At 34.0% G+C, this 144,179-nt stretch overlaps 8 protein-coding genes and 1 long non-coding RNA gene across 18 annotated transcripts; 2 read left to right on the top strand and 7 right to left on the bottom strand.

The window, feature by feature from the left end:
* Window positions 1-4,277: 4,277 nt before the first annotated feature.
* Window positions 4,278-10,150, bottom strand: LOC145954441 (uncharacterized). The gene is made up of 3 exons (XR_014431644.1): window positions 9,276-10,150; window positions 6,808-6,927; window positions 4,278-4,749 (listed from the first exon to the last, which is right to left on the bottom strand). It is a non-coding gene; the product is annotated as an uncharacterized LOC145954441 (long non-coding RNA).
* A 3,659-nt stretch (window positions 10,151-13,809) lies between these two features.
* On the bottom strand, window positions 13,810-15,283 carry LOC109812031 (F-box protein At1g61340). The gene is made up of 4 exons (XM_020375891.3): window positions 15,124-15,283; window positions 14,697-14,956; window positions 14,493-14,567; window positions 13,810-14,391 (listed from the first exon to the last, which is right to left on the bottom strand). The coding sequence occupies exons 2-4, from the start codon at window positions 14,892-14,894 to the stop codon at window positions 14,188-14,190; spliced, it is 477 nt and encodes a 158-aa protein (XP_020231480.1). The 5' UTR covers window positions 14,895-14,956; window positions 15,124-15,283; the 3' UTR covers window positions 13,810-14,187.
* A 4,500-nt stretch (window positions 15,284-19,783) lies between these two features.
* LOC109812010 (Transducin/WD40 repeat-like superfamily protein) lies at window positions 19,784-27,858 on the bottom strand. Of its 5 annotated transcripts, none has more exons than XM_083068628.1 (15): window positions 27,619-27,858; window positions 27,486-27,548; window positions 27,348-27,394; window positions 27,176-27,256; window positions 26,991-27,064; window positions 26,640-26,722; window positions 26,442-26,548; window positions 26,157-26,299; window positions 26,024-26,071; window positions 25,850-25,902; window positions 24,358-24,442; window positions 24,188-24,254; window positions 21,107-21,217; window positions 20,721-20,871; window positions 19,784-20,522 (listed from the first exon to the last, which is right to left on the bottom strand). In XM_083068628.1, exons 1-14 carry the CDS (start codon window positions 27,783-27,785, stop codon window positions 20,759-20,761), a joined length of 1,242 nt encoding a protein of 413 aa, XP_082924754.1. In that variant the 5' UTR covers window positions 27,786-27,858; the 3' UTR covers window positions 19,784-20,522; window positions 20,721-20,758. The 5 variants fall into 5 exon arrangements, with proteins under 5 accessions (XP_082924754.1, XP_029129949.1, XP_029129948.1 ...); XM_029274116.2 differs by having other exon boundaries at window positions 19,784-20,450; XM_029274115.2 differs by having other exon boundaries at window positions 20,506-20,643.
* Window positions 27,859-35,169: 7,311 nt separating this feature from the next.
* Window positions 35,170-56,236, bottom strand: FMN/FHY (riboflavin kinase/FMN hydrolase). Of its 2 annotated transcripts, none has more exons than XM_029274117.2 (11): window positions 56,082-56,236; window positions 39,640-39,999; window positions 39,353-39,539; window positions 38,178-38,308; window positions 38,002-38,071; window positions 37,826-37,891; window positions 36,130-36,284; window positions 35,936-36,031; window positions 35,677-35,828; window positions 35,514-35,597; window positions 35,170-35,409 (listed from the first exon to the last, which is right to left on the bottom strand). In XM_029274117.2, exons 2-11 carry the CDS (start codon window positions 39,704-39,706, stop codon window positions 35,287-35,289), a joined length of 1,131 nt encoding a protein of 376 aa, XP_029129950.1. In that variant the 5' UTR covers window positions 39,707-39,999; window positions 56,082-56,236; the 3' UTR covers window positions 35,170-35,286. The 2 variants fall into 2 exon arrangements, with proteins under 2 accessions (XP_029129950.1, XP_020231457.1); XM_020375868.3 differs by lacking the exon at window positions 56,082-56,236 and adding an exon at window positions 40,502-40,953.
* A 15,285-nt stretch (window positions 56,237-71,521) lies between these two features.
* Window positions 71,522-92,797, top strand: APC4 (Transducin/WD40 repeat-like superfamily protein). 4 transcript variants are annotated; one of them, XM_020367065.3, is made up of 19 exons: window positions 71,522-71,906; window positions 72,005-72,116; window positions 72,368-72,459; window positions 73,703-73,786; window positions 74,818-75,057; window positions 76,042-76,122; window positions 77,612-77,760; window positions 77,918-78,078; window positions 78,158-78,258; window positions 78,338-78,412; window positions 78,626-78,805; window positions 80,599-80,681; window positions 80,759-80,857; window positions 88,907-89,011; window positions 89,550-89,691; window positions 89,860-90,087; window positions 90,202-90,354; window positions 90,833-90,914; window positions 91,590-92,796. In XM_020367065.3, the coding sequence occupies exons 1-19, from the start codon at window positions 71,838-71,840 to the stop codon at window positions 91,682-91,684; spliced, it is 2,331 nt and encodes a 776-aa protein (XP_020222654.1). In that variant the 5' UTR covers window positions 71,522-71,837; the 3' UTR covers window positions 91,685-92,796. The 4 variants fall into 4 exon arrangements, with proteins under 4 accessions (XP_020222654.1, XP_082924751.1, XP_082924752.1 ...); XM_083068625.1 differs by lacking the exon at window positions 71,522-71,906 and having other exon boundaries at window positions 73,699-73,786; window positions 91,590-92,797; XM_083068626.1 differs by lacking the exons at window positions 71,522-71,906; window positions 72,005-72,116 and adding an exon at window positions 73,980-74,105 and having other exon boundaries at window positions 72,430-72,459.
* A 6,845-nt stretch (window positions 92,798-99,642) lies between these two features.
* LOC109805062 (calmodulin-binding protein 60 D) lies at window positions 99,643-105,297 on the bottom strand. Its single transcript, XM_029272699.2, has 8 exons — window positions 105,119-105,297; window positions 104,627-104,702; window positions 103,976-104,034; window positions 103,135-103,628; window positions 102,901-103,061; window positions 102,553-102,756; window positions 101,876-102,104; window positions 99,643-100,709 (listed from the first exon to the last, which is right to left on the bottom strand). Exons 1-8 carry the CDS (start codon window positions 105,235-105,237, stop codon window positions 100,156-100,158), a joined length of 1,896 nt encoding a protein of 631 aa, XP_029128532.1. The 5' UTR covers window positions 105,238-105,297; the 3' UTR covers window positions 99,643-100,155.
* A 4,191-nt stretch (window positions 105,298-109,488) lies between these two features.
* On the bottom strand, window positions 109,489-111,687 carry LOC109804684 (uncharacterized). The gene is made up of 3 exons (XM_083069818.1): window positions 110,570-111,687; window positions 110,320-110,500; window positions 109,489-110,262 (listed from the first exon to the last, which is right to left on the bottom strand). The coding sequence occupies exons 1-3, from the start codon at window positions 111,685-111,687 to the stop codon at window positions 109,489-109,491; spliced, it is 2,073 nt and encodes a 690-aa protein (XP_082925944.1).
* A 6,297-nt stretch (window positions 111,688-117,984) lies between these two features.
* Window positions 117,985-119,585, bottom strand: LOC109805145 (ribosomal RNA-processing protein). Its single transcript, XM_020367135.3, has 3 exons — window positions 119,336-119,585; window positions 119,142-119,238; window positions 117,985-118,592 (listed from the first exon to the last, which is right to left on the bottom strand). Exons 1-3 carry the CDS (start codon window positions 119,543-119,545, stop codon window positions 118,342-118,344), a joined length of 558 nt encoding a protein of 185 aa, XP_020222724.2. The 5' UTR covers window positions 119,546-119,585; the 3' UTR covers window positions 117,985-118,341.
* A 7,948-nt stretch (window positions 119,586-127,533) lies between these two features.
* On the top strand, window positions 127,534-131,061 carry LOC109805027 (sphingosine kinase 1). 2 transcript variants are annotated; one of them, XM_020366956.3, is made up of 10 exons: window positions 127,534-128,044; window positions 128,115-128,237; window positions 128,496-128,596; window positions 128,770-128,842; window positions 128,992-129,078; window positions 129,189-129,266; window positions 129,400-129,470; window positions 129,859-130,158; window positions 130,451-130,573; window positions 130,678-131,061. In XM_020366956.3, exons 1-10 carry the CDS (start codon window positions 127,729-127,731, stop codon window positions 130,867-130,869), a joined length of 1,464 nt encoding a protein of 487 aa, XP_020222545.1. In that variant the 5' UTR covers window positions 127,534-127,728; the 3' UTR covers window positions 130,870-131,061. The 2 variants fall into 2 exon arrangements, with proteins under 2 accessions (XP_020222545.1, XP_020222547.1); XM_020366958.3 differs by lacking the exon at window positions 127,534-128,044 and having other exon boundaries at window positions 128,205-128,237; window positions 128,767-128,842.
* The last annotated feature ends 13,118 nt before the right edge of the window (window positions 131,062-144,179 follow it).

Raw genomic sequence — 144,179 nt, 5'->3', positions numbered from 1 at the left:
TAATTGATACAACTCAACATCAACAAGCAGCGTTAACCACAAGTCATCACATTATAATCAACAGCTCAGCTCAACAACATTCATCATTAACAACTTATACAACATACAACATATTCAACACATAATACAGCTCATCCACCTTATTTACAACTCATCTATCTTGTCAAATTACCCATCCAAACAACACCAATCAACCTAAGCACTTAAAACAACTTTCAACTTAACCAAATCACTAAATGTGAAATGGCAACCTTCACAGAAAACAGCGTATCAGGAGTTATACTACTCCTAACATACTCATACTTATCTCATATGAAATATAAGAAGATTTCCTACAACTCTCAAGAAGACACCAAGTCCAAATTCCTTCATCTACCTTGTTAAAAATTCTAAAAACCACAACAACTATAAGCAATGCTGGCAGCTTGACCCCTCTTCACTATAACAGCCATATATGGAGTTCTAGAACTCCTTTTTGGGTGATTCCAACGCCATTGGAAATCTAAGATCCAAGGCTACAACTTTGATGAAGACTTTAAGACCAAATTCGGTCATCAAGACCCACCGCTGCAGCGCTCAATCCAGCGTTTTAGCTGCAACTCTCTGCCAGTTCAGTTTGCCTTCCACAGCCATGGCTGCAGATCCACGGCCATAGCTGCAAGTTTCTGCCACTTCAATTTTTCTCCACAGCTATGGCTGCAAAACCACAGCCATGGCTGCAAGTCTCTGCCATCACGTTTTCCTTCCCACGGCTATGGCTGCGAATCCACGGCTATAGCTGTGGGTTCCTGCAAGTACATTTTTCTTCCACGGCTATAGCTGTGGGTTTCTGAACTTCCAAAAATCTCCATGGATTTCACCTTCGTTTTCACTCAAAACCTCCATGAACTTGCAATCCAAGGAGACCCAAACCATGCTACAACTTAAATGCAATACTACCAACCACATGCAACTCAAAAACCTCAAGAATCACAACATGCATGCATCCAAAACTCAAGAAGAAAAATCATCAATGTCCAACCTTCCATCAAGAACCAAAAACCCCAACTTTACCCACATGCAACCAACACAACCAGAAAATCCCCAAATTTTATCCAACCCCGAAAACACATTTTCCTTCAAGACAGCCCATGAGTCAGCCAGCATCAAACATCTCATGAGTTTCTAAACTCATTTCCAACCAATCCAAGCGAAAACTAGCTTCCCTTACCTTAGTGAGACGATTCCGAGCTCCGGGAAGAGAAAGGAAGAAGAAGGAGAAAAGAAATCCACACTCGGCTAGCTCCGCACGGCTTCACTCTAGAGACCTCCTAGGTGCTCACGGCTTCAGCTAAAGAGAAAGGAATTTGAGAGTGAAAATTCAAAGTGAAAGGAGAAGGGAAAGTATAAGGTGAGTGATGAGAGGGAGAAAAGAGAGAAGAATGCTACGGGGTCTCACAACCTCCCCAACAACAGGAATTTTCGTCCCCGAAAATAGACTCACTTGGGAAATAGAAACGGATATCACTCCTTGTACTGCTGCTCCACTTCCCAAGTAGCCTCACCAGCAGTTGTATCCCACAACACCTTTACCAGAGCAATGGACTTACCCCTCAGCTCATTCAGCTTATGATCTACCACAGCTACCGACAACTTCTCAATAGTTAGATTCTCTTTCACTCGTACATCATCCAGCTCCACCACATGACTAGGGTCATGAACATACTTCCTCAGTTGGGATACATGAAATACATCATGTAGGTTTGAAAGAGACGGTGGCAAGGCCAACCGATAAGCAACCGGACCTACACGTTGTATTATCTAATAGGGACCAACCAACCCCGGTGTCAACTTCCTTGCCCTCAATGCTTTACCCACACCAAAAGTCAGGTTCACCTTCAGAAACACATGCTCCCCTTCAGCAAACTCCAAAGGCTTACGCCTTTTATCAGCATATGACTTCTGCCTACTCCGAGCAGTCTTCATCCTCTCTTGAATCAGCTTCACCTCCTCAGTAGTCTGTAGGATTTGCTCCGGTCCCACAACCACTGACTCACCATCTTGATACCAACATAGAGGAGTCCTACATCTCCTGCCATATAAGGCTTCAAACAGCCTCAACCCAGTACTAGCATGAAAGCTATTATTATACATGAACTCAACCAGCGGTAGGACCTTCTCCCAGCTTCCCAAGTGATCTAACATACAAGCCCTCAACAAATTCTCCAACACAGCTTTCTTCGGCTCAGCATCATGAGGTAGGAAAATTCTGTCCTTGAACCTCAAGATTCTATCTTCACCTAGCTCAAACCCAACAGCCTTCTCAGTTCCCAGCAAACCAAGAAGCTTCACCAGCTCGACATCTTGCAACTGCTTCTGTCCAACATGCCTCAAGAACTCACTAGTTATGGTAATCATCCCACAACTAATGTGATCATGAGCTAACTCCAAACAGAGGTTCAGATCTCTGAACTCCTCAACCAGCTCCAGCTCTTTCACCATCATACCAGACATGTGGATGGATTTCCTACTCAGCGCATTCGTCACAACATTGACTTTTCCAAGATGATACATCAACTGGAAGTCATAGTCCTTCAGAAACTCCATCCACCGCCTCTGCCTCATGTTCAGCTCCTTCTGATCAAACAAGTACTTCAGGCTCTTGTGATCACTGAAGACGCTGAACCGAGCACCATAAAGATAATGTTTCCATATCTTCAAGGCAAACACCACAGCTGCTAACTCCAAGACATGAGGGGGATAATTTCTATCATGATTCTTCAGTTGCCTTGAAGCATATGCCACTACTTTCTTGTGTTGCATCAGCACACACCCAAGACCCTGGTGAGAAGCATCACAATACACATCAAAGGGTTCACCAGAATCCGGCAGCACCAACACAGGAGAAGTAATCAACCTCCTCTTCAACTCCTCAAAGCTCCGCTCACAGGCATCTGTCCAAAAGAATGGCTGTTCATTCCTCGTCAGCTAGGTTAGAGGCGCTACTATCTTGGAGAATCCCTCAATGAACCGTCGATAGTAACCCGCCAAACTCACAAAGCTCCGAATGTCAGTGACAGTCCTCGGACGCTCCCACTGTAACACCGACTCCACCTTAGCCGGATCAACAACAATCCCCTCAGCTGAAATCACGTGGCCCAAGAACTTCACTTCATCCAACCAGAACTCACATTTTGAAAGCTTAGCATACAGCTGCTTTGCCTTCAAAATCTCCAGCACTATTCTCAAGTGTTATCCATGCTCCTCCCGGGTCCTTGAATAAATCAAGATGTCATCAATAAAACACCACCACAAATTTATCCAAGAACAGCTGGAAGATCCTGTTCGTGTAATCCATGAACACTGCAGGGGCGTTAGTCACACCAAACGGCATTACAACATACTCGTAGTGACCATACCTAGTCCTGAAAGCAGTCTTCGGTATGTCACCCTCCTTCACCCTGATTTGATAATAGCCTGACCTCAAGTCAATTTTGGAAAATACAGATGCTCCCCTCAGTTGATCCATAAAGTCATCTATCCGGGGAAGTGGATATTTGTTCTTAATGGTCAACTTATTCAACTGCCGGTAATCAACACACAGTCGACTACCTCCTTCTTTCTTCTTCACCAACAACACGGGAGCACCCCACAGCGATACACTCGGTCACACCAACTGCTTCTCCAACAGGTCCTCCAACTGACCTTTCAGTTCAACCAACTCAGCAGGAGCCATCCTATAGGGAGCCACCGACACTGGCCCCGCACCTGGAACCAAGTCAATGCTAAACTCCATCTCCCTAGTAGGAGGCAACCTAGGCACTTCACCCAGGAACACCTCAGCAAAATCTCGCACCACATCAATCTCCGCAATGACCCTCTCGGTCTCTTCATTCATAGCAGCAAGCAAAAGACAACACTCTGCCTCATCCCTCAACAATGATTCAGCTTGACCAGCTGAATCAACAACTCCTCCTCTAGCAGTAAGCATATGGTGAGTACCTCTCCACCAATGCTCAGCCTCCCCAACCAACATGTAGACAGCATATGCCAGCCTCTTCTCCTGAGAACATCCCAACACAGTGAAGATCTTCTCCAGCTCACAGATCCAGTGGTCAGCTACCTCTAGGTCTGTATCTCCCTTGAACTGTGGAGGACAGCATTTCCGGAACTCAACTAGATCCCGGCTTTCCTGTGACCCCACGGGCCTTGCTGCACTAGCTGCAGCTCTATCAACGTCCATCCGAGCAAAAATAGGCATTTTGCTGCTACATAGCCATAGCCATCATTTCTATGGCACGGGCTATCAGCTCATTGGTTATAGTCATTGTCTACAGAAGTAACAACATCTTCAGTATACAATAACTAAACCAAACAACCATCAACAGCACAACAAAACACCACAGCAATCAACACAACAAACAACACAACAAGACAGCACAACACAGAGTTCAACACAACAAAAGCCTAAAGGAACCACCCCCAAAGAGTGTCCACTAGACTCAAACTGCTCTGATACCACTAAAGTGTAACGACCCGGCTGGTCACTACACACTACACCGTACACCTGAAACCGGACAGAAAGGAACAAGTGTATACATATAGTGTCTAAAATATACATATATACATGTCCAAGTCTGACTAGATTCAAAATGTACAAAAATACATCCAAAGCTACTACACCAAGTAGCCGAAACAACAAAACATCAACAAGGATCAGCTCCGCCAGCTAGCTGCAGACTCACCACTAGCCACCAACCTAACCCTGCTCTGCTCTCATACATAGTATGATCATCGCAGTCCAAACCACATGGAAACAACAAAGGGTAAGCTAGTGAAAGGAAACAACATACATATATATATATATATATATGTGAATAGGAAACAACTACAGTTATCAGCACATCAACCAGCTTAACAACATCAACTTAAAATACCACAACATTCAGCAATAACAACACACATCTCACATCATTAGCATACAACTCATCAGTCATACAGCATAATTGCAATAAAACATACAATGCGTCGTCACGCATATAAGTTAGTATTGGTCGCTTGTAATCGGTATAGCTCGACCTGGCCCCTATACCGTGGTCGCTTTGTACACGTGTGACTCGACCTTGCCCACACACGGGACCACTAAGACTTAGAGGAGAACAGCAAGTTACCACTCCAAGAGTCAACTTTCCAAGGAGGGTTTTCAACAAATTGGGCTCCAAGAGCACCACAGCCACTCAATCCACACAATGGGATGAGGAAATTTTGAAAACAACTCCTCTAGTCTTAGTGATCAACAACTCAGCCTTTCGGCCTACATCACCTCAGCCTTTCGGCCTACAACACCTCAGCCTTTCGGTCTACAACACCTCAGCCTTACGGCCTACAACACCTCAGCCTTTCGGCCTACAACACCTCAGCCTTACGGCCTACAACATCCAATATCAACACACAGTACAACACAACTGTACAACTCAACATATCAACTCACAATAGTATACAACTGATACAGCTCAACATATCAACTCACAACAGTATACAACTGATACAGCTCAACATAATCAACTTACAATAGTTTATAATTGATACAACTCAACATATCAACTTACAACAATTTATAATTGATACAACTCAACATCAACAAGCAGCGTTAACCACAAGTCATCACATTATAATCAACAGCTCAGCTCAACAACATTCATCATTAACAACTTATACAACATACAACATATTCAACACATAATACAGCTCATCCACCTTATTTACAACTCATCTATCTTGTCAAATTACCCATCCAAACAACACCAATCAACCTAAGCACTTAAAACAACTTTCAACTTAACCAAATCACTAAATGTGAAATGGCAACCTTCACAGAAAACAGCGTATCAGGAGTTATACTACTCCTAACATACTCATACTTATCTCATATGAAATATAAGAAGATTTCCTACAACTCTCAAGAAGACACCAAGTCCAAATTCCTTCATCTACCTTGTTAAAAATTCTAAAAACCACAACAGCTATAAGCAATGCTGGCAGCTTGACCCCTCTTCACTATAACAGCCATATCTGGAGTTCTAGAACTCCTTTTTGGGTGATTCCAACGCCATTGGAAATCTAAGATCCAAGGCTACAACTTTGATGAAGACTTTAAGACCAAATTCGGTCATCAAGACCCACCTCTGCAGCGCTCAATCCAGCGCTTTAGCTGCAACTCTCTGCCAGTTCAGTTTGCCTTCCACAGCCATGGCTGCAGATCCACGGCCATAGCTGCAAGTTTCTGCCACTTCAATTTTTCTCCACAGCTATGGCTGCAAAACCACAGCCATGGCTGCAAGTCTCTGCCATCACGTTTTCCTTCCCACGGCTATGGCTGCGAATCCACGACTATAGCTGTGGGTTCCTGCAAGTACATTTTTCTTCCACGGCTATAGCTGTGGGTTTCTGAACTTCCAAAAATCTCCATGGATTTCACCTTCGTTTTCACTCAAAACCTCCATGAACTTGCAATCCAAGGAGACCCAAACCATGCTACAACTTAAATGCAATACTACCAACCACATGCAACTCAAAAACCTCAAGAATCACAACATGCATGCATCCAAAACTCAAGAAGAAAAATCATCAATGTCCAACCTTCCATCAAGAACCAAAAACCCCAACTTTACCCACATGCAACCAACACAACCAGAAAATCCCCAATTTTTATCCAACCCCGAAAACACATTTTACTTCAAGACAGCCCATGAATCAGCCAACATCAAACATCTCATGAGTTTCTAAACTCATTTCCAACCAATCCAAGCGAAAACTAGCTTCCCTTACCTTAGTGAGACGATTCCGAGCTCCGGGAAGAGAAAGGAAGAAGAAGGAGAAAAGAAATCCACACTCGGCTAGCTCCGCACGGCTTCACTCTAGAGACCTCCTAGGTGCTCACGGCTTCAGCTAAAGAGAAAGGAATTTGAGAGTGAAAATTCAAAGTCAAAGGAGAAGGGAAAGTATAAGGTGAGTGATGAGAGGGAGAAAAGAGAGAAGAATGCTACGGGGTCTCACAGAGTCCATATGAAATTCCAACAGATTTAATTATACAACAATATCAATTTCTTATTACAATTGAAAATCAACCATATCACACAAAAACAATCACATGTTCATACTAGGTAAGCATAATGAACTGAACTGAACTGAATTTATAAAAATTATACTGAACTTAAAAGTAGTTTTCACAAACTGAACTAAACTAAAATTAGTTCAGATGAATTGAACTGAACTATTCTTTTGTGTCATTGAACTGAACTGCAATTTAAACTACACTGAACTGTTATGATATTTTGAATTGAACAATTTTGACTCATTGATCTATCAAAATAAGACACATTTGCCAACTTTACTTTATTTTCCATTTTATTTAAATTTTTCAAAGAAAAAATATAAAATTAAGTCAAACAAACTCAGTGAATTTTAAGCCTAAAAATAAATAGTCCAACATATCTCAATTGATCCGTTAGGTTCGACAAAATTGATACAATTTTTTTTCGGATCACTTTTTTTTCTCCAAAGTTTTGGTCATTAGACTATCTAGTTAATCCATTAAGACATAACATGTTAGACATATTTAATTTTTATCCTTTTATAAAAACAGTTCAATTTTTATAATTCAGTTCAGCTTTATAGTTCAGTACAGTTCAAATTTCTAACAGTTCAGTTCAATTTAATTTTTTTTAAACAATTCAGTTCAATTTTTTATAATACAGTTCAGTTCAATTCACTATCAGTTGAATTCAGTTAAGTTTTTTTTTTCTCACCCCTAGTCCATACATTTTCAATGCCCAGGTTCACACTCCTCCCGGTATCCGATACAATTTCACTTCAAAATAAATGCATCGCACACGTCAATTAACAGTTGTTTAAAGTTCTCATTTCCCAAGTCTTTCATTTAATTTTAAATTGCAGGCTAAAACAATTATTCATAAATTACTGAAAATAAATAAATACAATAAGTAAAGGATCACTATAAATTCATGTTAACAATTTTAGCAAGTCATACATTTAGCCATCACAACAAGTAATCATGAATAGCATACTACCTGGCATACCACAACTATTCTACTACTGAAAAGGCCAGGAAACATCCTTCTTAGGAAATGAGTAAAATATTTTTATACAAAGATCAAGTTGATTAAAGTAGTTTTCCAAAATGGTGTCCCACTTATTAAACAAAATCTACAAAATTTCGTAGAAATCCTAGAAACCAGTATGGTAAAATTGAATTTGGATTTCACACGGTTCCTAAAAGGTTTTCCTGAAGGTGCAGAATTGAGAAAAAGTATCCTCTTTCGTTGTAGTGCAAACTTCGAATTTGAGAACTTATTTTTAAATTCTAAGAAAATTTAGTCTCCTTTTTATTTGGGGCTCTCCTAAGATCAAATAAAGCAAAATAAGGAGAATAATAATCATGCATGTAAGATCTCCTCGATAGATTTCATCAAACACTATTTTCGACAAGATTTCAACACATGCATGACACATACAATGAAATAATATTACAAAAAATGTTACATATAGTAATATACAAAAAAATATCACTATTGATACAATATATGTAGGTGGCTTAAATATGTTTTTAGTCCCTCAAATTTAGGGTAAATCTGTTTTTGGTCTCTCAAATTTAAAATTATTATTTTTAGTCCCTATAATTTCAAAAAAATCTTATTTTAGTCCTTATATTCAAATTTTGTTAAGAAATTTATCAAACATTATTGCATAAAATCTACCTATTAGTATTTCTATTAGTGAAAATATCACATTAAATTTGATTGATATTACATAACTGTCTTAATTAGTCATTTTTGAATATGTTATTGGTGACTTAAGGGACTAAAATAAGATTTTTAAAAATTACAAGGACTAAAAACAATAGTTTTAAATTTGAGGGACCAAAAACAAATTTATCTTCAATTTGAGGGACTAAAAACATATTTAAGTCTATGTAGGTACATAGTTACATACAATTTTATTGTTTATTTTGAATAAGATTTAATAATATATTTTGTATATGTCATTATAGTCTATACCTACATTTTTTAATAATATACCAACATATATTATATTTATTGTATGGGTAAAAGTAATTTTTAGTAATATGTATTATATATTGCACTATAAGATGTGTGTCACTATATGACAATTTTTTTGTAATGTAAACACATGCAATGAAGGCAGCCAACATTCCCATGGTTGAACCCTCCATAGACAGCCATGGTTTTGAGTCCACAAGAGAAGACATCCATTACCTAGTGTTGATCTCTCTCCAAAAAGAGGAAAACGTAGGTGATGAGAGTTAATAAGGTGGTGAGGTTGAATCCAATTGCATGCAACAAGCTCCCTTCTCCTATCTTCCCTAAATTTGTCAACAATCTTCAAAAGAAATGAGAGAAGAGCTTGTTGTCACTTCCTCTCAAGGTCTCGCGTGGTTTGTGTAGGGAGAGTGAATGATAGAAAAATGAAGAATGACAGGTTCTGGGTGCAATTCCCTTTTGCAGTGTGTGGTGACTAGAATGCATGCAACCAAAGCCCGGAGAAACGAGAGAAACTTGTCCCAAAACTTTCTCCAAGTTTCATGGGGTTTCTTGTGGAAGATTGAATAAAATGAATAGAAGTTGGTGGGTTGGCTGTGGGATTTTAGGGAGTGGGTAATTAAGTGGCCAAGTGTCACCAAGATGACATGCAATCCATGTTTAGTGAGTGCTTATGTGGTTTTCTTAGGTGTTAAATAATTCACCAACGATACTTACTATGAATATATTATAGTCATTTGTATGTTGTCTTGTACTATTATAACTTTAATTATTGATAAACGCATTTAATTAATTACACAAAAAACCACTTTAAATGTTTTATTTTAGTTAAACTCCTTCCTTCTAATACACTCTTAATTAAGAGCTATATAATTTAATTATTCAAAATAGTTGTTATAAGAATTAACAATTAAAACAACTCAAATAGCAAACTATAATTAGTCTGGCTTGACCTTTCATTTAAAATAATATAACTAACACAAGGGAATGAATAATTACAAACATACATATTATTAAATAGCAATTATGAATTATTTACTATATTTAATTATTTAAAATATATTAAATTTTTATTAAATTATAAACGAATCACTCACATATATACTTATTGAATTATGATTTTGAGGTTGTTACAAATAATATAATGTCAGTCAATGTTTGGAAAATGCATATCATTTAATTACCCTTCTACAATGAATTAAGATTTTAATGAAAGGGTTTATAATTTTTTAGTTAAGAAATTAGGGTTAAACTATATTTATTGGTTGTTAAATTAATGAGTATTAAAGCCTCAATCAAACCCTGATTTCTCTATCATCATTAAATCTCAATGTATTTCAGTTGCAATTTTTAATACATTTGGAAAATCATGTAAAAAGAATACATTTAGAAAATCATAAAGATGTAATTTTACTATTTCTTTTAAGATTAAATCATTTAAATTTTTGCAATCAATTTTAAACAAATTATTTTCTTAATTAACATCAAGTTGAATTTAAGTGAGTATTGAATAAGTTCTTATGAATTCAATTCAAATCATTTTGATAAGAATCAGTTTGATTTGTTTTATCGAGAAGGTCTATGAGTTAAATGTATAACCCTAATACTCTTATAAATATTAATATATATATATATATATAACTATTGTATATAAAAAAATGCAAAAAGTAGGTATTCTTTTGTTGATTTTGTTCCATTGTGATCGAACTCTCTCCGTTTTTTTTTATAAAAAGAAAGAAATTATTAATTATGTAAAAAATATTATTAAAAAAAAAGCAAATTAAAAAAAGCCGGCTATCATATTCAAACCGATGACCGTGGTATAAGTTTTGTCTATTTTATTACTTGGAATTTTGATACGTTTACCTGTCATTAACACTCATGATCCCTACATCATTAAGAAGCTGGAGGCCTTTTTTAGTGTCATTAATGTAGAACAAAATGTTGATACCCAATGTAAAGCTACACCCATACATATAATGAATGTTGTTATCAAAAGTACCTTGACCTAAAGGGTTTATGCTACCTATTGTCCATCCTTATGATTACACATGAGCGTTGAGATGTATGTAAAATATGTATACAATTTTTATATCATTTAGTGTCAAATGTCATCAGAACTTTATATTTTTGTGCATATTTTTTATGATTTTATTTGATGTTTTGGATCAATTAACTATTTGTTCGTTTGTTTTTGCATTTTCATTTGAAACTATACTAGAAGGGCATAAGGATTGAATAAAGTTTTGCCTCCAAATTTCACGAATTAAAGAATTTAAAAAAACAAAAACAAACTGTTTTACAAGATGCTCACAGATATTCTCGTCGATGCAAATTGTATGAGGGTGGGCATAAATTATTATGTAAGTTACATGTTGGGCCCAGAAGCCCATATTTTAAAGGCTTGGCGAAAACAAAATGGCATCCTAGGGCACGTTTCCATAAAAATGATAAATTGCATAAAATTGACTTCTTTTTTAGATCAAGAATGACGATCGGGAATCAAAGTAAACATGCTGAAAGAGGATCCTAAATATCGAATAAAGAACGCAACTTCTCAAGGATTAGAAATTGGATTTTTTTTCTCTCTCTTTTTCACTGTTTTTATGTGTACCATTGATGGATAATTTCAAATTGATTAGAAATATACATGAACAAGTACTACTATATATGCACCTATATGTAACACTCGTTTAAGAAATTTTCTTGTCTTTTTTAGTAACAGTCATTTCAAAGTGTCTCTAACATTAATTATTATTTTTTATCTAAATATCTTTAATTACTCTACAATTTTTGCAGTCAATTAACTATAAATTAATGAGATAAATTAATTCTCTCTCCTATGAAGAATTTAGAAAATGATATAACACGAATCAATTAATGAGGTAAAAAGTAATTAACAATGTGTTTGATACATAGAAATGAAATAAAGGGAAAGGGGGGCATAAAAAAGGTGAAGAGAAGATAAATAAGTAAGAAATAAAATGAAAATAGAAATTATTTGATTAAAAAAAATAAAAGAGAAGTAGATTACCAATTAAATTTTTGAACAGTTGTTTGGTTTAAAAATAATAAATGAAGATTATTTTATTATTATTAAAATAATATAATACAGGAGCATATTTTTATCAATTGCGAAAGGGGTTAATCAATTAGGGGAGAATTTAGTTGATTAGGGGGAGTTCATGACTGCAACAGTCAACTTTCGCACAATTTTTCTCACATTTAAGAAGTTTTTTGACGTGAATGCCACCGAATTTTAACAATTTTTTTTCTTATTTCAGTCTTACCAAATCATAGAAATTTGTATATTTCTTCTTCTTTTTCGTTACTTCCAAGCACTTTCTTCCAAATACAACATAAATGAAAAAAGTGAGATAATGAGTTGCAATAACTTTAAAAGTGAATCATTTTGAAGATAATAATAATAACTTATAACTATTAATAATAATAAATAAAGGGGATAAGTTGCTTTGGTATTTATATTTTCTGAATTTTTTTACCCTTCACTAATATTTACGACAATTTTACTATTATAAAGTTAATTGTACGCTTTCATTTATTATCTATTTTTATTTATTTATTTAAAACAATAGGAAAATTCCCATAAAAATCCCTAAATATGACCTTCGCCTCTATTTAATATTACTTTTGAGTTGCATTTCATTTTAATTCCATTTTATTCCTTATTCCAAATTTAAATTAGGTGACCTTAGATTGTCAAGAAGGGAGAAATGAAAGATCTTTCCTTTCTTGTATTGGCTTAAAGGCAAGGTTAACAGTTATTTTTCTCCATGATGAATTAAAGTATTCAATCCTGTAAAGGTGGATAATGAGATGCTCTAATTAATTGGGTTCAGGGGCTTTGTAAGTGGTCTTGGAATCATGATGCATGATGAGGGTGTCCTTTAGTGGCTTAAGATGAAGAAAATTTGAACCACTAAGAATAAAGTGGTCTAAATGTTAATTAGAAAACGGAGAATAAAGTGTGGAATAAAAACAAGCTTGAACATTACTGTTATTATTTTATACATTGCCATCTTTGGTTTCTTATGCATTGATGAAGATGTCAAACACAAGATTTTTCTTCAGTGTTTCCTACATTGCCTTGTGGAACTTAAATTACAAACGAAAAACTCGATAAATTTAACAGAATTATTAACTGACTCACTTCATGCCAAAAATTAAAGTGGGACCGGAAAAAAACATTTTTCAATTACTCAATAATACATACAGATGTTTTTCCTCGCATGCTTACCAATTAAGTAATCAATTTACTGAAATAATAGTAAGCTATCCATCCCCTGAGAAAAAAGTATCAGTTTCTCTTTTTCAGAGTCAAACGAAGGATATCCACTTTGATGAGTCGGAAATAAGATAAATATTACACAAGATTATTCAGATCCATACTTGGATTAAAGAATGAATTTCATTGCTTCTGATACCAAGGACACCGTGGTTGTTTGTCTTCTAGCTCTTCAGGTGTTCAAACCAGCTCAAGTATGTCAAACTAAATTTCCCACTAACTTTGGTGGACCATGATGATGATGATGATATGTCTAATTGCTTTCCCCCTCTTTACGATAACTAAGAGATACTTTTAGCTACTAATAACGATTCCTCTATCAAAACCAGAAATAACAATTATAAACAGTTTGTGAATATTTAATATATCAAGGACCATCAAAGCACGATGCATCTCTCATATCAAACGAAAGTAAAAGTAAAACAAAAATATCAATTAACAAGATTTTAATCAAATCATAATAGTGGGACAACTTTACTCATTTTATTAGAGAAATACGAAAAGTATGCCTAATCAATTATGTACAGTCAAATTTATCAGACTAGAAGGGCCTAGGATTCCCCTCCAAACAATCACCAAATCTCTCCCACCATCCTATTTTCCTGTATAGAAAGATTACAAACAAGCCAAAGCAATCTTCAATGAAGCATTTGAAGACATGGCTTGAAAGGTTATTCTATAAGTGTGAAATCAGACACAATATTATACCTATATAAGCCCCTACCTAAGCTGCTAACTAATAAAACACAAAGAGACACTATCTATTCACAAAACTATCTAAAAGTGTCATCATTCATCAGTTGCTCCTTTTCCTTGGCTCTCTCACTGTTCTTCATCAGTGGAAGGAAACAATGCCACTGAGATGCCACCCAGATACTTAGCACTCAGCCTTGACTTATGTTTCCCCAATGGTGCATTTGGAGGTTCAATTGACTCAAATCCACTAGAACCAAACGGTGGACGAAGACCAAAAATTTTCTTCTTTGGGGTGCTATACTCGAAATGCATTCGCCTAGCAATCTCAGTCTGCAAATGCAAAACCCAACACTTTCCAAATTAGAACAACACATTCAATTTGAAACACAAATGAGTCGCACTGAATAATATATTATTACTCCAAAACTTACCGCTCGTCTAATAGTTTGTGAGACAAGAAGAAGCTGTTCCAAATCTTCATGATCCACACCACACAACACCTTTATCTGCAATTCGTCCAAAAGAGAATAAATAAATAAATAAATAAAAACATAAATTTCAGAATACCCATTGCATATTTAGGAATGTAAATTCAGGGAGCAAAAAAAATTCAAACTTGAAATTGGGATACTCACCAAAATGTCATGAGGGAGGGCTTCAAGGAGAGACCTTTCACTTTCAGCGGTGAAACTTATTTTCTCGCCGCACATTTTCTTCGATGGAGCCGTCATCGAATTGAAATTGAGGGAAGAAACTTCTGCATTGTTTGATAACACAACCCTCTTCCTTCCGAGTGTTGTTGTATAACTATAACCTTCAAAACCTAACACCATGTCTCGAATTGACCTAAATAACCGCACACTCGAATTAACAGGTAACAACCTTCTCTTCTAATCTGCAAATACCAAAAAACCCAAAGCCCTATTTGTTCAAATTGCTAATACATATGGTCCAAATTTTTTTTGAAACATAAAAATGAAAGGAAAATTTGCGGAAATTCAAAAAAAAAAAATAGCGGAACAAACTACAGAAAAAGAGAGAAAAATGGGACACATAACTAACCTGATTTTAAGGGAGTTTCTATTTGTGGTTGTAGATGCCAAAGGGATAAGCCAGAAAATGCAAAGGAAACTGGTGATCAAACTCAACTACCCCAGCTGTTTAAGAATTTGGGAACAGACGAGGGAAAAGAACGCTTTATATATGAACTAAAAAGCTTTTTTAATTTTTTTATTATTCTCTCCTTTTTTGGGGTTATTAAATTAAATATTTAACAGTAATGACGCGTGAGGAAATTACGGGAAAGTTCGATGAAAATATCAAGAGTTACTTTTTTCTCCGTGTGCAATATGGCGGTTAAAAAATAGAGAGAGGGAAAAAAACTAGCCGTTGGAGGGGACACGTGGCGGTGGGAGAGAGGATGGAGGTAAGTGGATAGTGACGTGGTATTTGGTCGGCTTTGTCGGTAGGTTCTGGAGCACGTTCCGTGTACGTAACCGCGTGGATAGCATGGACCGTCATCGTAGTGGATCACAGCCTATGGGGATGGCTTGATCAAGATCAACGGTGAAAAGTGAAGATGGGTGTGGGGCCCAGTGAGAAACGAATCTTAAGTGGTTTGACGGAGTTTATTAGGCGGCTGGCGGCTGTTGCTGTTTTTGCGTTGGTTGTTTGCACAAGGCAGGCAGGGGCTTTTTCGTCTTTTCCACCTCCTCAACCGTGGTCTCTGTCTGGTCAACTCAGCAGCCAGCAATTGCATGTATTTTCTTAGTTCTTTCTTGGTGTGAAAGATGCATTACAGCATCAGCAACCGCACTTTTTGAATCACGTTACATGCAAATTTCGGATACAACAAATTTAATGTCATATTATATAATAAAAAAATAATCTCATATTTAAAATAAATATAGCAGTGAATGATAATAAGGTTAAATGACTCTTATATTTAACTAAAGTTTTCATTAAATATTTGTAACTACACGAGGCACGTCGATAATTTTGCTGGTTCTCCTAAATTTTCATCTCTCACATATTTTGTTGTAAAAGGAAAGTGGGTTATGTGTAAAAAATATTTCAACACTTAAGTGAATCTTTAAAGTTAACTAGTTAATTTTAATAATCATGAAAATGTACTTTTTTTTTTGGAAGTCAGCCAATTAATTCTAATAATTATGAAAATGTACTTTTTTGTGACTATTATTATTATTTATACTAATTTTAATAAATTTAAATTTATAAGTGAGTTCAAAATAATGTTCATTAGTCTCGATGACATCTGAGATGTTGAGTCGTTGTAATAAGTCAAGGACCTCTCACTTTATCTTTTGTGTTTAGGATCTCACATTAAGCATTATAAATTTTTGAAATTTTCTATACTAAATATGAAATTCATGCTTAGTCTCAATCTCTCATTTCTTATTCTACCAAAAAAAATCTCTCATTTCTTAATGTATAAATTATGCCAAATGAAGTGAAGTGAATATGATGAAGAGTGATAGTCATATATAAAAATATTGATAAATGTTTCATTATTTTGAATTTAAAGGAGATTAAATAATAACTTTTTTTTTACTTTCTATAAGATATAAAATAATATTTTGATGTTGGACTCTACTAAGCTCAGCCTAGTCGTGATCGGTTACAAGTCAATCAATTAGATACCAAATAGTTAATTATGTCACTTAACTTGCTTTAGCTGTTAATTTATAATTATCATATACCAATATAAGAGAGAAAAAACAAAATGATAAAAGATAATAATAAATAGTTAAAAATAATTCATATAACATAATACGTATGACGATAATCATAATCTAAAAGATATTATTATAATAGATCATGAAATAAATATATAAAAAGATAATAATCAGTCTAGATTAATGATTATTAGGAACAAGAGATAGAAAAGATAAAACAACTATATAATAGACAAATTAGGTTAGCATAATTGACTTTTACTCATAATCATCATCATCATATAGTTGTACTCTAACTTTAAGTTATCTATCATAACAAATATAAAATATATTTTTATATAATTAGTTGAATTTTTTATACTTAATATTTTTAAAATAAAATAAAATAATTATATGTGGAATGTGTATGGGTAAGAGCACTCGGTCACGTCTTTCGGCACATGACCGACAGGCTCGGCCGAACCGGTCAGGACGAGTTAACATACCGAACCTTGTAGCTGACACCCGATCGGCCACCAAATAGCCGAAGTCCCAAGTGAAGTTAACCATGGACTCAGAAATCACTCCTAATCAAGGATTAAGGGTTAATCACACAAATAAGCTGATTAAGGATGTATTACCTAATAGGGTAATCCCATTGCAGGGCTCATGGAGAGTAGGACCCATTAATGTCAGTATAAATAGCTCACGTCTCGAGGTAACGTCACTGTTCATTAATTACTATCGATATCTGTGTTTGTCCTGACTTGAGCGTCGGAGTACTTTTTGTAGGTACCCTCCCTCTCACTGGATATTTGTTTGGAGCTCTCATTCGGCCTTCAGAGTATGAGAAGATTACTAGTGTGCCCTTCAGACAGGTACATAATGAAAATAACCCAATCAAAGAATTATAATTTTTAATTAAAAAATAAAGGTATAGTTAACTAAATTAAAGATAGACAATTTAAATAATTATATATTTTCTTTAACTTCTACCAATAACATTTAACTACAAAAGTCATTTTTAAAATATATGCAATTAATGTAAATTATTATTTAACTAAATAATATAATTTACGTTAAATTAATTTTTTTTAATATATGTGGATGGAAATTAAATTACTCCAACATTTTAATTAGTCGAAGCGATTTTAATTTTTCAAAAAGTGGTTATATAACTAGTTTTATATCCAAAACTCGTTATTTAACCAGTTATAACTAAAATCAGTTTTAAAAATTATATTAAAAAAAATCATAACATTTAAAATTAATGTACTTGATAACAAATTTATGTAACTATAATTTAAAATTTATGATCATGAGCATAATATCATTAATTATAATTATTGGATTTACTATTTTTTTTACATGGATTTATTAAATTTACATGTATTATTTCATTAATTTGACATAATAGTGTGAACAGATCCTTACAAAAATATATTTATGCATAAAGTAATTTTTTAAAGTATATTTATCTAATATAATTGATTTCAATAAAAATATTAATTATAATTGAATATTGAGTTATTTTTTTCTTAATAAATCAAAGAAAAACAATTTTTTATTAACTAAAATTAAGTTATGCATAAGTTACATTAATTATTTTTTTAAAAGTCTAAAATTATTTAATGAATTCAGTCAAAAAAGAATATTTAATGAAATACTCTTTCACATTGAGACAAGCGATCATGGATTTATACATTAAAAAAAAAAAAGATAAATATGTCAAAAATATAATGTTCTTTCAAATATAGGTTCTTTTTGTTTAAACATTTATTTTACTACTAAAAATATGATTTTTATTTAATCTGTACTCGTTTAAATTTTATTTATGTCTAATCTTTAAAAGAATATATAACTGGGGTTTGGAACTAATCTTTAATAAAGAACTACCTACTCTAGTTTTATTAAATGCAAGATTAAAAAAGTAAATAGGGGTTCAGATAAATAAATAAATAAAACCACTTTCAGAAACTGGAAAATATTTGTGACTACTTTTTCTTGGTGATCACTCCAATTAAATGAATTTAGCTTCACTGCACCCCAAAGTAGAGCTTTATTTTAATTTTGCGAATTCAACATCCTTTCCTTTCTCACTAGTAATAAATAATGGATAATAAATAATTTTTTTTTTTCACAGGTAGTATCAAACAACATAAGCAACACATCTTTCTCTCTTTTTTTTTTGTTTAATTTTATTATTCAATTTTTTCGTTTTCGTGTTTCATTTTGCTTTTCTCATTGTCGTCCACCCATTTTCTTCGTGAATAAACAAGGATCCGTTCCCGTATGTAACAAAGTTCACGTATTGAGAATGTCAAGGCTGATCCTCCTGCAGTTTGAAAGAGAAATTCACCACTACAGATTTCAGTTTTTCTCTCCTTTATATAATAAAATTATAGAAATGGCTGAGATCCACGCACTTATTTTCAAAATTGCACAAGATCCTTAATTCGACCAACACACCCGCTCACTAGCCTACAAGACCTGATGAGCAAAGAATTCCACTGAATAAACACATCACCTGACCCACGAACTTGCCCAAATACGTTAAAACTTTTTGAAACTTGAGTGTGTTTAAATGAAGAATTTAAATAAAATAATTCATATTTTTGAAACATTTTAAATGTCTTAAAATATCTTGTTTGGATGAAAAATTTATAAAAAATTTAAAATTTAAACACTAAAATTCTTTAAAATAATAGAATTTAAAATTCTACCAAAAAAAAAATAAGTATTTAAAATTTTTCATATTTTTTTGTATATATATTTTGCCTCTCCTATCTCAATTATTGAATATTCAAAAATATTTTAAATATTAAATATTATCTAATATTAATTTTTTAAATTATTAAATATTTAAAAATTAATTAACATTTATTTTTATAAAACTTAATCTTAATATCTTTATATATATATATATGTGTGTGTGTAACTAATTTTATCTATGATGAAAATCAAATTATTATACCCAAAATAAATTTTAAAAATTTTAAAAATTAAATTAATTTATTCAAATAAAACATTTAAAAAATTATATCAAATTTTAAATAAAATAATTCAAATTCCTTGAATTTCTAAAATTCTTCCTCCAACATCTGGTGTTCAATGACTAATTCAGTTATTTATCACCATTATCCCACTCCCACATTAACTTCTAAATTCTTATACATAAATGTCAAGAGACAGATATACAAAAGAATATTTCATCCTCTATGAACATATTCAAAAACAAAAAATCGATATCCTGTGAATGCAATTGCAATATTCTAGAGTGAACAAAGCATTATGCCTTCGTTGAGTTTGTACGAGTTGCCGTATTATTCTTTCCTCCAGATTCCACCAACCTTAGAATGTGACCAAGTACACGACGTTTTTCGGCATCAAGTATTGTAGAGTGTAAAATATAAAAAGGCTAACTGCAGAACTGAATTCCTTTTAGCACTTTTTAACGTTAATCTCCATTAAACAAGTAGCAAGTACCATCAACATTGAGATATTAGCTTGTTACAGTGAGATGATCTTAAAGCAGTTCTGGTTATCCTTGAGATGGCGCTAAATAATACTTTCACGTCCATGTCGTCTAGACAATCAACTAGTAGAGCCTGCCATTTTTTTTCCTTTGGCCAGGTGACCACTACTGTTTCTTTATTGTATGTAATAATCAAAGACCACTTTAAATCCCAAGTATAGAGACAGCTTTTCACATGACTGTTAAAGAAAGAACGATTCTCAAAAAGGGAAGAACACGTACTGCCGGCCAGAGTGAGGGTTGAAACTTGACTAGAAAGTAAAAACAGTAACAAATATCTCACCAACAAATGACAAGCAAATAAGTCCAAACTCCAAATCCTTGCTCCAATTATAAATTCACATGTATAAGATATATACGCAAAATTTTGCTCTGTTTTTTCCGTCAAACAAGGAACAATTAATCAGTGAACCATTTTGACCATTGGCTGCAAAACAAATTTGTTTTACCTGATTGATACAAGGGGGGCACAAAAACTTAACAAATTTCAGTCTAAGTAATCACTTTCAGACTGATTGTTGAAACTTCCATTGTTCTTCAAGTCTGTCTCCATCGTTGAATCATAGCAGAAACTCCACACTGAGACACAGTTTTCGTTACCTATATTAAACACGATCAAAATTATCAATGAAAACAAGTAAAATTTGTGAAACTGCTTTAAGTAACATAGAATACATGATTTTTCCTCAGAACTTCCTGAAATCTGTAGTTCATAGATAATATAAAATTAGGTAACTTATGTAAAACCATGCCAATAAAAAACCTGAACAATTATGAAATACAAGAAATAGAAAATCATTTTTTTGAGGAGTCTGAATGTCTATATTAATAATACCACTCAAGCACAACTCTTTGTTGTCATCGTCTGGAATTACAAATCTACGGTGGCCTGAGGATGACACAGCATGGGGTAGAAATGGATGGAATGAGAAACCATTAACTGTGTCTGCACAACAAATAGTAAAAAAGAGTGCTTAGTACAGCTACAAAAATGAAAAGTATGTACGCACAGAATCTACTGCCACTGATCACTAACTCATAATAGCATATTACTTGCAAACAATTGAATTCATCTTTATGGAAGGAGAAATTCAAGAAAAAATTAGGGGGTCCCTGGTAGATCCCAGTAGAGATTCTTGTTAGATTATTTAATCTAATAATACCTCGTGATTATGGAATGACTTTTAATAAAAAGATATTTAATGCAATGATTGTTAGACAAAAAATGTATTAAAGTCATTGGAATTATTTTAAAGTTATTAAAATTAATTCTCTCTCCTCTCACTTCATTAAGAATAATTTTGGCATTAAGGAAAAAGAATCTGAAATGAGAGGTTGGGGAACTTAGAGAGTTGGTTTTAACAAAAAAGATAACCTCTTTCTCTCTTTCTTTAGTTCTTTTTGACATCTTGAGAAAACATGGATTTCACGAAAATGATTGTGAGAACTTAGAAAATGTCAAGAACTAATTAAAGGAGTTTCAACACCATCATAGATACCAAGTAAAGGAAACCAGAGAAGGGAGAAAAAGGTAGGGATAAATACTTATTAGAAAATTCTCACTTCAATTATGAATCCAGGTATTTTTCTAAACTTTTTCATAGAAATTATAGAATATAATAGTAGTGAGAAATATGTTATTTAAGATCTTTAGAGTGAAATTTTCTTGTATGATGAACCCTATGAAATTACACATGATTGTAAACTTTGGTAACAACTCTACCATGTTGGTGCTTCTAGAGACCAATAAATCTTCCAATATTTTAAACACCCAAATTGTTTTCTTATTACTCAGTGATGGAATTCCTCTCTTTTTAAAGAAGAGACAACCTAAACAAGGAAACTATATCTTATCTTAAATATGGAAATAAGATAAGAACAATACTATAAATAAGTAATCCTATCTAAAATAAGGAAATTCTATGGGATATTAATTATCTAATTGTATCAAAGTAACGAATTCTATGAGATTCTCCCTAATTATTAGTTGTTGCATCCACTCTTTTCTGGTTTTGCCCTTCTTGAATATATATAACATGCAGTGGGGACTAACAGTTCCCTCCTATGATGTCTGTCTAATATGTTAAAAGAGTACAATAGTCAATAGTGAATATGAATACATGTGGCAAAATCTTGCCTCTACCTTATGAGGGACTAACATTTAGTAGATGATCAGAATCTGAAAATCAAAGGAGAGGAAGTGGTCAAAGAATGTAGGATACATGTGCAAAGATCAGGAAATGGTAGGTGGAACTAGGATATACGGGCTAAGCATAGATCATCAAGTACCATGACCATCTCTTTTATAAAAAAATTCATTTTACTGCTAGAATAGTAGAATGTCAACAATAGTTTGATCAATGTACTATTATCCGTGAAGCATCGTAACACACTGACTTTGGCACCAGCACCAGCATTGGATATTAGGCCTGAGCATCAATCGGCCACGGCCGGTTTCGGACCAAAATTCTTAAAATCGTCCGAAACCGATTAAGAAAAATCAAGGGCCATCTCCGGCCGACGAAGAACTCAGGTTTTGGTGGGTTCAATCCGTGCGGTTACGGGTTCATCGGTTGGGTTCATCGGTTTGAGAAGCTTCCTCTAGCGTCTCGTGCCGCCCTCCATCGTCACCCGTCACCGGTCACCGGTCTCCGTCACTGCTTCGTTGCGGGGAAATCGTTGAGTTTCAGATCTCCGCATCACCACCCTCGTCAACCATAACAGGGAATAGGGGGCTTCTCGGCGACGGTGGTCATGGCAGGGAAAGGTTGAAGAGAAGAGAATGTTTACGGAGTGAAATAGAAGAAGAAGAAGAAGAAGAAGAAGAAGAAGAAGAAGAAGAAGAAGAAGAAGAAGAAGAAAGAAGAAGAAGTAACAGAAGATGGAACGATGAAGACGAAGAAGATAAACGGTCGGATTCGGGTTTATCGGATGAGAAAATTCCAACACCAAATCCGACCGTTCAAATCCGTTTGAACCCAAAAGTTGCATCCGAAAAAATCCGAAATACCTGAGAATCAATCCACTTCATCTAACCTAACCGTCGGTCTGGTCGGTTTCGGATGGCCAGAAATTTTTGCCCAAGCCTATTGGATATGACTCGGTCAACGTGCACATGTGAACACACATATATTGTGAAGCGAATTAAGAATTATATATTCACCTTCTAAAAATAAACTTAAGCTTTACAGTTCTCAAATGATAAAAACCCTCACAAAAAGAATACCAAGAAGGAATGAGGGATCATTTCACAATGCAATCCACGCAAAAAAAAAAAATATATATATATATATATATATATATATATATATATATATCACAAGATAAGAAGACAAATCACATCTCTTTTCCTAGTAATAATGAGCCTCACAATAAAAATGCTAAAAGGCATCATTTTCCTAGTTGTCTCAAAAACTAAAAGACCTAATCTAGATATAGAGTTGATGACCGACTTCATCATCATTGAACAATATAGCTATCCTCAGGTTTCAATTTTGTATTCAGAATATAATATTTTTAATTATATTAAATTTTAATATTTGTAGTATAATATAAAATTTCTTTTTTATAGGAGTGTCAGAGAAGTGCCTAGCCCAAAGTAGGCGTCAGTTCTAGTGTCTTGGTCCATGTTCAAGCTGAAATTTTTTTTTTTTAATTCAAACACTAAGAAGAAGTGTTGGAAAGGAGTGTCCAACACATATCCGAAGTGTTAGGCACGTGTCAGTGTGCAAGACATAATCTGAAGTACTTAAGAAACACTTTAAAGAATAAATAAATTGCAGATGTGTTCTGAATAAGGCAAAATACTTTAAGAAATTAATAGATATGATAAAGGTGGCATGAAAAATGAGATCAAAAGAAAGATTGAAACAAAATATAACCACCAGCATCTTTTAAGAGTATAACACTTGAGTACCTAACGCAGCCTCAAAACTTGACACCCACTGCCCAGTTTGAAGATTATATATATGTACTAAACCATCCTGAAACCAAAAAAAAAAAAAAAACATTTAAAAACATACACTGGATATTAATTTACCATCATGACATTGCTAGATAATAGGAAATAGTCAAGCAAGAAGATACCTGGCCACCTGTACCAAGATGCTGTCCAGAAGGGTCAATATCAAACAGTATCCTTTGATTGGTGTTTGCTGATGATCTATATAACCTAGTAACAAGGTGCAAAGATGCATCCACTCAGCTCCCAACATGCATACTTATGGAATAAATAGTAAAAGTGTGCCTTGATTAATAAAAAATCAATAAAATGAGAAACAATGCAGCTGGAATCAGTCAAGGTTTTGTAATGGATATTTACAAAAAACATACAATAGCAAACAGCAACTTAAACATGCAAAAAAGCAGGATCTTTGGATTGCCTATAGCACACACATCAGCAGTTACTAATTAAAATGGGAATCTAGCTTTGGAATTCACATGTCCTACTCAGTAGCAGCTACTTGGACTCTTCTGAGAGGCATACTATACAAAGTTGTCAAATTTGAGTGTGTACGAAAACTCATAAAGCATCCATAGACTTGATTCATAAGTGTTTACCAAATATATAAATAAATAAATAAAACATCATATTCATACACACATCACAGAACTTGGTATACTTATCATTGGGATGCCATTTCAAAACCAAATATCATTATACACATTAAAAACTCATACACACGTCATAGAACTCAGTATACTCGTCATTGGGATGCTATTTCAAAACCAAATATCATTATACACATCAAAAACGTGAAAGGATGAGAATGGGCCAACACAGTCACACAATCTTGGAACAGAGATTATATCATACACACAAGTCACTGAACTTGGTACATGCACATCAGGATGGCATTTTAAAACCAAGCATACACACAGAAAAAACAAAGGCAAGAGAATGGGCTCACATCATACAGTAACATGAGCTACAAACAGGCTTCAAACAGATGACCCTAATGTGCCTAGGAGGACATTGCTTGGTGCCTTTGAATCAAGAATATAGAATGTTCGAATCAAGCAGAGAACACTTGGACAGAGAATGTTTGATCACGTGAATGAGACAAGTTTTAATGCATAAAGAGAACAAAGAATTAACTCAATTGAACAGACACAATTATGGTGCCTTTGAGCTGAGCCCTAACGTTTTCTTAATCTCTTCTCAAAACACCAAAAAAAAGCTGGTTAGTAGTTGGAATGTGAGTTTGACCATGATGATATTATGTGTTGCCTCTGATTGTTAAAAGTTGGAAGGTCTGAAAAATTCAATAAGGAACTCCAATCCTTTATTTTGAGGGCAATACTATAGAGTAGGTTGTAATTTCATTATTCATTGGAATCACAACTTCACCTCAGTTTTGTTTACTAGAAAGTAGAATTTTTATTAAATGCATGGAATTATCTTGTTAAGGGGAAATAGTGTTTTTTTTTTTTTTTTGCAAGTTCCTAGGGGAGCTCTTGGGAAAAAAAAATATATATTTTCCATAACTCAAGTTTTGCCAAACATTTGTGTACATAATATTATTTATACTAAATATTCATAGATAAACAACAATAAAATGAAGTGAGAGAATAGTACTTGTAGACACAATCAACAGATTTGCGCACATCCCAGCAGAGTATATAAGGGTCCTTCAAAAATAATGAATGTCAGAAATTGAACTTCAAGTAACAAAATCAGCTGTGTAACAAGAATATGACCCATAGACCTGTCTAAACACTAGACCTAGAGAAGAAAATGTGTAAACCTTACCTTCCGACCTCCGGTATATAAATAATTTCCATCTCTGGAAAACTGGACCTGAAGGAGAGAAAAGTTTAGGCTTTCTAGTTTCTTCTTAATTTTATAATGAGAATCAGTTATTTGCAGGTAACCCTAAACTTACATGTGTAATTCCACCTTCTTGACCATGCAAAACATACAAGAGTTCCATGTTGTCCTCCCTATAAATAGCAGTAGTTTGATTGTAAGAACCCAAAGCTAGCATCCCAGAATGAAATGGAGAAAAAGCCATTGCAGATATAATACCTGCATTAATATAGACTGAAATTATATGCATCTGTTTGTGGCAGAGAATTTTCTCAGATGTGTTTTTTATAATTATTGCCACCACAGTATCTCAGATATTTTTTAAAATAAAAACTTCAGTATCCCTGATTTGAAAAATTACCCGTTAGGCCTTCTTTTTTATCTTTAACTGTTGAAAACAATTCAAAATCTCTACCAGGGCGATGTAAATCAAACATCCTAATACATTTGTTGTATCCTGCAAATATCCTACAAGGCAAATATCTTTAACTGTTGAAAACAATTCAAAATCTCTACAATTTGCAAACCATTGATCCTGGAAAAGAACCATGCAGCTTACTTATTCCCCGCAGGATTAAAAGCAATTGAAAAGGCAGCTGTAATTTCATCCATAGCATCATATGCCCGATACGTGCAACGTAACTGCAAGTTTCATTAGAAGCTATGATCAGAAGCCACAATAGCATGGCATAAACCACAACATACCTTCAAAGCTGCTAATATTTATAGTTAATAGGAGTAACATTACAAACACTTCATGAAAAGCTATATCCCCGTTCAATTGATGTTACAAATCTGTCAAATCAAGGGCTTTCAAGGGCTCTAAGCAGTCCTGATGTTGATTATTTTCAGAATTCTTAGGTGTAAAACACTTTAAGCACAAAACTGAAATGTGTAATAAAGAAAGCACCTGGCCTGAGGTAGCATCCCATAAATGAATTGGATGGTCGCGAGTAGTCGTCGCAAAAACATTGGTCACCAGATCTGAAATATCCAATAACAGAGACCAATACTCATCGTTACCAGTAATCAAAATATAAGAAGCAGAAAAAATAAAATTAAAAAATAGAAATAATTCCAATACGAAAGAAAGACCTGATGAAGACATGTAAGGATACCAACAGAAATCGTGTATGGACTCTCCTTCATGCATGACTACGTTTGCAGCAAAGGAATCTGCAGCCAACAACAGCAACAAAGGAATGAACAGTCGAACTTGGATTCGCGGTTAAACAGAAATACTGAGTGGCAGTGGCAGCACGCTAACCGTCGTCGTGGGAAGCAGAAACAGGAGCGGCGGTTTCACTGCTCGGTCTGTGAAATGCAAAACAGAGTGAATTAGTTGCAGAGAATGGTTGGGTTAGGGAGTGAGAACAGAATGGGAGGTTGTGGAGAGAAGGATTACGGCGTGAAGAGGCGGAGAGTGTTGTCGTCGGAAGAGGTGAGGAAAGAGGAACCATCGGGTGACCTAGGAGAAAAGCAGAAGTTGAATTAGGAATTGAAATGCATGAGAGTGAGGAAGGGAGTGAGGGGTGTACCATTTAACGGCCTTGAGGAAACTGTTAGGGTTGGTGGGAGAGATGAACTGGCGGTGGAAATGGTAGGTTCTGTGAGGAGGGACATCGAAGCGAAGCGCGGGGAAGGAGTACTCTTCGTTGGCGTTGGATTCGGATTGAAGCGCCTCTTCTACTTTTTCTTCTCCCATTGCTACAGCACAACTACGCTGCTCCTGCTCCTGCTGGAACCTCTTTAACTAAAACCGCCAAAACTCACTCCCTCTCAATCTCATGCTTGCAATTTTTATTTTATTTTTTACTTCTTTTTATTAATAATAATTTTTTACTCACATTTTAGATAAATCCGATATAAATTAATATTAACCAATGATTTGAGGTTTTTTTTTACAGCACAATAATTTTGGATTATGATAATAAGATTCCATTAGTTTTACCTTTTTTTTAAAATTATTTTTATTTTAAAAGTATTTAAAAAATTTATTTTAAATCAAAATAAGATTGGTTTTTTAAAATAAAAAAAAGTAAGTAATTTCTTAAAAAATTATAATTATTTATTTCTTAAAATATATAAATATTATAAATAAAAAAACATTTTTAGGAGTTGTTTTTTTAAATGTTCTTAGAGATTTTTTTAATGAAAATGTTTTTTTTAATTCTTCACATCTTGTTATTTCTTCAATACATCATTTTCATTTTTTATTTTTAAATTCTATTTTAATATTTTAAAAATATCAATAATTTTAACTTGTCTTGATATGTCATCAACTCATTTTTAAATAAGTCAAAATAAAATAATAAATGCATGCTAGCTAGCAGGTTGAAATTCCTACTTAACTCGCCTAAATTAATGGGCTAAAGGAATAGTTTCAACAAATTTATCTTTGATATCTCTAAATACAACAACTTTTTTTTTAATAAAATGATAATAAGAAGATTTGAATCTAAGAAATGCAAGAGTTATCCAAACTCCAATCACAAAGTCAATTATAATAGTTTTTAATACGGTATGCTTTAAATAAATAGATTGAATGATGATCCATAAAAATTATTAATAAATAGAGTGGATGGTTTTTTTAATAAAATGAACTATAAATACATTGATTTTTATAGTACATTTTGTTGAGAAATTATTTTATAATTTAAAATTTAAGTTAAATATTTAATTTAATTAATCTTTGTTTTATTTAATATTTGTAAGTTTCAAAAACAAAAACAAAAACCGTTTGAATTGCAGTATGCACGTAACCAATAGTCTTTTTCTTTTTCAAATTGGTTATTAACCACGATGTCTTTTGTTTTTAACCGTTGGGTCTCGTAGTTACAGAAAATTGAGGTATCATGTTGCACTCCTTATTATGCATACAACACACTAATACTGCATATATATATGACTTACGTACGTCAGGAAAATAGGCTCTCTACGCACACTGAAAACTCACATATCTTTCTTTATAAATTATTTTCTACTATTAATTTTGGAGCGGTGTTCTTTAGTTCGGGGATCTTTCACTGCATTCGAATGATCTAAGGATAAGAGCGCATTAAAAGACTTAAAATTACCAGTGCAGTGGGGGCGTTTTCTCTCTAAGAATAGTGTTCTGCGTGCTTCAACCCAGGCTACTCTAAACCTATTATTCAATATTTTAATTTGTTCTTTGTGTTTAATTAGTTGTTACTAATTGCTCTATTTTAATTTACAATATTCATTGTGTTGTTGATATATTGGTTTTATTGATAAATCTAAATATTTTATTTTTTCTTGTGCTCTATTAAATTTATTTTATAACAATCTTAGAGAGAAAAATTTTCTTTTCTTATTCAATATCAACATGTCTACAATGGATATTTTAAAGTCTTTGAGTAGTAAGCCAAAAAACTTTACGGGTGAAAATTTTTTTATGTTGGCAACAACAGATGAAATTTTGGCTTACAGTGGAATTTATTTTCTGTTATTTTAAATGGAAAATCTGAAAATTGTCCTGATTGTACCTTGGTTGAAGCTAGTTCTTCTAGTGATAAAGATATTTTGTGTCATGGTCATATTTTGAGTGCTCTATCTGATAATATTTATAAAATATTTTGTCATATAAAAACTGTTTTGGAGTTATGGGACGCTCTTGAACTAAAGTATGATTTTGCTGAAAAGGGTTTAAGAAAATACTCTTGTGAAAGAATGATTTATTTTCAAATGGAAGATGGAAAACCTTTCTTTGACCAAGTTCATAAGTTTGAAAATATTATTTATGATATGAAAATGAAAAAAATTACTTTGCCTGACATAATGCTTGTTAGTTTGTTAATTTCTAAATTGCCTCCTTCTTGGTCTGAATTTGCAAGAAGCCTTAAGCATAAACCCGATCATTTCACTTTATCTGATTTATTGGTTACATTGCGAATTGAAGATAAACATCGTATTTCACAAAAGGATTCTAATAAATCCCTTTTTTCAGGCTAAGGCTCATTTAGTGGAAAACGCTAATAAGCCTAAACAAAAAATTTTTAAAAAATCTGGTTTTTCCAATAATAATAAGTTTGGTCAAAGCTCTCATTTCTCCAGAAATAAAAACAAAGCTTTTAATAACAACTACAAACCAAAGAGTAAAATTCAAGAAAATGAGTCTTTCTGCCTTGTTTGTGGAAGAAACAATCATTTTGCTAAAGATTATTTTCATCGTCGTCGTCAACCAAAAGACATTACATCTAATCCCAAATCTTCATCTCAGCCTCAAGCTGATGTTATTACCACTAATGCTAGCTCGGATTTCCCATCTAACAGGTATCATGTCACTAACCCAGAGTTAAATTTTATTTATAACTCAAATGATTGGTGGCTTGACTCTGGAGCTAATGTTCATGTGTGTGCTGATAAAAAATTATTTTCTTCATATCAGGAATGTGGTACACGTAGCATGGGGAATGGGAGCCTAGCACGCGTCATTGGTCTAGGCCGAGTAGAATTAGAATTATCTTCTGGAAATTATCTTGTTTTAGATGAAGTTTTTCATGTTTCTAAAATTAGAAAAAATTTGATTAGTGCTGCTTTGTTAGTTCAACAAGGTTTTAAAGTTGTTTTTGAATCCAATAGAGTTGTAATTTCTCGACATTGTTCTTTTGTTGGGAAAGGATATATTTGTGATGGTTTATTTAAACTTAGTATCATGCCTTCCTTTATTAATAAAAATTCTAGCATTTCTTCATCTTCTATTTCAAATGTTGAATGTTGTGACATTTGGCATGGTAGACTTGGACATGTTAACTTGATATCTATTAAAAGAATGATGACACTTGATCTTATTCCTAAATCTTTTAATGAATTGAAACAAAAATGTGAAGTTTGTGTTCAAGCCAAACAACCTAAAAAATCTTTTCAAAATTCTGTCCAAAAGGAAACTTGTGTGTTTAAACTCATTCATAGTGATATATGTGATAGTAATGGTGTTATTACTCGTGGTGGAAAGAAATAATTTATTACCTTTATTGATGATTTCTCAAAATATTGCTATGTATACTTGATTATTCATAAAAGTGAGTTATTTGAAAAATTCAAGGTGTATAAAGCAGAAGTTGAAAATCAATTAGAAAGGAGTATTAAAATTCTTCGTTCTGATAGAGGAGGGGAATATTCTTCTAATGAAATGGGTGAATTTTTTGAAACACATGGCATAATTCATGAATTCACTCCTCCATATGCTCCCCAATCTAATGGAATTGCTGAAAGAAAAAAATCATACTTTATTAGACATGATAAACACTATGCTTATAAGTTATGGTTTGCCTGATAATTTGTGGGGGGGAGCTTTGTTTACTGCATGTCACATTTTGAATAGAATTCCTTATAAAAATTCCGATAAAACTCCTTATGAACTTTAGAAAAATAGAAAACCAAATTTGAAGTATCTCAAAGTGTGGGGGTGTCTTGCAAAGGTGAATATTCCTATTAATAAGAAAAGAAAAATTGGTCCCAAGACGGTTAATTGTGTTTTTCTAGGATACTCTTTACATAGTACTACTTATAGATTTTTAGTTATTAAATCTGAAGTTTCTGAAATTTCTAATAATATAATTATGGAATCTAGAGATGTTGTTTTCTTTGAAAATATTTTTCCTTTGAAGAATAAATTGTCTAAACCTGTTTATGATACTTCTAGCTCTGTTTTACCTTCTAGTAGTACTGTTAACAAGGATTTTGAACCTACAATTAGTAAAAGAATTAGAAAAGCTAAAGATTTTGGTCCTGAATTTTATTCTTTTTTACTTGAAAATGATCCTAAAACTTATAGTGAAGCTATGAGACCTGTTGATGCACCTTTTTGGAAAGAAGCTATTAATGATGAAATAGATTCTCTTAAAATCAATAAAACTTGGTTTTTGACTCACCTTCCTCCTGGTTGCAAGAGTATAGGTTGCAAATGGGTTTTTCGGAAAAAATTGAGAACAGATGGCTTCATAGATAAGTTTAAGGCAAGACTTGTTATTGGTTATAAACAAGTAGAAGGTGTAGATTTCTTTGATACATACTCTCCTATTTCTAAAGTTACTACTATTAGAGTTTTAATTGCACTTGCATGTGTTTTTAATTTGGAAATTCATCAAATGGATGTAAAAACTGTCTTCTTAAATGGTGACTTGGAAGAAGAAATTTACATGAATCAACCTGAAGGTTTTATAGAACCTGGAATGGAAAATAAAGTTTGCAAGCTTGTTAAATCCTTGTATGGTTTAAAACAGGCTCCCAAACAATGGCATGATAAATTTGATCAAGTTGTTTCTTCATATGGATTTCAGTTTAACAATAGTGATAAATGTGTTTATGTGAAACAATTTGATGATAATTCATGTGTTATTTTATGTCTCTATGTGGATGATATTTTAATCTTTGGTAGTAATCTACATGTTATAAATGATGTGAAGTCTTTCTTGTCTAGTAATTTTGAAATGAAGGATCTTGGTCTTGTTGATGTTATTTTAGGTATTAAGTTGATTAAGAATCATGATGGTATTGTTTTGACACAATCACATTATATTGAAAATTTGTTAAAAAAGTTTAATTATTTTGATGTGAAACCAGTTTCTACCCCATTTGATCCTAGTATTAAATTGAAGAAAAATATTTGTGAAAGTGTCTCTCTTCTTAAATATTCTCAAATTATTGGTTCCTTGTTGCATTTGTCTAATTTCTCAAGACCAGACATTGCATATGTTGTTGGTAGATTAGGAAGATATACTCATAATCCTGATCATTCACATTGGCTTGCTCTAGAAAGGTTATTTAGATATCTCAAAGGAACTATTAATTATGGCATTCACTATGCATGTTATCCTGTTGTAATTGAAGGTTTTTGTGATGAAAATTGGATTTCTGACTCTGATGAAACTAAATCTACTAGTGGTTATGTCTTTACTTTAGTTGGAGGTGCAGTAGCTTGGAAATTTGCAAAACAAACTATTATTTCTCGTTCTACTATGGAGGCTGAAATAATTTCCTTAGATACTGCTAGTAGTGAGACTGAATTTCTTAAAAATTTACTATATGATTTGCCATTATTAAATAAACCTATACCTCCAATCTCAATGCATTGTGATAGTCAAGTTGCCATTGCTAAAGTTACTAGCAAAAACTTTAATGAAAAAAGAAGGCACTTGAGAATAAGACACAAATCTGTTAGAAATTTGATAACTCATGTGTTATTTCTATTGATTTTATCAAGTCTGAAAATAATCTTGCGGATCCACTCACAAAAGGGTTGACGCGTCAACAAGTACTTGAATCGTCGAGGGGAATGGGACTAAAGTCTATCAACTAGTTGCAACAATGGACACCCGTCTCCACATAAATGGCGATCCCATAAATGGAGTTCAATAGGTAATAACGAAATTATTTGTTAACTAAGTACACCATTGTAAATTTCAAAATTATTGCATGTTCCATTCCTATGGCGAGGTGTACTCTAAAGTAAACTGTGATAGTAATAAGGTTGAGGTATTCAAATATTTATATTTATTGTGTTAAAATTAAAAATACCTCTTAATGGACCCAATGACAATTGTTGTAGGGGTGGGTGTCACAGACCACCCTTGGAAGGGTTCACCTAGTGAGTGTGGTGGTGGGGCCGCTACTGTGAGATATGAGCAATCTCTACATGACACTCACGAAACAAGATACATGCGCAAGGCCGTAATGCGCTCCACTGATTAGAACTTGAATGAACACCTTTATTATACGTGTTATGTTCTAAAATTTGGTTAAAGGGATATGGCTCAAGACAATTATGTCTCCATATTCTCTCAAATGAAAGTTCATATGCACTAGGTATAAGGCTCAAACCCAGAAGGTTCCCTGTACTAAAAATATAATATATCATGCTCCATTAAAATATTTAAGTTTATATATATATATATATATATATATATATATAAATATATCATTTTTTCTATATTTAAATTTTAAATTAGTGGGAGATTGTTGAGAAATTATTTTATAATTTAAAATTTAAGTTAAATATTTAATTTAATTAATCTTTGTTTTATTTAATATTTGTAAGTTTCAAAAACAAAAACAAAAATCATTTGAATTGCAGCATGCACGTAACCAATAGTCTCTTCCTTTTTCAAATTGGTTATTAACCACGATGCCTTTTGTTTTTAACCGTTGAGTCTTGTAGTTACCGAAAATTGAGGTATCATGGTGCACTCCTTATTATGCATACAACACACTAATACTGCATATATATATGACTTACGTACGTCAGGAAAATAGGCTCTCTACGCACACAGAAAACTCACATATCCTTCTTTATAAATTATTTTCTACCATTAATTTTGGAGCGGTCTGCATTCGAACGATCTAACGGATTGACGTATCTTGGGAGAGGAGCGCATTAAAAGACTCAAAATTACCAGTACAGTGGGACGTTTTCTTTTTAAGGATAGTGCTCTGCGTGCTTCAACCCAAGCTACTCTATACCTATTATTTAATATTTTAATTTGCTCTGTGTTTAATTAATTATTACTAATTGCTCTGTTTTAATTTACAATATTCATTGTGTTGTTGATATATTGGTTTTATTGATAAATCTAAATATTTTATTTTTTCTTGTGCTCTATTAAATTTATTTTCTAACAATTTTTATCATATCATAAATGATTTACTTGTTTAATTTTATCCATCCATTATAATTTATTTAAAATTTATCCATTTGACACTGTATCTTAGATTCATGACCTTACCTTTTATTAGAGAGAAAAAAACATAATAGTTTTTGGCTCTGGAACTCAATTAAAGATCTAAAGAGAAATATTGTCAATATTCAATCTAACTCTCTTGCTAATACTTTTTTTATTATTGACAAAAAAATGATGAATCATATTACTAAACTATGAGAGAGTCCTGTTAAATAAAATATAATGTCCACAAAATATAATGTTAAAATGAATATTACGCATTCTTGAAGAGCTAAATCAGGAATAGGCACGCTAGATAGTAACGGGCAAACAATGGCTATTTAATTTTTAAGTATTCCTTATGGATGTTCCAAATCGCATTGCATTGTGATGATTATGAATCATTGGATATAATATGCAAACTGCTTTTGAGTTGAATATCTGGATTATGTGTTTAACAACAATTAACAACAGGGGTTTCTTCGACAAGAAACATTGGGATCAAAATAATTGTACAAGAGCTGCTTCTCAAATAGACAAATACGAATCATTCTTAAAACTTGAATACAAGGGAAGATCAAGAGCCCTCTCAGCAACTCTGCGATCTTCATGAATTTTAGCTATCAAGCTTTCAAGGGAAGGAAAATTGACCTGGAATGCCCAATACCCAATTTTAGTGAAACTTGAAAAGTATCTGGGGGACAGTACACGGATGACGGAGAAAAATTGTAGGAGAAATATTAATTCAGCTATACCTCAGGACGTATGTAACCAACTATAACTAGTCGCAGTTCTTCCCCGTAGAAATCCTCTTTAAAGTCATGAAGTAGCCAGGGTTCCTACAATAAAAAAGGCATAAATAATACGAAAATTCAAACGCAAAGAGCTATAGCTGGAGGTGTATGATAAACCACTTACTATAGTCTTTTCTTTGTTGTTGAAATATGGATTCCAACCAATGCTCATCACCATTTTAAAAACACCTCTTCCTGATAATCCAGCCCAACCAAAATAAACTCCTGAAGGATGCTCTGAAAGGAGATCTGAATAGCCCTTTGTTGATAAATTGGCTGGAAGAAAATAGTGTACAAATTACTATTAGTACAATAATAAACCACAGATTGTTTAAGACAGTGTAATAGGCCAAAATTTGTTCAAGAAATAAGTTGAAACAAACCTGTAGGGATCCCAAGTACCTTCGAGCCACGACCAAATCCCTTGACAACAGGACCACCAATATACCAAGGATCTAAGGGCAAAGTTCCCTCCACCCCTGCAATAATTTAAAATACTAGTTCAAATATAAATGACATACTAATAAAAGAAACAAAACACGTACAAAAGGACCATCTTAAAGTATTTGGGGCTTACAATCTTCAAATGGAGGCAGACCCCACTTTTCGAGTTGCAAATCAAGTAGGGAATTGATAACCTCATCTGCTGCAGTATAGAGATGTGACTGTTTTGGAACTGATGGTACAGCAACTACTTCCATTTCAGCAGTCTTACCTGCAGTAACCCCAGGTCTGAAGTAGCCAAGTATACGTTTTTAGAAAGAAGATATGGAGGAAAATAAGTATCCGTAACTGTAAGGCATAGAGAAAAAAGTCTTGGATAAAAATCACCATTCATTTATGGAAACCTTGTAGGAAATAAGCCAGCAGTCTTCAGCTATTGTAAATTAAGCAAAAGACATTTACAACATAGCAATAACTATGGACCTAATGGAAGGGGAGGGTTTAACCAAAATGTAGTAAGAGTTAAACAGTGATTATTTTGTCTACGATGTAAAAAATACACATAATTTGAGAATGCTAGAAAAACCCTTTAAAATTAAGTAGGATTTTAAACTAAATTCCAAAAGCCCAGTTCAAAGTATCAAAGGCTAGATTCATGGGATACGGACAGTTTGAGAAAGTTGTAACAAGGCAAGACCTAAATCAATTGACAAGCAAGGAGATGTGATAAAAATAGGTTTAAATCATAATAACAGAGAAATTGGTAATTCAACCAGAACAAACATGCACAAAGTAATATTATGAAGGAATTTTGTTGAGAGAAAAAAAGTATATGGATTTTCTCAAATTTCTATCACAAGACCTGAGTCTCATTGCATCCAAAACACCCATTCTCTCTTAAGGTGAGTTTTTGATATACATTGAGGGGCAAAACAAGCAAAGCAACACAATACAAGAAGTGGAGTTTCAATACAACTTTTTGTTCTGTCCATGTTTGCAGTTGAAGCAGGAGATTGCATTGGTTATGACTTATGAGTCCAATTGGGCTTGCTAAATGTTCTCTATTGTCATTAATGGAATTTAGCCAAACTGATGGGTATTTTTTACTTTTGAGTACTGTTGTGCTGCGACAAAAAGTTTTCAAATATTCCCATGGTTTATTGATTATTGATAATTAAGATTTAGAATGTTGTCCTAAACTTAATCCTTTGTTTTCATGTTTTGTTCTTTTCCATGAAAATTTTAAAATAGAACATGGAACAAGCATTTTTTAGTTATCCTTCCTTTTTTAGCAAATCAAATACTTTCTCATATAACCTGACTAGTTACTCGGCAATTACATCAAATACAAAATATGTGTTTCAATTCCTCAAAAACTAGCCACTATAAAGGCATGTAATTTTGGTTGCGCAATCTATCTACATAACAGTGGTCCTCAGCTAATAGGTGATTTAATCCAAAACCAAACATCTAATTACAAGATCAAAATTGCTAGCCTTCAGCTAGAAATTCATAAACAGAATCTCCAGGGAGGAAGAGATATTTAGAAATTCTCCTAAAATATTTAGATTCTTTTTTTTCCCATAAAGAGAGTAGAGACCGAAAGGAAAAGAGGTTATCTTTATATTTTACAAATATAATTAATAGAATAATAGGGTATCCAATAATTCTAAAAAGTTTCTCATATGGATACTAGTGGAGATAAAAGCAAATAGTAATCCATCAGAAATTGTAATCATCAAAGAAGATTTAGAGCTGACACAGGAAATCATATGAAATGAAAATCAATACCAGGACTCCAGGAGAAAGACAGAAATCAAGAAACTCACAAAGAGTCTTCAATGACAAGACAACTGGAAGGCTCCACGCTTAACCTCCTAGCAGCTTCAAGGAATCTAACATCATAAAACACAATATAAGAATTTTAGAAGACAAAGATCTTTCTAATATAGAAATCAACTGACCCTCAATAATCAAGGCTAGACAATATATCATAGCATCTCACATTTCAGGGGACGGTTTTGCTGTTCTTACTTCATCTCCACCAATTATAACAGAGAAAGAATTCTTCCATCCTGCATCCAAAGAAAATAAATGAACAAAAAAGCCCATACTTACATTAACACACAAAAACAAAGACAAAAGCAGCACAAGAAGCTTAAGCCCATGAAATAAGCCAACCATCATGATAGGAAATTTTGGCTTCAATGCTTTCCCTTGGAGAGTTTGATGCCAAGGCCATTGGAACTCCATGACACTTCAAATGTTTAATCAACCGATTAGCACCAGGAAGTTCTTTAATGTTGCACCACCTAAAACACCAATAGAGCAAAAACTAAGAGAAAAATTCCCTCAGAAATTGGAAGCACAAGTTCAATATCTCCAAATCAAACAAAGGTTTCGTGACAATAAATTGTTTCAGGAAAAATTTCCTAAAATATTGACTTCATTTTGTGTTAATAAATATCCACAGGTGAATCTCGTCAGAACCTCTGCCCGACTAATGTTCACAGAATAAAAACCTATTTGGATAATCTTTTCTTGAAATACTTATCGAAGGAAAAACAATAAGAAAAAATGAATTTGATTTTTTCATAAATTAAAATTAACTTGTGCATGAGCTAATTTGTAGAAGTTTTTTTCCTATTAATTTTTTCAAAATTTTATTTTTGTTTATGCATAAGCTAGTTTAAACTTTTTTTTTTCTTTTAAAGTGATTCTGAAAAAGTTTATCTGAAGAGTATACTTTCATCCAATGATTAAACAAATAACTTTCAGGAACAAAATAATCCTTTAACTTTTTTATGTCCCTTTTTTTACTTGCACAAAAAAGAATAGGATAAGAACAAAAACAAAGTGATCCCCCCTTTTTTTGTCTTATGAGCAATAGGTCTTACATATAAAGGAACCTGTACCCATGTCTCAAAATTCCCTTACCAAGCTACATGAAACAGATTCCCAAAAGACCACAGAAAAATTATTGCTAATTGTCCAAAATAAGAAGCAAAAATATTCTGATAAGACGTTCCTCAGTAATATCATGACTTTTAAAGTCATGTGCAGTAGCAATGTCAAACCAAATACGACGAGTACTGGGATCTAGAGCTAAGCCTTGACTAAACCTTAGAAATCTTAATGCTATAATGATTTTCAAATCCTCCTAGCTATTATCCTACTGCAATAATTCTTGCTAAGAAGAATCTTCGTAAGTTAAGACAGTGTACTCTTTAACTTAGAAGTTCAGCAATCAAGTAATATTAACTCGTTTATAATTGGTACTAATCATAGAATATTCCGCATTGAAAATTCAATTGACAAGATAAAAAGCTTAGAATAATGACGTAAGATATGATTACTGGTCAGAGAAAAGTGGCGAAATTTGAGAGAGAAATTCTAGCGTGGAGCAGGGAAGTCCATAATCTTGCACAATCGCAGCAGCAGCTTCAAACGGCGTCGTCCCTATGATTTTCTGAGCTTCTCTTCCGTCCCATTCCTTTTCGTACTTACCTAACAAAAGCTTCAAAACGTTGCCTACGATGCCATCTGCCACCAAATCACAATCGCCAACGTTATAGAAGAAAGCCCCAATTGCAAAGAAGAAAAAAATATGCAAGTACTTGATTCTATGCTTCAATTAAAAAACCTGTGTTGACCAACGTGCCGTCCAAGTCAAGGATAACGCCTCTAATCAACTTGTTTGAGACCGACATTTTGTGAATGAAATTAAGTTGAGACAATCGAACAAGGTCGCAGGAAGTGCAGTTTGCGGTTTAGAGCGAGAGGAGCTTTGGAGTTCTCCAGAGAGCAGTGAAGAGCATGGTGGAAGTTGTATCGATAATAATGACAAGACCGGGTTCCTTTTTGCTTTTATTTTTTATTTTTGACGTGAACCATGTTGGACAATGATGTAACCAAACACTAGCACAATAGGTTGGGTCGTCGGCTTGCAACTAATAAAATTTGGTAGAGGAGGAATGCTGCAAACTCTTTTCTAATTTCTAATCTGAAAGCATGAAAAATATAATTTTAATATTAAAATATTCTATAAAATCAATCTTTTAACTTTATAATAAAATATATAATTAATTTAATTACTTCATTTTGAAGAAACAATCGTCGTTTCCTTTTACAACTTCCTAAAGGAGCTTTTGAAAGGAAAAGAAAAGGCAAACCTTTTACCATTGATAGCTATAAGGTAAATCCAAAAAGATTTAACCCTATCTTTCCATTTTATGATTCAGATATAAATGCAGCATGGTTTGGGAGATAGTGTGTATTCACAAACTCATCGACATCAACTAATTGTTCATTCATTTTGCACTACTTATCAAACATGAACATATAAAAAAGATGCACACTTCCCCCTTCCCACCACCCTTTTCATTTTTCAATCAATGAAAACATCAACCAAGCATTAGCAACAAAAACGCTCCTCAAAACAAACCCAAATAGATTAAAACTTGATCAAAACCCATCACCAATCTTCCAAGAAAAAACCCACATACCTAATCAGAAAAGAACGCCTCCATGATGGAAAAATCAGATTTTTTTTCTTGGGGTGTGTGAGGTACGAACCATGATTCTAAAATTGACCCTCCTTTGGTTACTGGGGTTTGTGGCTGACTTTGGGATCCAAAGTCAATGACATGAGTGGAAGAAACAGCGGCCCAGTTGAGGAAAGTAACTGTTTGTGAAGAAAAAGGCCTCTGTTTTGGTTGGAACAGAGTGGAATCGAAATAAAAAGAGGTGTGTGGAGTGGGTGGGGCGTTAAAGTGTGATTGAATTGAAGTGAGAGTGGGTTTAAGGTTTTAAAATCTTGGGGAAATGGGTACAGGGTTGAGAATAATTGGTCAATTCAATTGGGTATGTTTGTTTTTTTTCTTTTTTACATGGTGCTTTTTTCTTGAAGGGAGTAATGTAGTAGTAAATCTCTTCAAATTTCTAAATGCCTTTTATTCATACTAGTATAAAAAGAGGCACTTCTATATATTTATTTTTTTACAGTGCCTCTATAAATAAATTTTATTAAATTTAAAGATAATAGTGTCGAATACAAAAATAAAAACTAAAATGATAGTTATCAAAAGACTTTGGTCTCTATTCCCGAACCTGAGTTGCAAAATCTAGAAAAAAAGAATGCAAAGGTTCAAATCGTTTGGAATGATAGGCCTATATATTGGGTGCAGATGGGGGTGTTGGAGATTGATCGGACTGATATAAAACGCCATCCGTGTGTTTTTGGCCATTACAAATCCTACGGCTCCTGGTGTTAGGAACTGTGTTTTCTATTGGTTGCTTTCATTGACAATTGAAGCCATGTTGGATTATGTATTAGAGTAACTCCAATGGGAGTTGCTTAAGGTGTATCTTAAAAATAAGGGACATACCTAATAAGAAATTGCCATTGGAGTGTTCTTACGTGGCAAAAAAAAGTTGAAATTTTTTAGAATCGTTCCTTCCTGAAGCTCCGGTGCTTAGGATTGTGAAATGCCAAATGGAGGGTTCTCAATGGTTCATCTGTCCAAGCTGGCCGCTTCAACATCTCCATGCCCAAAGCCACGAACCGTCGCATAGAAGAGCTCCCCGTGAGCTAGCAACACCGCGGAGATCCACTCACACCAGCACCAACCACTGCGGAGCTCCTCTCGTCGTTGTCCCCGTGGCCACCGTCGTCGAACCAGCACCATCACACTAGCACCGTCGTCCCTGTGGCCACCGTCGTCGCACCAACATTGTCGTCCCCACACCAGTTCCGTCGCAGCAGGACCATCCCTCCTCTCGCCGTTGTCCCCGCACCAGCGTCATCGTCCCTGTGGCCACCGTCGCCGCACCAGCGTCATCGCCCACCAGCCACGAGAGAGAATCACAGAAAGAAGAGAGAGACCTTGAAAGAGAAAGAAGAACGAGAGAGAATGAGAAAAAAGACCATTTTTACATTTATTTTTTTACATTTTATTAAAAAAAATACATTTTGTAAAATTTTATTAAAAAATAATTAAATCAAACACATTTTCAGTATTTCTATTTTCTAAAAATAGAAAACAAGAACTCAAACTAAACAAGTTTTCTAAATCTAAAAATTTAAAAATAAAAATTATTTTTAAAGATAAAAATAAAAAATATTTTCTCAAATGAAAGTCTTTTTAATTTTTCATTGTAGGATTTATTAAGATACTTCTTTTTATTATTGTAATTTTTTTATTATATAATTGTTTTTGTTTGTTATTCATATTTATATATTATCCATAATAATTAATTTTTTAAAAATTTATCATAAAGTATAGTGTGAGGTGTCAAAAAGTGTAGTATGAGTTGTAAAAAAAATAGGAGTGCTTATAAACAGTTTCTATTGGAGTAAAAATTGTAAAAATATAGTATGAGTTGCTTATGAATGACGTGGCACAGTAGGACCCATTTAAAGTAGTTGGAAGTTGCTTATAAGCAACTCCCATTGTAGATGCTCTTACGAAGTAGTCTTTTTTTCTTGCCCTTTCTTTTTGGGCCTTAGCCCGTAAAGCTTCCGGAGGTCCTCTTTTAGGTGGACTTGAAAATCTATAACGGGTATTTTCTTTCTTAATGCATTGAAAATCTTATCTTAAAAATAGAATATATAGAGAGAGAGAGAGCGACCGAGACATTTTATATCTCTAATAGTTAAATATAGATAAAATATTATAAGGTTGCATATAGTTATTATTCATAAAAGATATAATGGTCAACTTAAAAATAGAGAAATATCCCTTTTATAATAGGAATATATATATATATATATATATATATATATATATATATATATATATATATATGAGGGGGGTTATAATTACACCGGTGTAACTTTTACTAAATATTATACCGCTCAATAACTTTATATTAAATGCAAATTTTGTAAATTTAACCGTTAAATTGATATTAGGATTACTTGGTAAAAGTTATACCGGTGTAATTATAACCATATATATATATATATATATATATTTATATATATATATATATATATATATATATATATATATATATCCAGATGCGCCCGAAGTGGATCTAGGAGGGTATAGAAAAGGGAGATAAGGACAAGAAAAGAATGTTAAAAGAAAATGGAATGAGAATGCAGAAAAGGACCGAGTTTACACGGCGTAGTCCGCACAATACCGGAGGATTTACATGCAAGGACAGAAAAGGACCGATTTTACACGGCGATAGTCCGCACAATACCAGAAAATTTACATGCAAGAACAGAAAAGGAGGACCCGGTTTACACGGTAGTAGTCCGCACAATACCGAAAGTTTGGATGCAAGAACAGGAAATAAATGCAAGAAAATGTAAAGAAAGCAGATGGAGAAAGAAACTTTTTATTAAAAGAAAAACTTACAAAGAAATATCTCAGAGCTTCTCTCTCTAGACTCTCTTGTATTCTCAATTAAAGGGGTGCCTCACATCATGGTCGAGGCCTCCTTTTAAAGACTTAAAATTATTGTTTCTATAAAACCGGTAACTTGACAGGAACTGTTTAAAATGAAATACCTCGGAAAAAATTTTGTTTTTGGGATTTTATCCCTAAATTCAGATTCCATTTGAACGATAACTGAAATCTTATATTTTGATACATAATGAGATTGAGATGTTTGGGTTTGTTTTTGATTGAGATGTTTGGGACATAATCTACCTTGGTTTGCTTTGGTGTTTGGTGGTGGGTTTGTTGAGTAGATGACTCAACCATTTGACTAGGTTGGGATTGAGTCAATGACTAGATTATGCCATCCCAATCTCAATTTCAACCCTATTAAATCTTTAATCCCAGAGTCTAACCTCAATTCCAAACAAGACTTGGGCTGACCTTATGTCAGAAGAAGAAGATGAAGGAGAAGATAAAGCCATGGATCTCCTCCAGTGTAAATTACCAGAAAAAACAAACCCAATCAACTTCCCAAACCCAGACTTTGACTCAATCAAAAAAGCCCCAAACATCTCAATCTCATTATGTCCCAAAAAATAAGATTTCAGTTATCGTTCAAATGGAACTTGAATTTTGGGATAAAATCCCAAAAATAAAATTTTTTCCGAGTTATTTCATTTTAAACCTTTTGCCCTCAATAAAACAAGAAAGTTCTATGAGTTTATTTTGGTTGATACAGATTCTGTCGCAATCAAACATTATAAGGATCCAAAAGATCCTTCTAATATAACCCATACAACTTTCCAAATATTAAAAGTTTTAACTCCTAGCCAGTTTGGCCAAAACCCGAATAATACTCGAAAATTTTCAATGCTTTTTGACCCTATTGGATATAATTATTGGGATTATATTGATGCTTGGACTAAAACGTTCTGGTATCAAAATAAAACCAATCGCCACTCATGGCTTATCTATTTCAAAAGAAATACTCAATACAAGATTCCTAACTGGTTCCTCCAATGGTGGGACTTTTGTGGTCCAATTGAAGAAATTCTCCCTTCTCCAGCAGATGAAGGTTTCAAGGTTTTTAAATCTATGTATGACGGCCAGAATACATGGATTCCAGCATACCTTCAATTTTTCTCAAGCTTTTCGCTGTCTTGGATATTTTCATGGCAATATAAATTTGGGAAATCAAATCACCCATTAAGACCTCCTCCATTTCAAAGGAATTCCTTTGTAAAATGGTGGCCCCAATTTGATGCTAGCCGAGCAAATTGGTTTACCTCTAATACAAACTACTTGAAAACAGCTGATCCAGAAACTTCAATGTTTCTCAACCAGAAGGCAAAAATCACAGCCTCATTAGCAGCTGCAAAGACCAAAGAAAGTTTTGCCAAGAATCTTTAAGATATTTTGGCTTTACTCAAAAAGAAAGGAGAATCTTCAAAGTCCTCCTTACCCAGCTCGTCAGAGTCCAGAGCATCTCTAGATGAGTTTTACCAAAATGAAGATGACTGTTTTGGAGTAAATCTTGTTGAGCTTAGGAGAGCTTGAATCTTCAAGGAGTTTTGATGATCACAACAAGTATACAACAACAACTTGGAGCACAAAAACAAAGGCAAAGAAGAGTCAAGAAAATGCTATGAAATGGAGCTATGTAATAGAGCTTAGGAAATAAATTGTTTTGAATGTGTTTTTATATTTTGTGTGCTTAGTATGCTTTGTGCATAATCAAATCTTATCTAAACCAAGTAGAGAGTATATGATGATGAGTTAAAAACATTGGAAAGTTATTTTGAGTCTTAAAATGAAGTTTTAAGAACTAACTCACAATAATCGATTATTGTTAAATATAATCGATTATTTCAGCAAATAGGCTAAGTGAAATGCCTTGTTGTAATAATCGATTATTTGCCAAAATAATCGATTATCCCAGGAACAACTCTCTGGAATAATCGATTATCCAGCTAAATAATCGATTATATTTTTCTTGGTTGGTTTCCAGAAAACCTGAAGAACAAAATAATCGATTATTCTTTAAAATAATCGATTATCTGTGTCTGAAACTTTTATAAATAGTTTGAACTTTGAGAAACTTCAGACATGAGTTAGAACTGATAATCAATTTGTGAAAAACGTTTTTGTGAGTCTTTGTGACATCTTGGAGAGTTTTCTTTGTGAAATCCAAGAGAGAAAACGTTTGTGAAAAGCTTTGTTAGAAGATCATCATCATCATATTCTTGAAAGGGGAAGATAAAGATTTGTTCAAGAATTCCAAGTGAATTCGTTCCTTTTATTCTTTGTGAATCTTTGTGGAAAATCTTGAGAAGGGTTTCTCAAGTGGTAAGGTTTCTTGTAGTGGGTTCTACAAGGGGTGCTTTCTTGGGGTCAAGAAAGTGGTTATCTTTTAGTGTTGAAGTATATGCATGTGTGTGCTTGTAAACCTTCTTGCTTAAAGAAAGTGGAACAAATCTTAATCAGGTGTTGATTAAGGACTGGATGAAGGTCACAAGTGGAGTGGCTGAACCAGTATAAAAGACTTGTGCAATCTTCTTCTACCTTATCTTTTACATTGTGTAATTTCTTGGTTGAACTTTAAAGAAGATAAAACTTGATTAATAAGTGTATGTGAATCTTGATGGTTTAAATCTGTAATTGAACATTATTTTTGAACCTCATTATGTTGTAATCAAGTGAGCATATTGCATTCATATTTTTGTAACAAGTCTTTAGAAGAGCTTCATTTGGAAATTCTGTCATAGAAAAGTTTTGATTGAAATTAAGATCCAAAATACTCTGATAAATTTTTAAAGGGTCATTGAATCCAATTCACCTCCCTCTTGGATTGTGCCATTCTTTTCTAACAATTGGTATCTAGAGCAAGGTTCTTGAGAGTTATTCAAGATTTCAAAAATGGCCAACAACAACTTACCCTATGGTGAGGGTGTGTCTATTCATAGACCTCCTGTTTTCAATGGTGAAAACTCTGTCTATTGGAAAATTAGGATGAGAATTTTCATTGAAGCTATTGATATTGCTGTATGGGATGCTATAGAAAATGGACCTTATATTCCTATCAAAAAAGATGATGATGGTGAACTTTAGGAAAAACATTGGAGTGAGTGGAGTGATGAGGAAAAGAAAAGAGCCCAACATGATAAGAGAGCCAAAAACATTATAACATCTGCATTGTCTATTGATGAATTTTTTAGAATTTCACAATGCATATCTGCTAAAGAAATGTGGGATACTTTGCAAGTCACTCATGAAGGAACAAGTGATGTAAAGAGATCAAGAAAGCATACTCTCATAAGAGAATATGAGCTGTTTAGAATGCAAAATGGTGAATCTATTTCTGATTTTCAAAAGAGATTTACACACTTGATAAATCACCTTGTTGACCTTGGCAGGAAATTTGAGAAGGAAGAGCTGAATTTAAAAGTGCTGCAATGCTTGGACAGATCATGGCAAGCAAAGGTGACAGCCATTGAAGAATCAAAGGATTTGACCACCTTGACATTAGCTACTCTCTTTGGGAAGTTAAGGGAGCATGAGCAAAAGCTGCACATATTTGATGAACATGAGCAGCAAGATAAGAAAGGCAAAGGAGTGTCATTGAAAGCCTTGAAATCTGCCAAAGGTAAAGAGGTGTGTGAAGAAACAAGCTCCGATGATTCCGAAACCGAGAACTTCAATCTGCTGGTAAAGAAGTTCAAAAAGTTCATGAGAAGAAAGAAGAATTCCCCCTACAAATTCAATAAAAAGACAAACAAGAAAGAGGAAACAAGCACATCCTCCTTTAATTGCTTTGAATGTGGAAAACCGGGACACATGAAAGCTGAGTGTCCAAATCTCTTGAAGAAGCAACAAGAGGAGAAAAAGTTTAAGAAAAAGGGAAAAGGAAAAAAGGCCTATATTGCTTGGGAAGACAATGACTCAAACACAACAAGTGAAGAATTTGAAAGTGAGGAGAACAACCTGTGTTTGATGGCTGGAACTGACCATGACACAATTGTAAGTGACTCTGACCTTGAATCCAATCTGGATTATGATCAGCTCCAAGAAGCTTTTATACAAATCCATGAAGAAGCTGTTAAATTAGGAGCTTTAAATTCAAAGCTGAAAAACAAGCTGAAATGGTATGAAAATGCTTTAATTGAAGTCGAACAAGAGCTTGAAGATTTGAAGCATGAGCATGAAAATCTTCAAACTATGTTTAACTTTAGTGAAGCTCACTCCTCAAAAGATGGTTGTGAACATTGCAAAATTTTTGAAAAAGAAAATGCTGATTTAAAATCTACACTTGCAAGGTTCACTAATGGAAATGAAAACTTGAACATTCTTTTGGGAAAACAAAGAAACACTTTTGATAGGACTGGACTTGGTTTTAACCAAGGTATGAGCATGCCATTTAAGTCAAAGAAAGAAGCTTTTGTGAAAAATCAAAATTTTAGAAAATTTAAAAGCAACTTTTCTAGACAAACAACTTGTTTTTATTGCTGCAAAAGAGGCCATACAATTAGGAACTACTATTCTAGGAAATATGGAGTTCCAAATAGAGAAATGATTTGGGTTGAGAAGAGTCAAAGGCTGAAAACTAACCTACAAGGACCCTCCACATGGGTACCTAAATTTTTCCTCTGAATCTTTGTTGTAGGAATGCTTGAGGGCCAAAAATCTACTTTGGTATCTTGATAGTGGCTGCTCAAGGCATATGACTGGGGATCTTTTAAAATTCACAAATCTGAAATTGAAGAATGAAGGGTATGTTACCTATGGTGACAATAATAAGGGAAAAATTCTTGGCCATGGCAATGTTGGTAATCCCTCCTCTCAAACATTGATTGAAAATGTTTTGCTTGTTGATGGCTTGAAACATAATTTGCTGAGTATTAGTCAATTGAGTGATAAAGGCTTTAAAATTGAATTTGATGATACATGTTGCTTGATATGTGATAAAAAGAGTAAAGAAATCAGATTCATTGGTAAAAGAATTGACAATATATATATGCTTGACTTAGAACACTCTATAACAATGTCAAACACTAAGTATCTAATAACTCAAGAAGAAAACATATGGCTTTGGCATAGGAGAGCTGCACATATTCATATGGACCATTTGAATAAATTGAGTAGGAAAGAATTAGTGGTTGGTCTACCTAAACTCAAGTTTGGAAAAGACAAACTATGTGATGCTTGTCAAAAGGGCAAGCAAGTGAAGGCTAGCTTTAAAAGCAAAAATCAGATTTCCACATCTAGACCTTTGCAACTAATTCACATTGATTTGTTTGGTCCTTCAAGAACCATGAGCTTAGGCGGAAACTACTATGGCTTAGTAATTGTTGATGACTATTCTAGATACACATGGGTTATGTTTCTTGCAAACAAAAATGATGCTTTTAATGCCTTTAGAAAATTTACCAAACTTGTTCAAAATGAGAAGTGCTCAAACATCACCTCTATAAGAAGTGACCATGGAGGTGAGTTTCAAAACATGATGTTTCAAAAATTCTGTGAGGAACATGGTATAAACCATAATTTCTCAGCACCTAGGACACCTCAACAAAATGGGGTTGTTGAGAGAAAGAATAGGTCCTTAGAAGAACTTGCTAGAACAATGTTGAATGAAACAAACTTGCCAAAATATTTTTGGGCTGATGCTATTAACACTACTTGTCATGTGTTAAACAAAGTTCTGATTCGGCCTATATTAAAGAAAACACCCTATGAAATTTACAAAGGTAAGAAGCCTAACATTTCATACTTCAGAGTGTTTGGGTGTAAGTGCTATGTGCTGAACAATGGGAAAGAGTAACTTGGAAAGTTTGATGCAAAGGCTGATGAAGCAATATTTCTAGGATACTCTACAAATAGTAAGGCTTATAGAATTTATAATAAGAGAACTCTAGTTGTAGAAGAATCTGTCCATGTGGTATTTGATGAGTCAAATAAGCAAGAGACTAGGCAAACTGAAATTGAAGATTTAAATGAGTTGCTTGATCAATCCCTATTGGAGAATGAACCTAATGAAGTGCCTAAGGAGAGTGAATCACATGAGAAAGCAAAGGAAACATGTGAACAATTGCCTAAGGAATGGAAAACCACTAGAGACTTATCAATGGACAACATAATTGGAAGCATTGGTAAGGGTGTCTCAACTAGGAGTGCTATTAAAAATATATGCAACACTATGGCATTTGTGTCACAAGTTGAACCTAAGAACATTGATGAAACACTTAAAGATGAGCATTGGTTAATGGTCATGCAAGAGGAACTAAATCAGTTTGAAAGAAATGAAGTGTGGGATTTAGTGCCATTACCAAAAGATCATCCAATTATTGGAACTAAGTGGGTTTTCAGAAATAAGCTTGATGAATCCGGAATAATTCTAAGAAATAAGGCAAGACTAGTGGCTAAGGGGTATAATCAAGAAGAGAGAATTGACTATGATGAGACTTTTGCCCCTGTAGCAAGGATAGAAGCCATTAGATTACTTCTTGCTTATTCCTCTATAAAGAATTTCAAGCTCTATCAAATGGATGTGAAAAGTGCTTTCCTCAATGGATTTATACAAGAGGAAGTATATGTGGAACAGCCACCTGGCTTTGTGGACTTCAAGAATCCTAATCATGTGTACAAGCTCAAAAAGGCACTCTATGGCTTGAAGCAAGCTCCTAGATCTTGGTATGACAGGCTGAGCAAATTTCTAATTGAGAGTGATTATGAAAGAGGAAAGGTGGATAATACATTGTTTGTCAAGAAATTTAAAGATGATACAATGTATGTACAAATATATGTGGATGACATTGTGTTTGGATCTACAAATACCTCTCTATGTAAAGAATTTGCTAAAATCATGCAAGGAGAATTTGAAATGTCAATGATGGGAGAGCTTACATTCTTTTTAGGATTGCAAGTTAAACAAATGCATGATGGAATTTTCATAAGTCAAAGCAAGTATTGCAATGAACTTCTAAAAAAGTTTGGTATGGAAGGGTATAAGGAGGCTGCCACACCAATATGAAACAATTGCAATCTTGACTTAGATGAGAAAGGAATTGATGTTGATAGTTCAAAGTATAGAGGAATTATAGGATCACTCTTGTACTTGACAGCAAGTAGGCCTGACATAATGTTTGTTGTGTGCCTATGTGCAAGATTCCAAGCTAATCCTAAAGAATATCATATGAAGAGTGTGAAGAGAATTATTAAGTATTTGAAAGGTACAACAAATGTGGGGTTGTGGTATCCAAAGGGAGTCTCACTAAGTCTGATAGGCTACTCAGATTCAGACTATGCAGGGTGTAGACTAGATAGGAAGAGCACAAGTGGAACTTGTCACTTGCTAGGTAGTGCACTTGTTTCATGGCATAGCAAAAAGCAAGCTTGTGTTGCTTTGAGTACAGCTGAGGCTGAAGATATAGCTGCTGGAAGTTGTTGTGCTCAAATTCTTTGGATGAAACAACAATTAAGAGATTATGGAGTTGAGTTGAACAAAATTCCTTTGAGGTGTGATAATACTAGTGCAATAAATTTGACCAAGAATCCAGTGTTGCACTCTAGAACAAAACACATTGAAATAAGACACCACTTTTTGAGAGATCATGTTCAAAGGAATGATTGTGTTGTAGAGTTTGTGGAAACAAGCACACAATTAGCTGATATTTTTACAAAACCTCTACCAAGGGAAAGATTCAACCAATTGAGAATTGAATTAGGAATAATCAATGAATCAAGTTTGAATTGATTATGCTTTGAGAATGGAAGTAAGATATGTGTGGAAGAATGTATTTAAAAGTGACAAATAAGACTTGGTAAAATTTGACAAATGTTAAAATTTCTGAGAAGCAAAACTTCTCTGAAATAATCGATTATCTTAAGATATAATCTATTATCTTAAGTAATTCATGGAAATAATCGATTATCTTGGGTAATAATCGATTATCTGGAACATGAAGAATTTCAAGAGTCTCTGAAATAATCGATTATTTGGGTAATAATCGATTATCTGGTAAGAAGGAACTCAAGAGTCACTGTAATAATCGATTATCTTGGGAAATAATCGATTATCTGAGTATGGGAATCTGAGAAGTCACTGGAATAATCGATTAATCTGTAAATAATCGATTATCTGGGTTGTGTTAGGAGAAACTACCCTCTGTAATAATCGATTATCTTGAAAATAATCGATTATCCATATCAGATTTCGTTTTTAAGAGATTTTTTACTGATGCAAATAATCGATTATTTGCATAAATAATCGATTATCTGGACCGTTTGAGAAATTCCTGAAGTGGTTTCAAACGGTTATCTACGCGCCAACTCTTAAAACCACTCATTACTCTTATACCCAGAATGTGCTAGGGCATAAAACACTTCTCCCAACTTCTCTTCTCTCATTCTCTCATTTTCTCTCAACCCTCAAAACCCTAACCCTCTCAAAATCTCTCTTCTTCTTCATTATCTTCAAGACCCATCCATGGCATCTTCATCCAAAAGACCAAAGAAGCTTGAAGTGAGGGGGAGCAAGCGTCCTCTTCCCTCTGGGCAGCTGATTACAAAGTGGTTTGCGGATGAGAAAGCTCAAGAATACTACTTTGAGTGGTACGCCGGTCGGAGAATCATTCCTCCGAAGACCCTAAAGCTTGATTGGTTCAAGAACGAAATTTTTAGTTTTCCAACCCTTTTGGAGCACCAGGAGCTGAAGGCATTTTTAGAGATGGATGGACCCTACTATCATGAGTTAATCAGGTTATTTCTCTGCTTTGCCTCAACTAATGAAGGGGTTATGCAATCTGTGGTCAAAGGGAAGTTGATCAGGTTGGATGGACCGACATTGAAAGCGGCTGCGAGTCTGAGCGACACCGGAAAGGAGAAACCCCAACCCTTCAACTTTGGGGATTTTGAAGAGCTGACCACATTCCGGGATTGCCAAAGGAACCCGTTAAACACCAATTATGAGAAATTCTTGGCGGGAGGTATGAAAAAGAACTCTCGTTTAATTTCTTTTATTATTGCTTGGATGTTAAAACCCAGGTTGCACAACCATGCTCAGATGTCAAGAGATGACATTCTGTTGATGCATGTGATTAAGAAGAAAATAAAGATCGATTGGGTATCGGTTGTGAACGATTGTATATGGAAAGCAAGGAGAAAGGAAGATGGTCCAATTCCATATGCTCTTTTGCTATCTAAAATTTTTGAGAATGCTGGAGTAGATTTGACAGGTGAAAGAAAAATTGTGTTGCATGCTTAGAACAAGATAGAAAAGTCTTCATTGCATCACATGGGGATGCTTAAGCAAGAAGACAAGTGGGTGTTTAAAGGCGATGTACCCCCTACACCGGAGCCGGCAATAGATGAAGACGGTGTTCCGTCTCAAGATGAGGATCAGCCACCACAGGTGGAAGCTAAGCCTGGAAGGGAATCTGAACCGGAACTGAAGTCGTTCTCACCGTTTGAGCAAATCATGATCAACAAGATGGATACAATGATAGAAATGTCAAGGAGACGTGAATCTTTGTTTTCTGGTATTCTTGACAGATTTGATGATTTGGATCGTGAAGTGAGGTTGATCAAGACCCAACTTGGGATACCGGAGGATGAGGATTGATCCGTGTTCTATTTTTTTGATTAGTTTTAATTAGGACTTTTAATTCTGTTTTGGAACAATTAATTTCAATTTGGTTGTAAGTTTTTTTTGGTTCTGAACAATTTACATTCTGATGAAATTTGGACTTTATTTTGTTGATTTGTTGGTCTGAATGTGGTATCATGTTATGGTGTGCTTGACTGATGCAAAAATGCTATGTTTTGTGAGCATATGAGTTGCTATTTTGGTTTTGATTGGAATACTCTATTTTTAATATTGTGGTAATGTTTTGGCTTGACTTTGTCTGATTTGTGATTCAATGGTGCACAAAAGACTTGAATTTGGATGGTGCACAAATGACTTGTATTTGATGAGTTTGGTTTGCTGAATCAAAGTTTTATTTTGGTTATTATTGGACATACTCTATACATGGCTTATATTTGAAAAACTTGACTTACTTTGTTTTTGATAATGCCAAAGGGGGAGAAATGGTATGGTGTGTGTATAGTTGTTTTTGCAGGTAATGTGCTTGTGTGTGTGTATTGTGCAGGTTGGAATGAATTGAAGGCACAATGGATGAAAATGTTTGAAGCACAATGGATGAAAATGTTTGAAGCACAATAGCATTAGGTTGATACAATATGAATCATGGGTTGTCATCATCAAAAAGGGGGAGATTGTTGAGCTTAGGAGAGCTTGAATCTTCAAGGAGTTTTGATGATCATAACAAGTATACAACAACAACTTGGAGCACAAAAACAAAGGCAAAGAAGAGTCAAGAAAATGCTATGAAATGGAGCTATGTAATAGAGCTTAGGAAATAAATTGTTTTGAATGTGTTTTTATATTTTGTGTGCTTAGTATGCTTTGTGCATAATCAAATCTTATCTAAACCAAGTAGAGAGTATATGATGATGAGTTAAAAACATTGGAAAGTTATTTTGAGTCTTAAAATGAAGTTTTAAGAACTAACTCAAAATAATCGATTATTGTTAAATATAATCGATTATTTCAGCAAATAGGCTAAGTGAAATGCCTTGCTGTAATAATCGATTATTTGCCAAAATAATCGATTATCCCAGGAACAACTCTCTGGAATAATCGATTATCCAGCTAAATAATCGATTATATTTTTCTTGGTTGGTTTCCAGAAAACCTGAAGAAGAAAATAATCGATTATTCTTTAAAATAATCGATTATCTGTATCTGAAACTTTTATAAATAGTTTGAACTTTGAGAAACTTCAGACATGAGTTAGAACTGATAATCAATTTGTGAAAAACGTTTTTGTGAGTCTTTGTGACATCTTGGAGAGTTTTCTTTGTGAAATCCAAGAGAGAAAACATTTGTGAAAAGCTTTGTTAGAAGATCATCATCATCATATTCTTGAAAGGGGAAGATAAAGATTTGTTCAAGAATTTCAGGTGAATTCGTTCCTTTTATTCTTTGTGAATCTTTGTGAAAAATCTTGAGAAGGGTTTCTCAAGTGGTAAAGTTTCTTGTAGTGGGTTCTACAAGGGGTGCTTTCTTGGGGTCAAGAAAGTGGTTATCTTTTAGTGTTGAAGTATATGCATGTGTGTGCTTGTAAACCTTCTTGCTTAAAGATAGTGGAACAAATCTTAATCAGGTGTTGATTAAAGACTGGATGTAGGTCACAAGTGGAGTGGCTGAACCAGTATAAAAAACTTGTGCAATCTTCTTCTACCTTATCTTTTACATTGTGTAATTTATTGGTTGAACTTTAAAGAAGATAAAACTTGATTTAACAAGTGTATGTGAATCTTGATAGTTTAAATCTGTAATTGAACATTATTTTTTAACATCATTATGTTGTAATCAAGTGAGCATATTGCATTCATATTTTTGTAACAAGTCTTTAGAAGAGCTTCATTTGAAAATTCTTTCATAGAAAAGTTTTGATTGAAATTAAGATCCAAAATACTCTGATAAATTTTAAAATGGTCTTCAAATTTTCTGGAAATCAACCAAGAACAATATAATCGATTATTTAGCTGAATAATCGATTATTCCAGAGAGTTGTTCCTGGGATAATCGATTATTTTGACGAATAATCGATTATTACAGCAAGGCATTCCACTTAGCCTATTAGCTGGAATAATCGATTATATTTAACAATAATCGATTATTTTGAGTTAGTTCTTAAAATTTCATTTTAAGACTCAAAATAACTTTCCAATGTTTTTAACTCATCATCATATACTCTCTACTTGGTTTAGATAAGATTTGATTATGCACAAAGCATACTAAGCACACAAAATATAAAAACACATTCAAAACAATTTATTTTCTAAGCTTTATTACATAGCTCCATTTCATAGCATTTTCTTGACTCTTCTTTGCCTTTGTTTTTGTGTTCCAAGTTGTTGTTGTATACTTATTGTGATCATCAAAACTCCATGAAGATTCAAGCTCTCACAAGCTCAACAACTTCGAGAGCGTCTATTTTATATATATACATATATATATATATATATATATATATATATATATATTTGTTATACATTTGTGGACTAAGACTGACATTATTATTTATTTCCTCTGATAGAGGCCCACTGTGATCAAAACCTACATCCCCAAATTAACAAATTTGAGTTGACAATTTAACAAACATTTAACATGTATAAGCTAATTCAAGCAAACATCCATGAACCTAAAATACATAATGCCAGCAAATCTCAAAATGTTCACACAGCACGTTAACAAACCCTAATCTACACCAACACTATTTAAGTCACAGATTTTCACTAGATATCATAAACAAATTATACAGACAGTAATCGGTAAAAAAAAAAAAAAAAAACTCCAAAATTAAACAAAATATCATTTCAACGCATAGAACACGATGAAATCAAATGCAGGAAACGTAAATGTAGCGCAAACTGTTGCATGCAGCACAAATCCAACTCCGAAAACAAAGTCCTGGATTCAACCAAACAGCAAGGAAGCAGTACTCGAGTATAACCCCCGATTTCACATTTAGATCTGGTTGATTGCAGAATGGTGCACGTAACGCACAAAATTAACCTTAAAAAATTAGAAGAAAAAAAAAAAAGAATAACAAATTAAATCTTATTATACCGATTTACGAAGAGCCGTAGATTCTGTGCAGTAGAACGGTGTTACTCTCCCTGAGATTGAAACCGAATTCGGGTTCGGATTTCACTTCAGGTCGCAGAACCTTACAGTACGCTTCGATAATGGGACGAAAGTGAAAACGAGGAGGAAGAAGTGAAATGAACATAAGGGTTTATTATTTTATACTTTTAAATATATTTTTAATTCATAATTCTTAATATAGTAATTAATAAAGACAACTATTATGCTTTAGTGTCTACATTTTTTTGAATTTTTTTTCCCTCAACTAATATATATAAATATTCATTATTATAAAATTAACTGTATAACTTTTTTTATTTTATCATTTATTTTTATTATTATTTTTTTAGTTTTTAAGCAATACCGAGACTCATTTTCTCTGGTTTAAGGTAAATATTTTGTATAATTTAAAATATTTTATGAGTTAAATATGTTTTTTTAAATTTTTTTAAAATGAGATAAATTTTTTTAATATATATCTATATATAAAACTGATTTCCTATTTTGTCTACATAATTTTTTTTACTCTTAAAATTTTAAATAATAACAAAATATTAAAAATTAATTATTTTTACAAATCTAATACTTTGAGTTTTGAAGACCAAATACAATACGGATTGATTCATTAAATATTAATAATTCTTAAACATCTTTAAATAAATAAAGAGTCATATAATGTCTTAATAAGCTTCTACAATTTAAAAAAAAAAACTCTTGTTTATAGGAATGTGATACATACATGTATTATTTATTAATAATATAAATGAAAAAAAAAATTGATTATCACATCCTTCTTTTCAAAAGTCTCAATTTTCTTTTCTTTAAATTTTTTCCAACAAAATCATAAAAAAATATTATATTATATGAGAATCCATATTTTGAAGATCACAAGTTTTTACTAAAGGGTTTGAGGTATTTCATGTCTCTAATAATTATACACAAATAGAATATTAAAAAATTGCGTGTAATTATTTAAAAAGATATAAGAATTTTGTTTACATTTGAAAGGTACAATGATTTACTAAAAAATGAAGATAAAAAATTGTTACATACCTATCCATTTTATAATAGGTATAGATATATACATTTGTAGACCAAAAGCAATATTATTTCCTCTGATAGAGGCTCCACTATTATCAAAACCTACACCCCAACTTAACAAAGGCTCCACTATTATCATAACTTACACCCCCAATTTAACAAATTCTAGTTGACAAAGGTAATTATGTAGAATATATATTTATTTTTGAAAAAATTTTGAAAGAAATTTTTTTGTTGAATCTAAAGATAATAGGTATAATTTTGATGGCAATGAAAATCAAAAGAGTGGTTACCAAAATCTATTCTCTTTATAATAAGTATAATTTTGATGGCAATGTGAGATTCTAATGTCCTATATTTAGATATTGAAAATGGAGGTCTATTGAATTTAATTAAAATTGAGATTGAAAGTTGTATGCATACTATATGTTATTTTAGAAAAAAATTTGAAAGAAGAAATTTTATTAAATTTAAGGGTAATAATATCAAATATAAAAATGAAAACTAGAAGAGTGGTTACCAAAATATATTTCATTTATAATAGGTATAATTTTGATGGCAATGTGAGATTCCAACGTCCTATATTTGGATATTGAAAATTGAAGTCTATTGAATTTGGTTAAAATTGAGATTGGAAGCTAGGCGAGTGTCAAAGGTAAGTTATGCACACTATATATTTATTTTAGAAAAAAATTTGAAAGAAAATATTTTGTTAAGTCTAAGGGTAATAGTGTCAAATATAAAAATGGAAACTAAAAGAGTGGTTACCAAACTTTATTTCTTTTATAACAGATATAGATTATATATGGTGTTAAGCCCAAAAATAAAAAATGAGACCAAACTACAAAAATTATTATTTATAAATTATAAAATAAAATTAAAACACATAAATACAATGAGACCCAACAACAAACTAATTAATAAAATATTAAATCAAAATTAATCAAAATATTATATATATATATATATATTTTTTTTGATATATCCAGCAACAATATTAAAAAAATTAAAAATATTTACATTTTCAAATAACTGTAAAAATATTAAATTTAAATATGTTGATATCTTAAATAAAACACATAGAAGACGAGACATCCATCTATATAATTAAAATAAATTAGTTAATTTTAAAATTATTACAAAATTTTGAAAATAAATAATATAATATAAAAAATCAAAATGCATAAAATATGAGACCTATTAGAAGAAAAAAAAGGTAAAAAAATTGCATATGGTGTTAAGCCCAAAAATAAAAATAAAAAATAAAAAATAGACTAAAATGCAAAAAATATTTATAAATTATAAGATAAAATAAATAATAAAAGGTTTAAATATAATTTTAGTCCCTATAAAATTGATGATTTTGGTTTTGATCCCTTTAAAAAAATTTCTTTGTTTGTCATCCTTATAAAAATTATAAACATTGTTTTTTGTTGTCGTAAAATGATTAAATTTTGATTTTGATTCCTGTAAAATATTTTTAATTGGTTTTTATCCCAATAAAATATAAATTATCAATTTTTAGTCTCCAATAGTCATTTTAAGGTGGATAAATAACATTTATTTTAAAGGTACCCAACAATAAACAAATTAATAAATAAAAAGTAGTTAAAAAATGATCATATAAAAATAGTGACTAAAAACAATAATTTTAATTTTATAAAGATGAAAAATAAAGAAAAAATTTTACAAAGACTAAAATCAAAACTTACTAATTTTATAAGGACCAAAAACATATTTAAGCCAAAATAAAATGTATAAACACAATGAGACTCAACAACAAACAAATTAATAAAATATTAAATCAAAAGAATATATCCAACAAAAATATTTAAAATAAAATTTAAAAATATTTACCTTTTTAAATGGCTACAAAAAAATAAGACTCCTACAACAAACAAACAAAAAATAAAGTTAAATATGTTGGTATCTCAAATAACAACATTAAAAATTAAAATATTTATCATGGGGAAAGACAACAAAAAAAACATAGAAAGTTGAGACGAGGGCCAATAAGGGATGAGGACAGATGGAAAGATATACTATACAATAGATATATAAGGAGACAAAAAGTTGAAAAATTGTTGGAAGTGGGGACCTATGCCCCAGGTATATACTAAAAAAAAATTATTGTATATGAACTACACATGTCGTCATTTGGTTGGGTGGGAAAGGAACAACATGCATTTGTCGCTGGATGGAATAACGCCATGTGTACTCTTGCACAAAAAAAAAACAACACATTTCGTGTTAAGTTTTAAAAAAAAAAATCCTCCAAGTAGCGGAACTTCATCTTTTAGGGAAAAAAAAACCCAAAAATGGAAGCAAAAATAAAAAATGATGCTCAACTATAGCAGCACTTCAACTTTTTAAAAGACAAAAAGAAATTGGTGTCTAAATGTGGGTAATGATACTTACATAAAATAAAATAACATCTCACATTAGGAGTAATGACATTAGTATAGTCACATATTATATTAGTCTCGGAATGAAAGTAACGACACTAGTACAATTCAACATTTTACTAGTCTTTTATTGACGATTGCAACACTATTATTTTTAAAAAAAATAAAATAAAATTATCAATTGTAGATAGTGGCACTCTTTTTATACATATATTGACTCATTTGCCCCAATTTCACTTCTTTTTAGCCATTTTTCAAACAAAAAAAAATTTGTGGCAGGAGATGATACTATGTTGACTAGCGACACTTCCATTTACTACCCTAGACTTGTAATATGTTTAAAAATAACCTTATTTATGTAATGAGTTTTCATAAAAAATTTCTTTGGATCAAAAAGCCTAATTTTTTCTTTTAAAAAAATCTCTTTAGTCCTTCACATTATTATTTTTTAATTTAGTTTAATTATTTTATTTTTTAAAAAATTTAAATTTAAATTTTTTATGTTTTTAAGGTTACTCTAAATAGTCCTTCTTTTTTAAGTTTAAAATGGTCAACATTATAAAAATTCAAGTTGATCATTAACTTTACATGTTAACATGGTTCTTGATACCATGAATGATCAAATTAAATTTTGTTGAAAATATGAAAAAATAAATTAAAATTATTTAAAAATACATAATAAATTTGTGAAGTTAAAGTTCTACATGCCAACAACCACATTACAAATATGAAAATTCATTTGTTAAAGTCACTAAAAAAACACAATACCTCAAATAAAAAAAAATAAAAAAAAAAACTCCACATACTAATGACAGTTAAAATCAGATTATACAAAAGTTAGAAAAAAACTTCATATTTCTAATAGCTAACTAAAATTAGTCCACCAAAACTATATCGGAGGTTTTATTGCCTTTTTGGTTTGACTCTCATCCTCAATTGTAGTTAATTGTATTTGACTTGATACAAGAAAAAATTGACTTGACATAGTTGATTGTGTTAATTAGGTTCAATTCGATATCTTATGTCTTTAAATAAGTTTAATTCAATTTTTTTTATGTTTTCAACAAAGTTTAATTTGATATTTTTTTAGAAAAAATTATGTTAATATGTTCAAGTCTAATTTTTTTAATATTGACCGTTATAAACTTAACCAAAAAGTCCTTTTTTAATCATTTTATATGTATAAAGGATTGATAAACATATAGACAAATTTACACTCGTTTCTCTTTAGATTTGTTTAAATGATATACATCTCTTTTCAGATTTTTTAAAAACAACTCACTCCTTTAGAATAACATCATTAATTCACTGGTGGAAAAAAATATTTAAAATCAATTATTTTAAATTTTTATCAATTTTAAAAACTAGACTTTTAAAATTAGTTATTAATCAATTGTACAAACTATTTTATAATCAATCTTAAAAGTTTGACTTGCAAGATTAGTTATAAAATAACCAATTTTTTAAAAAAAAATTTAAGATCGATTATTGCATAATTGATAATAATCAAATTTAAAAGTGGTGATTTTTTTAAAATATCTTGTTTGTTTTACGAGCATCCCATAATAAAACTTATAAATTAATAAATATCAAGTAATTCATTCATATGTTTTTAAGGGACCAAAATGTCTATACTTCCTATGTATCTTATCAATGAACCAAATTATATACAAATAAGAAGAGATGGTAAATTTCTGTTAAACCCTAAACCCTAAACCCTAAACCCTAAACCAGAGTTGGGTCTCATACTACTGTTGATTCATAAATAAAATATGAGTGTTTTAAAGTAAGTTTTGCAATTTTAAAAGTTTTTTTTTTCATATATGTTTTATAAAATATTATTAATTGTTCTAATTTTTTTTAACAGAAATTTACCATCTCTTCTTATTTGTATATAATTTGGTTCATTGATAAGTAACATAGGAAGTATAGACATTTTGGTCCCTTAAAAACATATGAATGAATTACTTGACATTTATTAATTTATAAGTTTTATTATGGGATGCTCGAAAAGCAAACAAGATATTTTAAAAAAAATCACCACTTTTAAAATTGATTATTATCAATTATGGAATAATTGATCTTAATTTTTTTTTTAAATTGGTTATTTTATAACTAATCTTGCAAGTCAAATTTTTAAGATTGATTATAAAATAGTTTGTACAATTGATTAATAACTAATTTTAAAAGTCTAGTTTTTAAAATTGATAAAAATTTAAAATAATTGATTTTAAATATTTTTTTCCACCAGTGAATTAATGATGTTATTCTAAAGGAGTGAGTTGTTTTTAAAAAATCTGAAAAGAGATGTATATCATTTAAACAAATCTAAAGAGAAACGAGTGTAAATTTTTCTATATATTTATCAATCCTTTATACATATAAAATGATTAAAAAAGGACTTTTTGGTTAAGTTTATAACGGTCAATATTAAAAAAATTAGACTTGAACATATTAACATAATTTTTTCTAAAAAAATATCAAATTAAACTTTGTTGAAAACATAAAAAAAATTGAATTAAACTTATTTAAAGACATAAGATATCGAATTGAACCTAATTAACACAATCAACTATGTCAAGTCAATTTTTTCTTGTATCAAGTCAAATACAATTAACTACAATTGAGGATGAGAGTCAAACCAAAAAGGCAATAAAATCTCCGATATAGTTTTGGTGGACTAATTTTAGTTAGCTATTAGAAATATGAAGTTTTTTTTCTAACTTTTGTATAATCTGATTTTAACTGTCATTAGTATGTGAAGTTTAGGGTTTAGGATTTAGGGTTTAGGGATATGATCAATGTCCCACTGTAACGTTAGATAACAAGAGAGACTTAAGAAAGAACAAATAAATTAGTTTTTTACTCATTGAATGTTTTGGTAATATAACTCTATCTATTAAAATAACTAAAAATATATATAATTATCTGTCATTTTAATCTTTAATAGGAGTAATTTTTGAAACTACATAACTTGAATATGATTTCTTAATTATATATTTTAGCATTATTTTTTAATTTTAGCATTATTTTTTAATTAAAATTAGAGTTTTATTTCATTAATTCGCCTAATAAATATTTGCATTAATGGTTAGTATAGTTTTTTTTAAAATTAAACTCCAATTTTGATTTATAAACACCGTCAAAATACCTAAGAAATTGCCGCAACTAATTAAGTTTCACCCTTTTAAAAAAAAAAAAAACTGTTTTCAAAACTAATATTTCTTGTTTAATTTTTAAAACTTAAAAAATAGAACATCTTTAATTTTTTTGGGTTTGCTTCTCTCATATTTTTTCTTGGATTTTTATAATTTTTTATTTATTTTTTTATTGTTAAAAAATCAAAGAAAAATATATACAATCAAACATTTATCTTGTGTGAGAGTATTTTTAAGAATTTTTCTTGGACAAAAATTTTTTAGAGATTTTTTTACTTCTTATCTAATTTAATTTTATTTATCATAATTGTTTATGAATTAAATTTTAATATTTTTAAAATAAATTATTAATAAATAAAAATAATATTATGCTAAAAAATACCTCATTTTAGTTAAAAGCACTATCAAGAACACCTCAACCTCTCTTTGTGATAAGTGTAAATATACATATTCAGCCCCTTACGTCCATATCCAACATTAATTATCCCCCTTTGAAATTCAAATCTAAAAGCAAACGAACTCTAGTGGGATAAACATAACGCATGTTTTATTTTATTTTATATTAACATACACTAAAGAGTATCTACAAATTCCAATTATAAAAATTTGCTCATCTTTTTGAAAGTAACACTGTCTATAGAATATACATATTCCACACAGTAAATCATTGGTTTTGCACACATATGTTTATAGAAACTTCAATGGATTTAAATGAGTAACACTAACCACACAATTAATCACACAAATGAACCCTAAACCCAAAATTCAACATACAGAAGAATCCAATATAGGCAATAAAAAACTATAATCATAATAAGGATCTCAGTTCATACCAATGACAACAACAAACAGGCAATGAGAGCGAATGGTCAGTGATGACGAATGACAATAGCCCACTGATTGAGCACTTTGAGGAAGGGCATGACGGAGACGGAAGCATTGAAGTATAGTGGTCAACGACAACAATGTGAAGAGTTGGGTGAATAATGACGACAAAGAAGAGGAAGCATAACGAAGTAAGGTGGGGTGTGCGAGAGAGAAAAAAGCAAACAATCAAGTTAAGCAAAAAAACACTTTTAAAATCGATTTTCTTTTGAACCAATTTTATAAACTATATATATAAAATTGGTTCTTTAATAAATGATTTTAAAACTAGAGATATTAACACTTTTAAGATCGATTGTTAGTCGATTTTGAACATACTTTTAAAATTAGTTAAAAGTTGCAACATTATTTATAAAAATGTCATTGTGTTACTTTTAAAATGGATTATCTCTTAACTAATTATAAAACCCTAATTTTAAAAGTGTTTTTTGCTCTAGTGTAAAGTGAGAGAGAGAAAAAAAAAAGACAATTCATATTTTGTCGATCATATACATGTTCATTATTCACTTATGAATTATATACAATATTTTTATTTTATTTATGAAACTTTATATTATTTTGAAAATAATAATTTCTTAGATCATTCTTTAAAATTGATATATTTTTTAAATCACAATATGATATTTAAGATATAGATTTTATCCATCAGACACTGGTAGGTTGTCCCCACGTTCTTGAGACCGAACAACATAACTCTGTAACAGAAATTGGTCGATTCCGTGATGAACGCAGTTTTTCCTTCATCTGGCGGGTACATGGGTATTTGATTGTACCCAGAGTAAGCATCGAGAAAACTCAGCATTCGATGCCCAGCGGCCCCGTCAACCAGTGCATCGATGTGCGGTAAGGGGTAAGCATCCTTTGGGCATGCTTTGTTTAGGTGTGTGTAGTCGGTACACATCCTCCATTTACCATTAACTTTCTTAACCATCACCACGTTAGCCAACCAAGTGGAATATTTAATCTCCCTGATGAATCATGCTTGCAGCAATTTGGCTATTTCTTTCTTTACTGCTTGGGCCCGTTCTCCGCCCATTTTTCTTTTCTTCTGGGCGATGGGTTTGGCGTCCCAACATACCGAGAGACAGTGAGAATGGAAACTTGGGTCAATGCCTGACATATCGACTACCGTCCAAGCAAACAGGTCGGAGTATTTGATGAGTATTTGCTGGATGCGCCTCGTGTCATTTCCCGTCAACTTTGAATTCAAGTACGTGACTTGTTCCTTGTTTTTCCCGAGCTGGAACGGAATAGTTATTTCCACTAGTTCGACCTTGTTTTCGTCGCCAACTTTTGGATCAAGCTCTAGGTCTACAATCGGCCTATTTTTGCAGACATCACCAATGACATTGACATCTTGCCTAGGCTTAGGAGTTGGCTGTACCTTTAAGCTGGTGAAGTAACATTCGCGAGCCGTCTTCTGGTCGGCGTGTAGGGTGATTACTATTCCTGCTTCTGAGGGGAACTTCATAGCCAAGTGAGGAGTGGACACGATAGCTCGAAGCTTGTTTAATAAGGGTCGTCCAAGCAAGATACTGTAGGAGGTGTTGGCGTTGACCACTACGTATCGTATTTTGATTTGTCGACCTTCTTGTCCATTCCCAAAGTAGGTGTATAGGTCAATCGTTCCTCGCGTGTCCACTCTTTCCCCTGAAAATCTGACCAGGGGCTCACTATATGGTGTTAACTCACGTTCTGGAATGCCGAGCTGCTCGAACATCTTCCAGTATAAGATGTCCGCCGAACTCCCTTGGTCTACTAGTGTCTTTTTTACGATGCAGTTGTTAATCTTTACACTAATCACCATCGGGTCATCTTGCACAGGGTCGACGCCTTGGAAATCTCGGTCAATAAATGTGATGGGGGGTATGTGGACCGAGGTTGTTCGGATCACAGCATTTATTGACTTGATCACCCTTAGATGCCTTTTACGAGCTGATGGGGTTCCTCCTCCCCCCGCGAATCTCCCAGCGATCGTGTTTATGACCCTTCTGGGCTGATTTCGATCCTGTTGCTGATTGCTCTGCTCGTGAGATTTGCTGCAATCTCGGGACCTATACCTTGGAGGTGCTCTCTCTCGGTTCTCCCTTTTGTGGTCCCTTCTATCCAAGTAGTAGTCGTGTTTTCTCCTGTCCGAGGATTGGATGAAGTTTTGAAGATGCCCCGATTTGACGAGGTCTTCGATGCGATCTCGAAGGGTTCTGCACTCCTCGGTAGTGTGCCCCCGATTTCTATGGAACTGACATGTTTTTGTTTTATCCGCATGGGGCGGAGTCATGGCTCGTCGGGGTACCTCTAGGACCTCGGTGGCCAAGGCCTGCTCCAACACCTTGGCCTTGTTGGTGTTAAGCGGCGTATACTGTGCATATCTGGGCCCTCTGTTATTCTTCTCACGATCAGGTGCATCTTGAGGGCGAGACTTGAGATGTTCCTTTTCGCTTTCTTTTTTCCCAAGAAAAAGTTCGGGTCGATTTTGATTCTGGAACTCGGCCAATTCCTCCATCTGCATGTACTTGGTGGCTCTCTGCCTCAAGTCATCCAGGTCTTGGGGTAGCGCTGTGGTAAGATGATGCATCGCCACCACTGGGTCTAGGTCTCAGATAGAGAGCGACATCTTGCCGAACCTCTCCATGAAGGTTCTTAGAGGTTCTTTCTTTTCTTGGCGAATATTAACCAGAGCTATGGACGTGAGCTGATGGGGTCGGCTCGTGGCGAATTGTATTACAAAACGAGAGGATAAGGTTGTGAAGGAATCTACTGATCCCGAGGGAAATCTCGTGAACCAGCTTAGCGTCGGTCCCTTTAGTGATGTGGGGAATATCTTACACATGATAGCATCCTCCTCGGTGTACAAACCGACTTGGGTGACGAAGGCACCGAGGTGTTCTTCCGGGTCGGTGGTTCCATCATATTTTTCCAAGGCCAGGTTTTTCCAATTGTCTGGCAAACGAGCTCCGGCGATGTCGGGCGTGAACGGTGTTTTTCCTTGACATCTTTGTTGATCAAGGGTGGTCGTTGTCACTCCGGCGGGCGGCCTGGAAGTTCTCGTTTCTTTGTACCATCCGGACGACTCCCCCTGATCGCGCGTTGTCTGGGTGTTGGGGGTGTCGTGGGACGGATGCCAGGACCGATTATCACTCCTAAGTTTCGCGTTCTCTTTTCTTAGGATAGATAGTTCATGGTCGTCTTTCTCCCGAAGTCTCTTCATTTCCAACATCTCTGCCTTCAATTGTTCTCTGGCCGATGATGGATTGGGGGGTTGCGAGCGGTCCACGTACGATTCCTCCATTCCTTCGGTGTTTTGATTCGTCTGTTGTCTAGGCTCTTGGGGCTTCCCGAGGTTGTGAACTACTGCGTTTTCCTGCTGGCTCCTAGTTGCTACCATCTTAGTTCAGGGTCGAGAACCGTTTCAGTTTCGGCCCCACGATGGGCGCCAAAATGTTCCTGCTTAGAAACACTTCCCTTGCTATTCCTTCTTCGTGATCTTCTAAGTCTTCGGTGCCGACCGGATACTATCCTCAAAGGGTGCCTCAAAGGGTGGGGAGGGTACCTACAAAGGCACTCCGACGCTCAAGTAAATATTCGGTACAGAACAATAAAGACTTTTATATAAGATAATCATACCTGTCCTATCAGTCGTGTGGATACTGTATTTATAGAGACGTGTTTGGGTCTGATGGGCCTTGTGCCTTGGAGTATGGGTAATTGTGGATTATTATTCATTAGTTAATCATAATGCTAATTACTTATAGTCGAAGGGAGTCTCAGCTTTTCCCCAGGCTGCGCTAGGAATCCTTTTCGGTGAGGGTTTAGGTCGAAGGGGTTCTCGGCTTCTCCCCATGCCGAGGACTGTGCAAGGAATCCTTTTCAGCGTGAGTGTAGGCCGAAGGGGGTCTCGGCCTCTCCCCGGGCCGAGAACTGTGCATGGAATCCCTTTTGATGTGAGTTCGGGCCGAAGGGGACCTCGGCTTCTCCCCGGGCCGGGGCTCTTAACTATTTTAGGGCTTCGTTTCAAAGGAGAGGATCGGCCTGTTGACTGACCCAAGGGGTGATTGGTACAGGTAGAATATTTATTCCTTGTATACGTTGGAACATATCACTTAAAATAGTGATCAGATTCTACACGTATGAAGAAATTTTTGTTTCTCCATGTTGTACACTTAATTATTCAATTGGACACATAAAAGTTGGATTTCTGACACAACTCAAACCACTCGGCCTTCCACACACACCCATTGGCCCACAAAGATGCTGTTACAGTTGATATTAGGATTGATGTCAAGGAAGTGGCGTTCATCAAGATTGAACTTCTGAACGATGATGGAGCAAGTTTCACCTTCTTCTACGGCATGGATTTTGCTGCATATCGGGTCTGCAACTGCAAAATTTACATAATTAATTGTTAGATAGCGGCTTGTTATTATCACTATATAATCTATTATAGCCTTGTCATATCATTGTTACATTATTCTAAAATCAAGATACCCAATCACAAGATAACAGCAGTTATGAATGACTCAAAGTATATATTAGTGGCTAGCTAGAAACTCTAATTGTAGATTTAATTACCAGTTGGTGTGGGTCGACTTTCAGTCACAAACATCGAAATGAGAAGGAATGATAAAATGAGGGCAAAGTTGATGTTAGTAGACTTCACCATTATTCCTATTCCAAATATCCCTTTTTGAGTTACGTGTTAGTGTTGTGATTTTAGACAGAGGAGTTATAGTTTATATAGTAAGAAGCCAATCTGCATAGGGACAACTAGTTTTGGAAGTATGTCATTGTGATTTAAGATGAAAAAGCCGGCTATAGTGCTATACCTTAATTATATAATTTCTCAAGGGAGCACATCCTGGGTATATTTTTCGCATTAGTGTGTCTTAGTGCAGTGTGTGGTGTTTTCTTGATGACTCTTCTATCACATTTGTTTAACCTTGTTACCGATTATTGTACAAGAAGCCGACTTTTTATTTATTTATTTATTCTTTTAATGCAAGCATATCGATTTTAAGTTTGTAAGATATACTAATATTTATCCTTCGAGAATTTTACTTCGCTATTGCCTTTAGTCCTCAATTATCGTTTTTATGCTATGTTATCTGATGTGTTGGAAATTTATGTGGTCACTGTATAATTCTCAACTAAATTAACTTTGTGATGTGCCCTATAAGTGGACGTACACGTTAATTTGTGTGTGGTTTTTTTATTATTTTATTTTTTATAATTTTTAAAATTTATAAATGTTATTAGATTTTTTTTTTATGATTTTGTAATTTGAAATTATAATTGAGGTAGAGAGAGAGATCAAGTGTGTCGTGTCCCTTCCATTTTTAACAATTTCACTTTTAGAAACCTTAACCAGCGTAGCAGACAAAGCGTGTTCTATTGGAGTTATCAAACTTTGCATATATGGATAAAAAAACAAACCATGCATATTTCATATTCTTGTTAATTTTAGAAACTCATGTTCTGGATGATCAGATGTCAATGAAGTTGCCTCATCATCTCTCTATCTAGCAGCAATTATTTGAATTATTGGTATACGTTTCCATAATCTCAATTTTAAATTTGATTTCAACCAAGTTTTTTTTATAACATACAATCTAATTCCTATATAAATATTGAGTTTATCCCTATTTTGACTTAACATAAAAGATAACTTAATTAGATTCATAACTTTTCAGAGTTTTATTTGTAAATAAGTCAATTAAATTATTCATATTTTAATAAAAAATGTTTAGATTTTATGTGAATCCATATACCTTTAGTCATATACTATTAATTGTACCAATTCTACGATGATTAACAAAATGATATAATCATCTTCTTGTTGAAAAAAGAAACTCGTACTCTATCTTTTACAACGGTTAGGGTTTCTAAAAAAGAGATTGGAGAAAATGGTAGGGGCACCAAACTCTCTCCTCAAGTATCTGGAAAGCAGAACGTATCTGGAAAGCTCTCTCTCCTCAAGTATGATTTCAAATTGCAATTTATAAAAATCTAAAATAATTCTAATAACATTTAATAAAATAATAAAAAAACTAGTTTAAGTGACGTTCACTTGTAGGTCAAGTCATACACTTAATCTAGCCGACAAATCGACAGTCATATATTTATACACTTAAGTTATTCTTATTTATTTTAAATACAATTATAAATTTTTATATTATTTTTTTAATATATATATATATATATATATATATATATATATATATATATGTTTTAAAATTGTCTACTTTTATTTTTTAGATTTTATATTTTAACAAATATCGATATATCATTAACACTAGTGAACAATTATAAAATTCACAAATACACTTCACAAATATTCATACAAGTATAAATTAGATATGACACAAATTTTATTCAAGTAGATGATAGGGATTACTACCCGTGGCCACTCAACTTCGTCATCATCCTTAATCGGAACATGCAACTTTGCAATAGTTGTGATTTGATGGTGGTCTTTACTTAAGTTGTTTTGGTTATCGATGAATTGGATGTACAAAAAATCAAAACAAATCCAAATTGATTCATAACTAGTCTAATATATATTAAAAGGTTTGATTTAGTTAAAAAAAATAAAATTAATCCACTTTATAAAATTATTTTGGTTATTTGATTATTTTTTATAAAGTGAATTGAATTTTTTTTAAAAATTGATTTATATATGAGTGAGAATTAGATAATTATATTGCACTGAACCGATTTAGTTTTAAATAATTTTATCTATATTTTTTAAAAATTAAATCGTTTCACCTTATAAAAAAAATAAATTGATTATTATAAAATTGATTAATTTGATTCGATTTGACATTTTCAAAAATCTAATTAAAAACACTAAATATATATAGCCTTTGTGATATTTTGGACACTTCGAATAAAACTAAAGATCTGAACCTAATGAAAGGAAAACTAAATATATATACCATTAGTGTGTACTTGAATTGGAATTCTTTTAGAGATGATTTTAATAATAGATTATAAATGTAGTCGATTATTGTCATAATCAATTATGTAAAATAAGTTTTCTTTATATTTGAGTAAATTAGGTAAAAATCGTTTTAAAATAAACTATTTTTTTTAAATAGTAGATAAAAGAATGACACTCCTATAATTATTGGGTAAAGATGATCTATTTTGTTTTGTCTAAAGTAATTATCTTTTAAAATAAATTAAAAAGAGGTTAAGAAATTATTTATAATAATAGGCTGTGTTTAAATTAATAAATTATTAGGGATAAAATGAATAAAAATAAAACTTATATTCTAATCCTAACAAATTATTCACCGTATAATAAAAATCTTTATTTTTTTTATTAAGAGTTTAATCTTGAATCATAGTTTTAAATATCAAACACATTTGATTATTAACACTAAAATATTTTTCTATCAATAATCATATTATATTCTTGAAATCGAGCAGGAATTATAATTTAAGATTAGGATGTCAATTTAACAATTGCATTATAGGGAAAATAATTCGATCCATTCATACATCCAATTATTATTAAACATATCACTTTAGAATATTGTGTGATAGAATAATCCGATTATCAATTATTCTCAAACATGCTTAGGACCCATATTTTTTGAATCTTACTTTTTCATTATGTGCTACCAAACGGAAAAGCTTCATTGGATTTTTTGCCCTTCCATTTGCATTCTCTCAATTCCTCGCCATCTCTCTCTGCTACCAAATGCAAAACGATTTATTCACTCCTGAGTTGTTTTATTTTGGGCTAGAATCTCAAAGTTTATCGGGTCAATATTGGGCTAAGATATTGGTCCAAAACAAATGAAATAATTTAAAACAAGACATATTTTTAAATAAAATAATATTAAACAATTTGGTATTTATAACATTATTTGAAAATTCCGCATCCATTTTACATAAATTTGTCTTAAAAGGAAAAATTACAAAATTTATTTCTGTCCTTGGTAGCACTCGTTCAAATCAAACGTAACACAAACAAGTTTTCAGTTTTTCACATTTCATTTCCTTCCCTCCCTCCTTGTCACTCGTTCAAACGTAACACAAAGTTCATATAAATAAAACTGCCACCAGGCTCCCTCTGATGAGCGCCATTCTCATAATATAATCTCCCATTTCTTGACCCTCTCACACCTCACTTCACTGCTTAGGGTTTTGCTTCACTCACGCGCCATTCGCTCTTTACTTGCATCAAAATTCCTGAATCTCACTGCATTTTCAACTTTCTGCCAAGTTCAGTGTTTCCGTTTGACATGGAAACCGACGAATCCTCTCGCATGCTTCCCTTTCAACTACAATTCGATAAGCCCCTCGCTTCTCAGGTTTCGTCACTTTCACTTTCCCATCCTAGTTGCTGTTGGATTATATACTAGTAGTTTTTAAAGTTCGTTTCATTTTATGAATGGATTCGGAATCGTAGGTCAAAATTGCCGAGTGGAATCCCGAGAAGGACTTGCTCGCCATGGTTACTGACGACTCTAAGATCATGCTCCATCGTTTCAATTGGCAACGCTTGTGGACCATAACGCCAGGTATCTTTTTCTTTCCCTTGTTATATTCGACTTATTTATTTTTGAATTCATGGTGAAAATTGGTTCTACTTGAAATTGAATATGTGGTATTTTTAATAATGTGTGAAGCGGTCAAAATTTGGAAATGGCTTGAAACAGTAAGCCACGTGTTGTTATGGTTTCTGGTTTGGATTTTGAAGTCATGGTTGTGTATTAAATGTTGCTACAATAGTGGTGCTCTGGTGTTAATTGGATGTTTCCTTTTCTTGTAGGAAAATGCATAACATCTTTGTGTTGGCGTCCGGATGGAAAAGCAATTGCTGTGGGGCTTGATGATGGGACGTTGTCACTGCATGATGTTGAAGTGGGTAGTGCTTTTCTTTGTTGGGAACTGATCCTTTTAGTCAGTTGTTCTTGATTGGATTTTTCCTATTCTTCTAATTAGCTATATGTTCATGAATGTTTTATTGCATATGGTATGGTACCGTGAGAAATATAAAGGAAAAAAATGAATGGTTGGAGCTTCCAACATTTCCTAGACCGAGTATTTATTCGGAGGCATACCGGATTTTAAACAAGCGTCTTAAATGTTTAGTCTCGCATATAATTCATGTAACATTGAGCCTATTGTTGGCTATCTATACGGGCCATAATTGTGGATCAAGGTTTATACTTGTTTGAGATTTCTTTGTTAATAATATTTTTTAAATTTTCTAGTCTAATAAATAAGCAATGGGATATTCTTCTATTTGAAAAAGGATATCAGTAAAAAGCCAGTAATTGTCAGCATTTTTGTTGGTTTTCCTCGGAAGATGTGATAAAATCTTAGAACCATGTTTACCTGGTAGATAAAGTGTTTGTATGTTTTAAAGTTGGGTAGAGTTGATTTTGGTAGAATTGATTTTGAACCGTTGAATATAATTGGGGATATATGTCCAAATCAATCTTAGCTAGGGTTTTAAATAGCGTGCTATAGCGGCGGAGTGGTTTAATGTTGCAGCCATATCAGACCATATAGTGGCGCTAAGTGTTTATTAAAAAAAAATTCCCTTTGAATAGAGATATTAGGGCTTTTTGTGGGGAATTTTTTGGGATTTCAATTTCCAAAAATGAAATCTACAGCTATAATAGTAGTAAAAATAACAAAGAAGTCTCAGATTTAGAAGATGGTGATTGATGATTCCTATCTAGGATAATTATATTTGACTTTGTTGATATTTACTTTCATGTTTTGTTTAAGACACCTATGAACTATGACTTTTTATTGTTAATTATGAATGTCATTAATTTTGAGTATTTTTTTTTATCATTTTTGAGAATTTATATAAACTATATAAAAAGTTTCAAAATAGTGGCTATCTTGTTGTAGCATTTTTGGAGCCGGCCGCTGTGGGCTGCTATCCAGGATTTAAACCATTGACCTAGGCCAAATATTTTGTGTTGGAATGTGTGAATGGTGAGAGGATTTTGAAGATAAAACAAATAAGCTCTTGGTGATTTTTTTTTTTTCAATGGTGCTTTATCTCTCTGTGTAGATACAGTTTATGGTGTATTTTTCTTTTATTATTTTGCGTCATAACTAATTCTTAATATTTTCTGTAAGGCAGAACGGAAAGCTGCTAAGAAGCTTAAAATCACATTGCGCTGCCATTATATGTCTCAACTGGGAGGAGGACAGTCAGCTAATTACAGTATGCTTCTTCCTGTCTGTTGCCTGCTCTTGATATTTAGTTTGATTGATAAATTTTGATTCAGTGGAGTGTCTTGAAGATGATTGCTATCTACTAAAATATGGTTTTATGTGTACCTTTAGCTAGCATAATCCCTGTGATATATGATGTTTAGCCATTTGTTAAACTATGGATAACATTTTCTAATTTATAGGTTCAATTCTTCCATGCTCTAAATGGAAAATACATCCTCTCACCGGCTAATAGATGTGGTCATGATTCATGAATGTAGTAATATATATGCGGAACAAAAATGCTCAGCTATCACACACCATACATGGTATAGTCCTGATAAAATATTCTGTTCCGGTATCATTTTTTTAAGATGATTGCTGGTGTGTTTGTGTTAACTATTAAGTTAATATTATATTAGAACAGCACTTGTGTAACTAGAAGGTTCTGTTAGTCAGTTAACCAGGCTGGCATAATTACTAAGGAAGTTAGTTCATCTACTAGCTGTGTGTACCAGAACCTTAGACGTTAGATTCAGTTCAGTTTTTCAGGTACAAAATATTTTCAGAGAATACAATTCTCCCATGCTCTTTCTGTATTTTCTTTCCTTCCTATCATTTTCTTATGGTTTCTTCTGATTCTTGCTTATTGGTTACTAATAGTATGTGGTTATGATTAAGCTGGTGTTAGATTTAAGGATTGGAAGAATATGTAATACATAAGGCGAAATTAAATAAAAAAAAAGCAAGAGGTAAACAATGTCAAAACAATAAACACCAATTGCATTCTTTTGGTTATTGTTTCTCATATTTCTGCTTGATTATTAGAAGTTTGTTCCAGACTAAAACACTAACACATTATATGTTGAGCAGAAAGTATACATAAGTACCATTCCACATCAATGCTTCTTATATTGATGGTGTTGAAAGGGAGGAAAAATGAGAGGACCTGTGAATGAATTTGTCTTGGCTACACAGTGCATCCGCTTTAATTTTATATTCTATTCTATTTTAATCTTTCTCCCCTAAATTTTCCTTTAGGATGAGTATGGTCACACTTCCAAGTATGAAGATAGAACCTCTCGTTTCTTTCCTCCTGCTCCAAGAGTTCCTCGGATGCCTGGATTGGTATCTGGGGATAATGGCTTCATGGATGATAGTGAAGATTCATTTCAGGATCTGTCGAATTCTTCTCAGCAACGATTCAACATCCTCTGCAGTGCAGATAAAGATGGAAACATTTGTTTTAGCATATTTGGCATCTTCCCTATAGGGAAAATTGTAAGTCATTGTCTGTCACAGAAGTTGGCATTTTTCATTAATAATTATACAAAATGCTGTGGTGTGATGAAGAATACCATCCTAACCTTTTGGGCTTGTGTATTTAATATGTTACTTTCCAAGGAGTTCGATTTTTGTTTTAAAAATTAGTCTCTGGAGACCTACATGACTGTATGTGAAGATCAGAATGCTTAATTTTATTGTGGTTTGGTTTGCAGCCATAATTAATATTTGATTAGCTGGGCTAACTAAAATAACTACTATTGATCTCTTTTTGGTTTCTATTATGGTGCTGTTGATTCATGTAAACGTAAATCTTGTAATATACCCTTCCTGCTTATATGTTTTCCTTATTGGTTAGTGAGCTTAACATAAGTTTTCTCTGTGAGAAATTTATGACAATGGTGAGATTTTAGGGATTGTCAGATTGGACTGGAGAAGAAGGGGAGGGACAAGAAAACATATTTTATTAATTATATTTTAATAATTGTGACACATGACTGACTTATTAAAAACTATGACCATGAATAGACAGCTATATTGTTTACTTGGTGTATAGTATTAGTTACTACTTAATTAACTATAAAGATTTTCTGAATAACATATTGGAAGATATCATGCATTATGTATTTTTGGTATTTTTCAGAGAAAACCAATAAAATATTGAGTGATGATACACATACAACAATTCATGCAACAATTTTTATGCAACAATTTATGCAACATCATTTTTTGTGTATCTCTCTGCATCCTATCATTTATTACATTTCAATCTTCTCTCTTTCTCTCTCTTAGTTGTAAAATTTATTGTAAAATTATCATTTCCCTAAAATATTCACAGACACATACTTGTAAAATAATTAATACTATGCATTAATATCAAGTTAACCCTGTCTGTTTTTTTTTCCCCATTTATTTTTTATTTGCTTCTTAGTTTCTTTGTTTGATTATTGTTAAAACTTCTGATGTTTATTGGTGTTTCAGAACATACACAACCTCACAATTCCTACTTCCCTTGATGGTGCAAAAACAACTAACAGAGTTTTAAATGCTTATATACACAAGGTAGATCCTCCTTTTATTTTGATCACTGAGCTTCATTTGCAGACCCACTTTCCTTTAGTTAGGGACAGAATCAGGAAAACCATAAACTATAGTTCGATGCTTTAAATTAACTAGTTGATTTATTAACATGTGGATGAGTATTTTAAATTTTGGAAATATGATAGGAGCAAATTAAAATGCAATTAAAGCAGCAGAAGATCTACATTGAGGATGATAAACTATCTATTTGAAATTCTGCCATTAATAATTAATGAATCAGTGGATCTAATTCTACTCACTCAATCTTTAGACAAGTAGGTAGGTAGTGACAGTGAGTTTGCATGTTGACGCAAGAATGAATCAAACAACAATAAAAACTTTTTCCTGCTAGGTAATTGGATACATGATGCCATTCAGCTTGGTTAAAGACTAGCTTTTTTAGATGTATTTTTTATTATGTGATCCCTCTTAACAATTTCTCTAAGGTCCTTTATCTCCCTCTCTCCTTTTTCACAAGACTAAAAGCCATGCAATCTAATTCTTATTGGTGCTTCTAATGACCTTCTTTATATGTGTCAAAACTACCTTAATTTTCTATCATCTTTTCCTCAGTTGGTGCTACACCAATATCTTTTGGTATACAATGATTTTGTATCCCATCCTTTATTGTGTAACCACACATCTATCTTAACATTTTTATTTCTGCTTCTCTCATCTTTCTCTCGTTTTGTCCCTTGAAAGCCCAACATTCACTATCATAAAGTATAGTTGGACATATAGCTGTATGAGATAACTTGCTTTTGATATTAGTAGCTACTTTGTTATCTCAAATAATCCCGAATACCTTTCTCCATTTTAGCCATCCTGTTTGTATTCTGTTGGGCATCTTCATTAATTTTCCCATCATTTTGTGTTATTGATCGAAGATATTTAAACTTAGAAACTTGTGGTCTGACATCTTCTGTCTCTACTACCAACTCATATTCTTCTTGTCTCTTGCTAAATTTGCTTAAACATCGCCTGTGATTTCATAGCCGGTCCGGTCCTAAGCCCAGGTAAAGGAGGGTTGTGGTAGGCCCTTGGAAGCCAGTGTAAATCTTGTTGATATACCCGAATATGATGGATGAATGAATCAATAAAGAAAAAAATATCAAACCTACATTTTGCACAAGTTAATAGTACCTTCCATGAACTAAATCCTCAAAAAGGCTTATATGCTTTAGGTGTTGTTACATTCTATATTCTCCCCATAATGCAAGAACTTTTTGTGCTCAAATTGTGGATCCTGGATAATGCATAAGCCTGTATATCTTGTGTTGAAACTGAGTTTTTCATCAGAAGTACAAGGGTGGATAGCATCAAATTCTAGAACACTTCCATATAGGCTCTAATATCATACATAAAACAACTCTCCCAAAAGTTTAAGCTAATAAAGGCCAAAAAATGTTTTATATTACATTTCTACCCTTGCAATTTACCTGTGGAAGCTGATATTGTTACATGTCACTAGGTTGCTTTATCAAAAGATCTTTGTCATTTGATAGTCATGTGCTCAGGAGACCTTGTTGAAGTTGGTGATGACTTGGGAGAATCTCACATGGCTGGGAATGAGCATGGCCTGCATTCCTTAGCACTGAACACAGCTATATTTTGGAATAGGTAAACATTCTTTGAGAAATGGGATGTTCTACTGTTACATTCTTTTTCTTTGTAACATGTAAAACCTCGTGTCTTCCTGACCAATGCAAATGAAACTGATGTGGTCATTGTGTTTGCCTCTTATTTCTGCAATTTGGTTCCTTCTACTTTTGTGTAGGAAAAATGAGCTTCACCAGGTAGCTCAACAAGCTTCTAACATTGAGGATTTGATTGAGGTTGTTCGGACATCATTATCAGTTATGTGTAGGCAGTGGTCTGATGCCATGAACACATTTCAGGAGAAGTTCAGCTCTTTGTCTTCACTGATTATAAATCATGGTAACTGAATAACAGTTATGGAATTTTTTTTTGTTATTACTTTAATTAATTTGTTTCTGTCTGTGTCTGTGATAACTAGGACTTGATTCCTCACCTCAAGAGGAGTTTTTGAGCCTTTTGGGTGGTGCAAGGACTAGCCCACCAATTCATCAATTTCTTGTTAACACTCTTGGAGAAGTGGTATACAGACAACCTTATCTAGTTGTATTCCCTTTCTTTATGAATGTAGTTTTCATTCAGCAACTTTGTTGCATTACAGGGAGTCAAGCGTATTTCAAAGGTTCTCTCTGGTGCAGGCAAAGAACTTCAACGTATTGTATTGGACCACCTCCAGGTACAACATAGTACTCAACCATGCACAACAATATTTACTAATCAGGAGAAATGTGTTACTGTTGAAAACAGATTTTAAAAATGTTCATGTCAAATAGCTTCTTGTTGCACCCTGTCATAGTCTTCAGAAACTACCTTTGCTTTTGAATTTAATCAGTATTTGTACAAACATCACTAAAAGCTCTCACATTGAAAGTTTTAATGTTTTTGTCAGCCTGCTGTAGAAGTTATAGGATTCAGAATAGGGGAACTACGAGGGCTTTCAAGATGGCGTGCACGCTATCACGGCATTGGCTTGAATGAGTCACTTATTAACAATGCAACAGAAAAGGCTGGTATGCTACTTGTACAAGTTGAACGATTTATGAGGATTCTTTCATCTGTTGTGCAGCAGGTATGCCTTTTTAAGTTTGAAATGAATCTTACAGAATTTAGCTTTATTTTTTCAATGTATTATCTGTTGCTCAATATTTATATGTTTTAATACTCACAGATTTTAAATTGTTATCAACTATGTGCTTTCATTAGAGCTACCATAATAATGCAAATTCTGTATATCAAAGTTTTCAAAACTGGACAACCAGAATGACGGGGAACCAGTCTTGTCAATCCAGAAAACCAATGGAGAAAGAAACAAATCACTTGAAAACTGGTGGCGAAAATCAGTTCAAATTGGTGTTTTTTAAAAATGTTTTTTTATTCAAAAACATTTTTTTTAAATAAATAATGGCTCATATATGAGGTTTACATATTTTGCTATTATTTAACTATTTATTATGAATTTTATGTCGTAGGACATGTAATATAATCCTTTTATGCTTATTTAAAATTTTACCAAACTTTTTTTATTTTTATTTTTTTTTATAATCTGTCAGTTTATTACTTAGTATACTATATAATATTATATTAAAAATAATTTTAATTATTTTTTATTGAACCATGTTTTAAGCAATGAACTGTCAACTAGTCTTCATCAGTTCAATAATTGTTCTAGTTTTAAAATCCATTGCTGTATATAGTTCTATGACCAAAGTATATTAATTGGTTTCTAATAAATAATTAAAAGGAAAAATTTAGAGGGAAACTCAGGAAAGAATATGGATAAAAGGGAAAACTCAAATATCAATATATCAGTTAGTCACCAAAACCTAAATTTCAGTTACTAGTATATTTTTGTAAAGATTCCACAATATTCATAAATCAACTAAGACATGTAAACTAGTTTACCTTCCCGGTGTGGCAGTGCCTATTTGGGTATCCAGTAAAATAAAAATAATAATAAAAGATTTTCAAAAAGTTGAAGTAACTCTTGGCTTTGTTTTTGCCCCTTTTTGTGGCGTCAATGTGATTGTAGGAGCTAGGGCCAAACAGAAACCCAAACACCCTACAGTAATCCTTTGTTAAATTGAGAATTCTAAGGTAATATATATCTTGATAAAAACATCCTCAGATGAGTATGTTATTCTTACAATTTGATGAAGTTCTTTGGTCATATAATAACTTTAAATCTCTAAATTAACGATCAAACTTCTAACTGTTAACAATCAATTTTGAACAGACACCCGTACAGACAATTGTTGATACACTAATCTAATCCTCATAAATGTACTATTACATTGAGCATCACTTTAACTCCACATGATTAATTTTCTCACTGAAAAAGAACTGGGGAGTGGGAAAATAAACTATCCCTTATTCAAATGCAAATAAATAAGAATGCATGACCAAATATATTATCTTGTCTGAATGAATGTTATATTGCTTCATTTTGCTTGTATTTGAATACCTCGTGGGAGCTATTTTATCATGCCTACCTGTGACATTTTATTCCTTCTTATTTTCATCTAGTCAGAAGCAGTTTTAGGTGGATAAATATTGAATACATGCCTCTAAAATGTTGAAAATGTATGTATTATATCATTTTGTCTGAAGTTGTTTTTACTTTGAATATGACACCATTTCTTATGCTATGGTTAGTGAACATATTGTAATATTGAGGAGGATAGTATATGCCCAATGATAAGCTTGTAATTGGCTTCTTTTGGCATGATGTAAGAACATGTGTATTTGAATTTCACTTGTCTGAACAGAACAAAATGTTTGAAAGATATCCATGAATGCATTATTGCATTTTTATAAAAGGCTATTATGCTTTTTAATTTTTGGTTTTAACATTTCTTCAATCAGTATTCAAACTTCTTCAACTGGCTATTGAAGTGTATAAAATTACTCATGTCAGAACCAAGTGACCAGCTTCTACCATATAACAGGTTCAATTAAACATTCCTTAGTGTTATGAATGATTATAAAGATCTTATTTGTCTGATTTTACTTTTGGTTATGGCAGTGAACTTGTTATTATATTCTTGAAGTTTCTCTATGAACAAGACCCAGTTAAACAATTGCTGGAAATATCAGAAACAGAATATGAAGTTGAGATTGATTTGTAAGTTTTATTGTCTACTTCAAATTCTTTAATATTTTTTTTTCAAATCCAAATTTATTGTCAATTTAAACTGTACATCAAATCACATCTTTTCTTCATTACAGTTTTGGGTCTACTGCAGCTTTTACAGCTATTATAGAGCTTTATATACTTCACATTAGGCATTTATATTTTCTAGGATATCAAATATGTATCAAATGGTAAATTTAATAATTATATCAAGCAGGGTTGCAAATAGCACGGTATACTTGTGTAGTGGCCCCTGGCTGTAATATGCACTGTCATAGCACTACACTTCACTGAAGTGGCTACAAAATAGGGGGGGTGGAACTCTAGCACCGTATGCTGATAGTGTCCAAAATCCTAAGAGTAACGTCCAATATAAACATTAGAGAGGCATTTTATGGAGGTAATTTTGTGATTTTGGAAGAAAAGGGTTTCAACTTGTAGAAAACCCCTTCAAAGTTCATATTGCTTCTCTCTTGTTCTCATTCTCAGTTTTCTTTTTCTCTTCAGTTTTCTACGGTAATCTGGTTCTCAATGACCTCTTTTTCTCATCAATATCTGTTTTCTGTGTATTTGTTTTCCTACTTGGTACTTACTGGTTTTCACCCCCCCTGTTTTCTGTTGTTCTCTTTGTTCTATTAGTCTATTTTCTGTTTATTGACCTCCGTTTTTTGCTTCACTCCGAGCGATCAAAATTCATCAAAATTACCAAAGACAAACTCCAAGAATCTTGCAGCTGAAAAATGTACATAAATGATTACTAATGTACAAACAAGATAAATTCATAATTCAAATATTAAGGGACAGCTTTGTATGCTCTGCAAAACCTTCACAAAATCATTTCATCCATTTGTATTAATCCTGTTAGAAAATTTGAGATATCTTTTTTTATACCTTAGACTATCCTAGATGATCTATTGGGATTTATTCTTCTTTGATACCTTATGCCTCTGTTTCTCTATTTCAACATGGTATCCGAGCGGTACCATCCTCCATGACCTGTCCTGTCACTATTCTGTCTAGTTCCCGAAAACTTGGAACTCCAATTAGTCACTTCTTTTGCTGTCTCTTCTTTCCAGTGGGACTGTCACCACTACCTGCCAGTGTCACGATTTTCCAGCGTGTTTCCTCCCTTGTCCACCGTAATCAGCTGCTGCCCCACTTTTCCGGGGAAATATTTGGCAGCCATAATGTGCTGCCAATGACAGTTTGTGGCAACCACGTCACCTCAGCCTATTGGTCCTTTTCCAGCCTCATTTTCGAGTTTTCAAATGCACATTATGAAAGAAGCACATTGTAACATGCCGGAAAGGGAGAGAGAAATTATTGTTGATTCAAGAAGAGGAATAACTTCTTTCATCACCGAAGATCATATTGGTGGTGACTTTTTCACACAAATGAAATCATATTTATTAGAGAATAGAATAATAAATACTTTTATTAACTGTATTGAGTTAGTTTTCCATAGTTAGTTTCAGTGTAAATCATTACGTTAGTTAGCTATTTCAGTTTTATCTATATATGTAGTTTGTATCTCTTGAATATGTACCTTAAGATTCATCAATAATACAATTTTCTAAATTCTCTAAACTCTCTCATATGGTATCATCGTGAGCTAGGTGAAGTCTGGGAACTGCTTTTTCCCTTTTCGTCTTCGATTTTCGTCTTCGATTTTTTGTTGTCTTCAAGTGCGTCTTGTGTACGACGCTATTCGTTCTTCTTGCTTGATTCAGTGTCGCTCTTCTGCTGCATTTGGTTGCATCGTGTCGCTCGCTCTTCATTTCGCATTGCAAATCTTGTTGCGTTTGCGTCGTTTTTCTGTTGCGTTTGGCTGCACAACGTTTTTCGTCCTCGTCTTGGATCACAAATTTTGTTGCGCCATTTTTTGGTTCGAGGCTCTGTTTTCTTGAATTCTTGTCTTGTCTTCTAGGCCTGAGCAGAAAATCTCGCCCCGACCGAAACCGGAAGTTTCCGAAGTGAGTTTCTTAGTTCGGTGGTTATTTTCGGTTTTTTCAATTTTGCGGGTTGTTAGACTCGGTTTATAATGGGTTATCTTGGTCGGGTTCGGGTTAAAATATTTGAACCTGTCGGTATCCATACCCGACCGACCCAAATTCTGCTCACAAACTAGAAACCCTAGCCGCCGCTCCCGCTACCTGTCCTGTCAGGATCATCCCCCTGCAACACCCAACCACCACGTCCTCCTCGCCCACGCTGAGTGAAGCCTTCGCGTGCTGAACCGCGAGGCTCCGGCGAATGACGTCGCTCAAATGAAGGGAATGGTTTCGCTCGCATGGACAACGAGGTTCATCGTTGCAGCCAGAACGAACACACCTACGCTTGCTGCTGCGAGCTTTGTACTCCTCACTGCGACGCTATCGGATCCACCGCGGTCATCACTGTCATCACGCGGGAGAAAATCGTCGTCTCCAACTGCGGCGACTTCGGCGTTGTCCCCTACCACAGTGACTTCGCCATCCCTCTCTCCTCCATTGTTGTTATCTATTTTTATTGTTTAGATTTTGAAAAAATAACAAATAAAAATAGGACCCAATCCGACTAAACCGACCCAGTTAATCCAAGACCCAACAAACCCGAACCCGATAAACCCGAAACATTGTTACGGTCGAAAATGGGTTAATTTTTTTTTGGTCGGTTTGGATTGGGCTAAATATTTTTGACCCGAACCCGTCCGAACCCGACCCGTGCTCAGGCCTATTGTCTTCGCTTTCAGTTCTTGAAAAATTCTTGCGCATCCCTCTCTGTTTCTGCTTCAATTGTTCCAATGGCTTCCGCTCCCAATCCGGCGTCCTCAAGTGTTTCAAACAATTTCTCCCAAAGTGTCACATGTAAACTTGATGAGAAAAATTTCATGACCTGGCAGCAACAGGTGACTGCGGTAATTCGTGCTCATGACCTTGAGAGGTTTGTTGTAAATCCGAAGATTCCGATGAAATTCCTTACCAGTGAAGATCGTGATGCAAATAACATCAATCCTGAGTACACTACATGGGATCGCAAGGATTCGCTCTTGTTCTCCTGGCTCTTGACTACACTCTTCGACTCAATTCAAGCACGACTGGTCTCCTTTCGCCACTCGTATCAGGTTTGGGATATGGTGTTCCAACATTTTCACTCTCTCACCAAAATCAAAGCCACACAGCTTCTCGTCCCATCAAGAAAGGTACAAGAACCTGTTCTGAATATCTACTCCGAATTAGCACTATCATTGAGATTCTTGCTTCAATCGGAAGCCCTGTATCACCCAGAGAACATGCTGAATGTATTATTGGAGGCCTTCCACCTGAATATGACTCGTTAGTTTCCACAATTACAACATTTGTTAGTCGTGATAATGTTCTTTCCCCTGGTGAACTTGAAACTATGATTCTCGCTAAAGAAGTGAGGTTGGAACAAGCCAAAACTTCAACAATTCAAGAACCTTTGACAATCAACCTTGCTCAAACCACTTCAGTTGCAAATGGAGCTCCAAATGCGAATCTGACATTTCAGCAATCACAAATGCCAAATTCTCAGTCAAACATGTTTCAGAACTCTTCTTTCGAATCTCAGGGTGGCTATAATGGAGGTTTTTCTTGTCAGAACCGCGATGGAGGACGTGGCCGTGGTGGTACACGTGGTGGCAGAAATCGTGGCTCATCTGTTCAGTGCCAAATATGCCATAAAAGAGGACATGAAGCTTCAACATGCTATCAACGATCCAATGGGTTGTCATTTGGTGGTTTTGGACTACCTCTTGGTCCAACCTTTTCTCCTTACATCGCTCTTGGTTTTGGATCTCAAACTGGTTATGGGCCTCAAAATTTTGGTTTTGGTCTTGGATCTCAAACCGGCTATGGGTCTCAAAATTTTGGTTTTAATCCATCCTTTCTTCCCAATACTGGAGCTCTACCTTTTCACAGATCTGCCAACATTTTTGGACACCCAGGCTCAACACAGTGGCCTACTCATGCGTTGAGTGGTTCTTTTGGGTCTACTTTACCTGGTTTTGGCTTCAAACCACCTGGGTTTACACTTCCAGCAACACCATCTTCCAATCAGCAAGCTTATTCGAGCTCTGCATCCTCCTCTCAACGTACTGTTCCAGCCTTAAATACTGCCACAACATGGATTCCTGATTCAGGAGCTTCTCACCATGCTACTCCAGATCCACAGCATTTACTACAAAGTGCTCAATTTACTGGAGCTGAGCACATTGTTATGGCCAATGGCCAAGGTACATCTATTACTTCAGTTGGTTCTAATATGTTTAGGTCCCCTATTCATTCCTCCACTGTTTTGTCTTTGAAAGATCTCTTACTTGTCCCCACTTTAACCAAAAATCTGATTGGTGTTTCCAAGTTTGCTAAAGACAACAATGTCTACTTTGTATTCTATCCTTATTCTTGTTTTGTCAAATTACAGGATTTGAACGAGACTCTTCTTTAAGGAAAACTTGGTGAAGATGGTCTCCACCGTTTTCATCCGTTTTTAGCAAAGAATGCATCACTCAAAGATGATATAAAAAAGAATTCAGTTTCAAATTTACCTAAATCTTGTATTTTTCTTTCTGAAACATGTACAAACACTGTTCCTAGTGTCTAGAAACAGTGGCACTTACGGTTAGGGCATCCTCATCATGATGCACTAACCAAGGCCTTAAAATCTTGTAATATTCATGTTCCTACTATTAATAAAATTTCTGATTTTTGTGAATCATGCTGTATTGCCAAATCTCATAGAATTCCTTCTCAATCTTCAACAACAATTTATTCTAAACCGCTTGAACTTGTTTTTCTTGATGTTTGGGGACCTGCATCATTAGAATCTAGTTGTGGTTACTCATACTTCTTAACATGTGTTGATGCATGTACACGTTATATGTGGATTTATCTTCTCCACAAGAAATTAGACGTATTCTCTCACTTTCTGAATTTTAAAGCTCTAGTAGAAAAACAATTTCAAAATGCTCTAAAATCAGTTCAAACTGATGGTGGTGGTGAATTTCGTCCTTTGACATCTTTCCTCCAACAACAAGGTATCACTCATAGACTTACCTGTCCGTATGCTCATCATCAAAATGGCATGGTTGAGAGGAGGCATCGACATGTGGTTGAACTTGGTCTAGCCATGTTACATCATGCCTCAGTACCATTAAAATTTTGGGATCATGCCTTCTTGACTGCTACTTACCTAATCAATAGGTTACCATCTTCCTCAATTGGTTTTCAATCACCTTACAAACTGATTCACCATAAAGATCCTGATTATCAGTTTCTAAAGATTTTTGGTTGCTCCTGTTTTCCTCTACTTAGACCTTATAATCAACACAAAATTCAACCTAGATTCGAGGAGTGTATATTTTTGGGATACTCTCCTAGTCACAAAGGTTATAAGTGTTTAAGTAAGTCGGGAAGAATTTACATTAGCAAGGATGTTGTTTTTAATGAAATGAGATTTCCCTACAATGATCTTTTCATTGCCAAGTCAAATGTCACTACTTCTGCAACTTCGGTGTCAACAATTCCCTCTTCAATCTGTTCTCACAGTCCACCTTTGTCCACATCAACTCAGCCTGTAGCCACCTCCAGCTCAGACTCTTTAGAATTTAACAATCTCAATTTTAAATCTACTGCTGACACATCTGCTGATATTCCAGTTTCCTATCAGCTTCGAGTTTCTCAGCAACAATCTTCTGCTGCAACAGCATCTTCCTCAGGTTCATCTCCTGCTAGGCCACGTAATGTTCATTCCATGATTACTCGATCCAAAAATGGAATTGTCCAACCAAGAATCAATCCCACACTCTTGCTCTCTAGTACTGAACCAAAAACAGTGAAGGTTGCTCTCACTGACTCTAATTGGTTTAATGCTATGAAAGCTGAAATTAAAGCTCTACATGACAATAATACATGGAGACTAGTTGAACTACCCTATGGCAGAAAACCTATTGGATGCAGATGGGTTTTTCGAATTAAGGAAAATCCTGATGGCTCTATTAATAAATATAAAGCCAGACTTGTTGCTAAGGGCTTTCATCAACAACCTGACCTTGATTTTTCTAAGACATTCTCTCCAGTTGTTAAACCAGTCACAATTAGGACTGTTCTCTCTCTAGCATTATCTTTTCAATGGCCTATTTGACAGCTGGACATTAACAATGTATTTCTTAATGGAATTCTTGAGGACATCTATATGTTTCAACCCCCTGGCTTTGTTGAACCCGGCACCAAACATCTTGTTTGCAAATTACAAAAATCCCTTTATGGCCTAAAGCAGGCTCCTCGTGCTTGGTTTGAAAAATTGACATCTGTTTTACTTAGGCTTGGGTTTAACAAAAGCAAATGTGATCCTAGTCTGTTCATTCTCTCTAACTCCACAGCCACTGTCTATATGCTTGTCTATGTGGATGATATCATTCTTACTGGTACTTCATCCGCATTATTGCAAAAATTAGTTGATGAGCTTCATGCAAATTTTTCCCTTAAGGATCTTGGTACCTTAGACTATTTCTTGGGTATTGAAGTTAAAGCTACTTCTAAAGGGGGGCTATTATTGTCTCAGGACAAGTATATTACTGACCTTCTTACTAGAGTAAAAATGGAGGATTGTAAGGGAATATCCACTCCTATGGTTGCTGGTCAACAACTTACCAAGGACGGTACATTGTTTGACGATCCAACCTTATACAGATCCATTGTTGGTGCTTTGCAATATGCCACAATTACATGGCCAGAGATTGCCTTTAGTGTTAATAAAGTAAGTCAATTTATGTGCTCACCAATGGAGGAGCATTGGAAAGTGGTGGATACTTAGGTATCTCAAAGGGACTATTGGTCATGGACTGTTGTTCACACTTGCTACTCCTACTACTTCTTTTAACCTTACTGTCTTTACTGATGTTGATTGGGCAGCTAATCCTAATGATAGGAGATCTACTTCAGCAGCTTGTATTTATCTTGGTCCTAATTTGGTGTCTTGGTGGTCCAAGAAGCAGTTGCTCGTTGCAAGGTCAAGCACTGAACCTGAATATAGAGCCTTAGCTCAAGCTGTTACAGAAGTATTGTGGATTCAATCCCTTCTAAAGGAACTGCAAATTAAGTTCAATACTCCTATAGTGCTCTGTGACAATCAAAGTTCTGTTTCTTTGTCTCACAATCCTGTTTTACACTCGAGATCCAAACATATGGAACTAGACATCTTTTTTGTTCGAGAGAAGGTGTTAAGCAAAGCTCTTATTGTTTCACATGTACTTGCTTAGCATCAATATGCAGACGTTCTGACAAAAGCTCTGTCACCTAGGAGGTTCATGTTTCTACGGTCCAAGTTCAATGTGATTGACTCATCTACTATGTTTCATCCCCCTTGAGCTTGTGGGGGGTATATTAGAGAATAGAATAATAAATACTTTTATTAACTGTATTGAGTTAGTTTTCCATAGTTAGTTTCAGTGTAAATCATTACGTTAGTTAGCTGTTTCAGTTTTGTCTATATATGTAGTTTGTATCTCTTGAATATGTACCTTAAGATTCATCAATAATACAATTTTCTAAATTCTCTAAACTCTCTCTCTCGCATAATATTAACCATAAACTTCTTCCATTGTGTAGTCAAAACACACAGACATCTGATACAATTGCCACCTCATCGATATACCTACCCTCTATTGTTTCCTTCCTATTCTTGATATACACTGTCCACTATTCTCACTAAATAACTGCTGATACAATTACCAGCTCATTGAGAACTAACTCGTGACATTTAGGCTAAGTATCTAATAGTGACATTGAGAAGATTAATCATAAATAAGGGATAGGAAATATAAAAAGGATGATTCCCAACTCATCAATCTTCCCACTTCCCAAATATTAAAAAAAAAAAAAAACTACAAAAGAAACATGCCTGTACTGATGGAATGTCATCTGGGCAGTGTTTCATAAATCATTTACACAAGTATACATTATTTATAATAGTGTTTTTTTTAACCTGTCTGAATTCCTGAGATTAATCTCATTTTAAATATGATTTTGTCAAATTCTCCAGGGAAACAATGCAAAGAGTCAGAGAATTAGTTCATTTTGGGGGATTTACCGACACTGAATATCTAAGGAGAACATTGGCTAAAGAATTTCAGCTGATGGAATTAAGGTATTTCTTTTTTCCCTTTTATTTCTTCTAGTTAGAAAAGACCTTGTTTGTGTTGGCATTCCTTTCATTGCATTTATTAATCAAATTAATGATGATAGTGCATAAATCATTATGAACAAATTTATAAAATTCTTGAGAAAATATCACAAACAAAACTATGTGTTTTCATTCTGTGTAAAATTATTCCATAGTGAAAAGAAACATGGAATTATTCTAAGTTATATTACCTTGAGAGGGTTGGCGGCTTGGCGCATATGAACTCTAAAGCATCATGACTCATTCAATTTATTACTCTACTGGTTTAGATGCGCTGAGCTTGAATTCATACCATCTTAAAATAGTTTCAACGAAAAAGATTTCTCCTGTTTAAAAATTGATTTACTTCAAAAAGCTTCCACTTATTGCTTAGCCTAATCAGAGAAGATAATAAAAGTCAGGTCTTCTAAATTGCAAATATATCCTTTTCACATTGTTCTAGCCATCTCACTGTATTTCTTTTAGATTTTCATTGTGACCCCATCGTCTACTTGTCTTTCAGCTTTAAAGAGGCTTTCCAAATGCCTTTTACCACAATATCAAGAAAGATACTTTGTGAGGATAGACTACCACTGTTTCCTCTTCCATCTTCGCCAAAAGCATCTTCATCCATGAGAATTCCCACTTCAGTATCATATTATGAGGTACTTCACAGAATGAACATTTTTTACTAACTCCTACTATGCAGATCTAGTCAGTAAGAGGCCTTTTTCTGCTTTATATCTAGGGTCATTTGAATTTGATGTCAGTTGGTTTCTAATTCTATTAAAATGCTGTATTGTTTTTTTTCACTCCTTGCTTTCTTTCTGTAGGATTCCTCTAGAGCTTCTGTGTCATCTCACACTTGTCAAAACCAGTTTATTGATTACATATCTTTCCAAGTACCCAATGAGTGTTTCTCAGATATTGTAAATTGCATATGCATAGTCAGAGGATTTATGCACGACTCACACTGCCTAAAGCAGGGGTATGGTTCTTTGGAAGCTGTGCTGTTACGTGTTCCTGTTGATTATCAATGTGTGGATCTGTCTTTGTACAAGGTAACATTAGAGAAAGAAGTAATTCAAACAGCCTTTACAGTCTCAATTTTAACGTTTAGCAAATCTTAAGATTTAATTTTTATTTTTATTTTTTAAATATGTTGTTTGAAACAGGATAGTCAAATTGTCTTGTTACTAAACAAAGCTACTAATACGTCAGACAGTGCTGGAGATGGTTGTATGATGATTTTGCAAGCAAGTGATCTACCATATGTCTCCATATCAAGATCTGCTTATAAAGATGTATGGAAGTTACCAGAACTAAAGGTAAATCATCATATGTCCATTGTTTTTATTGTTGAAGGCATAAATTAGTGATCTATGTAACCGATGTTTTTCTAAAAGAGAAGTGCTAGCAATACACTTTCCAACATACTTTATTATAAACTAAAAATTATTGAAAATTACAAAATCAAGAGAGAAAATCATTAAACAAGAAGTGGGATACAACAAAATTTGAAATTTTCTATAAAGTTCAACCAATAGTATAAAATGTATTAAGGGTGTGGTGCTAACATTTAAAGTTCAGCTTCACTAAGAATATTCCTGTATATCTTATGCTGAGTGAATATCTGTTGTCTCGTCTTTTTCCCTTTAATTTTTTGTTATCCTGACTGAATATCTCCCTTGAAGCTCAACCTTGGTACATGTCTTCTATAGAAAATTACTTAGGTATCTCCTTTAGGAAGCTTTTTATAATTTTATATTCCATTATAGTCATATTTTTGTAATTATGTTTATCTAGGATTCTGTCACTTATCTGCAAATCGGGGATGAGAAAGCTCGCACCATCCCTCATTCTGTAGTTGCTCCCTTGGCAGTTAGTGGTGAGTACTCTCTCTCTCTCTCTCTCTCTGTACCTTTGGCTTAAATGCATTAAAACTTGTATATGAACAATGTGCCTAGCAGAAGTTCCTTGGAAATATCAAGTTAATGGATCTCGTACAATTTTAATCATAATTATAATCTGATTCTGCTTAACCGTAGAATATCTGCACCTGAGTTTAATACATGCAATGTATTTGGTTTATCAACTAATTTCATTGTGTAGAGTATGTTGATCTCTCTCATACAGCTACTAATGTATAGGAATAAAAAGGAAAAGATGGGCGCATAGAAGCATGTATGCATATTGTGGACCCGAGTTCCAATTTAGGAAAATAGTGAAACACGTTTCCGTTTAAGATAAAGTTAATCAAATTCCTGAAAAATGGTTTTGTCTAATTGGTAGTTCCTTAACATCTGTCAATATTTAGATGTACAAAAGTTGAGGTAATAAAATTGGTCATTGGATATAAATTGGATCTACATCTTATATCTCAACCGAACGGTTCTTCAAATTAAATGCCTTTTGAATTGAGACTTCTGAACCAGATAACGGTAATCGTTTTGAATGTTTTCCCCCACTTTCAAAGATATCTCTGATCGGGTTATTGTGTTAATCTGAGTATAAGCCATTTATCTGGTTACTGATGCATTGTACCCTTATATGTTGATAACAGCATCAAGAGGTGTGGCTTGTGTCTTTGCTGCAAGAAAGCGTGCTCTGGTCTACATTTTGGAGGAAGATGAAGATGAGGTCTCTGATGCTGAATAATTCCTTATTTTTCCCCTTACCATTTTTTGCTTTTCTGAAAGAGGAGGGGGGTGGGGGTTGTAATTATTTTCCATTTGTTAATGGTCCTTGAACAAATTGTTGTAGAATGTATCTACCAAAAACGTTGTAGAATGTTCATTTGAAAACATGTAATTAAATTAATTATTTTTCTCAAGATAAAAGTAAACAGTTCTGCCCAAAAAAGCAAAAAAAAAAAAAAAAAAAAGATGGAACAGAGTAAAGAATCAAGCGCACTGGCTTCGTGAGTGAAGAATTACTCGACTTTCTTTCATTATCCATAGACGAACTTTTTCCTGATACGGTGATAATGGTACGACAAAAATTGGTAGGACTTAAATACGACAAATATTCTACTAGTTTACCCGTAGTGTGATAATCGGACAATTTCTTGATAGGTAATAGTTATATTATTCTTACATAATCTTTTCACAACACTTGCAATTTTTCTTTTCCCTCATTATTACATCTCTTATTTTATTTTACATATTTTGGTATCTGTCAAAATAGCTAGATAAAAATGATCTCGGAGTAAAATGTCTTTATTGGTTTCCTATCAAGTTCAATTGCGTATATTTAGTTAGAATGTACTCATTCACAATTTTGAAATTCCACTTTTCCGCACCGAACATAGCCCCGCAATAATTCCATATTTTGATATTGTTAATAGTTCTAAATAATGACAATCTTGAACTGACCTAGCTGTCACAAGTAACCTGAGATCGTTCTGCTCATGAGCTGAAAACGTATTAGACTTTAATTGTAACGCATTCACGTTTTAGAAAAAAAAAGTACAGTTCAAATTACAAATTGTGATATATGAAAACTGTTATACTTTAATTAGTCAATTTAATTTATTTTTTTTGAAGTGAAACTCAATCTATCAACTTTGTGGGAAATTTGATAAGAATCTTTGTAATTAATTTATCGGCATATCTTATCATAGGAACGAAATATTCAATATTTAATTGTAATTATTACATCTGGCACATATAAATTGCTCTCCATCGTGTAGTTTAGAGTTGGACATATTTTTAGCATTTAAGTCAAAGTCTGTGAGCTAATCCGATTTTCTATGAATTTGAGTTGGATTGGATTAAAAAAATTGATTTATTTTAATTATAAAGAAAATTTGACCTAATTCATCATGAACTAATCTGTGATGAACTATGTTAGTTCATGGGTTGATCCATTTAATATGCTTTTTATTTTTTAGATTTTCAAATGTTAATTTATATGGTTATATATTTATGTTATTGGCTAATTTTGTACATATTAATTGTGAATTATGATAATTAGTATCAATTTGATATTATTTGTCAATATTTTATGTAATAACTTTAATATTATTTGATATTATAAGTTGATACAATTAGTTGTGGTTGATGTCTATTTTTGACACACTACCGATTTTCACAGAAAAAATGTACCTTCTTAGTAACTAGAGACCCCAAAGATTTTGTCTCAATTCACTTATTGAAGTAATTGATCGCCACCACCAAAAACTTCATCTAACAGTGTCTAATAGGAAATGGACTAAGAATATTGATCACCCATTTATGAAAGGGCCAAGGTGACAAGAAGGAATGCAACTGCTCGGGCATAACGTTGTGTAGAATTACATGTCGTTAGCACTTGTCACATTTCTGAACAAACTCCAAGTAGTCAGCTTGAAGGGTGGACCAAAAATAATCAACTCAGATGACTTTATGTGAAAATGTTATTCCTCCTATATGACTCTTACATATCCCTCGTGGACCTCTTTGACTACAAAATTGACTTAAATAAGAGCCAAACATTTAACATCTTTTGGCCTTGGGTGACCCAAACTTCTTTTGACCCAATTGGATTGGACATCCACTTGCTTATGCAAGTGGTTTGAATATCCAAAATAAGCCAAGCTTGTCATCCAAGTTAAAATTAAGTCACATGGCTTTGATAGTGACATCTCAACAACTTGTTAAATGTAATCATTAGTTTAGTAGTTATAATGATTAAGCTAGATAATTGGAGTTAACTTAAATTAACCTAGATTATTCTTAAAATAGGATTAGCTTAGCTTGCACTATAAGATTCTAGACAATTAACTAGACTTCTAGATAATTAACTAGACTTCTAGACATTTAACTAGAGTTGGTTAACTTAAGTACAAAATAACTTACTTTTGTTACATTTAACCATGATTAATCTAACTTGCACCATAAGTCAATCAAATTTTATATATAATTTTTCCTTGTATGTGGCTTATCACTCTTGGATGTGTATGATGTGAAGTCCCACATCGGTTAGGAAGGAGAACGAAGCATGCCATATATATGGGTGTGGATACCTTCCTTATGTGGACGCGTTTTGGGGTGGCATGCGTGCCATTGCCAGAAGCAAAACCGTGAGGGCTGCGGCCAAAGCGGACAATATCCACATGCGGGTTGCTGGGCTGTTACATTTGGTATCAGAGCCGGGACCCGGGCCGGTGTGCCAGCGAGGGCGCTGGACTCCCTTGAGGGGGGTGGATTGTGAAGTCCCACATCGGTTAGGAAGGAGAACGAAGCATGCCATATATATGGGTGTGGATACCTTCCTTATGTGGACGCGTTTTGGGGTGGCATGCGTGCCATTGCCAGAAGCAAAACCGTGAGGGCTGCGGCCAAAGCGGACAATATCCACATGCGGGTTGCTGGGCTGTTACATATGAAAATAAACCTAAGTATCTCTTCTAAAAATCTTAATTCTCTTCCTTAAAGAAATCTCTCCTTAAGATCTTTTATCAAGAAAATTCCTCCTTGTGACAAGATCAACACCTCTTGCTTATCTTACCTTAGAAGTGACACAATCTCATCCCTTGTCTCCATCATTATTTTTTATTTCTAAAACTTGTTTCATCTATGGAAGAAGATTGGGCACAACGAGAAAACTAGTGGAGGGAATCACCAACCACCTCAATATGATGAAAACCATTGGACAAATGGTTGGTGATTCCCTCTACTAGTCTTTTAGTTGTGCCCAACCTTCTTACATGGATGAAACAAGCTTTACGCCTTTGATTTCAAAACATTTTGAAAATCTAAGAGATGGTTCAAATGTGATTTTGTTGCAACCCCAAAGAATTTATATTGCTTACTAAAATTTGCAATCAATTTGAATAGAAAGAAATCAAGGAAATAAGAAAACAATGAAAACTTCTAGACAATGGAAACCTAATTCTACTCGGAACACGTCAATGATCTAATAACATATATGAACTCAAAGATTATATATATAAAAAAGGACCCATACAGTTCGGCCAGCAACATCTAACACATATTTTCAAGATTCAAAAATTAAAAGGACTACCAGAAGTAATGACAAAGCAAAGACTAAACATGACTTCTAACACATAAGCATTATATAGATTTCAAACAAAAAATGACTCTAACACACACTATTTCATGCAAATCATATAGGTGAATCAAACAACATATTGGTCATCAAAAATAAAGGAAAGTTTATATAACAAGAATCCTAAGGTACAACATATAAAATTGGTTCATAGAAACATACTAACATGCATTTGAACCAACAATTTCAAGACATGTTAGATCTATCATATAATGTGCAAAAATTTAGATCTAAGCAACAATGACTACTAAACATATAAGAAGACAACACAATAAAATAAAAATTTAGAGAAAACCTCTCTATGGAAGAACCAAAGCTCATGATACCCAAATATGATGAAAATCATTGGAGAAATGGTTGGTGATTCCCTCCACTAGTCTTCTAGTTGTTCCCAATCTTCTTCCATAGATGAAACAAGCCTTAGAAACCAAAAATGATGATGGAGACAAGGGATGAGGTTGTGCCACTTCTAAGGTAGAAGATAAGCAAGAGGTGTTGATCTTGTCATAAGGAGGAATTTCCTTGATAAAAAATCATAAGGAAAGATTTCTTCAAGGAGGATAACTAAGACTTTTAAAAGAGAAATTCAAAGGTTTTTTCTCATATACATCTAAAAGTAATCAACCATATACAAGGAGAAAGTACATACATAGTTTGGTTGGCTTATGGTGCAAGTTAGACTAACCATGGTTAGCTATTTTGTACTTAAGCTAATCACTCTAGTTAAATGTCTAGAAGTCTAGTTAATTGTCTAGAAGCTTATGGATCAAGTTAAACTAATCCTAACTTAAGAATAACCTAAGTTGGCTTAAGTAACTCCAACTATCTAGCTTAATCATTACAACTACTAAATTAATGATTACATTTAATAAGTTATTGACATGTTATTATCAAAGTCATGTGACTTAATTTGTACCTTGGATGACAAGTTTAACTTGTTTTGGACATCCAAACCACTTGCATAAGCAAGTGGATGTCCAATACAAATGGGCCTAAAGAAGTTTGGGCCATCCAAGACCAAATAAGTTTAATAAGACTTGACTAGTTACACCTCTCTTAATCTACTAATTACACCCTCAAATAAAAACAATACAAGGAAAAAATTATCTACACTACTTTACCCAAAATACAAGGCCAAAATAAGAGAAATATTTACTAGAAAAATATACACAAAGAAAAGAAAGTAAGTTACTAAAATTGCTCAAATCTTAATAAGAGCTCAGCTTTCTTTCTTTAAGCTAATCCAACTCTTCTTGATTCCTTTTGGATTTGGCCTCTAGGCATGATGTCATCAGAAACCTACTCAAGAAACTAAAAAAGATAAAGGAAGGGCATCACCTGATATACAAAATCAAACAAACAAGTTGAAAAAGTTCAACCACAAAATCTACAATATTCATGTATATTGATGATGACTTATGTTTTCTTGATGCATGATAGAAGACCCCCCAACCAATGAAATTCAGTTTCTTGTGATCGAATTCACAACTCAATATCGAACTTAAATGCTTAAAAGTGTAAAAAATGAGTTACACTTGGATTCTAAAGTTAAATTCGTCATATAGATTTTCTACATGAAATAATTAATTATTTTAAGGGATAATTAATTATTTTGTTCTTTGTGGATCTTTAAACCTACCTTGAATAACTTAATTGATTATTTTGGTGAATAATCAATTATTTTTTAACCCAATTTTGAAATAATCAATTATTTTGTTAGATAATCGATTATTTTCGAAATTGTTTCAAACATGTTAAAAATAGGAGAAAATAATCGATTATTTTAGATAAAAAAAAACTCAATACTTTGAATGTTTCACTTCAAATCAATTTTAAATCTTATTCATGTCATTCTTAATCATTAAACATCAACTTATACAAAGATTATAAGATAGCTTAACATGCATAAATCAAAACAACCAACACAAATTGCTCTTTCAAAGAAACTCGTTATATACACATTTATGTACATCTATAATCATCAAAAATCTTGGGATTCAACTTGATCTTGATCAACAATGTGGTTGTTTCCATCCTCTGAGTCATATGATTGAATGTTGCTAGAAATTGCATAGCCTACCTCCACGCCCTATAAATGTTGCCCAAATGACTCCAATAGACACACTTTGTCCTAATGATCACCCTCGAGCAACTCTCGCTACCTATTCAATTACACACACTAGTAAATGAATTTCTTACATCTTAGTCTCATTCCGTTGGTCCCTAAGTTCTTGACTATGGTGTGTATAATCATATCTTTGGTAATAAAACTATTTTTCCCTCTCTTAACATTTGATTATTTAGCTTGTGCCACTTTAATCGGTCTCCTAAACCCAATCCTAAGTAATTGGTATTGACCAACTATTTTCTTCCTTACCAATTGACTTTTTCCTTTATGTCCCTAACTTCCCATTTAATTTTCTCTTTGATAATCATTTAACCTAGTCTCATGATTATTTGATTCCTTTTACAAAACACAATGTTATAATGCAAGACTGAAGTTGGGGACAGATAACTGGCGTTGAATGTGTGTCTCATAGCCTTTCTTAAGTCATCAAGTTTGCATTGTAAGTCATGTCAACTTAAAAAGAATACTTAGACCTATAAAAAATGGTCGGCTAGGCAAGTCAACTCAATGGCTAGATAGGTCAAGTTGGGTTGTGCATAAAAAATTGTCTTAAGGAGAACCATATTTGGCTCAAGTTGACTCATTTGACATCTCAAAACATACTCGTAGTTAATTTTCTAATCTCATCAATAAACAAACTTCTTATTTTTTTTCTATCTCTTTAGTTCATTGTGATATTTGTATCTTTCCCACATACTACTTATGGATCTAAATATTTTGTTAATTTTATTGATAATTTCTCTTATTGAATGTGATTATTTTTAATAAAGAATAGGATAAAATTGTTCACTATTTTTGAGCAATTTTATTAAGAAACTAAAATGCAATTTGGTTTTCTTATTCATTCTTTTCCTAGTAGTACTTGTCTCAATTTCAAACCTTTATGGCATCTAAAGGCTTTTTACATCAAACATTTGATGCTCAAACACCTCAACAAAACAGTTATTGAATGCAAAAATTGATATTTCATTAACACCACGTGAACCTTTCTTGTCTCCATGGAAATGTTCTATCTTGGTTTTAAGGGTGTTATTTTTTCACCATGTTATCTTATCAATCTTGTGTCATCTTCTATCCGTGATGATCAAGTTTCTAACTCAATGTTGTTTCTCTATACACCTCTTCATCCAATGCCACACCTTGTCTTCAGATGTCTTCAGATCCACATGGTTTGTCCACAACCTCTCTTCAAGTCTTGATGAATTGTTGGCTCGATCAATCGTGTCTTCCTTGGGTATCATCAATCTTAAAAAGGTTATTACTATTTTTCTTATACTTTTCAGTATTACATTCTCTGAGTTTATCCTTTAATTTGGGATAAAACACTTGCCTCCTAAGCCTCTCTCTATAGTCCTCTATTTCTCTTAATCCATCATTCTTAGGTTTGACCCACTAAAAAACTCCTAACCTGATTTTTAGAAGGGGCTAAACATACTAAGATAGTGTCATTTTGTTGGAGAAAAAATCAAATAAAGAAATATCACCATAAACTTTGTCAACTCGAATGCTCAATTAACAAATGCCTGTCAAATCCTTAAGAAATCCTCAAATCAATTATATATATATATATATATATATATATATATATATATATATATATATAGAGAGAGAGAGAGAGAGAGAGAGAGGAGGGATCTATTTACTTCAGGAGTAAGTTTACGTAGACTTACTCCGTTCAATAACTCATGTTCTATATTAAATTTTAACGATTCAACCGTTCAATTTAAAGTTCTTAATACATAGATCAAATCTGCAAATTTTAAAAAAATTTGAAAATCATTTGATACTTCGTTTCATTAATTCGAATCAATGTATAAAATGATTTTATGATTATCCGTCAATTTGAATTAATGAAATGAAATATCAAATAATTTTCAAATTTTCTAAAAATTTGTAAATTTAATTTATGCATTAAGAACTTTAAATTGGACGGTTGGATTGTTGAAATTTGATATAGAACATGAGTTACTGAACAGAACAAGTCTATGTAGACTTACTCCTAGAGTAAAAAAAATAAATCCTCATATATATATATATATATATAACAAGTTTGGTGCATATAAATCATATACTCCAAATTAAGGAGAAGTGTTGAAAATTTGATAGTTATCTTTGTAATTAATGTATAGGTTTATTTTATAGCCATATCATATCATGTTAATTGGAACAAAACGTCCTATATTTAATTGTAATTATTACAGTCAGCCTATATAAATCGCTCTCCATTGTGTAGTTTAGACAATCTCAGCATCTTATGCCTCGATTTCTCTCTTTGAACAATGCCCATATAAAATTATTACAATTTATTCACAAATACATTCAGGTAGTCAAATCTAGCATATTTTTCAATTGATATTTGATAGTCTCGGGCCAAGTCATTATGTAGAGTTATCCAGCTGCGGAAACAATCATAAAGTACACGGACAACAAGCAGAAGTATTCAAAGCACAGCAATTCAAATTGATTATAACTATAATGTCACAGAGCAACTACAAAATATAACAATTAAGTTAGATTACTATACATAATTGAATACTTCCCGGTGAATGTAGTAAAGATCCTAGATTCTTGAGATTCCACTTAGAGCTTGCCAAGTTTAAGAAGCAATAGACTCTTCAGTTTAAAAACAGGCAAATCTTCGAGCCTTTACAACTTGGATTCGGGAATGCTTAGTGAAAACATCACAAGCAAAGCAGTTATAGCAGAGATGTTGCAAAGTGATATTCTTCTACAGGCAGAGGTCTATGTACAACTGTTTATGGATCAAGGCACAGCAGAATATTTAAGCCTGCACGGCTGCACCAAATAATTCAACTCAGATTTCATATCCCTTGCCCATGCCAAATTTCAGCATGATAACAAATTTTAAAGTCAGAAATGAAACCATGGGTGCTATAACCAGAAAAAATATTGTTCAGATCAGTGCAGATCAGTAATGGCCCCAAGATCTCTAGGGGTCATCCAATTCAACCAGTTGTGCCCGTCTTTCAGCAGCCTGCTTCCGAATAAAAATACCCCATCTTAAAGCTGCCTTCAGCTTTAACCAGCCCACAACAGCTTTGCCTGAGGAACGGTTTGGTTCATCATCAAAATTGTAGCCCATGGGGTTTGTAGAAATGTATGTAGATGAACTGGGGTACCCATCTTCGTGGGCATTAAAGGAAGCATGTGGTTGACCTCCCATGTTAAAAATACGGAGTAGATTCTGCATATCTTCATTTTCTAGCATCTCATGACTTCTAAAACGAATTTCCTCTTCTGGGAAGTACTCTTCAACTCCTCCATAAGTAGGATTTGAATTGCTGGCAGTCTCGAAGCCATGCGTGGATGGTTGTGGAGGACCAAGAGTCAACCCATTTTCATTTCTTGAAAATTGGGCATGGTGTGAAACACTCATCAATTGGTGTTGTAGTGGAAACGCATTATCATCAAACTGAATGGAAGAATTAAGATTAGGATTCTGTGGTTGCAAGGAGAATCTGGAAGTTGTCCCATCATGATAACCTGCCAACATTAATGTGTAATAATCAGCAATAAAAAGAAAATTGTCATGGGCTCACCATTTTTTAACATCGATTATGAGAAAGACAGTCTACACAGATTGTTGTGGAACAAGAGCAGCTCACTGCATTGTTCCCGTCATGCTGTCATTCTCTTCTACTAACAATCACCACATGGGTACAAGTTTTCACCATGTGAAGCATTAAAGATTTACTATATCTAAAATTCTAAATCATGTCCACGCTAAATCAAGACAATCTACACAGATTGGTTTAAAGAGGAAACGCAGAGGGAAAGTTCAGGTATTCACTAACCAATTCAATCTAACAAAATTGAAAAAAAATCAAACCGAAAAAATGAACGAGTAATATGAAAAAACGGATTTCAGTTTCATTTACAGATAACATAGTTTGTTTTACCACAGTTATTCATGAACGAGTTCAACGTTCAAACATGAGCTTTGGTAGAATCAATAAGGTTATATTTAGGAATTGTTTAAATAAATTTCACCATAAATACTTATAGAAGAAAAAAAAATTCTCCAAAAGTTTAAATTAGCTTATGCACATTATATATATATATATATATATATATATATATATATATAAACTAATTTTAATTTATGGAGAAATTTATTTTATTTCTCTATTTCTTCTCTTAAAAGTGGTTATAGAGAAATTTATATTTATTCAAAGTTCAAACATGTCCTTAATACTTCTAACTAATTTATATGATATTTATTTTATAATTTAATGTTTATTTATTGTCTCTTTATTAAAAAAAAAACTAATATCAAAACCAACACAGTAATCAAATCTAAATCGTTTTTTTTGGAATTGGACCAGATTTGAATTTAGAATTAAATTGATTGAATGATAAAAAAATAATGGGATTGGATTTAATGAATTTTCTCTTCAAAACTAATTTAATCCGTTCTGCGCATATTCACAAAACAACATAAAACCTGTCCATTTTTGGAGAAGTGGGGTTTTGAAGAGAAAAATAATTGGGTCCTGGGTGTATGAAAAGTGAAAAAAAATAAAGAAAAGAAAAATTGCAGGATAAGATAAAAAGAAGGGGGTTCAGAAAATAGCGTAAACCCAGGATAACTGCAAAACGCCTTTTGCTTGTGTTGCTAATACAATAATACTTCACTAGGAAGTATGTACCTCCAACTGTTACTCCTGCATCCATTGAAGGCTGGCCAGCATGTACTGGAAGTGGCAAAGTTGGGATGGGAATCTGCTGAAGTGAGTTTGTATACTCATGGGAAGCCATTGGAGCCTCAGGGTGAGCGGTATCCAAAGTCTTATCCTGATTGAGGAGAGACTTCCCATCGTATTCAATAACATGCATCCAATTCTCATATGCTTTCTTCACCAGCGTGTCTACATAGACCTACAACATAAACACAGTTTCAGAAAATTCATCTTTTTTCTTTACCTATGGTTTTGGTTTTGAAGAACTTATAACATCTTTTTCCATCTCCATTTTTTCTTTCATGAAAGAGAAAAAATTCCCGCCTTGTCTTCGTAACACTTGTAAGACATAGTAAGTGGCATATATACAAGTTGTATTAAGCCAACTGCCAAGGCAACCTATTTACACAAAGGTTCTATTTGAATAAACTTCTCCATAAACACAAATAGAAAAGAAAAAGAAAGAAAAAGAAAGAAAAAGAGTTTTTCCCATTAGCTAAAATCAATTTATGAACTTTAGTTGCACGGAAAAGCAGAAATTTTATCATATGGCATATGAAATCAGGTTAATCATACTACGGAAGAAACTCAACATTATGGAGCAAATTCAAACATAAAAGGAAGTTTTTCTGCAGAGGTTTACTAACCTTTTGGTTCTCAGAGAGAGACTCAGCTGAGTAATATTGGTCATTGGCAATTAAGCCACTCAATTCATAAATGTTATTGAAAACAACGCCCACATTTCTTGCATCGTCCGGATGGTATACATAAAGTTTTCCACTGAGAACACAAGTCTTTGCATGCTCAACAAGAATATCCCACATCTTATTTGACATGCCGCTCCCAAGAATCTACAACAAGAAGTATAGTTAACCTATAAAAACCTTTGACAGGTGAAATAATTTAAAATCATCAATTCAAATACAAAACCAAGGGATTGAACATTTGATACATTGACATTAAAATCCAAAAAGAACAAAAATATGGATTCTTACATTCCGCAATCTCTGAGGGTCTCTGACCACAAGTCTTAGGAAGTCCTCAACAGTATATATTCCAGCTTTGTTTAGCCTTTTGTGAAATGACCCATCCTTGCCAATCTTCTCCAATCTCCAGACCTCGTCATTCAAGGCAGGGGGATAGTGTTTCTTGTATACTAGAATTCAGTTGAAGTTTCAATACAACAACACTAGAAAGATACAACAAGTATAAGGAAGTTATAAACTTACATTCTCCACGATGATCCTTGACAGTGAAAGGTTCTGATTTGGCTTCACGAATACGCATTCCCTCGCAACAACCTGGGGCAACTTTCAGCCCCAATCTAAACTTCCTACTCCTTATCCAGCTAGAGTTGTCTGTAAATGTAAGCTCACCCAGTGTTCCTACACCATCCTTCAGTGTGACTTGCAGATCACCAGTTAGAAGAGGCCTTTTTCCTTCCCGCTCTTTCACAACATGACTATCAAACTCTTCTTCGTTCCAATTATCATCATCCTCGTTATTGAAATCTCCCTCTAGTACAATAATATCTAGTTTGGCACACGACTCAGGCCCTGATGTGACAATATGGCCTGTGTTTGCATCAATCAAAACAATATGTATGGCTGCCCCCTGCTCGCCCTCCACTTTACCACCAGTAAAGAGGGGAAGGGACAGCCTGGTCTTGAAATGCAATTGTAAATTTTTGCCATCAGGGCCTTCTATTCGCTTTGGTGAAGACCTGAATTTTTACATTGAGTATTAGAGAGACTAATTATAGAATATAGATATTATAAACTCATGGCGATAAGATAAGCTGAACCTGAAATTAACACACTAATCACAAAAAAAAAAAAAAAATATGGGTCACTAAATTTTTTACTTTAAAATATAACAGGATCTCCATTAGCTTAAGACAATCTATCTAATTCCATCATTCCAACCTCTAGTAAAGCAAGTTGTTGCAGGATATAATCTTGCCATGAAAGCATTAGCACTTAAGCAGCAAAAGAGCAGAAGAATCATGTGTTGTGTTCATTCATCTGATATACACATTTCTTAAACAAGAAGAGGGAACAAAAACATTACCTGCCAGTAAGCTTGGAAGGGCCTAGTTTTGCCAATGCACGCTCAACTTCTTCACTAACCTGTTCAGAAACAAGCATAAAATTAAGAAATAAGACACATATTTGATCAAACATTATTCATGCAAAGTAGCGTACATTGACTTCATTTATATAGCTGCTCCATTAAATTATATTCGATAACACTCAGACATACACACAATACGGGACAACTTGTTCCAAAAAGCCTATTTTAGAAGAACAAAAAGGGAGACCTAGTGCATGAGGCTCCCACGGAGTCCCACCTAATGGGGTTTGGGATGGATATATGTAAGCAGCCTTGTCCACATGCAGAGAAGCTGTTTCTAGGATGTGAAAGGCCGTTTAGAGCAAATCAAAAGGAAAAAATTATATAATTAATTTTTAAGGTTTTGAATATGATATCACCAATTTCCTACCCAATTCTATCAAGCTTCTGATCAAGTCAGGGCGTATCCGCTTAAAGTAAAATAAAATTTAACTACAGGGGTTGCAGTTTATGTGGCTGATTAGGTGAGCAGTAGACTATGCAAGTGATAACTTGAGGATCTAATTCCAATAAATCAACTAAAAAATTCACAAAATGATCAGATGAACATATTAAGAATTAATACCACAATGAACTGAATTTTCTTACAACTCTGCGTAGAATAGGCTCCAGCGATGAGCAGAGTTTTTGCAGACTGTCCACTTTCAGGGCCTCAACAATTACGCTGCAGATAAACATAAATAAATGAATAAAAGCAATAAATGAATTCATAACCAAGTTCAAGGCACCAAAATAAGCTTTCAAAGTTGAAAAAAACATAATGCTTAAGCTAACATTAAGAAGTAGCGAAGCAAGCATAAGCATGGCTCCACAGTTAAAAGAGTTTCCGAAAGTTTGTTTACTAAAAATAAAGAGCTAAGCTTTGTAAAGCTCTTTTGCTTTATTCAAAGAATTTGTTGAAACGTAAACTCAGCTGAACTCCCGTTGTATCACACCTGGCTAACTCGAACGGAAACAACACATTTCCGCGTTTTCTTCCTCACATAAAGAATTGAAGGTATGAATTAAAAGCAGAGAAGGTGACAACTGAAAGTCAGTAACAATTTAGACGCGAACATTGCAAGCAAAAGGTAGCATTACCTAGCCAAAGCAGGCCGTTTCCGATCAGGTTGAGGTTCTTCGGCGGAAGCGGAAGCGGAATCCAAAGCGCGCTTCTCTCTGGCGACGGCGCTTGACCTCTCCACATAGCTGCCGCGCATTGTTATTTGTTCCCAAGTAAGTAGGTTTTCTGAGTCACGTAAAGTTCAACAGTTGAGTTTGACTGGGAAACCAAAATAAATAGAGAAAACGTGAGTTAGTGCTGTTTTTGGGTGGGAGCAGGAAAAGTTGAAAAAGTACGGAGGGTGAGAAACTTCTGGGAAACGTCTCAGAATTTTCTTTTTGGGCCTCAAACGCTATTTTGTTTCCACACCGACGCTTATTTTGTCGCCTCTTTTTCGTCGTCTATTTCTTCTCTCTCGGACTCTGTTGCCTTTTCACAGCCCACAGAATCTTTCTCCATCTTTTCCTTTTTTGCCACGTGGCCCTCACATTTCAGATCATTCTCTAATTACTATGCTTTAACTTGTCCTACCTTTTTTCAGTTTTACGCTTTTACCAGGACAATGTACTTTTTTCTTTTGTTACATACGATAAATACAAAACCAAAAACAACTATACTTCAATAATACACCCTTTTTTCTTTTTTTTTTTCCATTTCCAGGGTCCTAAAATGAAAATTCCTCAACCTAGTAAATCGGGGTGGAGAATGAAAGAGATTAATAGAATAAAATATGGAAAATGAAATTAATAATAAATATAAGAAAATAAATAAATAAGAAAATAAATAAATGAGAAAAAAATGTAGTCAAAATGAGATCAACAAAATGTATCTGTTTATTTATAACAACCTTTCCAAAATACACCTTTATTCATTTTTTATTAGTGAAATTGCGATAACAACACATTAAAATTTGAATTCAATCTTTACCACTATATCTAGTGATTATATTTACATCCCACCCTTTATTGTGAATAGAAAGAACATTACCATTTTTAAAAAGAATTTTTATTATTAAATTATGAAAATATCAAGAATATATAATCCTGAGATCGTCAGTTTTTTAATACTTTAGGATTTTATTTTTCCCTTTTTAATTATTATGTAATTGTTTCAGAAGAGATGGAGAATTAAAAAAGTATGTCTTTGAATTAGTTTATTTAAAAAAAACATTTTTGTATTTGTAAAACAACTTTCTTAAATAAATATTACTTAAAAATCAATTGAAAAACACATATTTAATGTTAACTATTATTTAGCATCAATTTATATTGTAGGATGTAGTTTCTTATATTGGTTTATTAATTTACTCTTAATTGTAGTTAATAATAATATATGAAAGGTTTAAATATTTTTTTTTGTTTTTTGGACGATAATGTTTTTTTTTTGTAAAATATGAAAACTAAACAAAGCAGACAAACTCAAGATATAGAGTCTTCCCCTAACGGAAGCAAAATAAAATCTCGAGGACTCCTCCAAAATACATTGGAACCTAGGTTCCGTACACCCCAATTAGCAAGCGTATGAGCTACTGAATTTATTTCTCGAGGAATATGACTTACGTAAACTACCCAATCCCGAGCTAGCATTTGCTGAACACGACAAATAACATCATAGTGCTTGTGCAGGTAATCCCTATCCGTTGGCCGATCTTGAAACAACGTAACAGCTCCCAGGCAATCACATTCACAAGTCACCTTCTGAAACCCACCTTCCCAACAAAACAATAGGCCCTCATCCAAGGCTAACAACTCAGTACGTAACGCATCACCATGTAAGCCTCCACGCGAAAAGCCCCCCCGCCACATACCTGCCCAATCACGAATTACCCACCCATCCCCATAGCAGAAGTCTCACTCAACCAACTCTCGTCCGTGTTTAGCCTGACCCACAGGTGCTCTGGAGGCCTCCAAAGGGCTTGCTCCACCCACGAGCGCCTCTTAGCGTTATACGCACTAATCTCCACCGTAGATAGTATCACCTTCCGACGGACCGCTGAAATTTGCCAGAGCTCGTCGTTAAATACCATGTTATTCCTAAAACGCCAAACCCACCACAAGGTGATGGATAGCGTAATCGCATCCTTGTGCAAGATAATCCCCTTCAGCCACTGAAAACAATCCATTACAGAGAAAGACCACCCCACACTGCACCCGCCAGACATCAGCACCTCTCGCGAATATGGGCAATCCCGAAGAGCATGTAAAATGGTCTCATGAGGACAAGAGCAACGCGAGCATGCACCTGACTCTGCCAACCTCCTATCAGCCCGAACCTGATTCGTTGGGAGGGCTGAATGAAGGCATTGCCACAGAAAGAACTTAACCTTCTCAGGAACCATGATCCTCCAAAGCTTCTTCCAAACTGCATCCCCCTCCGTTGCCAAACCCGGGGTTAGAAAACGATACCCAAATGCTGTTGTATAGCAACCCGAGATATCACCCCTCCAAGCAAAGTGATCCAACCCCAAAGGGGAATTGACAACACTCAACTGTTGGACCAAGTTTATCAGTTCGGTCGGAAGAATCGTATACAAGGCATTGAAGCTCCATTCTCCACTAACCCAGCAGTCGGCAACCTTTTTGTTGGTGTCCGCAATATGAACAAAAGGGACTTTCCTGCACCAAAGCCCATTACCTGTCTGTGTACCAAAGTGATGAGGCGCCCGATCCTAGATGAGGCTTGAATCCCTCACGGAGTGAAGGTAGGGCCTTAATAATACTCGACCAGATTGGAGAAGCACCCCGCTTGTTTTGAGTACACAGGATAGAGTCTCCATGTAAATAAAGGTTGCTGAGGAGTTGAACCCAAGGCTTCTCTGGAGCCGAAAGCAGATCCCAAACTAGCTTCCCGATACATTCACCCTGCACGCCTCCCTAACCCCAAGGCCACCTAACTTTTTTGATTGAGTAACAACATCCCAACTCACTGGAGACCAAAACCGTGTGTTGTCAGACTTAGCCCAGAGCATACGACGGCAAGTCTGATCAATTCTATTACACACTGCTTGGGGAAGCCACAATGATTGCATGCTATATACGGGAATAGAGGAGATGGTAGACTTCACCAGATACAACTTACCTGCCTTATTAAGAAGCTTGGCCTTCCAAGCCGCAAGTCTACCCTGAATCTTATCCATCACATCATAGAAATCTGCGCACCTTGGCTGACCATGAGTCATGGGAACACCCAAATACTTCCCGATCCGAGCCGTATAGCCAATCCCTAGCAGTCCTTCCAACGTATCTATCCTCCTCTGTGAAACTCTTCTAGAGCTCACAAACTTAGACTTAGTCAAATTGACTCTTAAGCCTGATAAACGCGAAAACTCCTCCAAGATTGATGCCACCAAACGAGCCTGGTCCTCTGAAGCTTGACAAAACAGTAAGATACCATCAGCAAAGAAAAGGTGTGAAAGCGGTAGCCCCCCAGGAGATAGCTGAATCGATTTCTAAAGACCCTCCTGGAGCAACTCAGAAATCCTAAGGGCTAGGCGCTCCATGCAAAAAATGAATAGATATGGAGATAATGGGTCTCCCTGCCGAAGGCCTCGAGACGGGACAAATGAAGGTAGTGTGCTTCCATTCCAAAGGAGTGAGATTGACGAATTCTTCAACCCCCACATGATAAGTTGAATTATGATTGTAGGAAACCCAAACTGCACCAGCGTAGACTCCAAGAACTCCCACCTGACCCTGTCGTATGCCTTTTCAAGGTCAATTTTTAAGGCCAAGGAACCCACTCCTGAGCCGTCTTTCCGAACGAAATGAAAGGCTTCCTGAGCAATAATATTGTGGTCACGAGTCCCCCTCCCAGGGATAAAGCTACCCTGGAAAGGACCAATGACACCCTGCAAGAAAGGTCTAAGACGAGCTACAATCACTTTAGAAATAACCTTCCAGGCGACGTTGCATAAGCTAATAGGACGAAATTCTTTGAGGCTAACCGGGTGGTTCACCTTCGGAATTAACACCATTTGTGTCTCCAATAGTGATAAGTCCGAGTACCCCAACTGAAAGGCATCCCTCACTGTACGCCATAGTTCATCACCCACAATAGGCCAATACTGCTTGAAAAAGAACGGTTGAAACCCATCCATCCCTGGTGCCTTGAACGACTTCATGCTCATCACCGCCCGACGAACCTCCTCCTTCGTGACTGAGGCAGTTAAGGCAGATCGGGCCTCAACTCCCAAGGTAGGTGAAATCCCAGCATGCATGTCTAGAGACCCTTGATCATTGTCAACCGAGAAAAGCTCCTTATAGAACCTGACTGCCTCAGTTTTCATGACCACAGGGTCTGTATGCCAAGTTCCATCTGGTAAAAACAACCCCTGTATTTTGTTCCTCCGTCTTCTCGCGAGTGTTTGAGCATGGAAGAAGGACGTGTTACGGTCCCCAAACTTCACCCACTACTCTCTAGATTTCTGAAACCATAGATACTCCTCCTGAAGACAAGTTTCGTCCAACTCCATTTGTATAGCTTTCTCCAAGCGCGACAGGCTCTCTGAATCCCCTCTCTCTAGTTGTAGTTGTACCCCTTTAAGACGACGTTGGAGAGCCTTCTTCCTCGTAAGGATATTCCCAAACACCTCTTTGTTAAACTTGATGGCATCCACTCGAACTACTTGTAGCCCATTAACAAGGGTCGGCGTGCTACGACACCACGCCTCCCTAACAATTCGCTCAAAATCTTTATGGGTGGCCCATGCAGCTTGGAACCGAAAGGGTCGATCCGGAGACTTGTCTCTTGAGCCGTCACGCCGTAGTAAAAGTGGGCAATGATCAGAATAGACCCGGCACAGATTCTCAACATATGCTTCCGGAAACATTGCTTGCCACGCGACATTGCACACCACACGGTCTAACCGCTTTGCCAGCACAACCCCTCGTTGATTTCGATACCACGTAAAGCGAAGGCCCTTAGCCTCCATATCGAGAAGATTGCAATCATTCAAAACCTCTAGAAACTGTGATGCCCGTGCCATCGAGAAACGACCCCCACGATACTCCGTTGACAACATAATTTCATTGAAGTCCCCAAGCACTAGCCATGGAAGCGTAATCTGTCCCCCCAACTCCCGAAGATGAGCCCAAACCTGCTGTCTGAGTTCCACCCGAGGATTAGCATAAACGACAGTACATACCCAGCTCTTGCTCCCTTCAACAACCGTAAACGAGATGGCCTAAGGGTGAGAGGCAAAGTCTGAGGTAGTAGTAGAGCAAGACAATGCCATCAAAACCCAAATACCCCCAGAATGCCTCGTAGCCTCAATGCTATAACACAACTTATAGTCCAACTTTTTCCAAAAGGATGCCACCGAAGAAAACTGGCAATGTGTTTTCAAGACAATAAAAATAGACGGGTGGTGGAGCCTTACTAACTCCGAGACCCTCTTTTTACCTTTGGCATTAACAGCCCCTCTAATATTCCAACTCAAGATATTGAAATTTGTAGACATTAAAATAAATCAAAACTCAACGGATACTTACATCATCATGGCCTCCTCTTCCAACAGCTGGTCATATTTCATAACATCCTCCGTCCCCAATATGTCTTGTCCACTGTCCTCTGACTCATGAAGTACAAGGGTCTTGCAACCGGTTTGTAGTGCACTGGAGGCCAAGCCCATATGCAGGTTCCCAGTGAGTCCTTCGTGCACGTCTCGTGAGCTGCCAAGAGGAGGACTCTCTTGCGAACTGCGGCCCTTATGAAGTATGCCATCAGATAACATGAGACCGCCATCTAGAGTGGGCCGTGGGCGGGCACCAATGTCCTCCACTCTGCTACGTTTTTTAGTATCTTTACTGGAGCTCATTTCGTTTTGATTCACAGGCGTCACGTGGCCTATATCAACACGTTCACGTTCCCGTTCACGTTCACTTTCACGCGTGTTCCCTTTCACTGCACGTTGGTTCACTCGCGCATGGTCCTGTTCACACTCACTTGGATTCACTTTCACTGCACGTTGATTCACTCTTGCATGGTCCTGTTCACGTTCACTTGGAGTCCCTGTCACTGCACGTGGGTTTTTAAAAACCTCACGTGATTCGGCCTCAATGTGGATTCCTCGCGTAGGGTAACTCGGAAGGGCCTGAATCTTCTCCTTATTTTCCGCAGTCCCATAATGAGAGGAAGATCGCCCCTTGCTCAACGGTTTCCCGAGATTGTGTTTCCGATTTTTCCGTTTCACGATCAGCCATTCCCCATGCGGATCTGGCGTGATTGTCCCCCTTGCGTGCAGAGTGGATTGCTCTCCTGATTGAGCAACGTAATCTGCATTGCACATTGCTTCCCTTGACGGCTGTTCCACAACCTCCTTCTCTCCCACGCCGTTTGTCGTTGGCACAGGCCGAGCTATATGTGGACAGTTTCGTAGAACGTGCCCATAACAGCCGCACGACGAACACAACAGATGTAAGCCCTCATACTCCACGTTATACCAAACACCATTGAGGAAAAATCTTCCTACGACTGGTTCATTTAGATTGATCTCGACACAGACCCGTGGAAACCTGCCCCGTGTCATGTTTAGAGTATTCAGATCCACCTTTACTGGTTTCCCTATGGCTGATGCAATTGTTAGGAGAACACTCTCATCATAAAACATAACTCCAAGCCCTGGGAACCTGATCTAGACGAGAGTACTGTCAGCCTTCGTTGCTGAAGCTACTACCTGATTGTTTTGGACGGTAATGTATAACTTACGTAGACTTATTATTATTATTAAATCTATTATTAAATAATATGTGGTCACTCAAAAAATTAAATTCATTCCTATCATGTAGATATAATAAATTCATGTCACTCGTATGAGAACAATATTACAAAGAAATTAACAATAAAGATCAAAAATAATTTTAAAATATAAATTTAGGAACTAAAACTGTTTATTTTTAACTATATGAATTAAAAAAGTAAATTCGATAAAATTATAATTACTAAAAAAAGATTAATCTATTTCAAAATATATCATATACATACCAACAACAATGAAGAAAAAAATCCTCATGAGGTAAATTTCACTAAAGTAACATGTGATGTGGGATCATGAAATCGTTTATTTAAATATTCATTCTGTATGAGTCGAGAGATTCACAATCACAATGTAACAATGTTGATTTATTCTGAAATAGTGGTAAATTGGGCCTTCATGTGTAATAGCACAATTCATTGGTTAAAAGGTACTACTATTTGTAAGACGTTCTAACACTAACTGAGAACAGTCCTTATGTAATAAAGCTACAAGACATTTCACAATAATTAGGTACATGTGCAACAGCCTGAGAAATGCAAGATTTGGCCATGGATGCAATGATTCTTAAATATTTAAGAAAATAGAGAGGGCCTTGACTTGAAGATGGGCGATGTTAATACAAACACGCATAAAGTGTCGGAGCACATTCAATTATCAATTGGCTTTTATACAATTTAAGACATTTTGTTGAGTACGGCAGGCACAACGATAAATAAGATATGAGCTGGTTAAAATATTTATATATTTCCATATTTTTCTTATATAATAAATAAATCATCAATTCGCTCCTTCAAATATTATCATCTTTCTTAATTAGTTCTCAAAGTAATTAGACTATATAAGTGGTTATTAAAGATATGATATATGGAGTCTAAAGTATTAAAAAAAATTCAAATTAGTCCTTTAATATTAGCAAAAATATATTATAATAGAGACTAAAATGATGAATTTTCAATACTTTGAAAAATTATTTATATTCGGAACTTTAAAAACTATTTAGGAAAAAGAGTAATATTTGACTAAGTTGATAGTTTACTGTTTTTTTTTTTCCTTTTCATTTACATTAAGGATATTTAGAACTGGCAAAATAAGGCTGACCCATTTAATCTGGTTGGCCAGCTATGTTTGAACCGGGTAGTCCAATTAATTAAAAGAGAAATTTTTTTTAATATATATATATATATATATATATATATATATATTATTTTTTTAGTTCTTGTGATTTTATTTTAGTCCTTATAATATTTTTTTTTTACATTTTACTCCTATAATATTTTATTCATTTTCAGATAGTCCTTTGAAAAAATTAGTAAGAACTAAACATAAATTATTCACGTATTATAAGGACAGGACAAAAAGGGAAAAAAATGAAATTATTCCATTTACAGAAATAAAATAAAAAAGAGAATTTATCCAAAGACCATTCTTAAACTCCCTATGTATAGCAAAATGTATGCACTACACCATTCTTTGTAAGACTATTAACGTTTCATTATAGTGATAATTTAATTTTCATTAAACAAAAGTTATACTAATAGAAATATGCCTAGCTCCTAACTGTTTATATTTGTTAGTGTATGCTATGCATTTTATTTTTCCAAAATGCAAATTAGAGTTTCTTTTTATCAACGCCTCGTTACCTTTTTTTTTTTTTTTTTTTTTGGATTTATCCCTGGTCAAAAAGAGACTTCCCGATTAGTAACGAATCGTTACTTGAGTACGTTCTTGCAAAATTAAAGACAAATTTTCTTTAGTTGAAATAGTTTTTTTTTACGTTAATGAGCAGCCATTTACTGCAATGAGCGGGTTTCAAAAGATCTTATTATGCCCTTGAATATGATGCAAACCAAATTCTAGAGACAAATATATTTTAATTTTGGTCGTATTACATCCATATGATTTCATCAAAATTTCAGTTAGATCACTAGTTTAGAAACTTTTAACTAATAACACATTAAAACCTGCAACTAGTTATATTTTAATTGGCTTTTAACCGTCAGAACAGAGAGGGGGTCCTTCTCAGTCGCGCGTGCATCTATGTTTGCCCAGTACATGGATAATTGTGGGCTTATGAATATACCTTTGTTGGGAAGAAAGTACACTTGGCATAGGATGCATCAGGGATTCGCCTCATTACATAAACAACTAGATAGAGCCCTTAGCGACGTGCATTGGACAAGAGCCTTCCCAGAGGCCGTGGTGGAGGTTCTTTCCCGAGCTCACTCAGATCATCATCCCCTTATTCTTCGTAGCAGTGGGGGGCATATGGTCGCGCAGAAAAGACCCTTTCGGTTTGAAGCAGCTTGGTGTTCGCATCAAGGATATGAAGCTGTGGTCTGGAATGCTTGGAAACAGTCTTCGGGGAATATTTTGGAATCACTGAAGTGCGTACAGGAAGCCTCATTAATCTTTAATAAGGAAGTGTTTGGGAACATTAGTCTCCGTAAGAAAATTTTGGGAGCCCGATTGGGAGGGCTTGAAAGATACCTAGAGAAGGTTGATTCACGACGTCATGCTCTACTATACCAAGAATTATTTAAGCAATATGAGCTGGTTCTTCAACAGGAAGAAACCCTTTGGTATCAGAAGTCAAGGGAAAAATGGATAAAATTGGGAAATAAAAATACTGCATTCTTCCACACTCAAACAGTTGTGAGACGAAAGCGTAATAGAATACTAGGTTTGCACTTGCCATCAGGAGCTTGGTGTACGGATGGGAATCTGTTGAAGCAGGAAGCATTGGCGTATTTCAAGAGTTTACTAGGTGCTTCGGAGGCTATGCCTCAGGTGCTACCACCTTGCCATATATCTTTATCAATGGAGGAACAGGCTAGCTTGGAGACTCCAGTCTCTAAGGCGGAGGTGTTTGATGCCCTACGAGGTATGAAATCCTTTAAGGCCCCAGGACCTGATGGATTCCAACCAATTTTCTATAAACAGTACTGGCACATGATAGGGGATGATGTGTGGCGATTTGTGGCTTCAGCTTTTGAGAATGGGAGAATTGATGCTCATGCTACTGAAACTCTATTGGTTCTTATTCCTAAAGGGGATCATCCTCGTACTTTCAAAGATTTTCGCCCATTAGCTTGTGCAACGTGGTATACAAGTTAGTCTCTAAGGTGTTAGTTAATCGGTTACGGCCATTTCTTATGAGGATAGTCAGTCCTTTCTAGAGTAGCTTTATTCCAGGAAGGGACACTATGGATAATGTGATCATTCTTCAGGAAATCATCCACACTCTGTCCAAATCTAAGAAGAAGAAGGGTGATGTCGTTTTCAAACTAGATCTCGAGAAGGCCTATGATAGAGTGGATTGGCGTTTCCTTCAAGAGGTATTAGCAGACTTTGGGCTACCTAATAGGCTGGTTAATTTGATACTTTCAGGAGTTACGTCAGCCAAGTTGTCTTTGTTATGGAATGGTGAATGTTTAGAGAGTTTTAGTCCTAAGCGAGGGCTTCGCCAAGGTGATCCCTTATCACCTTACTTATTTGTCTTATGTATGGAGAGATTGGGCCATATAATTCAAGAGCAAGTTTCTGCTGGGGTTTGGGCTCCTCTTAAACTGGGTTCAGATGGCCCCCCTTTATCCCACTTGTTTTTTGCAGATGATGTTCTGTTGTTTTCAAAAGCGACACCATCGCACATTAGAATGGTGACTGAGAGTCTGCAGAGGTTCTGTAATGCATCTGGACTGAAGGTGAATCTAACCAAGTCTCGGATGATGGCTTCTAAAGGAGTTCCACGAAGCAGGAAAAACTCTTTGACACAAATTACAAATATCACTTTCACAAATGATTTGGGCAAGTATCTGGGTTTTCAGATGTTGCGTGGTAGGGTTACAACTCGACATTTTGGTGAGGTTATGACTAAAGTGCAAGGGCGCTTGGCTGCTTGGAAGGGGCGCCTTTTGTCTCGTGTAGGTCGGGTTGCTTTGGTCAATTCTGTGCTGAGTGCTATCCCGGCATACACTATGTAGACACAATGGCTACCTTCTGGGACGTGTGACCAGTTGGATGCACTCAGCAGGAAGTTTATTTGGAGTGGGGAAGGTGCACGGAAACTTCATTTAGTGAAGTGGGAGACCCTGACTAGACCAAGGAAGGAAGGAGGTTTGGGTGTGTGTATAGCGCGGAATAAAAATATTTCGTTGTTGGGTAAGTTGATTTGGGATTTGTTTCATCATACGGACAAATTATGGGTTAGAGTGGTCATGGCAAAATATAGAGACAGAAATATTGCTAGTTTATTGCAAAGGCCAGGTTCTTATGTTCTGACTTCCTTGCGGAGAGCTTTTGAGGAGCTGCGCCCGGGGTTTCGACTCCAGTTGGGTGATGGTGAGGCCAGCTTCTGGTTTGAGAATTGGTTTCATGAAGGGCCACTTGCCAACGAGGTACCTTTTGTTCATTTACATGATTTAACTTTACGTGTACGAGATGTGTGGCAGGATGGGAGGTGGCATTTAGAACAACTCCACTCCTGGCTGTCAACAGAACTCCAGGCAAGAATCCTTAGCATGCAAATTTGGCTGCATCCCTCCACATCGGATGGCATTGTTTGGGAGGCCTCTACAAACGGTGAATACCTAGCTCGGACAGGGTATCAGTGGCTGTGTGATAGGGATGTGGTCCTTTCCGATGGGTGGCAATGGATTTGGAGGCTTCCATTGTCGGAGTCGATTCGATTTTTCTTATGGCAGGTTTGCCATGATGCTCTTCCCACTGGTGCCTTGTTGGTGCAACGACATGTAACTCCTGATGGGCTTTGTTTGAGGTGTAGAAACGAGGTGGAAAGTATTGCCCATGTGTTGTTTCGCTGTGAACATGCGGTCAGATTGTGGCGTCTATTACATTTGGAGGAGGCGATTTGTTGGTGGTCGGGATCTTGGCCAAAGTGGCTTAAGTTGTGCTTTCAGAGGTGCCATATCCTTCCACTCATTGCTTGTTGGGTTCTCTGGAAGATGCGTAATGAATGGGTTTTTAATGGGTGTGACTCTTCTGTGTGGGAGGCCTTACATCGGGTCCATGCTTTGCATACTACCATGGTACGTGCTTTTGCGGTAGCTGATGAACACACACCACATGATGCAGGGCTTAAGTGGGTCTCTTGTATCTTTGCTGAGGCGCTACAAACTAGTCTACATGTTGACGCCAGCTTCAATCCAGCATCAGGTCAAGCAGGCATTGGTGGTCTTGCAAGAGACTCCAATGGTAGGTGGCTATGGGGGTTCTTTAGGGCAGTTGAGGCTGTCGATGCCCTTCAGGTGGAATTACTTGCGCTACGGATTGCTTGGAGCCGACGCACGCAGTCTGTGTTATGCGTTTCGGACTCAGCTGTAGCGGTTGAGCTTGTTACACATGATATCCAAAGTACTCACAGATTGGCGGCTATCCTTTACTCAATTGAGGAGCTGGTGCATAAGCCTTGGACGATTCAGTTTAAACATTCCTTCCGAGAAGGGAATAAGTGTGCTGATCTATTGGCTAGACGGGGACAAATGCGAGGTCTAGAGGTGCAGGAACTTGTTTCCCCTCCACCTGAGGTAAAGTCTCAGGTGTTAGCGGACATAGCTGGAGGTCTGATCGTTAGATTGTAATTTTGCTTTGTTTTTTTTTTTTTTTTTGTCAGTACTTTACCAAAAAAAAACCTGCAACATGTGATCATATGAGTTTAAAGATTATGAACATGTTTGAATAAAAGTTTAGAAGATTTTTTAGAGTTCTTTTATTTATTAGAAAATACTCTTTATTTAAAAAAAATTAAATTAAATTAAAAAAAAAAACTCTCAAAATTGCTTCTACCTTAGATTCCAAACAGACTTTGTCAATTTCACATTTCATGTAAAATCTATTATAGATAGCTTCCAAAAAGTAAGAGTCCCTGAAACTAAAAGAGAATTTTTCGTAAGGTTTAAATAAAACCAACTGGCACATGTCTGATCTTGAAACATTCTGCTGCAACTTATTATTAGGCTTATCAGAGTACATATATTGCCCAACTCATCAAATTTACCAAGGAACTTTCCTAGGGTAATGGATTATATAAAATTAAGGTCTTGATTCATTATCAGCCCCTCGAAACTAAATAACTGAGCCTTCTCTTTAGGCCAGAAACTAATATTCTAGACAAAATAAAAAAGAAGAGAAAAAGAAAAGAAAAACTAGAAAGTTAAATATGTGAATGAATTAAATGTGTAACACACAACAGAGCTACCAGTTTAACTAACAAAGAGGAGAAAATAATAGGTTTTTGTTCTTTAACTCTTGAATCCCCAAAATGGGAAGACAGCAATGACCCTGGTGAAGAAAATCCTGTCACGAGCATCAGGAACCAGGTAACTAACTAGATATATTTTCAACTATGAAACAAGATCAAATCCTGCAATAGGCAAACACGAATTCTCCCTTCACAGTAGCTAAGTTACTGAACTTCATAACCACCTCCACAAAAATATAGTTCATTGTAGACCTGGGAATGTCCTGAAGATACAAGGCACCCAGTTACCATCACTTCTTGCCCTGTGTCTTTCTTTTCTTCTTATCTCTCTTACTTGCTGGCCTTGGCCGTGATCTATGTTTTGCAACCTTCTTAAAAGATTTCTTATTACTTACAGGTACCGCATGCCTTTTATCAGCCACAACAGAATCAGGGGACACTGCTGCCACTTTCCTTTCACTAGGATAACTTTCTTCTTCAGGGTTGATCTCACTTGTTACGACAGTGACTTTCAAATCATCATTTTCGTATGTCTTCGTTTCTTTAAACAACAGAAGGTAAATCCAATCACTAAATGAGTCACCACCCAAACGCAGAAAGGAAATCACTCATACATTGGTCTTGTTGAGACAAATTTCTCAATAAGAACTTATAAAGAAGAACACAAGGTAAAATGAACCAAGTTTTTCCCATAGGTTAATTTAATAAGTTAATTTGTAAAAGTTCTCAGGTTTAACTTTTCAAAAAAAAAAGTGATTTTAACTTATATGGGCTAATTTCAGCTAATGGACGAAGCTTTAGTCATTTTACTTTCTTCTTATTTTTCTATAAATTTGAAAATTTTATCCAAACAGAACCATCATACACTAAAATTCAACTAAATAGCCTCAGATTCATAAGACGGTTCAGACAGGTTTTGGTCAAAATTTTCAAGTGCCACTGCCCCAGTAAAAAACCAGGCCGAAGCACATGACGTGAATGCATCTAAGTGTGAAGCGACACACATGGCTAAATGAATAGGTGAAGAAACAAAAAATTCTACTTAGAGGAATATTTCAGTTGACAAAGGCGAAGAGTAGAGAAAATGCACCAGCAATAGATTCATGTTGCTCCGGAACTTCTTGGCACTCATCAATTTCACCAGGTGGCACGCCTCCGTGATGAACGAATTCCCTTTCCAATTTTCTCTGCAAACGAGTCCAATAAAATAGATAATAAATAAAAAAAATAATGTAGAAGATAAAATTAAGAAAAGGAAAGGAAACCCTAAATTCGAACTGGTACCTTTTTGCGTTCCTCGTTGCGTTTGCGGCGTAGTACCTCGTTCTGTTGCTTCTGGGCTTCCTTTCTTCGCTTCTTCTTGCGCTTGTGAAAGCCAGTGACGTAGTCTTTGAGATCTTTCTCGTTGAAATTGATGCCCAAAGCTTTGTTCTTTAGGGCTCTCTTCTTCAACTGCCCTGCTTTCACTTTGCGCTGCCCTGTCTCCTCTTCCATCTCGCACTCACCCAAAACCTACAATTATGTAACAACTCCTTCTTCCACCTATTTTAATTCACATAAGGTACGGCTAATTTTATATTTTATTAATGCTCTTAGAAAATAAATTTAAGAAATCAGGTATATCAAATAGTATATTTTAAATTTTAAATAGAATCATTTAAAGTCTGTAATTTTTTTTAATTTGTTTTTTACTTATTTATTATAATTTCAAATTAAAGATAGCCTTTTAGTTCATGTTTAATCTATACATATTATAAAGATATATTATAAAGAGAATATCAGGAGGAGTGATAAGGGTGGTCTAAGTGGTTTGAGGAGAGGGATATAGTCTTGAGTGACTAAGAGAGTGTGGGTTCGAATCTCCCCAATAACAACTAACAAACTAATCATTAACATTTGCCGTTCAAAAAAAAAAAAAAGAATATCAGGATCGCTTTTGGTCTTCACTTTTTAGGGAATTATTATACCTCTTAAATATATATATATATATATATATATATATATATATATATATATATATATATCTTCTTTGAATAATTATATACAACCTTCTTATAATATGTTATTTGTGTATAATTTATTAAAGACACAAAGTGTCTCAACCTTTTAGTATTAAATATAAATTCGATAATATACATAATTATTAAAAATGGTAAAAAAAGATATTCATATTATATAGTAAAAGTAAAAAATAGTCCTGATAAAATTATTGATTATATTTGAAGAAGAATATTAAATATATTATAAATCCTTAAATACTATGAAATATAATGTTATGTTTATTAAAATGAAAAGAGGTTTGTACACCTAGCACAAAAATATTTAGAATAAAGGCCATATTAGAAACTTGATAGATGCTTACCTTCATTAGCAAATGACTTTTCCTCATTCTCTGGTAGAAATCCTTCCAACTCACAATTCTGACCACAAGCCCCTTCTTATGAGTTGTAAGAAGGTAATGACTATAAATAACAAAAGGCCAAATCCGTGGAATTCAATAAAAAGGTTTTTGGTAATATTTTTCAAAGGAAGAGGCACTTGGATGCTATACTTAAAGTTATTCATGGAGCTTTGGACGAGGCTTGTAATCAAGAGGCAACTCAGTTTGAGAAGAAGTTTCAACACCAATATAATGAAGTATTTGTCCAAAAAGAAATGTTGTGGTTCCAAAAGTCAATGGACGATTGGGTTAAGTATGAAAATAAAAATACTAAATCTTTTCACAATCAAACCATAATTAGAAGAAGGAAAAACAAGATTACGGGCGTTGTTATTGGAGGAATTTGGTGTAACAATGAGGAGTTGTTGAAGAAGGAAGCTAATGATTTCTTTAAAAAGTTGTTTCGGAGCAATGATACTTGCCAACCTCAAAGCCTTAAGTTAGATAATATCCTACATATGAGGGATGGTTTGCATGAGGAGTTGATTTGCTCAATTTCTTTTTTGGAGGTAAAACAAGCTATCTTTGCTATGAATTCTTATAAGGTGTCCGGTCTTGATGAGTTTCAATCCATTTTCTTTAAGAACTATTATGTCATTATTTCTACAAATATTTGGGAGATGGTGGCTATAGTTTTTTCTACAAGTCACATTCCCCCAAGTATAGTTGAAGTTCTTATTGTTCCCATTCCTAAAATTGATCGGCCTTTTTTTTATGAAAGACTTTAGACTCATTAGTCTTTGTAATGTGTCCTTTGAAAATTATATATAAAGTGTTGTTTAATCATATCCGACCACACTTAGATAAATTCATAGGGCCTTTATAGAGTAATTTTATTCCCAAAGAGGAACTAATAACAAAGTTGTCATAACCCAAGAGATAACTCATCATTTGCATAAGAAAAAGGGAAATACAAGTTATCTTATGCTCAAAATTGACTTTGAAAAGGCCTATGACAAAATCGATTGGGATTTCCTTGAGTTTACTCTTGCAAAGTTTGCCTTTCCCCAAAAAACTATTGATTTAATTTTGAGTTATACTAGTGACTTCTCTTTTTCTTTGAAGTGGAATAACGGTATAATGTCTTTGCTCCTACTAGAGGTTTGAGATAGGGAGATCCCATGCCATCGTACCATTTTGTGTATGGAGAAATTGGTTTATTGATTCATCATAAAGTTTCTCTTCATAAGTAGCACCCTACTTTAATATCTAGAAATAGTCCTAAAGTTTCCCACCTTTTTTTTGTTAACAAATGTTTATTGTTTATAAAGGATACTTATAAGCAAGCTAAATTAATCAAACAATTTCTTAATACCTTTTGTCTAGCAACTAATTTTAAAATCAATGTTGACAAATCTATATTCTTGGCTTCCAAGAATGTGGCTAAGACGAAAAAAAATCCTTCTAAGAATTATTTTGGTTTTAACCATACTCAAAGAATTGATAAAATACTCGGTGTTTCCTATCCTAATAAGAAGAATTAAAAATACTAATTTTGGTTTCCTTCTATAAAGGATTCAAGGGAGATTGGCTGGTTGGAAAATCAATCTTCTAAATAGGGCAAGGCATATAACTTTAGCAAAACTGGTGTTAACTACAATTCCCGACTATGTTATGCAAAATTGTTGGTTTCTTAAAGGTATATATGCTAGCATTGATAATATTGTTAGCAAATTCATCGGGCAAATCAACTTCTCATTGGGTAAACTGGGGAGCAGTCACTCAACCTAAACTTCATGGAGGCCTAGGGGTGCGATTTGCAAAGAACATAAACATCTCTCTTTTAGGGAAGCATGTTTGGAGTTTAATTCATGATAAACATCGTATGTGAGTGGCTTCAAATGCTTGAAGATAAATACTTGAAACACAAGTATATTCTTCAAGTTATCTTGATTGTTGGTTCTTCCTTTGCTTGGGCTTCTATTATTAAAGTTGTTGAAATCTTGAAAGATGGTTTTATTATCTGCATAGGTAAAGGTGAAGTGTCCCTTTAGTATGATAAGTGGATGGATTTTGGTTACCTTTGCAACAAGGATGATTATGTTCACATCATAAACACCCAACTTCAAGTAAATGATGTCTATAATGAGGATTATTGGAAACTAGCTAGGTTAACAACTAATATCCATGATGAAGCCAAGTATATTATGTAGACCATGTTTGTTGAAGTTGACATAAAGGATGATTTCATTTGGGCTCCCACTACAGATGGAAGATACTCAACTAAATCTGCATATTGGTGACTTATTGATGGTGATGTTTTTGCAAGTATACTCATGGAGGTTCCTGGTCCTGGCTTTGGAAGAATAACATACTAGAAAATATTAAAATGCTCTTATGGCTTACTACAACAAAAAGCCCCCTACTAATGCCTTTCGTATTTATAGACATTTGTCTATGGTTTCTACTTATAACATGTGTGGAATACTTATCCACACAACATAGAAAGTGATGTAGTGACATACTTGTAATTATGACAAATTTTTTTATGATAGGTGTTGGCTTACCCGTCATAAAATATTTTTTCTATGACGAGTAAGTGAATACTTGTCATAGAATTTGTTGGTCAGGCTTTGACTCCAACATTTTTATGATGGGTGTTAACTTACCCCACATAAAAAGGGATATTCTATGGTAGGTAAATCAAGACACGCCATAGAATGTGTTTTTATTAAGACATTAAGAGCATGGATTTAGTTCGCGCTCTCTACTATTCATCATCATCTTTGTTCAAGCAAGTTCCCTCCATCTTGACTACCTCTATTTAGGTGACATGCTCCTAGGTTCAACCATTGCCTTTGTCCAGGTGAGACGTTTAGGCCACTTCCTCCATTCAAGTGATGTGCTCTTGGGTTCATTCTCGTCTTTTCTCTTTTTCGTGCATTTGATGTTTGATTCATGCTATGGTGTTGTTGAATGATTATTTTGGTTATTGAGATTGATTGTTCATTAAATTGTTACCTTGTTTGAGTTTTTTGTGTATGCATACCAAGTGTTCGTAAAAATTTGTGAATGAGGTTGAAAATATTTCCTAGGTTTGGTTTGTTGGTTTAAGGTCTCTTCATCACATTTTTATGAAGATGCAAAATGCTTATTATTATGATTTTATTGACCCAATTGTCACCTAGTGTGTTGGGAATAAAGACATTAAGGTTAAGGAATATTTGATAAACTAGTTTAGGCTAGGAGGAAAGGTGTTTTACTAAGTACCTTATTTGAATGAGTAAGTACTTGCATTATATTTTAAATAAGTTTACAATAACTTACATGTTTATAACATTATTACAAAATGTAGCACATGACAACTCCTCGTTATAATTATGAGGTAGTTTCTTGTAGTTTTCTTGTGTTCATTACATGAGAAAATTGCCAAGTTATTTGTTAGACTCCTCATTGATTCATAAGTATCTACTTTCAATCATTATGGTTTTTTTTATTTTATAATTTCATTCTTTTAACTATTTTCGATTTATCATTCATTTTCGTAAGTCTTTGGATGCAACCTTGATCTATGGGAACTTCCTTTGGTAGCTTAAAAGAAGCTTCAATATATATTGTGTTGAAAGTAAGTCAACTATCAACCTTTTTTTTCCCGATGAATCAGTCAACAATCAACCTTTTTTTGTGAATCAATCAATTGTCAACTTAATAATACTTATAGTTAAATTAAAATATATTCTAACTATATTTTAATTATGTTTTATATTCACTAAATTGTAGTGTCCACATCAACCGAGTAATCATAAGTGTAACTATCACGTGATGAAACATATGTTTATCATTATTACTGGTAATATTAGGGGCTCGTGGAGGAAGATAATACATTTTTAAATCAATTTAATCACTTTAAATAATTATTTAATTATTTAATGATTGACTAATGTTTAACTTATCTTTAAATTGAATTAATTGTAGGTATTCAAAAATCCAATTCGATTTGTCAATGAAGAGTTGGAAGATATTTGTAAAATATAGGAATCGATTTGTCTTGAATCATTTGAGAATTGATTTATTTTTTTGTATATTGTTTTAGCTTTTTCAGGTGCATTGGTTGGTTTACTTTAGTTTCATTATTATTTGATAACATTGGTACATTCATACAATAATTGTTCATTATCATTAATTAATGATAATTAATGTTAATTTTAGTTTTATTGTTAACTCTCTTTATTACTAGCTAGTTTACTTTGTACATTGTTTTAATTTAAATGAGATATTACATTTTATAGGCTTAATTGTGCTTTTGATCCCTCTAGTATTGCAATTATGCAATTTTGATCCTCAAGGTTTTAATTGAGTAATTTTAGTCCTTAAAAGATTGTAATTGTGTGATTTTAGTCCCTTAATTTTTAATTGAACAATTTTAGTCCCTCAACTATTATAATTGTGCGATTTTAGTATGAGTTAATCACCTATACACTGTCGGTATAAACATCGGCAGTCAATCAGAGCCGTTAATAGTGCCTTTTTTATTTTAATTTAATTAAATGAGCAGATGAAAAGCCACTACTAACGACTCTGATTGACTGCCAGTATAAATTTTTTTTACACCGATAGTGTATAGGTGATTAACTCTTTTATTATTCCCATTAAAAATTTAGTAATTTTAGAATTTATATATATATATATATATATGTATATATATATAATGTTTTAAAAATATACAATTATTTGCTTATTTAAAAGTTAACATATATTATAATTTTTGTTAATATATCAAATAATATATATTTATTTTACTAAATAAATAAAATTTATATATTATTAGTATTTTAATATTACTGATAAATTAATATTAATAATATTTTTAGTATATTTATAGATAAATTAATAATTTGATAAATATGACTTAGTATATATTAATATTTTACAAAAATATAAATATATAACAAAAGATATGTATATTTCTAATTAATATACTTATATTTTTGTAAAAGTATATTAATATATAATAAATTATATTTATCAAATTATTATTTTATCTATAAATATACTAATAATATTATTGATATTAATTAATCAGTAATATTATAAAAATAATAATATATAAATTTTATTTATTTATTAATAATAAATATATATCATTTGATACATTGAAGAAAATTATAATATGTGTTAACTTAAATAGATAAATAATTGTATAATTTTAATACATTATATATATACATATATATTAAAATTATTAAATTTTTAATGAGAGAGACTAAAATTGCACAATTATGATATTTGAGGGATTAAAATTGTTGAATTAAAAATTGAAGGTCCAAAATCGCACAATTGCAATCCTTTAGAGACTAAAATTACCTAATTAAAATTTTGGGATCAAAATTACCCAATTATAATACTTGAGGAATCAAAAATGCAATTAAGTCTATTTTATATATGTCTATATTGAACAACTTGAATTGCATTTTTTTGTATGAGTTTGAAAAGGTTAAAAAAAATGAATAGAATATTAAAATAATATACTTTCTATGACGGGTGTGACTATACCCATAATAGAAAATGCACATCCTATGACAAGTGTGACCTTACCTGTCATAAAATATGCAACATTTTATGTTAGGTAATGTCACATCCACTATAAAATGTGTCATAGTCTATGATAGATATGACCATACTCATTATAAAATGTGGATGTCAGCATGATTTAAAGTTTAAACATCATTTTAAATACTCATACTACGAAAGTCGTTGATCACCTAACATAAAAAGTGAATTTTCTATGTCATGTGTTAACCCGTCATTAAATATGTGAACATTTTATATTGTTAAGACCTATGACTAGGTATGGAAATAGGTTGGACCTTAAATAAGAGTTTATGATTTGATCTCTTTAAAGCTTGACTTATTTATAAAAATGTCAATTTAAACTTTTAAAAAAAATCTATTTATATAAAATGGCTAGACTTAGGTTTATAAATATTTTTGTTAGAACTGATATAATAAAAAATTAATATATGTTTATATATATATATATGCATAATTAAAAATATAAATAAACAAATAAATTTATAAAAAAAATTATTAATATTTAAAATAATTTTTTTATACAATTTTTTTTACCATTATAGATCTATAAACTTACGACCTATGTGTAAGTGTACATTGACATACATACGTTATTAAGTAGCATCAATTATTCTTCCAATAAAAAATAATTCACTTTTCTCCTATATTTCATTTAAAATTTAATTTTATAATATTGAGTAAATTATATTTTAAAAATAAATTTATTTATTATATATAATTTAAAACTAATACACATATATTATTAAAAATATAAATAAATTAATAAATTTATAAAGCTAAAAAAATATCAATATTAATTTTTTATACAATTTTTTTCATTATGAATTTATATACTTACAATATATGCGTAAGTGTATATCAACATATATGATTATGTAATAATTATCATATTAATAAAAAATTATTTAATTCTTTTTTCATATATTTCTTTTAAAATTTTAATTTTAATAATGTTGAATAAATTATATTTTAAAAATAAAATTATTACTTTTTAAAAATTAAATTTATTAACATAATTAATTTTATTAATATAAATAGACTTTTAAATAAATTAATAGGCGAAATTAAACTTTAAAAATGTTATAAGCCAAACTTATAAAAAAAATTTATAATAAATAATAAATCAAATTTAAACTTTAATTTTATAAAATAAATTTAATTAATATATTTAAAGTTTGACTTAATTTAACTTATTTTCATTCTTAAACATGAAGACTGACCTAGAAATTTCAAAATACTCAAAATAAAAAATTTGACAGATTAATGAAAGTTAAATAAGTAAATTGTATAAATTTTAATGTAAAAGAACACAGTGATGTAATACTATGGTATATTATAAAGAAAGTGCCTTAGCTTACTAAAAAATAAGATTTTAACTTTAATTATATATATTATAATAAAGAAATATAAAATAAAGTAAAATGTAAAAGCCATGTAAATTTTGGTCAAAGTTGGATCGAGTTCAACACAGAATTCGGATTGCGGAGTGTAAATAAGAGCATTTATTGTTTAAAATTTGATCGGAGAGATAAAGAGAAAGAAATTGTTAAGCTAATCTATCGTGTTTGCGTAGAAAACAAAACAGAGCAAACAAAAGCAAACTTGGTTTCCTCCTAAATCAAGTCATTAGCATTATTCTTTGTCCCCGGAAAGTCCCAAACTTGTGTTAGTTTTTTAGTTTAGTTTATAATCAGACCGGTTATCAATGGACCAAACCGCCGCCATAATCTCTGACCGGGTCAACGTCAACGGGAAGGTGACGCAGCTCTCTCTGCTCGCCGACGGGAGGCTGTGGTGGCCGGAAGGTGATCAACGGAATTTGACCATCGAAAAAGAGCTTCTCGGCTTCACCGCCGACGCTCCCAACATCAGGCTCAAAACCATCGTGGAGAGCGAAAATGGATGCTGCGGTTGCGGGAGCAGAGGAAAACTGCTCCGAAACGACGTCGTGTTTAGGCCCTCGTCTGAGGAATCGCACCGGCTCTGGTGCCTGAAGCTTCGTGAATTCATCGATTCTCTCGGTAAACTATTTCATATGGCCTACTTAATTTTGCAGCTTGTGTTGTTAATTTTGTGTTGCGAATGGAACAGGACGACCTAAGAGGCTCTTTGTTTTTGTTAATCCTTTTGGGGGCACCAAATCTGCTACCAATATTTTTCGCCAACAAGTCAAACCTCTTCTTGAAGATGCACAATTGCAACTAACAGTTCAAGGTTTTTGTTTTTCCCTTCATTCCCTTCTTTATTCTTAGTCAATGTAAATTAGCACAAACCTGAGATTTTTAAAGTACAAAAATCAATAATTTTAATTCTACCTTCCAAAATGCTAAGGTGCTCTTTATTGAAACGTTTTACACTACTCTTTCCCGTGCATAGTAGTAATTCCTTAACCAATCTGGCATGTCAAATTATGATTGGGATCATACTATCAAAAAATTAAACTATTTCTATTTTATTTTATTTTTTTCTCAGAAACCAAGCATCAGCTCCACGCGAAGCAAGTTGTTGAGTCACTTGATTTTTCCAAGTACGATGGAATTGTTTGTGTTAGTGGAGATGGGATTTTGGTTGAGGTCAGTCCCCCCACATTATTGTTGTTGGTTGTAGTTCGTACCAAGTACCATTATCATTGTGTGAATACTGAATAGTGTCTAGTCTACTAATGATTATTTTGCGGTTTCTTTTGTACACATCGTTGTCTATGTTTCTCTTTCATAATCTTACTAGCATCACACATTTTTAGTAGGTTGTAAATGGACTGCTTCAGAGGCAGGACTGGGAGACTGCAATAAAGATGCCCCTTGGGGTAGTTCCAGCAGGTTTTGATACCTTTTTTTTTCTTTCTTTCTTTTCTTTCTTTTGTAAATGTGTAGATGATGGATGAGCTTAGTCATACAAATTTTGTAATCTTAATTTTATAATTATCTCTTCCACGATGTTCCTATGAAATGAATGATTCAATATCAAGGTACGGGAAATGGCATGGCAAAGTCTCTTCTCGATTCAGTTGGTGATCCTTGTACTGTATCCAATGCTGTTCTTGCCATTATACGAGGTTTCAAACTTTCAATTCATTGTCATTTAAACTTGTTAGTGACCAATATTTTTCTTTTCAATGGGCTGATGAAAATTGAAAAGTATTAACTTTGTATTAAATGCTGTCAGGCCGTAAGCGATCACTCGATGTGGTCACCATCACACAAGGGGAAACCAGATTTTTCAGTGTGTTGATGCTTGCATGGGGTAATTAGAATTGCTTATATTGGATTTTGGCAATGAGGTGGATGTGCAATAACATCTAAGCTAGTTGTGCCAGCATCTGGTTCTATCCATGATATTCGCCATAACATGTTTGAGGATTTTAATTTTATTTCAGGTCTGGTGGCTGATATTGACATCGAGTCTGAAAAGTATCGGTGGATGGGAAGTGCTCGCATAGATTTTTATGTTAGTAAGCCATATTACATATACCATCACATGTTTTGTAATTTATGATGCTTTTCTTTCATTGGTATGTGTCATTTTATATGGATTATGGTTGCATTTAGAGGAACATAAATGGAAGAGCAACTAATCATGATATAATAAGTCATCTACACAGTTTACTGTTTGCGTTTATGTAAAATGCTTTAAGCCAAAGAAAGCACTGAATTTATAGATATTCTTTTGATTTCCTGAACTAGAATTATGAATAGCTAGTAACTTCCAACACTTGTGCCAACCTAGTTTAATGTTATGTTTTCATTGTTACACTTGTACTTCAATTACTTTGATTTGAGTTGCAGGGATCAAAGTTATTTGTTATTTTCTTTACATTACTTACTCTTTGTTGCAGGCTCTCACTCGAATCATCAATTTGAGGCATTACACTGGATGTCTTTATTTTGTGCCTGCACCTGGTTTTGAAGCTTACGGGGAGCCCACTAGTTACCCTGGCATTTCTACTATCAAAGGCAGCAATAGTGACCTAATTGATGAGGAACAACCAGTGACGTTAAAAAGGCTAGGGTATCAGGGACCCGAAATTGACTTGGACAATCCGGGTTGGAGAGTTTTAAATGGACCATTTATTTCTGTATGGCTTCACAATGTGCCTTGGGGTAGTGAAAACGTCAAGCCTGCACCAGATGCAAAGGTTGGTTTTGTGTGCAAGAAGGCTACTGTACAAATACATGATGAATGACTATTTTCATATTAACTTGCTTGAGTTTAATGACTAATAGTGTTAAAAATAAAAAACCATACAGAATATATAGATCTTTAGATACACTCCAATCGCTGCCAGCATTGGTATAAATGCCAGTGGACCCCACACCCCAGATTAATGATGTCCCACCATGTTGTGGGACATCTTTACTTATAATTTGATAGTTGCGTAAAGCCATGAACTTGACAATTCCTTTGTTACTCTAATTTTGTAAATGCAGTTCTCAGATGGTTATCTGGACTTGATCGTCATGAAGAATTGCCCAAAATTACCATTACTATCAATAATGTCAGATTTGAATAATGGGGGTCATGTAAAGTCGCCATATATTATGTACCTAAAGGTGTGGTCATCACTGTGCCAGCTTCTGCAGTCTATTACTTTTCCTGCTTTGATATATTTGCATCACAAGATCTGTTACTTTCTGTATCTTGAAACAAATTATAGGTGAAAGTTATGGTTTTGGAACCTGGCCCGCGCTTGGGGGACCAAGAAAAGGAAGGGATCATAGATGTAGATGGTGAGGTTCTGGCAAGGGGGAAAGGATCGTACCGATGTGAGGAGAAGACTTTGATGGCCTATGATAAACTTCAAATAACAGTGGATCAAGGTTTAGCTACTCTTTTTACTCCTATATAAAAGACTTGATTTTTTTATACCAAAAAAAGAAAAACAAAATAAAGAAAGAAAAGACTCTTGGTTTAATAATTTTCCCCATTTTATTTTATTTAGGGGTGTTTATTTGATTGGATCAGCATGGAGAACTTGACTTCTTTTTTTTACTCAACAAGTATTTTGAATAAAAATTGTAATTAAATATTATGTATTTTATTATTGAACCTAAAATTTTATACATAGATTAATATATAAAATAATTTTTTACTATTAATTTTTAAAATCATAATAAATTAAGTCAAAAACGTGAGTTTAATAGCAGTTGATTATATTTAATGTTTGTAAAAATTATTGTAAGATCAATATTTAATGGAGTGAATAGTATTTACAGTAATAGTTTATTATCTCTCTCTCACACACTCTCTCTCTCTCTTTCTCTCTCTCTCTCTCTCTATATATATATAATCTAATCACAAATTGTTATATCAATAATAATTTTATTTGATTTTTAAAATAATTAATTTAAAAGTCATGTCAATACTAACTTTTAATTGATTAATGGTGTAAAAAGTGCATGCAAATTAAATTCCATCAGACAAATAATTGGCAATTCACTTTGTTATTGAATTCGTAGAAGTACGAAAGCTACTCAACGATGAATGGATAAAACATAAAACTTTAGAGTGTTTTAATTTATATTATTCCTTTGTGTTGTTGTGCCTATCTTTTAAACAACAACTCCAAATTATACTCACGAAAGGAATTATAGAAATCAGGTCCTAAATGTGGCTTTTGAATTTCTTGAGACAAATTCGAGTTCTACGTTTCCTTTCATTGTACTGTGCTTAATTGGTTAAAATGAAATTGGTACCACGAGATAACAAAAGTAAAGAGATAAAGGACATAGCATTAATCCATACGGAATAGGATTTTTTTTCATATCTTGTTTTTAGTTTTAATATTTTTTCATGTAAATATAACATTTTTTAGCTTTAGTCACTGTTAGTTTTTGTTTTTGTTTTTCTGTTTTCATTCTTGCAAGTTCTATTTTATTTCCCAGTTATTATCGTTTAATTCTGTTTAAAACACGTTGATGTAACTTACGAACTTCAATCAATGATATCATTATCAAATGTTACATCATCAAAGTATCGAATTTTTATTATATTTAATTATTTTTAAATGAAATATTAAATAAAATGATGTATTTCAGAAATCACAAATATAAAAAAATAATTATTAGGACTCAAAACAAAAAGTGAAATATTTATAAGAACGAAAAAATATTCAAGTCTTAAATTAAGTATTAAAATACCTTCCACATTACGTTTCTTCATTTTCACACACTCAATATATTCTTACACATTCAACACTCAAGTTTATGTAAATTTTGACTTCGAAAATTGATTCACACCGGACTATGAGAGTTATCAGATAAGTGGGGATTGAATGTTATCTCATTTGTCATTAAGCAATTTTTCTAAATTTTCCAAAGGAATAGTCTAATTTTTTGGGGTTCGTTTAAGTGCCAAACCAAGTTATCATTAGCAGTACGCAAGCTAGTACCCACCAAGACGCAAGCTATCATAAGCTAAAACAAAATTAAAGACCATCATTTGAAGAATGTTCCCGAGCAATACAATCTGAATTATTATTTCTCAAATTAGGGGGTAACACCAGTTTTGATTCTTTTAAAATATGATTAGACAAGAAATATGAGATATTATGAAAGATTCTACATTCATTGACTACCTTGCACAACAATTTGTAAAATATCATATTTTGTATTTATCTTTTTCCATCATATCATTTATAAAATATGATGATGTACAAATTATTATAAAGAAAGATAAACATAAAATACGATGAGATACAACAAATTCACACAACAATGCTATAAGGTTACTAGAATATGCCACGGCTAAAATTTGCCACTATTTTTTATTTTTTATTTTTTATTTTATTACCGAGGGATCCTTATTTAAGGTGAGACTCATACGTAATTGGACAAGTAAACCACTTGTTTGACCCTTGAAATTAAGTGTGAGACACGCGCAAATTAATTTTTCTTTTTGTCTCTAACGTTTAATTATAGTGTCATATTAGTAAATATGTTTTATTTTAATCTTTATTAACATGGATATAAGTAGAAAAAATAATAAAGTATTTTTATTATTGTCATTTTAGTACCCAAAAGTTGTTGAAAAATTCATTTTAATCTCTATTAAGTATTAAAGAGGATGGCACGTGATAGCCTAGTAGAAACATGGTACTATATTTAGGTGAAGTCTCTGATGGAGAAGTTTAGGAAGTGGTCCATTCGTGCTGCATGTTTAAGATTTAGGATGACCTTAGATATAATATAAAAAATAATGAATGGTTGAGATTAGTGATAGTATATTATACACCTTCACACACAGGATCAAAAATTTCGAATTTTTTACTGAAATAATTTTTTTTTCAACTACTCAAAAACAAACACGTGTTATGACGTACGGAGGTAGCTGCTTTTCAGTTTCGGAACGGGCCGTTCTGAAATCAGAACGGGCCGTTCCATATGAAAAATATACACATGAATATTGGATCAGAACGGGCCGTTCCAGATGAAAAACAAACACATGACCAAAAGGATCAGAACGGCCTGTTCCGACATCAGAACGACCCGTTCCGAAATCAGAACGGCCCGTTCCAAATTCAAAAATAACACATAACTAATTAAACCAGAACGAGCCGTTCTGATTTCGGAACGGGCCGTTCTAACTACAAATTTGTCATACGAATTTTTTTAAGCAAAATAATATTCTTTTTTCATTCTACTAAATTACATCTAAACCCTAAACCCTAAACCCAAAAAGTCTTATACTAAGGCTCATAATATAAGACCAAACAATATAAACTCTTATACTACCAAAAATATGAGAAAGGTGGTCATCCATGAAGTTCAAAACTAGACCCAATAAACTTAAAACCCAAAAAGTCTTATATTAAGGCCCATAATACAAGACTAAACAATATAAATTCCTATACTACCAAATATATGAGAAAGATGGTCATCCATGTAAAGCCAAGTAAAGAGAATCCTAGGCCCACCAAACCCATTAGGCTCACTAAGCTCAAAAGCAATCAAAAGTCCAAAGGCCCATGAAGCCCAAAACTAGACCCAATAAGCTTAAAACCCAAAAAGTCTTATACTAAGGCCCATAATACAAGACCAAACAATATAAACTCCTATAATACCAAATATATGAGAAAGGTGGTCATCCATGTAAAGCCAAAGTAAAGAGAACCTTAGGCCCACCAAATCCATTTGGCTCACTAAGCTCAGAAGCAAAAAAAAGCCCAAAGGCCCATGAAGTCCAAAACTAGGCCCAATAAGCTTAAAACCAAAAAAGTCTTATATTAAGGCCCATAATACAAGACCAAACAATATAAATTCCTATACTACCAAATGTATGAGAAAGGTGGTCATCCATGTAAAGCCCAAGTAAAGGATATTATTATGCCCACCAAAACTCATTGGGCTCACTAAGCTCAAAAGCAAATAAAAGCCCAAAGGCCTATGAAGTCCAAAACTAGGCCCAATAAGCTTAAAATCCAAAAAGTCTTATACTAATGCCCATAATACAAGACCAAACAATATAAACTTCTATACTACCAAATATATGAGAAAGGTGGTCATCATAGTAAAGTCCAAGTAAAGAGAACCTTAGGCCCATCAAATCCATTGGGCTCACTAACTTAGTTTTGGACTTCATGGGCCTTTGGGCTTTTGTTTTGGTCTTGTATTATGAGCCTTAGTATAAGACTTTTTGAGTTTTAAGCTTATTGGGCCTAGTTTTGGGCTTCATGGGCCTTTAGACTTTTGATTGCTTCTGAGCTTAGTGAGCCCAATGGATTTAGTGGGCCTAAGGTTCTCTTTACTTGGGCTTTACTAGGATGACCACCTTTCTTATATATTTGGTAGTATAGGAGTTTATATTGTTTGGTCTTGTATTATGGGCATTAGTATAAGACTTTTTGGATTTTAAGCTTACTGGGCCTAGTTTTGGACTTCATGGGCCTTTGGGCTTTTGTTTGCTTTTGAGTTTAGTGAGCCCAATGGGTTTGGTGGGCCTATGATTCTCTTTATTTGGGCTTATTATGGATGACCACCTTTCTCATATATTTGGTAGTATAGGAATTTATATTGTTTGGTCTTGTATTATGGACCTTAATATAAGACTTTTTGGGTTTTAAGCTTATTGGGCCTAGTTTTGGACTTCATGGGCCTTTGGGCTTTTTTTTGCTTTTGAGCTTAGTGAGCCCAATGGATTTGGTGGGCCTAAGGTTCTCTTTACTTGGGCTTTACATGGATGACCACCTTTCTCATATATTTGATAGTATAGGAGTTTATATTGTTTGGTCTTGTATTATGGGCCTTAGTATAAGACTTTTTAGGTTTTAAGCTTATTGGGCCTAGTTTTGGGCTTTATGGGCCTTTGGGCTTTTGTTTACTTATGAGCTTAGTGAGCCCAATGGGTTTGGTGGGCCTAAGGTTCTCTTTACTTGGGCTTTACATAGATGACCGCCTTTCTCATATATTTGGTAGTATAAGAGTTTATATTGTTTGGTCTTGTATTATGGGCCTTAGTATAAGACTTTTTGGGTTTTAAGCTTATTGGGCCTAGTTTTGGGCTTCATGGGCCTTTGGACTTTTGATTGCTTCTAAGCTTAGTGAGTCCAATGGGTTCGGTGAGCCTAAGGTTCTCTTTACTTGGGCTTTACATAGATGACCACCTTTCTCATATATTTGCTAGTATAGGAGTTTATATTTAGTATAAGACTTTTTGGGTTTTAAGCTTATTGGGCCTAGTTTTGGGCTTGATGGGCCTTTGGACTTTTGATTGCTTTTGAGCTTAGTGAGCCCAATGGGTTTGGTGGGCCTAAGGTTCTCTTTACTTGGGCTTTATATAGATGACCACCTTTCTCATATATTTGGTAGTATAGGAATTTATATTGTTTGGTCTTGTATTATGAGCCTTAGTATAAGACTTTTTGGATTTTAAGCTTATTGGGCCTAGTTTTGGGCTTTATGGGCCTTTGGGCTTTTGTTTACTTCTGAGCTTAGTGAGCCCATTGAGTTTGGTGGGCCTAAGGTTCTCTTTACTTGGGCTTGACATGGATGACCACCTTTCTCATATATTTGGGTATAGGAGTTTATAATGTTTGGTCTTGTATTATGGGCCTTAGTATAAGACTTTTTGGGTTTTAAGCTTATTGGGCCTAGTTTTGGGCTTCATGGGCCTTTGGACTTTTGATTGCTTCTAAGCTTAGTGAGTCCAATGGGTTTGGTGAGCCTAAGGTTCTCTTTACTTGGGCTTTACATAGATGACCACCTTTCTCATATATTTGCTAGTATAGGAGTTTATATTTAGTATAAGACTTTTTGGGTTTTAAGCTTATTGGGCCTAGTTTTGAACTTCATGGGCCTTTGAGCTTTTGACTGCTTCAGAGCTTAGTGAGCCCAATGGGTTTGGTGGGCCGAAGGTTCTCTTTACTTGGTCTTTACATGGATGACCACCTTTCTCATATATTTGGTAGTATAGGAGTTTATAATGTTTGGTCTTGTATTATGGGCCTTAGTATAAGACTTTTTGGGTTTTAAGCTTATTGGGCCTAGTTTTGGGCTTTGTGGGCCTTTGGGCTTTTGTTTACTTCTGAGCTTAGTGAGCGCAATGGGTTTGGTGGGCCTAAGGTTCTCTTTACTTGGGCTTTACATGGATGACCACTTTTCTCATATATTTGGTAGTATAGGAGTTTATAATGTTTGGTCTTGTATTATGAGCCTTAGTGGATGACCACCTTTCTTATATATTTGGTAGTACAGGAGTTTATATTGTTTGGTCTTGTATTATGGACCTTAGTATAAGATTTTTTGGGTTTAGGGTTTAGGGTGTAGATGTAATTTAGTAGAATGAAAAAAAAAATATTATTTTGCTTAAAAAAATTCGTGTGACAAATTTGTAGTTAGAACGGGCCGTTCCGAATTCAGAACGACCCGTTCTTCTTTAATTATTGATGTGTCATGTTTGAATTCGGAACGGGTCGTTCTGATTTTGGAACGGGCCGTTCCGTTCCATTCGTCATGTGTTTTTTTGTCATCTGGAACGGCCCGTTCTGGTCCAATATTTATGTGTTATTTGTTCATTTGGAACGGCCCGTTCCGATTTCAGTACGGCCCGTTCCGAGAGTCAGTAGCAGCTGCGTCTGTTACCACGTGTTCTTTTTTTTTTTGGTAATTTTAATAAAAAAATTTAGTAAAAAAATCAAAAATTTAGATCCAGTATGGTAAGGTGTATTATGGTCTACTAGTTTAGATGCATCTAAGGGTGAAAACTAATGATGCACCCATGGACCACTTGTGAAAAAAAGAGTAGTGCTCATTACCTAAACTAACTTGATCGAGAGAATATTATATATATATATATATATATATATATATATAATTTTTAATTGTGGTTCTTTAATTCATAAGGACATCTTTGACAGGAGTAGTTCTCTTGATACACACATTAAAAGAATCTCAAATACAAAATATGTATCATTATTAGGGAGAAATTATGTGGGTTTAGGTCAATCATAAAATATGGGTTATTTCTTTTCTCAGCGACCGTTCCTTTTGGTATTCCGAAACCATCTTTTATTAAATAATGATATAAAATTACTTTTGGTTTCACTTTTTATATTTATGGAGTCTATGTGTAAAATTTTAGTGAATTTTTATTAGAGTAAAAAAATGATTGAATTTCTTATAGGAAAGATGATGATGTGGCATGTGAAATATTATTAAAAAAATTAATAGAGAAACTCCCTTAAATTTCTTCATTGTAAATGCTCGACTTTTTTTTTAATATATCAATTTTTTTTTTCTGAATAACCTCACCCCCATTTTATTTATCAAAATGAACCATTTACTATTTAAGGTGAGAAATCGGTTGGGGGGAACCGATTCTCACCTTCAATTTTTATCAAATGTTAAGATTTGCAGTGAGAAATCGGTTAACACGAAACCGATTTCTCAACTGCGTTATTTTGTTTTTGGTTTTTGGTTTTAGTTTTTTTTTTGTTTTTGGTTTTTAATTTTGTTTTGTTTTTGGTTGTTGGTTTTTGTTTGTTTATTTTTTTTTCGTTTTCGTTTTTTTTTTTTGTTTTTGGTTTTTGTATTTTGTTTTATATTTTTGTTTTTGGTTTTTGTTTGTTTTTTTTATTTTGTTTATTCAGATTTCTAATTTTTTATTTTCGTATATTAATTTTAAATATTCATTTTTTTATAATTTTTTTAGTATTTTCAAATAAAATCATTTAGTTAAGTTTGTAGAATAAAAATAAATAATGAAATAATTATTAATTAAACAAATAATGAAATAAATATTAATTAAAAATTTTAACAAAAGATAAAATATTTATATAAAATACTAGAAAACAAAATACAATATTTGGAAGGTTTGATGACATTTTAAGGTTGATGACTTGAACTTCCTTGACGGTAAGGACATTTTTTCTTTGAGTGACCTACATTTCTACAGAGAGAACATCTTTTTGATTGTCCTGGTTCAACCATATCCATTTCAGTGCGTATTCTGGATGACTTTGGACGACCTTTTTTATTTCTAATCTTTTCCGGATTTGGTATGATTTGCGGTTCTTCACAATCCGGCCAATAAGATTCATTAGACATTTCACCAAATAATTCATTATACACATTTGAAACATATTGTAATGTGTATACCGGATCTATGTAATTTATAATCGTGGTGAACATGCTTACATGCAGCAACAACATGGGAGCATGACATGTGTAGCTTTTGAAATTTTCCATAGTCACATCAATTGTCATGTAGTCTAACCGTGAAAGTTCCAGTAGGTCGTGTTTCCCTTGGGTTAATGGTCTCTTGCACCAAAAAACGTGTACTGTGACGATCAAATTCGAGGACATGATGAGTATTAGCTTTTGATTCTACATCTCTCATGGCCCTATTCATTATTTCCGTATAAACTTGGTCAGCCCTAAGTTTAGCATCGACTTCCTTCCCCTTTTGGATGAATAAGGCATTACATCTCTTATAAGTCGACATGATGATTGCAGAAATTGGCAAATTTCTTGTTTTTTTAAGAATGGAGTTAATTGCCTCAGCCAAGTTGGTAGTCATGTGTCCCCATCGTTGGCCACCGTCCCATGCAAGAGTCCATTGTTCTTTTGGTATGGTGTTGAGCCATTCAATTACACCTTCGGTTTCTGGTTCGCTCCTTAGCGTGTTGTAGTAGTAATTGAATCTTGGCTCAGTCATCCCATAAGCTGTGAAATCAGATTAGGAAAAAATGAACAATTTAGTAATGTTGAAATATGGTGAAACAAATTAAAGTAATTAATGATGCTAAATACATACCTATATTGATGATTAATTTTTTCCGTTCTGTATTCTTGAAATGCCTCATGAAGTTTTGAGCTATATGGCGAATACAGAATACATGCACTGAATTCTCAGGTGTCCAACCACTGCCTTGTCTAGCGTAGGCATTTTTGATAGACTCGTGCTTGTCCGAAATTAAGCAAAGGCCATCTTGAGGGCAAACATGTCTTTTGAGATAATGTAGAAAGAAAAATCATGCCTCTGCTGTTTCACCCTCAACAATTGCAAAGGCAATTGGAAAGATTTTGTTGTTACCGTCTTGAGCCACGACCACAAGGAGAGTTCCTTTGTATTTGCCATACAAGAATGTGCCATCAACTTGAACAATGGGTTTGCAGTATTTGAACCCATCGATACAAGGTTTAAATGTCCAAAATACTCTATGGAATTGAACATAATGATGAACCATCTCACCTTATTGGTTGTATAGTGGCCTTGTTTGCTTCTCAACAACAAATCCATTAAGAAATCCACTCATGACACTAAGCAACTTGGGTAAATCATGGTAAGATTGTTCCCAGTTACCATGTAAGTCTTCAATTGCCTTTTGCTTTGCCATCCAAGCTTTGCGGTATGAGATCGTGTACCCTTCAGCATTTTTTATGTGTGCTATTATTGTTGGAATAGAAATGAATGGATCACTCTTCACCAAAGGAAGAATACTTTTGTTAATATATACATAGCCAAGGTTAACATGATCTTGTGTAATAATAGGTGATGAACAAGAATGTTCACCTGATAGCTTACGAAGCTCCCATTTTTGGCTTTTAGTAATAAAAGCCGCTCTGCAGCTCCAATCACATGTACTGTTAACACAGTGTGCAACAATTAATGTTGGTGACGATTTCTCGACCCTGTAATACAAACCTTTCTTTATATGGTATGCATTTAGAACATGTTGGACTTCCTCCTTTGTGTTGAAAGTCATGCCTTCAAATAGGCTGTTAGGAGAGTACTCGACGTCAACATAGTCAAGTGCATGTCTATACTCTGGGTCGGTGAAATCTGTTTGCAAATCAACATTATGCATGTGTGAAGGAAAACTGAATGTGCTTACGTGCTGAGATTGTTGTAGAACACGATCTTGTTCATCTTGTTCATCATCTTGTTGGAGTCTTGCATCATCTTCCCCCTCACTGAAAGGACCAACTTCTTCTTCAGGAACTCCAACTTCAGGGACTCCTTCCTGTTCTTTTTCTTGTTGGACTCCAGATGTAAGGAGGTTGGTAAATGATCCATGTGTATGAAAATCGTCTAATGATGGTTGGTTTTGATGATAAAAAGGTTGGTTTTGATGGGAAAAAGGTTCGTTGTGATAGAAAGAAGGTTGGTTGTGATATGAAGAAGGTTGGGTTTCATAGAAAGAAGGTTGGTTTTCATACGAAGAAGGTTGGTTGTGATAGGAAGAAGGTTGATTTTGATAGGAAGAAGAAGGTTGGTTTTGATAGATAGAAGGTTGGTTTTCATAGGTAGAAGGTTAGTTTTCTTCTTCAGAAATAATTGGTGTGAGATCTGCATATAGTTGAGCAGAAGTTAGATGTTTAAAGGAACGAATCATTTGAATCATACCATGAACATCTTCATCGTCGGTAAGCTTGACAGCCCGGAAATGAAGCATTCCTTCGCCTACCACTTGTGGATACCGAAAGTAAAGTTGATCAACTAAATGTGGTTGTGGTAATGAAATTCTTCTTTGGATCTTAGCTTTCAACGCATCAAGTGTGATACGTGATCTAATTGATAAAAATATTGGGTCAGAGGATACAAATGTATCCCCTTGATTTGTTTGAGTGATTTCACCATTGAAAAAGACTAACACATTGAAAGAAGAGGAAGACATTGTTGTAGACAAAGACTAACACACAGAAACAACAAAGCTTAGCTCAATTGCAATTTGCATTTGAACCCAACATTCGTATCATTTAAATAGAAGGTGGAGTTAGGAGTCAATCAATTACATTCAACAACCGTAAACAATGCATTCATGACTCTGCACAAAGCAATAAGTTTTCTGACGCTCTGGTACAAAGCATTCATGCCTCTGCACAAAGCAATAACTTTTCTGACGCTCTGGGACAAAACATTGATGACACACTGCATCAATGACACCCTGCACAAAGCAATAAGTATTCTGACACTCTGGTACAAAGCATTCATGCCTCTGCACAAAGCAATAACTTTTCTGACGTTCTGAGACAAAGCATTGATGACACACTGCATCAATGACACCTTGCACAAAGCAATAAGTTTTTTGACGCTCTGGTACAAAGCATTCATGCCTCTGCACAAAACAATAACTTTTCTGACGTTCTGGGACAAAGCATTGATGACACACTGCATCAATGACACCCTACACAAAGCAATAAGTTTTCTGACGCTCTGGTACAAAGCATTCATGCCTCTGCACAAAGCAATAACTTTTCTGACGTTCTGGGACAAAGCATTGATGACACATTGCATCAATGACACCCTGCACAAAGCAATAAGTTTTCTGACGCTCTGGTACAAAGCATTCATGCCTCTGCACAAAGCAATAACTTTTCTGACGTTTTGGAACAAAGCATTGATGACACACTGCATCAATGACACCTTGCACAAAGCAATAAGTTTTCTGACGCTTTGGTACAAAGCATTCATGCCTCTGCACAAAGCAATAACTTTTCTGACGTTCTGGGAAAAAGCATTGATGACACATTGCATCAATGACACCCTACACAAAGCAATAAGTTTTCTGACGCTTTGGTACAAAGCATTCATGCCTATGCACAAAGCAATAACTTTTCTGACGTTCTAGGACAAAGCATTGATGACACACTGCATCAATGACACCCTGCACAAAGCAATAAGTTTTCTGACGCTCTGGTACAAAGAATTCATGCCTCTGCACAAAGCAATAACTTTTCTGACGTTCTGGGACAAAGCATTGATGACACACTGCATCAATGACACCCTGCACAAAGCAATAAGTTTTCTGATGCTCTGGTACAAAGCATTCATGCCTCTGCGCAAAACAATAACTTTTCTGACGCTCTGGGACAAAACATTGATGACACACTGCATCAATGACATCCTACACAAAGCAATAACTTTTTTGAAGCTCTGGGACACTGCATCAATGACACCCTGCACAAAGCATTCATTTTTCTGACGCTCTGGGACAAAGCATTGATGACTCTGCATCATCCATTGATTTTTTCCACTATATATACACTACATACGATCAAACCCTAAACACACAACAAAAGATCATTTCTCTTCAGCTATTGCAGTATTGAATTTCGTTTCTATTGTTCTTCAAGAATGTCTTCTTCATCTTCAACTATGTTGTGGAAACAACACCTCCATAGGTCAAATGAAACTCATCTTATGGTAAGTTATTATACATTACATAATGTTTACAACTAATATTATCTTTTACTAACATTTTAATTCTATCATTTTCGTAGACAACAAGTGATTAACTCATTCAATCTTACTATCATTCCATGCCTAAACCAGACCCAAGAATTGAGAATTTGTTGGAGGTTGCTGGCTTTGCCGAGGTTGCAAAAATAAGACATTTTAAAATCGATGATTGTTTGATAACGTCTTTGGTGAAGAGGTGGAGACCTGAGACACTTACTTTTCACTTCCCAGTTGGTGAGTGCACGGTGACTTTGGAAGATGTGGCACTACAATTGGGTTTAAGGATTGACGGCAAACCAGTAACAAGACCAACTTTCTTTGACTGGGATGAATTATGTTACGAGTTGTTAGGGTTCGTACCTCCGAAAGGGGAAGCTCTAGTTGGCTCAAGCATAAAACTCAAATGGTTAAGAGATCATATAATTGCACTACCAGATGAACCCGCTCAACAACAATTGCTTCAACATTGTCGAACATATATCTTAGGGTTGATCGGTGGTGTCATTATGCCAGACAAGTCAGGTAATAGAATTCACTTAATGTATTTACCATTATTGGCTGACTTGGAACGTGCAAGACGATATAGTTGGGGTTCTGCTTGTTTGACACATTTGTATAGAGAATTGTGTAGGGCAATCTATCCATCCTCAAAGAAAATGGGTGGATGTTCTTTGCTTCTATAGTCTTGGGCTTGGTATAGAATGCCTTCCATCCAACCAAGAGTCCAACGGGATATTACATTTCCGCTAGCATCAAGGTATGGAGTAATTTTTATACCACTTTAATACATCAAACAAGTAAAATATTTAACCTAAAATTTTATAATTGTACAAATGTTTTAGGTGGTCAGGAAGAGGGCTAAGATTTTCAGGGACGCCCCATGGAGACTTACTTGGCTACAAATTAAGATATGACAACATGAACCATAACGAGGTAATACAATGTAAACTTCTCTCAAACATAATCTCTTTTACATCGAACAAGTCAAATATTTAACCTTTTTCTTTTGCAGTTTCTATGGATGCCATATAGGGAATTTCAGTCCTCACTGCCAGCACGTGCTTATAAGGATTCTAGAATATGGACTGCTTGTACTGCTTTAACTTCATTTGCAGTTGTAGTCTGACATCAAACTGATAGAGTCCAATTGCAATTTGGCTTATGACAACCAATCCCCAACGAAGCTCATAATCTTGATAAAATGCACGACATAGACATGAGAGAACATAGCGACACCAACTGGGCTCAACAACATGCAGACTGGATTTCGATTTGGAAAGACAGACGCAAACATGTTATTTTCGGGGAACCACTTCAAGGGCCTCTCCAACACACTCCGGAGTATTTACAGTGGTTTCGTGCTAATTCTAAATTATTTCTTTGTAGCGAGTATTCTTCATCTCATGCATCCACTTCTAGTACGGAACTCTCAACAACAAATGCAACAACATTCCCAATGGCTGGAGATAATCACCCACC

The sequence above is a fragment of the Cajanus cajan genome, chromosome 2 (genome assembly GCF_000230855.2).
Source record: "Cajanus cajan strain Asha chromosome 2, NIPB_CcT2T_4, whole genome shotgun sequence".
NCBI classification, from domain to species: Eukaryota; Viridiplantae; Streptophyta; class Magnoliopsida; order Fabales; family Fabaceae; genus Cajanus; species Cajanus cajan.
Note: the sequence above shows the minus strand (reverse complement) of the source record. Positions and strands in the feature narration are given on the sequence as shown.

Excerpts from the sequence above, each read along its gene's own strand:
- LOC109805027 (XM_020366956.3), top strand. The coding sequence starts at position 127,729 with ATGGACCAAACCGCCGCCATAATCTCTGACCGGGTCAACGTCAACGGG. Across the intron at positions 128,843-128,991 it reads CCTTGGGGTAGTTCCAGCAG|GTACGGGAAATGGCATGGCA; the intron begins GTTTTGATACCT and ends TTCAATATCAAG. Across the intron at positions 130,574-130,677 it reads CATATATTATGTACCTAAAG|GTGAAAGTTATGGTTTTGGA; the intron begins GTGTGGTCATCA and ends AACAAATTATAG.
- APC4 (XM_020367065.3), top strand. The coding sequence starts at position 71,838 with ATGGAAACCGACGAATCCTCTCGCATGCTTCCCTTTCAACTACAATTC. Across the intron at positions 71,907-72,004 it reads ATAAGCCCCTCGCTTCTCAG|GTCAAAATTGCCGAGTGGAA; the intron begins GTTTCGTCACTT and ends TCGGAATCGTAG. Across the intron at positions 90,915-91,589 it reads TGCTCCCTTGGCAGTTAGTG|CATCAAGAGGTGTGGCTTGT; the intron begins GTGAGTACTCTC and ends TGTTGATAACAG.
- LOC109805062 (XM_029272699.2), bottom strand. The coding sequence starts at position 105,237 with ATGCGCGGCAGCTATGTGGAGAGGTCAAGCGCCGTCGCCAGAGAGAAG. Across the intron at positions 104,035-104,626 it reads AGCCTATTCTACGCAGAGTT|GTTAGTGAAGAAGTTGAGCG; the intron begins GTAAGAAAATTC and ends GTTTCTGAACAG. Across the intron at positions 102,757-102,900 it reads ACCCTCAGAGATTGCGGAAT|ATTCTTGGGAGCGGCATGTC; the intron begins GTAAGAATCCAT and ends TTCTTGTTGTAG.
- LOC109804684 (XM_083069818.1), bottom strand. The coding sequence starts at position 111,687 with ATGTTTTATGATGAGAGTGTTCTCCTAACAATTGCATCAGCCATAGGG. Across the intron at positions 110,501-110,569 it reads GAAGAGGAGGCCATGATGAT|AGGGGCTGTTAATGCCAAAG; the intron begins GTAAGTATCCGT and ends TTGGAATATTAG. Across the intron at positions 110,263-110,319 it reads GGCATTCTGGGGGTATTTGG|GCCATCTCGTTTACGGTTGT; the intron begins GTTTTGATGGCA and ends TCTCACCCTTAG.
- LOC109805145 (XM_020367135.3), bottom strand. The coding sequence starts at position 119,545 with ATGGAAGAGGAGACAGGGCAGCGCAAAGTGAAAGCAGGGCAGTTGAAG. Across the intron at positions 119,239-119,335 it reads GCAACGAGGAACGCAAAAAG|AGAAAATTGGAAAGGGAATT; the intron begins GTACCAGTTCGA and ends ACTCGTTTGCAG. Across the intron at positions 118,593-119,141 it reads GCAACATGAATCTATTGCTG|AAACGAAGACATACGAAAAT; the intron begins GTGCATTTTCTC and ends TGTTGTTTAAAG.
- LOC109812031 (XM_020375891.3), bottom strand. The coding sequence starts at position 14,894 with ATGGTGTTAGGTTTTGAAGGTTATAGTTATACAACAACACTCGGAAGG. Across the intron at positions 14,568-14,696 it reads CCCTCCCTCATGACATTTTG|ATAAAGGTGTTGTGTGGTGT; the intron begins GTGAGTATCCCA and ends GACGAATTGCAG. Across the intron at positions 14,392-14,492 it reads CACAAACTATTAGACGAGCG|ACTGAGATTGCTAGGCGAAT; the intron begins GTAAGTTTTGGA and ends TTGCATTTGCAG.
- FMN/FHY (XM_029274117.2), bottom strand. The coding sequence starts at position 39,706 with ATGTCGGTCTCAAACAAGTTGATTAGAGGCGTTATCCTTGACTTGGAC. Across the intron at positions 36,032-36,129 it reads TCTGCCTCCATTTGAAGATT|GGGTGGAGGGAACTTTGCCC; the intron begins GTAAGCCCCAAA and ends AAATTATTGCAG. Across the intron at positions 35,410-35,513 it reads TTGGTTACATACGTCCTGAG|GTCAATTTTCCTTCCCTTGA; the intron begins GTATAGCTGAAT and ends TGGGCATTCCAG.
- LOC109812010 (XM_083068628.1), bottom strand. The coding sequence starts at position 27,785 with ATGGGAGAAGAAAAAGTAGAAGAGGCGCTTCAATCCGAATCCAACGCC. Across the intron at positions 24,255-24,357 it reads ATCTTGGTACAGGTGGCCAG|GATGGTTTAGTACATATATA; the intron begins GTATCTTCTTGC and ends TTTTGGTTTCAG. Across the intron at positions 20,872-21,106 it reads CAAAGAGTTGTGCTTGAGTG|GTAACGAAAACTGTGTCTCA; the intron begins GTATTATTAATA and ends TGTTTAATATAG.